Source organism: Mauremys reevesii, linkage group 23 (genome assembly GCF_016161935.1).
Source record: "Mauremys reevesii isolate NIE-2019 linkage group 23, ASM1616193v1, whole genome shotgun sequence".
NCBI lineage: Eukaryota > Metazoa > Chordata > Testudines > Geoemydidae > Mauremys > Mauremys reevesii.
Window position 1 is genome coordinate 14,882 of NC_052645.1, and position 129,585 is coordinate 144,466.

A 129,585-nucleotide genomic window follows, 5' to 3' on the forward strand; every position below is an offset into this window, starting at 1 on the left:
GTGGAGGTGGCTTTCCTGGCTCTGTAGCCCAACGGGCAGGTTGTGGTCCCTGCTCGACTTCCCCGCTACAGGCTGCCATACAGAGGATGGGGAACAGTTCTTCTCTCTCATCACAGAGGGCAGGACAAGAGGCAGTGGGTTCAAACTACAGCACAGCAGATTTAGATTAAATCTCAGGAACAACTTCCTAACTGGAAGAACCGTAGGACAATGGAACAGACGCTTAGGGAGGTGGTGGAAGGTTATTCACTGGAGGTTTTCAAAAGGCAGGGGGTTAGACTAGATGACCTTTGTGGTCCTTTTAACTCTATGGTTCTAAGGGGAACCAGGGTTCACCCTTGGAAAAAGCTAAAGCGAGCGTGTCGCCCATTAAGGGTTTGTCTGCACTGCGTCTGGAAGCTGCCTCCCAGCCAGAGTCCATGCTGACTCACTACAAATACCGTGCAGGCGCTGTCTGTTGCAGCTGTAGCTTGGGTTCTAAAGCCAGGGGTTGAGGGGGTGGGTGGGCTGGATGGTCTGAATTCCAAGCGGAGCCCTAACATCAAAGCAATGTCTCCACAGCCATTTTTAATGCGCTAGCATGAGACTCAGCCTGGAAGGCGGCCGACTCCTGATGCACCTTAGACATACCCTAAAGAGGGCGGTCCCAAGGGAGTCTGTATGAAGGTTGGGTCACCTAACTCCCTGTAAATCCATGACCCAGCTCTCCCTTGGCACCCTAGTGGGTCACAACTGAGGATGCCAAATTCAGAACGAACTGCTGAGAAATAGGGCAAACACAACCCCAAACTGGTGGATATTCTTTATAAGTTTCAGAGTAGCAGCCATGTTAGTCTGTGTCACAAAAGAACAGGAGTCCTTGTGGTTAAGAGACTAACACATTTATTTGAGCATAAGCATGCATCTGATAAAGTGGGCTGTAGCCCACAAAAGCTTATGCTCAAATAAGTGTGTTAGTCTCTTAGGTACCACAAGTACTCCTGTTCTTTTATAAGATAGACCAAACCAGCCACAAAAGTAAACTCCTGTTTCACCACACTGGCTAACAAGAAACATAAAGGCAGTTTTCTCAGGCATTCCGGTTCTTATATCACCACCAAAAATACTGGATTCAGAGATAAGTGGTTCTTTACAACCAGTGTCATTAAATAATAGTTTCTTCTGATCCCAAAGGGCCAGCCACTCCCAGGTGAATATACAACTTAAATCTTACCCAAAAATCATGCTGGTTCCAGTCCTTTAGTATCTAATATCTAAAAGTTTATTCATAAAGAGAAAGAAAGGGGGGAGTTAAAATTGGCTAAGGGAATCAATTACATCCATAATGGCAAAGTTCTTGGTTCAGGCTTGTAGCAGTGATGGAATAAACTGCAGGTTCAAATCAAGTCTCTGGAGTCCATCCACACCTTGGATGGGTCATTCAGTCCTTTACTCAGAGCTTGTCTGTAGCAAAGTTCCTCTGGAGGTAAGAAGCAGGATTGAAGACAAAATGGAGGTGTTTCCATGGCCTTTTATAGCTTTTGCCATGTGAAAGGCATCCCATGGTTCTTACTGTGGAAAATTAGAGCAACAGGATGAAGTTTGGAGTCACATGGGCAAGTCACATGTTCATGCCCATTTTCCCTCAGTCATTGCAGGAAGCCATTACCTAGATTCCAGACAGCACATTTACATGACAGTCCACTCAGTGTAGATGGGCTTCTCCCATGATCCACTGTCAACCAAGTGTGTCTTGATGAACCACTTAATTTGAACAGTCCCTCCAAGATGCGCTAGCTAGCTACCTTGGGGGTAGCTTATAAGAAGCACACAGGATCTTTTTCAGGGGAAAAGGCAATACGCCGCATTTATTGAAGATACAACAATTATCATATGCATTCAATCACACACCACACACACACACACTGTCCCGCCAGTCGATGTTATAGTTACCAGTCCAAAGTCCAGATCAACCTAGTGGCCAGCTAGTTTGATCATGGGTAGGAGGAGCCGGGTTCTGTCAGTTGCAACACGATCCTCTGGGGAAGTCTTGGCAGGATGAACCCAAAGTTTCATAGCAAGGCACCCTGGTTATATACTGATTTTCCTTCATTGGGACCAATGAGTTTTGCACCGTCATGTTGTAATCAGTTGTCGGATAGGGAGCAGGGCCAGGCTGTTTGGGAGGCACAGCCTTCCCTACCCTAAAGCTCATTCAGCAGTTTGAGGCTTGCAGAAGAGCCAAGCTGTTAGCTTTTCCATTAGGGCTCCCATCCCTTTCACTTCTCAAATGCCAAGTTATAGTCTGTATTTAATTTCAGTGCCATAGGGTGATTCGTGTCAGAGGAGGGTAGCTATATGTAAAATTAGCCACTGGGGGAGGGATCACATGAGAAGAGCAATATCCTACACCACCTACCTCCTTCCCAACCCTAGGAAGGGAGACCCCTCCCTCCGCATTCCCCGAGGCTTCAGAGGGGTTAATTCAGTGGTTCTCAAACTTTTGTCCTGGTGACCCTTTCACACAGCAAACCTCTGAGTGTGATCCCCCCCACTTACAAATGAAAAACACTTTTTTATATATTTAACACTATTATAAATGCTGGAGGCAAAGCGGGGTTTGAGGTGGAGGCTGACAGCTTGCAACCCCCAGTAATAACCTCATGACCACCTGAGGGGTCCTGACCCTCAGTTTGAGAAACTCTGGGTTAATTTTATTTAGCACCCTTTGTCCATTCACATGCATGTGCTATTTTGAGCATTTCAGTTTTCACAACATAGGCTCATCCCAGATTCTGGACAAGCTCAAATGCTCAGTTCGTGAAGTATGTACATAAGCTATAGTAAAGACAAACCCACAGTAACCGTCTCCAGTTTGTGAGGGACCCCGTGGAGCCAGTCTCTAGGAAACAGATAAATACATGGAGGTTAAGTCCATTAATGACTATTAGCTAGGATGGGTAAGGAATGGTGTCCCTAGCCTCTGTTTGTCAGAGGGTGGAGATGGATGGCAGGAGAGAGATCACTTGATCATTACCTGTTAGGTTCACTCCCTCTGGGGCACTTGGCATTGGCCATTGTCGGTAGACAGGATACTGGGCTGGATGGACCTTTGGTTTGACCCAGTATGGCTGTTCTTATGTTCTAAGGTAAGTGAACCCAAAGTTATGCAGACAGATGTTAGTCAAGGAAGCCAGCAGAGTATCAGAAACCTGGAAAAATCTCTGCCTGGATGGGCTCAGGCATTTGGTCGCAAGCTGAGGTGGTTCAAAAGTTTTGGATTTTTTTTTTTAGCAGAATTTTTTTATTGTTTCTTTAAGCAATCAAACACAGCAAGCAGCAAATATTTGGCCACACACTTCTGAAACCCCAAACCATGTTCAGGTTTTGGCGGACTAATTTCAGGTTTTCAATTTAAAAAACCACAACAAAGTTTGAAGGAAAGCAGACATTGTCCGTGATTTTTTTCTGCTTTTTAAAAACCCCTAGTTTTCGATCCAAAAGTTTTGATGGAAAATATTTGTCCAACCCTTTTAATGAGCTTTAGTGCCTTTTAGCACTAGCTGATGCTGAGAACCAGTGATACCTTGTAAAGAAGTTTTCTCAAAACTGGGTTTGTGCCGAGATGTGGAAAGTTCATTTTTCCCAGGGCCGCCCGTGAGGGGAGGAGCAAGTGGGGCAATTGCCTCTGTAGGGGCCCCACGAGAATATAGTGTTGTATAGTATTGCAATTTTTTTATGGAAGGGGCCCCTGAAATTGCTTTGCCCCAGGCCCCCTGAATCCTCTGGGTGGCCCTGCCTGTCTCATCTTTAGAATCATCAGTCTGCCCTCCTCTGACATTTCAGTAGGGGTGTGTTGCAGCCTCCTGGCGCCCTTACGTCTTTCTTCAGTTCATCCCTCGTACATCTGGTTCAGCGATGACCTTCACACTTACCTCTTAACATGTACATTCCTTATTCACACACAAACCAGAATTAATTTACACTGAACATTTTGAACAGGAACATCAAATTGCAACGCAAAAGAAAACAATCATGGCATTCTTTTGCTTATTTTAAAATGCTAAACCTGCAACAAATTGGTGACCCTCAAAGGTCTGTTACTGCCTTGAAATCAGTCCAGACACAGATTCTGGCTGATGTATCTCTACCTATTGGCCCATTAGCCATTCCTTTCTGTTATTCAAAAAGGGTGGCTGGCAGGATGTGCTCAGATCATACACCAATACACTTAATACATGCTACATAATTATTCTTTATTCTTCATTCCAAATTATATAAAATACAAACATAAAATCCCACCACTACATTTGGGGGAAGAGTTTGGGGGAGTTCAGTTCCTGATTTGTATTTGACCTCTCTCCAGCACTTGTTTTGGTTTGGCCTTCCCCTTTCCATCCCTGTCTGAGGTTTCTGTCTCTATCACAGCAGGTGACGCAATGGTATGTGAGAAAGAGGAGCAGAATTCTCAGCAGGGAAATGTTGAGCAAGTGGATAAACACAGAGAATTATCGCAGAGATCGAAAAGGAATGTGTCCTGCAATCATGAGCCGGGAAACTCCTGTGAGATTCAGCACAGACCAGAAAGAGAGCAGGGAAACCATCCAGGGGAGAAAGTGGATAAATGTATTTCCTGTCGGGGAACTCAGACGGACCTCAACGAAACCACAACACAGCAGGAAATCCTCATGGGAAAGAGAAAAAATACATGCACTGAAGGTGGGAAGAATTTATTTGACTACTCAGTCCTTATAAAGCATCAAAGAATCCACACAGGAGAAAGGCCCTTTGAATGCCGTGAGTGTGGGAAATGCTTCACTAAGAGCTCATCCCTTTCTGAGCATCAGAGAATCCACACAGGGGAGGCCCTATGAATGCAGTGAGTGTGGGAAAACTTCACTCACAGATCAGGCTTTTTCGCCATCTGAGAATCCACAGAGGAGAGGCCCTATGAATGCAGTGAGTGTGGGAAAAGCTTCAATCGCAGCTCACACCTTATTAGGCATCAGATAATCCACACAAGAGAGAGGCCTATAAATGCAATGATTGTGGGAAAAGCTTCACTAAGAGCTCAGCCCTTTCTGAACATCACAGAATCCACACAGGGAGAGGCTCTATGAATGCAGTGAGTGCGGGAAAACCTTCAATCACAGCTCACACCTTATTAGGCATCGGAGAATCCACACAGGAGAGGCCCTATGAATGCAGTGAGTGTGGGAAAAGCTTCACTAGCAGCTCAACCCTCTCCGAACATCAGAGAATCCACACAGGGAGAGGCCCTATCAATGCAGTGAGTGTGGGAAAACCTTCAATCGCAGCTCAAACCTTTTACCCATCAGAGAATCCACACAGGGGAGAGGCCCTATCAATGCAGTGAGTGTGGGAAAACCTTCTCTTGGCTCTCAACTCATGTTAGCCATCAGAGAATCTGCCAAGGAAATCAACACTATAAAAACCTCTAGGGCTATCAATACTTTCTTTTTCTTTAATAATTTTACTGATTCCCACACAGTAACTTTTGAAGCTATTTGAACTGTTTGCAGCACCATTATCCTCAGTTTGATCAGATGAGTGGCCCATTTTTGCCTTTTTACAGTTTGCCCTGTTTTGAGGTAGACCAGTTTGTCCTTTCTATCAACTCCATTGTCTCATGAGTAATTTGAGTGTGCCCTTTCCATAAGAAACAAGGGAGCATCACATTTATAGCATTCCTCCTATTGCAAAGTTATTGTTAGAGTCACCAATGATTCAGATTGTATCATTGCCAGTTGTTCTCCCATTGCTCTGGGTTGTGCTGAAGAGCAGTTGTATTGGGAACTTTTCAAATTATATCTAAATGAAGAGGAGCAGGGCAGGAAAAAGTGTCATTTCAGCCTCTGTGACACTGGAAGGATACGGGTGACTCAGAGATTCCTCCTTCCCATCACTGCAGAACTGTTACCTTTTGTCTGAGCCATGTATAGTTTACCTTCACATTCTATCCATCCACTTTTCAAAGTGTCATGTGATGAAGCATTCTCCATTGTCTGTACTTGGAGATGATGTTTTGACTTTAATCCTATATCAGAGTTGCTATGAGTGCAGATGTAAGTGTCAAAGACCTGGGAGAGGAATTCAAATGGATCCCAAACACAGTGTGATCATTGGGAGTTTAAATCCCAGGTTCCATCTACTGGTAAAGCCACTTCTTACAAAGTATCTGTTTTGTCCCCCATTATGGGGATGCTAGGATATTAAACATGTTGTAAATAAGATAACTGACTATTGAGACAGTGCTGAGTGAAGCAGGTTTGAATGGATCAGAGGAGAATGTGATGGGAGGATCTCTTGTCCTGATTCTGAATAATCAGATATAACCTGCTCTGGAATTTCACTTAACACTTCCATTGTCATGTATTCTGTCTCTCTGTGGTATGGGTTTCTATCTTTCCTGAAGGCTGTTTGGTCACCCAGTTGGATATTAGTTCAGTTTGATAGGATGTAGCTCAGATTTATTGGAGAATTTAAGACAAATGACCATTTTCTAAAGTCCTCATTTATGATTTCAGCTTTGCTTTCCCCCCATCCCTCCATGATGACAAGGAGACAATTCAAGTGCAATTGTGTCAACAGGAGAGAACTGTCCAATTTACTGGACATACTAACAAAGACACAGCAGTGATTCTCCACTCAGAAATGGTTAACAACAGCAGAACCCCAACTAACTGAAGGAACTTCATATGATCACATTGTAGTTCAGTTGTTGAAGTCAATATTGTCTCAGATGATCTGGGGATAGAACTCCACATTAGGTGATTTTGAACTAGGCAAAATGCCTATGTATTTGGTTCCCAAATGATATGTACCCCAGGCCCAACAAAAGCTCTCTCCTAGCTAATCCTGTGTTACAGGGAATGCTGCCCTTCTTGGCGCAGATGTTGAGGAAATAGAAGTGGGCTTTTTGTTGAATTTATCCTTTGTAGGTGTTGAAAATGTGTATAAAATCACTGTTGGAAATCTAATAGCTGCAGAAAAATAGCTATTTTTGAATAGAATCTCCAGCTCTGGTAACAAACAAAGATTATGATCCAGCCCTGTATCCAGTCTGTTGCCTGGAACTGTGCCACCAAATTAAAGAAAAGCTGAGCATGTTTCGGGAAGCCAGTGCTTACTAACACTGTTGAGATTTGGAGCGGTTTTGTAAAGGATTCTACTTCAGAGAAGTGTAAATTTACCCTAACCAAGGCCAAGGATTCGGAAAGAACTGGAGTGGAAAGAGCACACACTCCGTTCTTGGTTTCCACCCCAGTAAAGGAAGCTATGATGACTAATGACCCAAGGAAAATTGTTTGTACAACTCCACTTACTAGTTCAGTGTCACTGGTTACAGTTCCAGAGTTCAGCCAAGGTTAGATTGAGAAGAGTAACTAGGACTCTGGACTCAAAAATCCAGAGGGCAGCTCAAAAATCATGAGATGTTTAAAAATGCTCCCTTTGGGGGGGGTAGTGTTATTACTTTCTTGGTTTTTCTGAGACTCTTGGGCCATGTTTTCTGGCTGAACTTGAAGGCTAAAAATGGACTTTTTAAAATAAACAAATGAAAAGGGAGATTTTTGTATCCTCATTAGGCTCCTAGATTGGGGCCTCATTGGGTTGGGCACTGCAGAGACCCCATCCAAGAGTGGGTGCCCTAGTTGGGCCAAGCACTGCAGAGACCCTGACCGAGAGTGGGGGCCCTGATTCTGCCAGGTGTTATACAACTCAGAGTGAGAGAGAGAGTCCTTGCTGCCAACAGCTCACAGGTGAAATAGACAAAAGTGTGGGAGGGCGGTTCCCATTTTACAGATAGGGAAACTGAGGCCCGAAGATGTGCTGTAATTTGTCCATGTTTGCACAGAAAATAATGGGACCAAACTGGGAACTGAATCCAAATTTTCTGAATCACAGCCTGGCCTTTAACCATGATCCAAGCGTTGATTGCATGGCAGAGGCCTCAATGGAAATTTTCAGAATCTCCATCATTGGAGGATTTTAAGAAGGGGTTATACAAACACCTGTCAGGGATGGCCTAGGGATACTTGGTCCTGACTCTCGGGGTCCCTCCCTGCCCCACCTTTCTATATGATTCAATGGATCATCCTATTTATAATGACCAAACTTTTCTCTCTGGAATTATCCATTAAATGTTTATTATCCCCCCTCTGTTGCCTGGGGTAGAATGGAAGAGGAGAAAAACCTGTCTCAACAGAGGATGCAAACGTCAGTTTGTTCTCTCTTCATGTTTTACAGAAGCTTAGAGAGAGGAAGACACATTACCTGCCTAAGGTGGTAGAGAGGACAGAGAGTTTATTTCATTTTGGGCTGTGAATATAAGTGGAAGAGTGGCTGTCACTACCACCCAATGTGGGGCTTTAATGCATGACCAGCTGCCCAGTCTCTATGTAGAAGGAGCCCTGAGGGTATTTATTTGCGAGCTGAGGTTCCCTTTCCGACATTCGCCTTTTTTCCTGATTATGTCTCCAGCGAGCAAACCGGAGCTGTCACAAGGCTGGTTAGATGCTGCTTTCTAGCCCAGAGAGCTGGGGTTGATGTAGCATGCTGTCGCCATCAGCTGGTCAGAGAAACCAGGGTGGGAGGGTGGAATTTAGGATTATCCCACAATGGAGAGGTGCTGTTAGACTCATCTAGTGGGAGAGAGTCTGAAAAAGCTTCTCAGCTCCCAGAGACGGGGCAGACAAGCTGGTGCCACACACACATTTTCACAGGGAATCAGGCCCCCCTTGGGAAAAACTCAAAAGAAACCCAGGCCCAGGAATGTCAGAGAAGGGAATCAGTTTGCGCTTTAAGAGGTGGGTGAGGTCCTTAGATCCCTCCAGCGCCTGATAGAACCATTTGTGGGGAAGGGCCAGGGAAGCGGAGGCGGACAAGGAGAAGGAAAAAGGGCTGGCAGCTGTTGTGCAATCACCATGCTCCCAGCAGAAGGGTCCGGGGAGTTCAGCACTTTGGCTGCTGGTTGAGGACACAGAACTCACAAGATGGCAAAGCTCAGAGTCCCGAGTCAGAATGTGATCAGCTGACACCCAGGGGGAGCAACACCCCTCCCTTGGTCTCTGTGCCAGAGCTCCTATCAGCTCAGTGTCCTTCCTGCAAGAGTCGGCTGCTGAGAGGGTTGCGATGGGTTAAATGAAGGCAGAAGACAATCGTTCCTCATGGGTTTTCTTTGTATTGCTCTGTGATCCTGGAGGAAGCTGAAGCATCATTTGAGTTTGTTTCAGTGGCTTGGATTGGGTTCAGGTTGTGACCCTGAGTATAGGGGTTCCTGCACTCTCTGCTCTTAGCCCTCAGGAGTGGACAATGGAGCTGCTTCAGAACTTGGACAGAAAGTAGCCTAAGGAAGTGTAGCATAAGTAAGAAGAAGAACAACATCATCACTCCTTGGTGGTCTAGTGGTTTGGATTTGGCATTTTCACAGCAATGGCCTAGGTTCAATTCCCAGTCAGGGAAAAGTAACTTCACATCAGAAAACCTTCAATTATTTTTTCACTTCCAATTTAAACAAATCCATGTTTTTTCCTGGTTCCCCCATCTTCTACATGATGTTGGGAAGGGCTTTGGAGACCATATAAAAATCAAAGCTTCCCACTGACTAGTAACAGAATATGGGCATGTTTCCCGTGTGCACCTGGAAGTCCAGGCTGCATGCCCTTTTACACAAATAGACTTGCGAATTATTCCACCCCCCCTTGCTATCTAGCCTATCCAACATTATAATAACAATAATAGACATTCAGGTTGACCCAAGATGATTTTTTTTTCCCAATTTTTTTGCTGAAACAAAACCAAAAAATCATTTTGGGTTAACCAAAATATTTCAGCAAATAAAATATTCAGCCAAAAATTTTCATCCCACTCTTTGGAAGTAACTATCCTGGAGAAACTGATCATTAGCCTCTTCCATTCCTGAGGTCTAGCTGCTGAAGTGTTCTAAGCATGGACAATGGGCCTTTCACCTGTTGCCCACTGGTTACTACCTTGCTCAGGTAGCTACTGATGAAAGGGAATGTGATTTAGTGGCAGACCTACTTCTCTCTCTCTGCCCAACTAGGGATGTTTGTTTCAAATTGCTTGTAAAAATACAATAAATGCATTTTGTTGGTATCTAAACCTGAGATCAAGATAAAACATTGTGATTGTAAGTCAGTGAGAAAATCTCTGCTGAGTTCTACAGAAGGAAGGTTTTCTCATCAGGCTCTCACACAAGATAAAAGTTCTGAAGGTTCTTAGAGCTTCCAGACACAGAGCCCAGAGTTTTCAGAAGGTCTCACGCTAACCCCTAGAGCCAGAATTTCAGATGAACTCAGCTGCCATTTGGGCAACAAAAATGTTGGCCAGGTTTTCAGAAAGCCTGAACACACTGAGGGCTGAGCTATTTTGAAAACAAAAGGTGGTAGCAGTTTTTAACTCAATCATCAGAAATGCTGCAAGAGCTCCTCCAATTTGCCCATCTCACAAGGAGACAAAACACAGTCAAATCTCCCAACCAACAAAGCTCACATCTACTCCCTTTCCATGGATATTTGCCTGACAGCCCTAGGACCCATTCAACAAGACAGGAAATCCAAATTCAGTAAAGTCAAGGAAAAGTTTTTCACTGCAGGTTTCACTGACTGGGAAGGGTCATACAGAAAAGTTTGGTCATTTAATGCAAGACTACTAGGCTCTCCCTTATTCCATTCCTGTCTCTGTCATTTCCTTTTTCTCAGGCACAGGGAGTGACTTATGTCTGGATTCTCTCTGTCTCCCATCAGGTGTTGAGATAGTGAGTGAGAAAGAGGAGGAGAATCCCCAGCAGGAAGATGCTGAGCAAGTAGAACCATATGGGACGTTATCAGGAAGACCCAAAGGAAATGTTTCTGGGAGTTGTGCACTGCCAGAAAAAGCAAAAGCCTGTGAGACTCAGCAGAGGCCAGAGGAAAATTTAAGTAGGCTCTCAGACCTTATTACACATGAGAGAATCAACTTGGAAGAGACACACTACACATGCCATGAGTGTGGGAAAAGCTTCAATGGGAGTTCAGACCTTTTCACACATCAGGGAATCCACAGAGGAGAGAGACCCTACATGTGCTCTGAGTGTGGGAAAAGCTTCAGTCGGAGCTCACACCTTACCTCACATCAGATAATCCACACAGGTGAGAAACCTTATGGATGCTCTGAGTGCGGGAAACACTTCAGTTGGCGCTCACATCTTATCAGACATCAGAGAATCCACACAGGAGAGACGCCCTACACATGCTCTGAGTGCGGGAAACACTTCAGTCGGGGCTCAAGCCTTATCACACATTTGAGAATCCACACAGGAGAAATGCCCTACACATGTGCCGAGTGCGGGAAAAGCTTCAATCAGAACTCGCACCTTATCACACATCAGAGAATCCACACAGGAGAGACGCCCACACATGCTCCGAGTGCGGAAAAGCTTCAGTCAGAGCTCTAGCCTGAGCAGACATCAGAGAATCCACACAGGAGAGAGACCCTACACATGCTCTGGAGTGTGGGAAAACCTTCATTGAGCGCTCAGACCTTGTCAGACATCGCAGAATCCACAGTGGAGAGAGACCCTACACGTGCTCTGCATTTGGGAAAAGCTTCAATCAGAGGTCATTCCCTATTAGACATCAGAAAATCCAAATGGGAGAGAACTGTAAGAAATGCCTTGATTAGGGCTGGCCAAAGATTTGTTTTTAAAAAAAATCACATTTGCTAATTCCAATATAGTGATCTTTGCACCATCTTCACCGTGGTCTCTCAGCTCCCCCAGATGAGTTGCCTCTTTCTGCCTTTTGCAGCTCACCCTTCTTTGGGGTCAGTCCTGTGATCTTTTCTATCAGCTCCTTTCCTTTTGACTCATAGGAGCGTGCCCCCCTCCAGCCAGGAATGTTCATCAGCTCCAGGTGGGGGAGAGAGGTTTGATTCCCAACAAGCAACACTGAGGCAAAAGCTACCTGTGCCTTCCATCCACTAGGGCTGCACATGGCGTTGGCTGCTCAAGTTAGTGATCTTGGTGTAAAAAGACAGTTATAGTTGTAGAGTGGATGCAGCCCAGGTGCAGTGGTTGGCATTAGCTTTCCCCTGGACCTGACCTAAACTCCATCACTTTTCCTAGTCTAAACAAACCCTGAGCATCACGGTTATACTGTTCCCCCATTTCACAGCAATTGTTAGTCATCGAGTTCCCCCTTTGGAAACAAATTGTTTCATTCCCAGTTGCTCTGATGTTGCTTCAGGTTGTGCTGGGGAGCAGATATTTTTCCTACCATTTTCCTCACTTAAAATATATTGAACTATAACAAAGAGCAGCAACAGGGCAGGGATAGGGGAAAATGTCATTTCACCCTCTGTAACAACAGAAGAAGATAGGGTAAGTCAGAGGGATTCCGTTATTCCCCATCACCATCCCAATCCTCTGTTGTTCAATCTGTTAGGTCAGTATTTTTCTAACGGTCTGGGAAGAGGATTCCCTAGTAAATGACTTTTAACTAAGCATGATACCCTGCATTGGGCTTCCAAAGCAGTTGTGGCCAGGCCCTGCAGGAGGTTGCTCCTGAAGAGATCTCCTTCCTAATCAGGTGCATGTTGCCTTTATTTGGGAAATGCAATTCCTATCTAGGTAGAGATGGGAAAATGGAAGTGATGTTTCTGTTCAGCTCAAATGGAGCTGGGAGATGCTGCAAATATGTAGAAAATGAAATCCCTGTTGAATGTGACATAGCTGCAGAAAGAGACCTATTTTCCATAGATACCTGACATTTGGTGTTTTACAGGGATTCTAAACTGCACCTGAATTTAGTCCCTAATTTAAATCTGTGCCACCAGATTAAAGAAATGAAAGGGCATATTTGGGGGAGTTGTGCCTCACTATCGCTACTGATCTGTTGTGTGGTTGGTGAAGAATTCTACACCAGAGACGTGTAAAATTACTCCAAGTAAGGTCAAAGATTTGACAAGAACTCAGGTAGAAATTGCAGGTAGTGGTGGTTGATTTTCACCCCAGAGATGGAAGCTATGGTGACCTGTGGCCTAGGTAAACTATTTTTAGAACCCTGCTCCCTAGTTAAGTGACATTGGACACACTCCTAAAGGACGCCATGATTAAATTGGGCACAACTGTCTTTTACCATTTGGATCCAAAGTTTCATGAAGCACAGAAACAGCTGATTCCTTCAGAGCCATTCCATGCCTATGGGCCCCAATCTGGCTGTCTTGTTGGACAAGAAGCACTTCCGTGCTGGGCAAACGATGGTAGCCAATGAGGGAATGTATCAGATTCGAAGTTCAGATTGCAGGATACTTGAATGCTGAGTCCAGAGTCTCTGGTTTAGTCCAGGCCTGCACAACTCATAAAGCGGCGAGGGCAATATTGCTCCAAAGAAAACAGCTGAGGGTTGAAACCCCCCCGGTCCCACTAACCCCCCCCCCGGGCTGCTGAAATACCCCCCAAATGCCACGCAGCCCTCCCAAAACAACCCCGCCCCATGGAAACAAACCTCCTTCCCCAGCACTGCCCTGCCAAAACAGTGGTATTGCACCTTGGTAATATGTTATAGCAGGCCCCTAAGGTAGTGTAATTAAGGTAAAAGAAAAATGTCCTTTGCTAGAAGTAGAATAAGATCTTCCCCACGTTGTAATCAGTTGCCCTGTTGAATGAATGAGGTGGGACTGAGGAAGGTGTAGAAAGTCAGCCACTGACTCACCACTCGCCTTCTCAGCCCCACCCCACTCACCTCCTCAGCCCCCTCCACTGCCACCGCTCACCCCGCCACCACTGCCTTCCTGCTCGCCTCCTCAGCCCCCACAGCTCACCTGCCTGCCCGCCCGCCGCCTCAGCCCCCACCCCGCAGCTCACCTGACCCCACTGCCTGCCTGCTCGCCTCCTCAGCCCCCACGGCTCACCTGCCTGCCCGCCCGCCGCCTCAGCTCAACTCCCACCGCCAGCTCACCTGACCCCACTGCCTGCCTGCTCGCCTCCTCAGCCCCCACGGCTCACCTGCCTGCCCGCCCGCCGCCTCAGCCCCCACCCCGCAGCTCACCTGACCCCACTGCCTGCCTGCTCGCCTCCTCAGCCCCCACGGCTCACCTGCCTGCCCGCCCGCCGCCTCAGCCCCCACCCCGCAGCTCACCTGACCCCACTGCCTGCCTGCTCGCCTCCTCAGCCCCCACGGCTCACCTGCCTGCCCGCCCACCGCCTCAGCTCTCCTCCCACCGCCAGCTCACCTGACCCCACCAATGCCCTCCTGCTCGCCTCCTCAGATCCCCACTCCCGGCTCACCTGCTCCCCGCTCACCTCAGCTCCCTCATCCCCGGCTCGCATATTCACCCCTGCCACTGCCCTTCCGCTCTCCTCCTCAGCCTCCCGGGCAGTGATGAGCTGCCAAAATCTTAATAACCGGTTCCTCCTCACCCCACACCGGGTCATGGCCCACCCCGCCCCTGGGACTTCTGCCCCATCCAACCCCCGCATTACTTGACACCCCCAGGACCCCTACCCCATCCACCCTTCCCTGTCCCCTGACTGCCCCCCGTCACCCCATCCAACCCCTTCTCTCATTCCTGATGGCTCCCCTGGGACCCTTGCCCCATCTAACCACCCCTTCTCCCTGTCCCCTGACCGCCCCTGGAACCCCTGCCCCTGATGGTTCGTGTGGGAAGCCTGGGAGGGGCGAGAAGCAAATGGTGGCTCAGGCCCAGGGAGGCAGAGGGGAGGTGGGTGAGCTGGTGTGGGGAGCGGTTCCCCTGTGCGCCCCCCGGGTTACCTGCTGCGGTGCGGGCGGCCCGCCTACCCCAGCTCACCTTGTCTCTGTGTCCACCTTGCTGGACCTGAGCATGAAGCCACCAAACCGCTTCTCTTCCCGCCAAGGCTTCCTGCGCAAACAGCTGATTTGCGGGAAGCAGGGGGGAGGGGGGAAAGTGGGACGGGGCATTCAGGGGGGAGGCGGAGCGAGGTAAGCTGGGGCCAGCCGCCAGCTCACCTGCTCCCCAGCCACTGCCTGCCCGCTCGTCGCCTCAGGCCCTCTACCCCGCCGCCGGCTCCCCGGCCCCCCCACCACTGCCCACCCGCTCACCTCCTCCACCCCCCCCCCTCCTCACCAGCTATTGTGTCATACAGGAGACCTGTGCTATGTAGGGGGTCAGATTAGATGCTCTAATGGTCTTTTGTGGCCATAAAGTCGACTAATTTCTGAAAAACTGAGTGTAGCATTGGGAGCAGCATCTGATGTTTTCTGGTCTATCCAGCTTGCTTCCTAGAACGAATGTTCCTTGAGTGGGGTGATCCACAGGGAGTAGCTCAAACCTCCACAGATTTGGGGTTCATAGGAATGGAGCAACTCCTTTGATTGTCCAACAGGTACATTCCTAGGGGTTAAAGCAAAGAAACAGTGAAAGTATATGGCAATAAAGATTGTTTTCTGTGTGTCTTAAGGCAGGCATTGGTCCCTTGGAAGGGAGGTGGAAGGATGCCATATCTTATACTAACATGCCAACTTTTCCTAAACTTAAGGCTGGATCAGTGGGAAGAACGTCTCCCTACAGAAGAGACTAACACAATAGGAACAGGGATTCTTTGTTCAATCTGCAACTCTGAATAAGACACAATTCTTTAGTTCTTAGCTCCAACACCTGGCAATTTTCTGACCAGGCCTATCTTAGCAAGCAAGGCTTTCTGTTTACCCAGCTTTCTCTTAGCTGATCACTATTTGCTAGGCCTCTGGTCCCTTGACCATACTCTGGACTTTGGGTCTGGAAAAGAGCTGGCACAATCCATAGACGAGGTTGTTATATAAACTGCACATGGATTTTAACCATTCACATACAGTAATGGCAAAGTTCTTGATTCAGGCTTGTAGCAGTGATGGAATAAACTGCAGGTTCAATTTAAGTTTCTGGAGTCCATCCACAGCTGGGCTAGGCCATTCAGTCCTTTGTACAGAGCTTCAGTTTGTAGCAAAGTCCCTCCAGGGGTATGAAGCAGGACTGAAGACAAGATGGAGATGAGGCATCAGCCTTTTATAGTCTCTTGCCATGTGGTCTTTGCTTTCTTTGTCCCAAGGACACTCTATCCAGCATGTGGCATAGAAAAACCTTAGAGTTCTGTCCATAGGCAGGTCCCTGCATACCTTGCTGAGTGACAAGGGATATCTGCCTTCTCCCAATGGGTCGATTGTATAGCTGATGGTCCTTAATGGGCCATCAAGCAGGATAGGCAGAACTGACACCAACTTGTCTGGCTGGGGTGTTCCCCGGAAGCAGAGCACAAGTTTGAAATATGGACCGCATAAAGCCAATATTCATAATGTCAACTACAAGAATGATACACATCTAGAGATAGCATAATTATAATCAGCCAATCAGAACCTCTCCATAGACCCCTTACACGACAACCTTTCTATAATATTGGCTGCAAATATAGAACAGTGGTCACAACGGTGATCTATACAGTTACAGATTATGTCGATAACGTCACAGGAGGTGACACGGCATCAGTGAGACTGATACTGGAATAGCCTCCAGTTTTGGTGTCCTCATTTGAAAAAGATGTTGTGAAATTGGAGCTGGGGCAACAAAGAGCCACCAAATGTTCTGAGGGCTGGAGAAAAATGCCTTCTAGTGAGCTATTGAAAGAGCTCATCCTGTTTAGCTTATCAAAAGAAGATTGAAAGGTGACTTCATTGAAGTGTTGAAGGGCCTTAATGGAGAGAAAAGATTGGCTATTAAAGGGCTCTTTAATGTAGCAGAGAAAGGCATAAAAAAACCCAGTGGCTGGACGGTGAAAAGAGACAAATTCATATTACAACTAAGGCACAAATATTCAACAGCGAAGATGATTCACCACAGGAGCAAGCTACCAAGGAAAGTGGTGGATTTGCCATCTCCTGATGTCATTTCATGAAGACTAGATGTCTTTCTGGAATGTGCTTGCCCCAAAGTAGCTCTTGTGTCATACAGGAGGCCTGTGATATGCAGGGTCAGATTAGATGCTCTAATGGTCTCTTCTGGCCATAAAGTCGACTAATTTCTGAAAAACTGAGTGTAGCATTGGGAGCAGCATCTGATGTTTTACTGTCTAGCCGGCTTGCTTCCTAGAATGAATGTTCCCTGAGTGGGGTGATCCACAGGGAGTAGCTCAAACATCCAAAGTGCCTGGGCAGGGGCAGGACATTAGCACAGCAAGGGAGGGTGTGGCAGTGACATCACAAAGCCTTTGCAGGACCTCAGACTATTGATCAAAGGTGGTGGGGAGGTGGTGACCTCACAGAGAGATGCTGACATCAGCCAGGCAGGACAGGGGCGAGGGGCCTGGGAAACCTCAGAGACCCTGTGGCTTTGCTTCAGCAAGTCTCCTTCTCGAGGTCTCTCTTGAGGACTGAGAGAGTATTTGGATTCACATATATGAGCACCAGGAGGAACCTCTTTGAGTTTTCTCCTTCCCTTTTCCTGATTTTACTAGAGACCAGCCATCCCTGTTTAGAAGGTAAGAGCCTCCTCAAGGTTTGAAACCTGTTCAGTCTGATCCATCTGGTAACGAAGTCTAAGCATGGAAAACACGAGTTTAAGGAGGCAGAATTTTATTCCGCACCTGGGATTTTGTCCCCTAGAATTACTGGAGACATTAGGGTTTATCCTTTGTGTTTCACCTTTTCCTCCATCCCTTCCTCCTTTCTCTTCTCTTGCTTCTTTTGTCCTTTCACCTGTTTCCCTCCCAACACCAAGAGCGGGGTGTGTGTGTGTGTTGCAGGGGAGTGCTCGGCAGCTCCCACTGTGGGAGGTCCACTCAAAAATGTGGGGCTGAAATAGTGCTCGGGCAGTGATCCCCACTGGTGATCTGGGCCATCCTTTGGGCTCTCTGGTGAGAACCCTCAGCTTCCCGTCCTCAGTCTCTACCCTGATTGGCTGAGCAGGGGGTTATTGACAGGGAGGAGACTCAGGTCCTTGTTGTTCTCTTTTAAGACCAAGGAAATAAGTCAGAACCAGTTCTATGTTTGATGAATTTTGCTGCTTCTCTGCATTAATGGTCTCTGAGCAGTTCATGATTCTCTCTAACATTGCAGTTCTCCTCAAATACTTGCTGAATAATTACTGTGAACTGTTGTTGGTCTGGAGCTCATCTGAGAACACTTTATTCAGGTCATTCAATGTGTGAAATTCAAGATCTGATGGTTAGTTTGAAAATCAGGGCTCTTGGGTCCTATTCCCAACTCTGCCACTGCCTGCCTGTGTGACCTAAGACAAGTCAATTCTCCTTTCTCAGCCTTTGCTTCTCCCTCTTTCCAGTAGGGATAATAATGATCCGCTCCTACCTACCTTATGGTATGTGGAGGCAGGGTTGGCACTAAGTTTTTGCCTCCCCAAGCAAAAAAAATGTTGTCTGCCCTCCCATCGCCCTGCTGCCCGAGCCCTGGGTTCTCCCCTCCCCACACCTGCACCCCCTGCCTCCCCAGCTCTGGGCCTCCCACCACTCGCACCCCCCTGCTGCCCCAGCTCTGGGCTCTGCCCCCCACACCCTGTGCTGCCCCAGCTCTTGACTCTCCCCTTCCCCTACCAGTGCTCCCCACCCACACACACCCTGCTGCCCCAGCCCTCGGCTCCTCCCCACCTGCACCTCCTTCCGCCCCAGCCCTGGGTCACTGGTAACTTGCTCCCAGTTTAATAGAATAGAAAAAAGAGAGGATTGAATGTGTAACAGGGAGTTTGGTAAATCTTGGTTATTTTATTTTTGCAACAGGCTCCTGTCCACCTCCAGTAGAGTTTTCAGTCCCAATGGCAACTTACTTACCAAATGTAATACAAACTAGTCCATGCCTCCCAAGTGGATTTGGTTCTTGTTCTTCTGCACATTGTAGCCCGTGGAGGACAAGGACCTGCAAATGTGTCTTCACATGCCTTTGTTTCATTGATGAAAACATAAACTAGACCCTTAGAGGATTGGAACTGATTTCAGCTGGGGAACATGTTTGCTAGATTTTTATGCATTTGCACAGGAAAATGTTGAGTGTTTCTGTTTATCCCTAGTCAGTGGAGCTCCTGAACATAATGGAAATGGACATGCAATTATTTTTTGTTGAAGGACCAGGCTTTTAAGGGGGCATTTGGATTTGAACCAAAGCCCCTTGAAGCTGCAGTCAAACGCTCTACCACTGAGCTATACCCCCCTGACAATTACATTGGCAAGTCAGTGATCTCAAGGATCTTGAAACCTGAGAGTGGAGTTCATTTCTTCCACACCAGTGTTGCTGTCTGTGCATCCTGGAGCTTTGGGGTGAGTGGGAAACGCCCACAACTAGCTTGTCAGTATCAACAAAGGAGCAGCCGACATCAGGACCAACGAGACGTGCTGGTGGCCCATCAGGAAGAATCCACACTCCCAGAGACTTCTCGGCGAGGGCACGGTACACAATGGGGGCTACCTACCCGCCACGTCCCATCAAGGGTCTTTCTAGTCCCACTTTAGTGTTACCCAATTTCTAATCAGTCTTTGGCCCAGATTCCCTCCCTGAGCGGCACCAGCACATACCTGGGCCCCCTGCTAGTGTCAAATCTGCCTTGAGCTGGGACCCAGCTTGGCAAAGAGCCTGCAGCCCCCTCTGTGCTGGGGAGTGAGAGCAGCCCTGGCACTGGGCAGGGCAGCCCTGAGGGAATGAACCCAATGTGCCCGTGAGGCCCTGATCCAGAACCTCTGCCAGGCAGCTCGTGCTGCTCGGGCGTCTCTAGTCTCCAGCGAGGATTGAAAGCTTCTCTGCTCCAGGGGAACCCCTGGGGGAGGGAGGCAGGGCTCCTGCAGGATAAATCTTCCTGCCGGCAGAGCTCTGGTCCCCTCCTCATGGGCACAGGGCGTTGCACACGGCACCCACCACATGCACACACCCCTTTGTGGGGAGAATCAGCTCCGGGATATTGGGGTCAAACCCTTCCCACTTCCTCCCTGCAAACCTTCTCCTGGCTTCAGTGAGGGAATGGGGGCGTGAGGGGCTAGTGCGGTAACAGCAGCAGCGTGGCCGTGGGGCTCGGCCGGTGGCTGGGGCCAGTCGCCTGAGCATGAACCCAGCCGACCCCAGGAGATGGACCCGGGTCACCAGCCCAACCCACCACGCGGCTGCTGCCGCTGCCCCGTTAGTGCGCGAGCTCCCACAGACCACGCTGGGGAGAGCCCCCAGCTGCAGGGGAGACGCCCCTGAGTGCCTGGCAGGGACCAGCTCCTGGCTGACCTGCCCTGCTGGGGGTCAGGGGGCTGGGTGACAGGGGGGAGTTGGCTCTGGGGTGGGACTGTCACTTCCCCCCCCCCCCCCGCCAAGCCAACAGGATCACAGGAAACGAAACCAGCTCGGCCGGCAGGGGAAGAGTTCAGTCCAGGGCCTGGTGCATTCTGGGAGCAGGGGCGGGGCAGAGAAAGGGCAGATACGGGGCAGCTCTGAACACTCCGCGCAGAACTGCCTGGCCTGTCCCGCAGCCCCTGCTACAGGGGGCTTTTCGCCATAGTTTTAATCAGGCCAATACATTGAAACAAACCCCTGTTAAATCATTGCTCAGCCCGAGTCCTTCACCCACATTCCTTAGGGCATTGGGTGTTTCATTTCCTGCCTCAATTTCACACAGAGACACAATTTTCTTTGCACAGATCCATGAACAGCAAAACCTCCCTGTGTCTCTGGTCTGAGCCAGGGCATTCGATTCCAGTGACCCCTTCTCTCCTGCAATGTGATGGTCAGACAGAGGGGACGTGGCACCTGCATCCCTGCCAGGGAGATATTGGCTCGGCTCTTTCTTTCTGCTGCTGTTGTTAGTCCATGAAACATCAAGGGTGGAATGCAAGGCTCAGTTCATGCACCAGCCCCTTGAAAAATTTCAGTGCCCCAGAGAAATCCTGCCACCTGATATTGGAATGATGTGCTGGAGATTTGACTAGGAAAGGGACTGTCTGAATTGTCAGAGTGGGGAATGAACAACAATCTACAGCAATGTCATTAACACAAACACACTCTCATCCTGCTCCAGCCGGAAGGGAAATGGGCAGGAATTCTCGCTGTTCACCCAAGGACACACTTACACTGATGCACAGCCATGAATGTGCTGGGGAAGCTGGTCTGAGCAAACAATTTGAAGAGACAAGTCAGTGAGAACTGAATTATCGTGTAGTAAAACAATTATGCATCAAGTAGTTGTGGCCGAGTGGTTAAGGCGATGGATTAGAAATCCATTGGGGTTGCCCCGCGCAGGTTCAAATCCTGCCAACTACGCAAGCACTGCACTGTTGTTATGATTACTCTAGTTTTAGTGCCTGAGCATTCACAGTGCAAACTGGAGCTAAATCTAGTTTCACTCTGTCTACACTTAAAATGCTGCTGTGGCACCTGCTATAGCACTCTGGAGTAGACAGTCAGTAGAGAGGTTTTCCCATCCCTGTAATAGCTGCATTGACAGAACAATTCTTCCTTTTCTTTAGCACTATCTAACCAGGGCTTAGGTCACTGTAACTATATGGGTGGACAGGGGGTTTCATACCCTGAGAGACGCCGCTCTGCCAGTGAAGTGCCCAGCGTACACCAGCCCTTAGATCCCTTTTGGTATTTCAATGCAGGCACTGACCTGTGAGAGGAAAACATCAGCTCACAAACACACAGACTGAATTCCCCACATTTAATCTCGCTGCACTTTCCAGAAAGTCACAAAATTCAATTCATTCTTGCTAGGACAGAGAAAAAAGAATTGACACTAAGTTTTTGTCTTGGTTAAATAAAATTAAGTGTTTAATTAATATAGTAAAAATCTGTCCTGATTCCTCTAACTAACACCACAGCGTGAAATAGGAACAGAGACAAATCTTGTCAGTGATGACTAATTTTGCAAGTGATCTTCCCATTATTAATTTCCATGCTGCCCCCATTGGAGGTCTGGGCATCTCCAATGTCATAGCTCTGCATTCACCTTCCCCTTAGAATTGTTATCGGACATTGGCCTTTCTCTGCAGCATGGGGCTCGGGTCACTTGCTGGAGGATTCCTGCACGTTGAAGTTCTTAAACCACGATTTGAGGACTTCGATAACTCAGACATAGGTTAGGGTTTGTTACAGGAGTGGGTGGGTGAGATTCTGTGGCCTGCGTTGCAGGAGGTCAGACTAGATGATCATAATGGTCCCTTCTGACCTTAAGTCTATGAATCGATTAATCTATTCCCAAATTTGGAAAATTGTGCAGTTCAGAATATGAATAGTGACACCGTCTCCTTCCTGCACCTGCTCTACATTGCTCCACAGCAGCTTCTCCACCTGCAGTCACCCCAGCACTGCAGTGCAGCTGCCCAGGGTTCAGCAGGAGCCCCTGGCAAGGACCGTGGGTGCAGCTAACAGCCCGGTGTGCCTGGCAATGAGGCAGCTGTAAAAAAGCAACACCCCCCCCCCGGCCAGAAGTAGAGACTGAATTCCCCAATTATAACATCATGACCCGCTGTAGAAAGCCACACGTGTCAGTTGTATTTTCACAGGGAGATGCAAAACTCAAGTGACACCAATTTTTAAGTTGAGTAAATAAAGTTGAGGTGATAGTTATTAACTTCCCAAAAATATACTAAAGATCCCTCAACATAACACCTGAAGGTGAAATATGAACAGAGACAAACCTTGTCAGCAAAGGCTCATTTCCCAAACTATCCTCAAAATGTTACTAATTCCCACCCCTCCTCCGCAGGAGCTCTGTGCAGTGTCACTGTTCTGCAGGCAGCTTCCCATTCAATGCTGTTGGGGGACATTCCCAGGCCTGGAAATGTACCAACGACAGAATTTGAAGAGCAACCTGGCTCCCGCACCAGGCGGGATTTGAGTGTTTTGTCTTTGTCACTTAGTCTTTGTCAATAGTACAGACGCCAGGGGCAGGACTCCAGGCTCTGCTTGAGGGATCCTGGCACAGGGCTGAGGGAGGAGAAAGGATTGTAGATTCTCACCTGCCCTCTGGAGAGGAGGTAATAATTGAAGGGGGCATTTCCCACTCCTCCCCTCCTCAGTGTCCCTGGGCTGGAATTCTACATTCCACAGGGCCAAATGAGGGGGTGATGCTACTTGGTTAATGAAAACCAGGGCTCCAGGTGAGATTTGAACTCACAACCTCAGCATAGCTTCTCTCAGCACTGCCTTATAAGTACTGTGCACTAACCAATTGTACCACTGGAGCACCTGTTGGATAGTATTTTCTGAAACCCCCCTAGGCTGATAAAGCCAAGGCATGACCCCCAAAACATTCTCAGTGGAGCTGAGAGCAGGTAGCGACAAGTGTTGTACTTGGTGGGGTGGATTCTTCTTAAGGGTTCCAGGCCCCATTTCACCCTTTTGTTCTTCCCTGGGTAATAACAGAGCTGGTTAAGACTCAATGGAGAGTCTTGCTGCAGACCAACAGATCTGAAATCACTGATAACCAGCTCTAAGCATTAGTCCTGCTTTGGGAGAGTGTCTCTCATGCAAGAAACTGCCCAGTCTGCGCTAGCAGTGAGGCTCCCTCACTGACAGCTGAAATCAGGGAGAGCTGTGTGAAGTGCAGGGCCCCAGGGGGGCCTGAACAGGGGGGAACAACACCCCAGGACTTTAAAAATGGGAGGGCTCTGCCTTGCCACTTTGTAATGACCATAAGGGCGAGTGAGGGTGGGGAGGGGACGGAGAGCAGTGAGCGGGAGGAGGGGTCTTGGGGGATGAGGCAGCGTAGGAGCCTCTTGTGGGAAATATCTCCTGCCCCCCTGCCAAAAGGAGCCCCTTGAGTGGGAACGGTCAGAGGCCCCACTCGGGGGCTGGCCCTGCTTTCCTACCTGCTTTTCAACTGCTGCAAAAACATCCCGAGCAGAGAAGCAACAGGCCAAAATACTTTTAAGCAGCTGCCAAAGTAGCTCAGTTGGGAGAGTGTTAGACTGAAGATCTAAAGGTCCCTGGCTTAACCCCAGCCTCTGGCAGCTTGTTCTCTGGAAGCACAGCGGTGCCTGCACCCAAGGTGAGCAGGGCTGGCCTAGGGCAAAGCAATTTTGGGGGCCCTTTCCATTAAAAAAGTTGCAATACTGTATTCTCATGGGGCCCTGAGAGATGAGAGCTGTCTTTCCGAACGTGATGGCCCTCAGGAATGGTGCCAGAGAGCTGCTGGGAAGTTGCAGGCAGGCATTGGGGATGAAAACTCCTCTGCGCAGTTGTGCAAGGGCAGTGCCCTGGAAGGGGCATCTGTGAAAGTGGCCGTGTGGAAGGTGGAAGGGATTTGGGGGCCCAGGAGGAGGTGCTTGCTGTTCAGTGCCTTGGAGCAGCTGGACTTGGCCATGGTGGGTGTTCAGGAAATGCACATTAACAACTCTAGGGTAGCTCAATAGGCAGAGGGTGATTGGAGGAAAGGCCTCCTGGACAGGGAAGAATGATGGGGCTGGAGTCTTGTTCTTCACATTCACGGTGCGAGTACAGAAGGTGGTGGAGCTTAGACCAGGGAGGGCATTGCTGGTGGCTTTGTGCTCTGTGGCACTGGTTACTGCTATATTAGTGTGTATGGTCCCCAGTTAAGGCATGAGAGGGAAGATCAAAGGCTCCCTTCCTCTGGGCTGCATGATGTTTGTTGTTGGGGGGGATTTTAATTGTGTCAGCCGGCCTGAGCACCGCTGGTCCCGTTTTCCCAACCGTCAGAGGAAACATTTTTACAATGAGCACTACCTGGTGCAGGTCTGTAGTGAGGTTGGCTTAGAGGAGCTCACTCCAGCCACAGAGGGGGTTCACCTTTCTGCAGGGACAGACCAGGACTCGCACTGACCGGATTTATGCTTAGCTTTTGTGTCTTTAGCATGTTGCTTCTCAGATTCTTTCTTGGCCTGACTTGTTAGACTTTGACAATTAACAGGCCAGAGTTTGTGCACCTCCCTATTATCCTCACTAGGATCTGATTTCCAAATTTTAAGGAATGACTTTTTGCCTCTAACAGCCTCCATTACTCGACCGTTTACCTAGAGTGGCGTTCTGCTGGTCCTCCTATTGTCATTTCTGATTTAGGGCAAAAGTTTCATCTGAGCCTCTAACTGCGGTGGTTTTAAACGCTCTGCATGCTGCTTGCAGGCACCTAACACTTGTGACAGCAGCTCCTTTTAATTCCCATCTAACCATCTGTACTTATGCCGATAGGTTGACTTTAGGTCTTTAACTTTGAGCGGTAGCTGAGAAGATGGTAAATCGGGCAGAAACCCATTCGACAAACCTCTTCATTTCCTTGTTATTTCCTGACTTCTTTATTCATCACCTTTTCCTTATTTCCTGGTTGAGGCGGCGGCCTGCCAGGGAGCTCCCCAGCACCTCTGGCTGCCTGGGCTGAAGGCAAGAGGCAGGCCTGGGCGTGGCGAGGGCCTCCTGTCCCGGAAGGAGGCTGCAGTGCTTCCTGGTCCCCTTTTCCCACCACACCGGCAGGCGGCTGCTGCGGGAGAACACGAGGGAGGCTCTGGGGGCGCTGGGCAGGTCTGTGTGTGTGGCTGTCAGGGGAAAGAGCCGAGGCTCCCGACTCGACCTGCCATTGACTCGCGTGGCTCTGCGCGGCCGTCAGCCGGGGCGGGCCAGGCCGCGGACGTGACTCAGGCTTGGGCTGCATGGCCGTGCTTTCCTGACGAGGCATGAGGCAGGCCAAGAGCTTTGCACAGCGTACAGGGAAGTGGGAGGGAGGCGTCTTCCAGCCGGTGTGTCTCCTCCGCTTCTCCCTTGCCGCTTGGGCGGAGGCGGGAAGGGAGCGAAATGTTCCCGGCTGAAGGTTTTGCGCTCGGCCTTGAGGATTAAACCTGAGGCTCTGGCGTGGCTGCTGGGAGATGCGCTTTTGCAGCGCGGCCCCCACACTCTTGTAGGCAGCAGGTGAACCCACTGTGTCCAGGAGGGAGCCTTCAACGTGGCAAAAGGGGAACATCACGGCTCCCAGCAGACCTTGAGGAGCCCACAAGGAGCCTTCAGTGGCATCCCTGGGGGAGCATAACCCCCCCTCCTTTCCATTAACAGCTGCACTCACTGACCCATGATACCACAGAGACACCTACCAGCAGCTGGTTTGCCAGGGCCGCTGCCCAGCACCCTGCAGCGCTTCCTGCCAGTGCCAGAGCTCACCAGGCGCTAGCCTGGAGCCAGGGCCGCTAGGCGCTGCTGAAGAAAAGCCAGCAGAGTGACACAGTGGAAGCGTCCTGTGCCCAGCACACAGAGGTGGATCAATCAAAACCCTCTTCTGCCAGCACCAGGCCTCCTGCTTCTCACACTGGGCCTGCAAGCGAGGGGGCGGCTGGCACGGTGCCAAGAGTCTAACCTGTGAGGCAGGAGGCGGCTGATGCCTGCAGCCTGCTGGGGAGCTCCCAGAAGCTTAAGTGACAGAGACTCCTCAATGCCCTTAGTAACAAGGGTTTGGGGGTCACCGAGGCCAGTAAGGGGGTCACTGTGTCGGCCCTATAACCCTGGGTGTCAGGTCACTGTGCAGCTTTGATCTAGAGCTCGGATCCCAACAACCGACCAGCAGCCCACAGCCTCCCCCTGGGTCTGCCCCACCTGGTTCCTCCTTACAGGCCGACCGTACCCCCCTTCCAGCCCCGGATTCACCCCCTAATCATCCTACTGCCACTCAGAGCCACAGCCGTGGAGGTGCTGAAGGAGGGAGGGGTGACTCCAGGGTGGGGTTCTTCTCTAAAGGTGGCTGGCAGAAAGGTGGTGCTCAGCTCTGTCAGCCACCTGCCCAGGTGCCTCGCTGCCAGGGGATGCAGACATTTCTCTAAGGCACATAAAGGGGCTATTTAGTGTTGAAGCAAATGCGAGGAATGTGCATTTATGAGAGGAAATTTCCATCTCTTCAACAGCTGTACATCGGGGCTCCAGTGGCCTAATGGATAAGGCATTGGCTTCTGAAGCCAGAGATTGTGGGTTCAAATCCCATCTTGGGTGAAGATCTACTTCTTTCCTCTATATTGCAAGGAAAGGGCCTTATTTTCAACCAGGAAGCTGGGAGATGTTTCTTTGTTTGAGCACAAAATCCTGGATCTTGGGAACAATCACCAAGGATATTAGAAGGCTCAGTCTGGTGACCTAATGGATGCAACCACACCCCCCCATCCCAGGGCAGCCCCATCTGAGAAGCAGGATCCATGGAGCAACATTCCCCTCCTGCCCTGACAGGTGGGCTGTGCAGATGATGGTGGAGGGCAGCAGGATGGGAGGTTGCAGTAGCGCTGCCTGGGCTGTATCTGCGCCAAGGATAAATGGAGGGGGTCATGCAGCCTGTGCCTGACACTCCACAGTGCTACATTCACTCCAGGAACAAGTCAAATCCTGCACCAAGGGTGGTGAATTCCCATGTGAGCACACAGTGCCCCTGTGCACCACACATGCTGCACACACATCAACTGCAGCAAAAGACACAAACTGCACACTGAGGAGACAGCTGGTTTGTTTCAGGTTGCTTTTATTTCCAAAAGTACTGAGGTGTGATCTCTCTTCTTTTTCCATAGGCAGAAACGCAATGGAGGAGAATCTCACATCCCTGAGCTGCCAGGTGACAGTGGCAGGAAGAAAACGCACTGCAATGAAATTTAAAAAACACTCATAAATAATTTAACAATGAGAAGTAATTAAATAAAAAAAAATCCAATGGGGACACATGCTGGTGGCTTGTTCCCACCCCAGAGAGCGAGGGGCAGGGAGTGTGTGAAAGGCAGGTGGTTAAGTCTGAGGGAGCATATTCATATTTCATACAAGTTAAACAAATTATAGCAGACAGCTACAAAATACTCCATTTGGTAACATCAATACAGACTATATAAATCTACAAGCAATGCAGCCATACACAGGGTGTCCACTTAATACCAGAGTTCCCACGGCCAAATAGCTGGAAGTGCCTTCACAGTCACTGCTAAACGAAACAACATTGTGCAGAACCAAGAGCAGCCCTGCTGTGCTGTTAGGAAGCCTGCAGGAGACCCAGCAAATCAATCTATGATTCTGTGCTTCTGCTTAGTAGTTACCAAGTGTGATCAATGGAAGCGGGGGGGAGGGTTGCTCCCTTTTTTGGACACCCAGCCAGCCAGTAGCTATAAAATCCCTCGGAGGCCTGGTCTACACTATGACTTTAGGTTGAATTCAGCAGCGTTACCTCGATTTAACCCTGGACCCATCCACACGACAAAGCCCTTTTTTTCAAATTAAAGGGCTCTTTAAATCGATTTCTTTACTCCACCTCCAATGAGGGGATTAGCACTGAACTCAGCCTCGCCTGGTCGAATTTAGGGTAGTGGTGTACACAATTTGAAGGTATTAGCCTCCAGAGCTATCCCAGAGTGCTCCATTGTGACCACTCTGGACAGCACTCTCAACTCAGATGCACTGGCCAGATAGACAGGAAAAGGCCTGCAAACTTCTTAATTTCGTTTCCTGTTTGGCCAGTGTAGTGTGCTGATCAGCACAGGTGACCATGCAGAGCTCATCCCCATGATGTGCACATTGCCGGGGCACATTGCCCAGCCCATACTTTGTGAGAAGTCTATGACCATGTCTATGTCCTCATCACTCTTGTCACCGCACTGCTGTCACCTCCTTGCCTGGTTTTGCTTTTGCAGCTTCTGGTTCTGCGCTGAGAAAAGGTGTGAAACAATTGTCTGCCATTGCTCTGATGGAGGGAGGGGCGACTGACGGCATGGCTTACAGGGAATTAAAATCAACAAAAGGGGTGGCTTTGCATCAAGAAGAAACCCAAACAACTGTCACACAGAATGGCCCCCTCAAGGATTGAACTCAAAACCCTGGGTTTAGCAGGCCATTGATTTCACAAAACAAAACAGGTCAATTTCTTGTTTTGATCCATCTAGCTTTTACATTTTAGGCTGGTAGCAAACGGGGCAGTACAACTGCTAGCCATCATCCTCTCCTGGTTGCTTGGCAGAAGATGGGAATGAGCTGGCTGAGTCACTCCCTTGTCTGCCCAGGCACCCCAACTGATCTCACTGAGATCAGCTAAAAGAGCACCTAGGAGTACAATGACAATGGCTACCAATCATAATGCACCTTCTGCTGCCAAAAGACAATGAGCTGCTGCTGTGTAGCAATGCAGTCCCATGTCTGCCAGAACCCAGGAGACGTACGGTGTGACGGTGAGCTGAGCGGGCTCCATGCTTGCCGTGGTATGGCGTCTGCTCAGGTAACCCAGGAAAAAAGGTGCGAAATGATTGTCTGCTGTTGCTTTCACGGAGGGAGGGAGGGCGAGGAGGGTCTGATGACATGTACCCAGAATCACCCGCGACACTGTTTTTGCCCTATCAGGCATTGGGATCTCAACCCAGAATCCCAATGGACAGCGGAGATTGTGGGATAGCTACCCACAGCTACCCAAATTGCAACGCTCCAGAAGTCGACGCTCCCTTGGTACTGTGGATGCAGTCCAGTGACTTAATGCACTTAGAGCCCTTTGTGTTGGGACACACACAATCGACTGTATAAAAACAATTCCTAAAAAAAACACTTCTATAAATTTGACCTAATTTCATAGTGTAGATAGACCCCAAGACACTTGATCACAGCATGGATAGGCTAAGAGACTACTTACACTTTGGCCTGGTTTACACTGGGTGAAGGGTGGGGGAACAGGGTCAATGTAAAACACAAAACTTCAGCTACAAGAATAGTGTAGCTGAAGTTGATCTATCTTATTGTGACTTACCTCCTGTCCTCACAGCACAGGATTGACAGGTGGGGCTCCCCCATCCACTCCACTCCACTCCACTCCACTCCCACCCTGGTAAAGTTGCAGAATCAACAGGAGCACATTCGGTGATTGATTTACTACCTGCAGACAAAAGACAATAAATCAAAGTCCAACAGATGACTTACTACCCAACAATTCAGTGAACAAAAGTAATATACCCTTGGATCTGGGCTCTAAAGAGCCGAAAAACAAGGCTGACGCCCTTGGCTGTTACACAGCCTCTCTGCCCCCACTGCTTTCTACCTCGCCATGACGAGCTCCCAGACACGCACCAAACACCATTCACATGACTTTGAAAATTAGGTAACTAAGTGAGGATCACTTCCCTGAAATGACTCCAATTGAGGATTTCAAAGCAAGAACCATTAACACAGAATGCTGTTCAGAGAGAAGTCTTTCAGCCTCCCTCCTCTCGCTGGTTCCTCTCCTTCCTTCTGTTCAAAGACACCAGTTCCCTGTAGACACCTACTTTGCACAAACCCACCCACTGACCTGTGACTAGCAGTCTCTCACTGTTAACTCTTCCAGCAAAACGGACCAAAGAAAGTGTATGCGAGCGCTGTACCACAGCCCCGTTGCTCTTTTCGGTTCCTTCCCACAGAACTTTCGCTCCATACCAGTCCAGTTCCTTGCTGTTGCTTGTCTAACCGCTGCACACACATGGTATAACCCTACCCTGAGCTGATTCCCGGCTTTTGTGCTCAATACAGCGAAGGAGACAGGCCGGCGCAAAGACACCTCCCTCCCACTTCCCTGTACGCTGTGCAAAGCTCTTGGCCTGCCTCATGCCTCGTCAGGAAAGCACGGCCATGTGGCCCAAGCCTGAGTCACGTCCGCAGCCTGGCCCGCCCCGCCCCGGCTGACGGCCGCGCAGAGCCATGCGAGTCAATGGCAGGTCGAGTCCGGAGCCTCGGCTCTTTCCCCTGACAGCCACACACACAGCGCTGCCTAGCGCCCCCAGAGCCTCCCTCGTGTTCTCCCGCAGCAGCCGCCTGCCGGGGTGGTGGGAAAAGGGGACCAGGAAGCACTGCAGCCTCATTCCGGGACAGGAGGCCCTCGCCACACCCAGGCCTGCCTCTTGCCTTCAGCCCAGGCAGCCAGAGGTGCCAAGGAGCTCCCTGGCAGGCCGCTTCGCCTCAGCCACCTCTTGCCTCATGGCCTAGGCTCTTGGGGCTCTGCTGGTCACCGGCTGGCTTGAAGGCCCAGAGGGAAAAGAAACAAGCTCACGTGTAGCAGAGGATGGTTTCGATCCATCGACCTCTTGGTTATGGGTCCAGCACACTCCTGCTGCTCCACTCTGCTACTTCTTCACACTCTCCCCCTGCCACCTAGCTGCCACTATCCGGATTAGTGCCTTACATGCCCTCGCTCTGGCAGGCAGATGCGCAGGCTGCTAGGCAGCTGCCCTGGTCACAGGATTTTACAGCTAGCTTCTACAGGGTAAAAAGGATCTAGTTGGGGTTTGGATCCCATTGGGAGCTGGGTAGCTGAGTGCCGGAGACGGGAGCACTTCTTAAACTGTTTTCAGTTACACTTGTGGGGGACGGGGGTCAGCCTTGGATCCGTGTCTGCAGCAGGCAAGCACCTCTGGCTCAATCGCCCCCCGCCGTATTAGCAGACTAAAACGCGGAGCGAATGCACACGCCTTGCAAAGGAAGAGGAGCTGGGATCTCGAACAAAAGTCAACATTTTATTAAGATGAGGTTCAAAGGAAAAAAGTGTACGGTACAGAGTTTCGGCGTAGAAGTTTCTGGTGCTCAGGGAACAACGTACAGCTTACCCAAGGGGTGCAAAGTTCGGTTTAAAATGGGGTGGCATAAGGAATACATAATCTGCAATAACCCTGACTGGGGGGTAAAAGGTTAACGTACAGACACTGAGTTAGGAGGGTATGTTGTCCATATGAGGGCTACGTTCGGGTGTGGAGTATAACGAGCGGTTACGACGATGAGGATGGATTGACCCGCGTTAGGTGAGTTTTAACGTTCGGTGCTTTGGAATCTTTGCCACAATCTAGTTGAAGCAGGGTCAGTATGAAGTCTGCCCTGCCATCTGTTGGTGATCTGTCATCAAGGCCTTTTGGGGCTGATGTCATTTGCATGGTTACACCCACCCCAGATTGCATGATGGGAGTGCTTGTCCAAACGGTCATTTCAGCTGCTGCGGGATCCCCAGTCTCTTTGTTATTGGGGCAGGAATAATCCAGTATATTTTCCTGTTGATTTTGGATCAAGGACAGAGTAACTGTACCTGGCATTTGAGGCCTGAGAGCGTCACCCTCGCCAGAAAGGTACTCACCATTTAGGGGTATGGGTTCCTAACGGCAGCATGTGGAGGGAGGTAGAAATGGATGTTTGTTGGTCGGTCTCTTGCAGGTGCTACTGATGTCCTTTCTGCTGTCCCTGGTGTGGAAAGACAGAGACAGAGGCGGTTTTGAATCTCTTCAAATTGTTGTGAGTGCTGCAGTTGCTCATCCTAAGCTTATGCCGTTAGATCTTTTTCATGGTGTATTTTGGTCCTGAGAGGTAAAAGGCGTGTTGTTAGGGAGTGAGGTAGCAAATGTTAGTTGCAGAGGTGGTACATGTGCCACAGAAATCTTGTGCCCGCCCCTGCCCCTGCTCCCGTTCAAGAGTCCAGTATTTGCATAAACCCACCCACTGACCTGTGACTAACAATCTTGCTCTGCTAACTCTTCCAGCAAAACAGACCAAAGAAAGTGTATGCGAGCGCTGTACCACAGCCCCGGTGCTCTTTTCGGTTCCTTCCCACAGAACTTTCCCTCCATAGCAGTCCAGTTCCTTGCTGTTGCTTGGCTAACCACTGCATGCATGTGCTATACTGCATGCCCTGAGCTGATGCCCGGCTTTTGTGCTCAATACAGCCTTGCCTGTGTCTCTGTGGCACAATGGGTCAGCACATTCGGCTGTTAACCGAAAGGATGGTGGTTCGAGCCCACCCAGGGATGACGCTAAGCCTGTGCTGCTTCCTTGCTTCCCCGAGGCCTGTGGGGGAGTCTCAAAGGTCCCATTTTGCTGCCTCTTGGCCTCAGTGCTTTCAGCTGGTGGTCCAAAGAGCGGGCTGGATGCCATTCAGAAACCCATCTGTCAGCAGCCGTGCCGGAGGCTCAGGCTTAATCCTCAAGGCCGAGCACAAAAACTTTCAGCCGGGAACATTTCGCTCCCTTCCCGCCTCCGCCCAAGCGGCAAGGGAGAAGCGGAGGAGACACGCCGGCTCAAAGACGCCTCCCTCCCACTTCCCTGTACGCTGTGCAAAGCTCTTGGCCTGCCTCATGCCTCGTCAGGAAAGCACGGCCATGCGGCCCAAGCCTGAGTCACGTCCGCGGCCTGGCCCGCCCCGGCTGACGGCCGCGCAGAGCCACGCGAGTCAATGGCAGGTCGAGTCGGGAGCCTCGGCTCTTTCCCCTGACAGCCACACACACAGCGCTGCCTAGCGCCCCCAGAGCCTCCCTCGTGTTCTCCCGCAGCAGCCACCTGCCGGGGTGGTGGGAAAAGGGGACCTGGAAGCACTGCAGCCTCATTCCGGGACAGGAGGCCCTCGCCACGCCCAGGCCTGCCTCTTGCCTTCAGCCCAGGCAGCCAGAGGTGCCGGGGAGCTCCCTGGCAGGCCGCTTCGCCTCAGCCACCTCTTGCCTCATGGCCTAGGCTCTTGGGGCTCTGCTGGTCACCGGCTCGCTTGAAGGCCCAGAGGGAAAAGAAACAAGTGCACGTGTAGCAGAGGATGGTTTCGATCCATCGACCTCTGGGTTATGGGCCCAGCACGCTCCCGCTGCGCCACTCTGCTGCTTCTTCACACCCTCCCCCTGCCACCTAGCCGCCACAATCCGGATTAGTGCCTTACACGCTCTCGTGCTGGCAGGCAGATGCGCAGGCTGTGCCGGGGGGAGGGAAGGAAGAGGGGGGGCTAATGTCAGGGTGTCCCCCTACCTCCTGCTCCTGCACCCCGCTTACCCCATCTTCCATAGAGCAGGACTCAGGAGGGAGAGAGCTTGCAGCAGCTGGGGTCTCAGCAAGCTGATCTAATTAACAAGGCAGTGTACTTAAGGGAAATGCGCATATCTCCCTCCATTCCTGCTGCCTTGCAGAGTGAGAGAGTTAACCCTTGAGGGCTCAGCCAATTGCTAGTTCATCATTTAGCAGTAAGGGAAATATCCCACCCTCTGACTCCTCTACCTCAACCAAGTTTCACAATCATCATCACTGTCAAGTATCAGAGGGGTAGCCGTGTTAGTCTGGTTCTGCAGAAGCAGCAAAGAATCCTGTGGCACCTTATAGACTAACAGATGTTTTGCAGCATGAGCTTTCGTGGGTGAATACCCACTTCTTCGGATGTGTATCAGTATTAAATTGTTTGTTTAAAACTTATACTCTGTGTGTGTGTGTGTATACACACAAACAATCTTTTGTCTGGTGAAAAATATTTCCCTGGAACCTAACCCCCTCATTTACATTAATTCTTATGGGGAAAATGGATTCGCTTAACATCGTTTCGCTTAAAGTTGCATTTTTCAGGAACATGACTACAAGGTTAGGTGAGGAGTTACTGTATAGACTGCTAGTTGGAAAAGCGAGAGGGGAGAGCACAGACTGAGTGGTTAGGCTTTGTATACTGAATAAAAGAAGGAGTTTTTTCAGTGTACCAGAAATCTAGTTATGAGGAAGGTTAGATCTAATAGCTTTATTTAGAAACTTGCATAACGCTTAGGTGCAGATAGTCTGGTTTTCTTTTGGCTGGGATGGGTTTTGAGTAAATCATTAGTCTGCTTGGTTTCTTTCATAATCTGAAGTGGATTGAGCATCTAAATCCTTCTACTCCTCCCCCCTCCCCCCCAAATGTGAAGGGGAACAACCTCAACCTTTTGTCTTATTCTGCTTTGTAGGAGAAAGATGCTCTATTTAAATAGTCATGATCCATTTAGGTTAATTCTTATGCTGAATGGCGGGTAGGAGAGGGTATAAATCATTGGAGACTCTTGCCCCACTCCCTGCGTGGCCTGTGTTTTTCTTTGTTTTAAAATGAGACTGTCTAGTTTTTATGTAAATATATTTGGGGGGTTTCACTCATATTTATATTGCTATGAATTTCATGTGCTCTTGTCTCACAGCAGACAGGGGGGAAAAGCCTGTGGCAATGGACTTTGCAAAATTATAGACTAGTGATTCTCAACTTGTGGCCCAATCGGCAGCTGCGGCCGATGTGGCATCCTCAGGGCCATACAGGTAGTATATAGTGTGTGGATTCTGCTCACATAACACAGAGAAAGTTGCCTATACAGCTCACAATAGTAAATAGGGTCAGACCAGAAGATATCTTCTTTCCACGTGGGAATTGTGCAGGGAGAAACAACAGACCTAGTGCAGCTGTGTTGCCACTGCCTACTAGCACTGAAATGGTTCACAATGCTTTGGGTCAAGTGGCACCAGTTCTAAAAGTAAGGGTGATTTAGTGCTGTGGTTCTCAAACAGGGGTATCCAATGGTCTTCCAGTGGGTACATCAACTCATCTAGATATTTGCCTAGTTTTACAACAGGCTACATAGAAAGCACTAGCAAATTTGTAACAAATTAAAATTCATACATTGATTTGTTTATACTGTTCTCTATACTATACACTGAAATGTAAGTACAATACTTATATTCAAGTGATTTATTTTTATAAATATTGCATCTGATTATGTAAGCCAGTAGTTTTTAAGTGAGGTAAAACTTGGGGGTATGCAAGAGAAATCAGACTCCTGAAAGGGGTACAGGTGTCTCTAAAGGTTGAGAGCCACTGACTTAGTGCAGGTACCACCGGTAACATAGAACCCTGCAAAAACTTCTAGTGCAGATGAATTTGAGAGCAAGCCGGAGAGAAACAGCTGTGGAGCATGCTAGAAAGGGTTGACCTGTCTGCATTGTCTGTGCCTGACTGGCTGTCATGTGGCACAGAGGAGCCTGTGAAAGGTATGGCAAAGCAAGGGGTTTGATTAGTTGCTAGGAGCTCCACATGCTAATCAGGAGGTGTGTTTCTGTAAATAGCGACATAAACATCTTCTAATGGCCAGTCTTCTAAAGCTGTCTCAATTGTGCTTTAATGAAATGGGAACCTGGTTTTAGATTTTTGTTCTTTAATTCGCTGGGGGTGAAACCCCTTGTATGAAAACATTCACCATGGGAATAAAGCTTGTGCACATTAGCCTGGGTGTGTAGCCGAGCACAGCTTTGTTAAGACCATACTTTCAGGGATCATTTCTATAGTTTGTAACTAGAGAAGTGTGGTTAAAAGTGTCTGACCTTGCTAACCACGATGAGGAGTTAAAGTGTTCTTTTCTGAGCATGAAGTGCGTGGACAGTGGTGCCTTAATGCATCTGCTGTCTGCTATTGATGACTGTTCTTGCTTTCCTTGTGGGAAGCTGAGAAGAAGAGAACACAAACTGAGTGGTTAATCCTTATAAAACAAATTTAAAAATAAATGTTTTGGGTTTTTTTCCTGTTATCTGAGCTTGTTTAAAGCTGTTGTTTAGTGGCAAGTCTTAATTTCTTTTAGTAGAATTTGGAAGAAAAGTAAAGGTAGTGTGAAAACTGGTGTTTTAAAGGTTTCTAATTCAGTTCTTACTGAAAGTTTTTTAAATTTTCTTTATGCTGCTCTCTCTCTCTTTTTTTCTTGTAATCTATTTCAGAATTTAGGTAGGGTCCTGTGTCTGCACCTTCTCTTCCTTTTCCATTTGTCTCTCTGCTTTTCTCTTCTTCCCTTCCCATTTTTTGGGAAGCCCCTATTTTTACTTCTCCTGCTCTGGCAGGGGGTACGCAGTTTGCTCTTGGCCCCAAGCCCATCAGACAATCCACACAGGATCTGAGAGTTGCTGTCTCTTGGCCGTATAGTGGGTAGAGGGTTCTAAAGCTGTGTCAGGGCATGTCTACACTACGGGATTATTCCGATTTTACAGAAACCGGTTTTTGGAAACAGTCAAGTGAATGCGGCCACACTAAGCACATTAATTTGGCGGTGTGCGCCCATGTACTGAGGCTAGTATTGATTTCCAGAGCATTGCACTGTGGGTAGCTATCCCATAGTTCCTGCAGTCTCCCCCACCCATTGGAATTCTGGGTTGAGATACCAGTGCATGATGGGGCAAAAACAGTGTCGTGGGTGATTCTGAGTAAATGTCGTCAGTCAATCCTCCCTCCATGAAATCAACGGCAGATAATCATTTCGCGCCCTTTTCCCTGGATTGCCTGGGCAGACGCCATAGCATGGCAACCATGGAGCCCATTCAGCCTTTTTTTCACCGTCACTGTATGCCTACTGGATGGTGCTGACAGACGCGGTACTGCAATGCTACACAGCAGCATCCCCTTGCCTTTTGCAAGTTAGCAAAGATGGTTATTAGCTATACTGTACTGTCTGCTGCTTTGCTAATTGACAATGATAGTTGCAAGTTATACTGTACTGTTTGCTGCTGTCATGCGTGCTCTCGGCTAGCTTCAGTGAGGTTGACTGGGGGTGTATGGACAAAAATAGGAATGCCTTCCTAGATCATTCTCTTCTTTAAGTTTTGTTCTAATGGAAAGGCAGTCCTGGCTAAACTATCAGGCAAGCCTACTAAAGAACTAGAGAAGCAAATGGCTGCTCTAGGTCAGAGCCCCAGACATCGGGCAGAAATGATGAGCTGCATGCCATTCTAGGGGGTGCCCCTGCAACAACCCCACCCATTGCTTCCCTCCTCCCCCATCTCTCCTGGGCTACTGTGGCAGTTATCCCCCCATTTGTGTGATGAAGTAATAAAGAGTACATGAATTTGAAACAACACTGACTTTATTGCCTCTGCAAGTAGAATTCAAAGGCGGGAAGGGGAGGGCAGCCTCCACCTGCTATGATATTCCAGGCAGGACTGAATCTCCATTAGACAAAGCTTAAAGAAGAGAATGACCTGGGAGTTATTCCCATTTTTGCCCAGGCACCCCTGGCCGACCTCACTAAGGCCAACCAGGAGCACTCACGGGACGACGATGACAGATATCAGTCCTCCCATACCATCTGCCCTCAGGAAGGGAAAGAAAGGGGATGCTGCTGTGTAGCACTGCTGCACCGTGTCTGCCAGCAGCATCCAGTAGACATACAGTGACATTGAAGAAAGGCGAGAAACAATTTTTTTCCGTTTGCTTTGGGGGGGGGGGGAACATATACCCTGAACCACCCGTGACAATATTTTTGACCCTTCAGGCTTTGGTAACTCACCCAAGAATTTTCTTGACTAGCTTCACCTCTGCACCAACTTGCACTTTTCCTATGTGAGCCTGGCTAGCTCAGTTGGTAGAAGCAGCAAAGAGTCTTGTGGCCCCTTATAGACTAACAGACGTTTTGATATAAACGCGTAGTGTTGACTGGGCCAGAGAGAGCAGCAGGTTTCCCCTGTTGTTTCCTGCTCTTGTTTTCTTGACTAGTTTCTCCTCTGCACCAAGTTGCTCCTATGCTTCATGAGCCTGACTAGCTTAGTTGGTAAAGCATCAGACTTTTAATCTGAGGATCCACAGTTCAAATCCATGGTCAGGTGATAAACTACTCATGAAGATCTTAAACTGTCTTTCTCACATCCTCTTTGATGTTACTTTTTCTCTGCAGGATTTTCCCTTTCCTCAGAAGGGCCTTTTTCTGTGTGGGTTTGAAGGGGCAACTTCCTGACAGCCCCTCTGTCCTTGCAGCCTGGAGGAATAAAGGCCTCTGGGCATAGAGCATGTTCCTCCCCTGCACACACACACACACACACACACACACACACACACACACACAGAATATCCCTAAGGAATTAGAATCACCTGCTGCCTTCCCCTGTCCTGCTGGATCCCCAAATGAAGATGCTCTTTAGCTTAAACCCATGTCCCCTCTTTTCCCAGTGCCCCTCAGTCCCAACCCTCAGTCCCTCCTATGCTCACTGCTCCTCACTCCCAACCAGAGCCTGCTCCTCTTCACCCTTCTCCTCTGTCCCAATGCACAGCCCCCTCCTATTCCCAGTGCCCCTCAATCCCAACCCACGGCTCCCTCCTTCCCTCCAGCAGCAGGTGCTTCAGACCCCCTCAGGAAGATTTTCTTGCAAGGTTTTGTGTATGAGTCTGCATGTGGATTTTACAGTATGTTGGAAATAGGTTGGGTTGCTTGCCGAAATGATCACTTTTGGCTGGTGCTGGATTCCCAGTCTCCATGTTACAGGGGCAGGAGAAATAAAGGGTTGTTATCCTTGTTGTGTGAATCGAGGGCAGTACAACTGTGCTTGGCAGACCCCGATTGAGGGACTCACCCTCAGTTCAATAGCACTTGCTAGGCAGGCGACAGGGGTTCCAACGCCAAGTGGGCCAGGGCTTTAGTCCCAATACTGAAATGTAGATGTCAGACCAATGTTAGGGCAGGGGGGTTGTGGAGGGATGAGTGAGTCCTTAGACAACATAGTGAGTATGGGGCCTTCTTATTTCTTGCCTTTTCCACCCAGGCTGGCAGGTAAACTGTACAGAGGCACCTCTGGGCTTGCACTGACTAAGGACAACAGCTGTGAGTGGGATGCAGAGAGGGGATGGCTCATGTTAAAGGACTTTTGGTTGCTGGACTTACGAACCGTAGGGAGAAGGATACTGCCCAGCTTATCTGGGGGATGGGTCTTTCCCTCGTGGTTTATGTTTATGTGTTGGGGCTGCTGACATGACTTCTGCTAACCCTGGGCTTACATTGCAGTGTAGACATACCCTGAGAGGGCATCTAGACTGTGAGAAAATCCCACTGGCCCGGCTGGCCTGGATGAGCTGATTTGGGCTCCTGGGGTTCAGACTGGAGCCCAGGCTCAGAGACCCTCACCCCTCGTGGGGTCTCGGAGGCTGGGCTCAAGCCCAAGTTTCTACGCTGTAATTTTATAACCCTGCAGCACAAGCCCCACAAGCCTGAATCAACTGACCCAGGGTTTGAGACTAGTGACGTGGGTGTGTTAATGGCAGTGTAGACATAATGCTGGGCTATGTCCACACTGCAATGAAACACCCCCGGCTGTCCCGTGCCAGTGCAGGCTCCCAGGCTAGGGCCCTGGGATGGTAAATTTGCAGCGTAGGCATCTCAGCTCGAGCTCAATATTGGGCTCTGGGAACCCTCAAGGTTGGGAGGGAGTTTAGCAAGTGAAAAAGGTAAAATGGCAGTGGAGTATTACCCTGGACTCAATGGCAGTTCTCCATTGGTCTGTCTGCTTTGGGGCAGGGACAATAACACATCCTGCTGCTTTCGTTATTTCAAAGGGAGGTTTAGGATTTTCATTCTCACACATGGTGCACAAAGGAGGACTCAACCCTCCATGCAAACTAAATGAGCTGCCCACAGGTTCTGGCAGCCACAATGAGCCATTCTGTGTGAGAGCCCAGACCTGCCCCTGTCCCAAAGGGAGGGGGTCATCTGTGACAGGCTCGACCACTGACCTATCAGCTCTTAACTCCCAAACTTTAAGTAAGTCTGTTATCAGTGCCTGTGAGTATAATTTAAACAACCATACTGGGCTGGACCAAAGAGCTCTGTGTTTTGTCCTCTCACAGTAGCCAATACCAGGTTACCTAAGAGTTAGTCAACAAGGCATCACTGGGAATTGAACCCAGGATCTCCTGTTTACAAGGCAGGTGCTTTAGCCAGCTAAGCCATGGTACCTGCCTGTGTCAAAAACACACTGTCTGCCCACACCTGACTCCCTGCCAACCCCACTGGGGCCTGAAAAGCTTTGCTTGTTTTTGGATTCTGCAAAGCAGAGGAGCAGGTGACGTTTTCCTTGCAAGGTGTGTGTGTGTGTGTGTGTGTGTGTGTGTGTGTGTGTGTGTGTGTGTGTGAGAGAGAGAGAATCTTTGGCCAGGTCTGCACTACAAGGTTACTTCAGCATCATTATATTGCTCAGATGTGTGAAAAACACACAACGCTCCCTCGGTCAGCAGTTTTTGGCTGGTGCACACACTGCAATACCACGTCTGGTGACAAAATTGCCCTGTTTTGGTGACAAAATAAAACCACCTCGACGAGAGGCCTAGAGCTTTTTGCAGAAAACTTAAAGTGACAAATTGTCAGTGTAAATGCTGCTGGTCATTACATCACCATATCTGGTTTCCACCAGTATCCCACCACATCTGCCGTGAACTCACCTACCCTGCATTCCTGCTATAGAGGCTGGGTCCCTCCCCTTTCATAGCTCCAGAAAGTTCTGACAGCTGAGCCACTATCTATACCGGGATTAGCTTGATAGAACTGCATTGCCAGCCTAAGTAATGTAATTACACTAACCTAATTTTGTAGTGTAGACCTGTCCAAAGAATCACACACACACCTTGGGAGCAAAACTTCATCTGCTCCTCTGCTTTACAGAATCCAAACACGAACAACACTTGTCAGGGCCCAGTGGGGATTGGCAGAGAGTCAGGTGTGGGCAAACACAGCATTTTAAATAACAGTAGGTATCCTGGGTTAGCTGGTTAAAACCCCTGTTTTGTAAACAGAAGATCGTGGGTTCAACTCCTTGTAGTCCCTTGGGAATGGCTTTTGGGGCACCTGGTATTGGCTACTGTCAGAAGACAAGATTCAGAGCTAGATGGACCTATGGTTTAAATTACACTCACAGGCACTGATAATAGAGTTACTGAAAGTTTGGGTGTTAAGAGCTGATAGGTCAGTGGTCTACTCCCCTCAATGTGGTTTTACCATTTCCACTTGCTAAACTCCCTCCCAACCTCTATAAAATTACAATGCAGACATATGGGCTTTAGCCCAACCTCTGAGGCCCCATGAGGGGCGAGGGTTTCTGAACCCAGGCTTCAGCGTGAACACAAATATCTGCACCACAGTTTTTAGCCCCTCAGCTTTAGCTCCAGGAGCCCAAGTCAGATGACCCAGGCCAGCCCTGCTGCCATCTTTATCCCAGGAGAGATGGACTCTAAGGGTACGTCTCCATTGCAATGTAAGCCCAGGTGTGGCACGCTGTGCTCAGAGCAGCACCCTGCAAGCCCCATATTCACCACTCTCATATAATGATGAGATGGTTTGTACAAAGTCTGCCTGGTGAGGTGTCATTTCAAAAGTCTTGATCTGTTGAACATTAATATCGTGTTGGATTGTGTGTGCTCGCATTGGTTGGGAAGTTATGAAGTTTTGCTCTGTGTGTGTTACTGAGATATGTTATGAGGTTGGGAAATGCCCCCACCAGCCTTTCAGGTGCGACAAGGGAGGAGCCAGACTCGCTGCTGGCCCATTGAAGGGATCCACACTCCCAAGGACTATCCCAGGAACCGTGTACAATGCAGACTTCTCCGAGATAGCACAGACAATGGACACTGCTTGACTCACATGGTAGCAAAGGAGCTTCCTAGCAAGTTGGAAGAAACTATGAAAGAGGGGAAGAGACATCATGACTTGGCCTCTCTCCCCCACAACTCAGCAGCTGGAAACACACCTGGAGGACAAAGACTGGACTGAACTGAATCAGAAGAGAATAATAACAATAATACTTGCAAACCAAAGTCCCCAAACAGACTAGTATTGGTTTCAGCAGAAAATTGTCAGTTTGGAGAATTTTGTTTTCTCAGTCAGACCTTGCCAAGGGAATCAGGGAAAAAATGTTTGAGTTGCCTCCTTCAGAACAGCTCAGCCTAGACACTAGCTCTGGTTCACTGCTCTGGCCTTCCTCGGGTTGAGGTATTTTAATAATTTGGGGCCGTCCCAGGGTGTTTGGGGGAGATGATGAGGATGTTCCCTTTTGAGATAAAAACTAAGAAATACAGGACTAGAGAATTTTTTTTAAAGAAATCTGGGATTTAGACATTTTAGACATGGGGAGTTCTGAGTTTCTGAGAAGGTTTTTGTTTGCAAGAAGTAACATTGTTTGATCTGTCATTGTACCAAAGGGGGAGATGGTTGTCTACAAAGGAGGGGTGAAAACTAAAAGCATTGCAGGAAGATGGGATTCAAACCCATGTGTGCAGAGCACAATGAATTAGCAGCCCATCACCTTAACCACTTGGCCACCTCATCTGAGCTGTCAAGAAAGAGATAGAAGGAGAAAGCTAAGGCCAGCAGAGATAGGGACAATAAGGAGTTTTTAAATACTAAGCGGAAGCAGGGGCTGAATGAGCTCCCCCCCTCACATCTAGTGAGGAGCTGGGGGAAAGACTTCAGGAACAGACCGTGTTTGCACAGACACACCTACTCTGCCTAGGTGTGCAGCATGATGGGGCCGCTTTCCCAAAATGACCAGTTTCGGCTGGTGGTGGGTTACAAATCACTTTAGGATTGAGTGGCATTAAATGTTATTATCCTTCCTGCATGAGTGAAGGGCAGCAGAACATACCTAGCCCATCCAGATGGAGGAGTAGGTGAGTAAGGAATAACTTTTATTTGACTGCATAGAAGTGATTGAGAACATCACCCTCAACCAGTGATTCCCCAAACATTTCACACTGTGCCCTCGTATCCATGGCTGTGGCACCCTTGAAAACCACGGTTGAGAACCGGGGCTGGGAGTGGGGCTGTTGCTTGCTGGGGAGAGAGTGCGGACAGGGTTGAGGGTCGAGGCTGGGCTGGGAGTCAGGGGCCCAGGCTGAGGGTGGGGTTGGGGAAGAGCTGGGGCAGAGTGGGGCTGGGGGGGCTGAGTGCTGCTGCCCCATGAATTTGCCTCTGTGTCCCCTAGGAGTCATGCCCCACATTTTGGGGACCACTGAACCCTACTCGCTAAGCAGGGGCTAGTGATGACAAAGCCCAGGAAGGGAGAACAAGTGCGGGAGCCGAGCACTGGAACCATAACCCCCACTTCTGTCTGTGGCTCCGCCTCCTTCCACACCTTCCACCCACGGCCCATCCACTGTCACCTCTGTTCCACCCCTTCCCCACTGGCCCCACCCTGTCACTCCTTTACCCCTGCCCGCTGTGGCGAGACCAGAGGCGCTCTCTGCCCCTGCTGCAGCCCGGGCCGTGGCAGGGAGTGGGAGCTCCTCCAGCCCTGGGGCTGACATGGGAGACTTTTCCAGGGGCCCAATTTGGCCAGGGCACCTAGTTATTGGCCCCACTGTCTCCTTGGCGATGCAAGGTTTGGGAGGCTGAGCCCCGAGCCTCCATTATGAGCCGCCCAGGCTACCTCTGCTCAGTGGGTGGCCAGTCTCCCTGTGTCTCTGCTGTTCGTGCTGGGGAGCCTGGCCGGCCTTAGGGGTGGGGCCCCCAGCAGCCGCCCAGGGCTCCAGGGGTCAAAGGGCACCGTGTGGCAGTGCAAAGATGCTCACTGCTCTCCCCTGCCCCAATGCTCCTCCGTGGCCCCATAGAGGGCTGGGGGGAGCGAGGAGCAACACTATGTGCTCCATGCGTCCTGGTCACTTTCCCCACCTGGGCTGTGCTGTGAGGGGAGCATCAGAAGCTGTTGCTTTCTGCCCTCCCCTGATACAGCCCGGCTGAGGAAAGTGACCTGGATGCAGGGAGCTTGGATGATGTCGCTTCTCGCCCTGCCCCTGCAGCCCCTCGGGGTGCCCAGAGGAACAGCATCCCAGGGAGGAGCAGGCAGCAATTCCAGCGGCTCCATGTACACAGGTCAGTGTCCCCACGTGGGTGCAGGGGTTAGGGTGAAGGGGGTGCAGGAGCAGGGCAGTGGCTGGTGGCACAGGAGGGGAGTGTGGGAGTTAAGGGCAAAGGGGACACAGCGTTGCGGTTAGGGCACAGGAGGGGGCAGGAGTTAGGGGTGAAGGAGGCACAAGGGTTGGGAGTGCAGGAGCTAGCACTAAAGGGGGAGGGGGATTGCCCAGGGGTGATGGGGAAGTGCCAAAGTACAAGTTTTGCCCAGGGCACCAGTTCCCCTAACGCTGGTCCTTGGTCACATTTCTTGCTGGGAGAGGGAGGGGAGAGAGAAGAGGCGTTTTCTCTCTGTTTCTTTCCTCTCCATTTTCTGCTCCTTTCTTCAATTCCAGAAACCTCCCTTGTGTTTCAGACTGTGCAGTGACGCCCTCCCCGCCCCAGGACTCTGGTGCCTTTGGAGCAGAAAGATCCCAGGAGCTGAGGGTGAATCCAGGGGTGAGTAGCTGGCAGGAAGGAGCCCTAGCAGCTCTTCTGGGAGCGCAGGGGAGGAATGACTCCCCCCTCTCTAGATTCTCCCCATGGGGCTCTGGGGAGCAGGGAGGGTTGTGTGATAAATTCCAGCCAACTCCCCCTTTGTTCCAAGCCGAGGGATGTCTCAGCTCTGCACGATCCCCTTGGCAGCACCAAACAAGGGATGTTTTCCACTGGCGAGGAGACCCCAGCCAGGGACTAAAGGCAGCCCCAGACTTTCCCTTTCTCCCTTCTGGGAAATCAAGTTCAAGTTTTTACAAGGAGCTAAGGAAGCCTCAACCCCACATCTGAATTAATGTCACATTTCTCACTACCTGACAGAAACAAATGTCATTTCAATCCCACGTGAGTCCACTTCAGTCATTCCTCAGCTCTAGTCCTTCCCCCTCCTGCCTTAGCTTAGGGCATTGCGCCACCCGGTGGGCATTTCATTTCCCTCCTCAGTTTCACACAGAGAGACAATTTCCTTTGCACAGATCCATGAACAGCAAAACCTCCCTGTGTCTCTTGTCTGAGCCAGGGCATTCAATTCCAATGAACCCTTCTCTCCTGCAATGGCGATGGTCAGACAGAGAGGACGTGACCACCTTCAGCCCTGACAGTGAGATATTCACTCTTCTCTTTCTTCAAGCTGCTGCTGTTATTCCATAAAACATGAACCATAGAATAAAAAGTTGAGTTTACTCCAGGGTGAGGAAAGAAAGGAGCCACCAACTCCCTGAAAAATCTCAGTGCCCCAGAGAAAACCTGCCCATTATTGGAATTACTGATGTGCTGGAGATATGTTGGGAAAAGGGACTGTCTGAATTGCCAAGGCAGGAAACAAACAATCTACAGCAACATCATTAACCACAGACACACTCTAGCCATGCTCCAGCCACTGGGGAAATGGGCAGGAATTCTTGCTGTTCAGCCATGGCCACACGTACAGAGCTGCACAGCAGTGAGTGTGCTGGGGAAGCTGGTCTGAGCAAACCATTGGAAATGACCCTTCAGTGAGAACAGAACGAGTGTGTAGAAAAGCCCCTGGGTTAAGTGGTTGTGGCTGAGGGCTTAGGGAGCTGGACTAGGAAACCAGAGGTGTCTTTCTGTGGCAGTTTGATTCTTGCCAGCTAGGCTGTGTGGTGTCTCCATGGCTGTACTTTCAGTGTCTGATCACCCAGGGAGCCAAGTCTAGATGTGTTCAGAGGCTAAAGACACGTCAACATTTCAAACTCCCCTGCAACATTGCTGCTGCAGCTCAGTAATGGAGATGCTCTAGGCCAGGTTTTCTCAAACTTCTTTTCACTGCAACCCCCTTCTGCCAAAAAAACTTACTGCTTGGTCCTGGAAAGAGGGACCAAGCCCCTCCCACACAGGGCAGGGGGGAGCCAAAGCCTGAGCTCCGCCCAAGTGGGGGAAGGGCAAAACCAGAGCTTGAGGGATTCAGCCCTGGGTGGTGGGGCTCAGACTTTTGACTTCAGCCTCAGGCCCCAACAAGTCTAACGCCAGCAGGTTTCCCTAAGCCATTGCTCAATGGGCATCTTACTAGATTGCCAGCTGCCTTTCAACTGCAGTGTGGAGACTGTGTGTGTGTGGGGGAGAGATAACGTGTATGTTGGGCAAGAGTGCGGGTGTTGAGTTAGGTAGTCGTGTAACTTTATTATCCCAATTTTAAATAGGTAGCAGCTAGGCTGAGAAAGGAGAATTTACTTGTTTTAGGTCACACAGGCAGGCAGTGGCAGAGTTGGGAATAGGACCCAAGAGCCCTGATTTTCAAACTAACCATCGGATCTTGAATTTCCTACATTGAATGACCTGAATAAAGTGCTCTCAGATGAGCTCCAGACCAACAACAGTGCACAGTAATTATTCAGCAAGTATTTGAGGAGAACTGCAATGTTAGAGAGAATCATGAACTGCTCAGAGACAATTAATGCAGAGAAGCAGCAAAATTCATCAAACATATGACTGGTTCTGACGTATTTCCTTGGTCTTCAAAGAGAACAACAAGGACCTGAGTCTCCTCCCTGTCAATAACCCCCTGCTCAGCCAATCAGGGTAGAGACTGAGGATGAGAAGCTGAGGGTTCTCACCAGAGAGCCCAAAGGATGGCCCAGGTCACCAGTGGGGATCACTGCCCGAGCACTATTTCAGCCCCACATTTTTGGCTGGACCTCCCAGAGTGGGAGCTGCCGAGCACTCCCCCGCAACACACACACACATAGACACACACACACACACCTCTCTCCTGGTGTTGGGAGGGGAACAGGAGAAAGGACAAAGAAGCAAAGAGAAGAAGAGAAAGGAGGGAGGGATGGAGGAAAAAGTGACACAAAAAGGACAAACTCAAATGTCCCGAGTGATGCTAAGTGACAATATCCCAGGTGCAAAATAAAATTCTGCCTCCTTAAGCTCGTGTTTTCCATGCCTAGAATTCAACTGTCACCAGATGGATCAGACTGAACAGGTTTCAAACCTCAAGGAGGCTCTTACCTTCTAAACAGGGATGGTTGTTTTCTAGTAAAATCAGGAAAAGGGAAGGAGAAAACTCAAAAGAGGTTCCTCCTGGCGCTCACATATGTGACCCCGAATACTCTCAGTCCTCAAAGAGAGACCTGTAGAAGGAGACTTGCTGAAGCAAAGCAACAGGGGTCTCTGAGGTTTCCCTGGCCCCTCGCCCCAGTCCTGCCTGGCTGATGTCAGCATCTCTCTGTGAGGTCACCACCTCCCCACCACCTTTGACCAATAGTCTGAGGTCCTGCAAAAAGCCTTTGTGATGTCACTGCCACACCCCTCCCTTGCTGGGCTAATGTCCTGCCCCTGCCCAGGGACTTTGGAGGTTTGAGCTACTCCCTGTGGATCTCCCCACTCAAGGAGCGTTCGTTCTAGGAAGCAAGCTGGCTAGACAGTAAAACATCAGCCGCTGCTCCCAATACTACACTCAGTTTTTCAGAAATTTGTCGACTTTATGGCCAGAAGAGACCATTAGAGCATCTAATCTGACCCCCTGCATATCACAGGCCTCCTGTATGGCACAATAGCTACTTTTTGGGTAAACACATTCCAGAAAGACATCTAGTCTTCATTAAATGACATCAGAAGATTGTGAATCCACCACTTTCCTTGGTAGCTTGTTCCTGTGGTGAATCATCTTTGCTGTTGAATATTTGTGCCTTAGTTGTAATATGAATTTGTCTCTTTTCACCGTCCAGCCATTGGGGCTTGTTATGCTTTTCTCTGCTACATTAAAGAGCCCTTTAATAGCCAATCTTTCTCTCAGTAAGGCCCTTCAACACTTCAATGAAGTCACCTTTCAATCTTCTTTTGATAAGCTAAACAGGTTGAGCTTGTTCAATAGCTCCCTAGAAGGCATTTTTCTCCAGCCCTCACAACATTTGGTGGCTCTTTGCTGACCCAGCTCAATTTCACAACATCTTTTCAAATGAGGACACCAAAACTGGAGGCAGTATTCCAGTATCAGTCTCACTGATACTGTGTCATCTCCTGTGACGTTATTGACATAATCTGTAACTGTATAGCTCACCGTTGCGACCACTGTTCTATATTTGCAGCCAATATTATAGAAAGGTTGTCGTGTAAGGGGTCTATGGAGAGGTTATGATTGGCTGATTATAATGATGCTATCTCTAGATGTGTATCATTTTTGTAGTTGACGTTATGAATATTGGCTCTATGCTGCCTGTATTTCAAACTTGTGCTCTGCTTCGGGAATACTCCAGCCAGACAAATTGGTGTCAGCTCTGCCTAGCCTGCTTGATGGCTCATTAAGGACCATCAGCTATACAACTGGCCCACTGAGAGAAGTCAGATATGCCTTGTGACTCAGCAAGGTATGCAGGGATCTGCCCTATGGACAGAACTTTAAAGTTTTTCTATGCCACGTGCTGGATAGAGTGTCCTTGGGACAAAGAAAGCAAAAACCACATGGCAAGAGACTATAAAGGCTGATGCCTCATCTCCATCTTGTCTTCAGTCCTGCTTCATACCCCTGGAGGGACTTTGCTACAAACTGAAGCTCTGTACAAAGGACTGAATGACCCATCCCAGGTGTGGATGGACTCCAGAGACTTGATTTCAACCTGCAGTTTATTCCATCACTGCTACAAGCCGGAACCAAGGACTTTGCCATTACTGGATGTGAAGGGTTCAAATCCATGTGCAGTTTATATAACAACCTGATCTATGGATTGTGCCAGCTCTTTTCCAGAGCCAAAGTCAGAGTATGGTCAAGGGACCAGAGGCCCTAGCAAATCGTGATCAACTAAGAAAGCTGGGGTAAACAGAAAGCCTTGCCTGCTAAGATAGGCCTGGTCAGCAAATTGCCAGGTGTTGGAGCTAAGAACTAAAGAATTGTGTCTTATTCAGAGTTGCAAATTGAGCAAAGAATCCCTTTTCCTTTTCTGTTAATCTCTTCTGTAGAGATGTTCTTCCCACAGATCCAATCTTGAGTTTATGAGAAGTAGGCACATGTCAGTATAAGATATGGCATCTTTCCACTTCCCTCCCAAGAGACCAATGCCTTGCCTTTAGACACACAGAAAACAATCTTTATTGCCATATGCTTTCACTGGTTCTTTGCTTTAACCCCTAGGAATGTACCTGTTGGACAATCAAAAAGAGTTGCTCCTTTCCTATGGACCTCAAATCAGAATTTCAACATAGATATTTTATACTACTCACATTTTATCAAATTATTCATTCAATGTTAACTTGCTAACTTGAGACCATGGGTGGAGACATTATGTAACCTGTTAACCATTGGCTACTGTGCTATCTTGTCTTGGTGCAGAACCTATCCTGGGGTGTTGAACTGCCTACCCCGTCACTTTACCCTGCCCATGGAAAATCTATATATTCTATTGTAATCAATTGACTGACAGTGTCTATGAGCCTAATACGCAAGGTGACACTCCGCCAGCGCTGTGTGTAATAAACTCCTATTCTTGACCTCTACACTGTGTAGATTATGTCCCTCACAGACACCTGCTGAATAAAGAGGAGATTCAGCATACAGCACCCAGTGGTGCCTGGCTGAATCGTCTCCTCTCCCGCAGCTTAGTGATCTTTTGAGGAAATGGAGAAGACTGCCTCTACCTAGCTGTACATTGCTTGCAAAAGAAACAGGTCTTTTTGGTGACAAGTGTTGAAAGGAGCCATTAGACGAATGTGGAGACAAGAAAACATCCCCTAACTGAACTTGCATCTGTGGATGCTGAAGCCACAACACAGAGTGCTAAACGCTATATGACCATGGCTGGTGTCAGAAGAGTCTCTACCAAAGCCTTTTTCCACCAGAAGGGACCTCTCTGTGCACAGAACTCCTGGTAGTGTGATGGCTGCAGGCAGTGGAGAACTCTATTTTGGCATCTCTTTGTCGATGAACATCTGCAGTGGCTGTTAAAAGGCCTCTGGATAGTGGTCTTTGGGAAGAGCTGGCTGAAGAGCCTTCCTAGTAACCAGGAAATCCTGGCTTGGCCTGACAGTTCTTCCTTGCTGAACCTAATGTCTCTGTTGGCTCCTTTTTTGTATCTCTTTTCATAAAAAGAAAAGACCTGTCAGCAGAATCCTTCTAAGTAGTGGTTCAAGACAGAGAGCCTTCCTTGCAGCTAAGTCTTGGTGCCATGGGGCATGCCTCACTGCAGTGCCTTCTGTTGGCCATCCTGGCAGTGGCTCTGGTCCCCAGTGCGCCTTCATCTAGTGGCGTCTGGCTGCCATCTGTTCTATCATTAGGACCCATGTCGCTCTCAGGACTTCAAAGTCCTCTTATGGACACAGCCCTCTGGCTGTGCCCCCTCAGTGTCTCCCTCCTTCCAGGGGCAGCTGTCCTCTACCCAGACACTTGCCTCAGTGGCCAGCTGCCAGTCAGGAGTGTAGCCACCTGTGTCAGCAGCGACTGAGGCAAAGGGTGCACCTCAACCCCTGCCATCTGTTTCTCTGGACCACTTCCCCACAGACCTAGCACCTTCCTCCGCCTTTGTATCAGGGCCTCAGTCTGGCAGTAGTCGGCCAGGAGGTCACTCATGCTCCCCTTACCCACCCAGCACTACTCTGATCATGGTGCCCTTCCTTCAGGGCAGCCAATCCTCCCTCCTCAAACTCCAAGGAGTGACTGACTCTTGCTGTGCTGAGCACCCTTTATATATGGGCTGCTCCAGCAAGCCTTCTCCTGATTGGCTCTCCCAATAAGCCCTTTCCTGATAGGCTGGGTTCTGCACAGCCTCTGCAAGGCTGCCTTAATCTTTCTTCTGCTTGTTTGGGGCAGCCACCCCACCACACTTGGAAAGCGGCAAATGAGAAATCTAGAGCTGAAGGAAAGGTGACCATGACTCAGAACTGAGCCGAGGTTGCTGCGACTGAAACACAGATCACTAACCACTATATGATCACAGTGGCTGGTGGGAGAAGCACATGTTAGAAGCCCTCTGTCAACTCAGCTGTGGCTTGCTGTGCACGGAGAGCCAGACACCTCAAGGTCTGCAAGTCTTGAGGAAATGGGAACGTCTGTACTGGAATTTGCAGGTGTTATCCTGAACCATCAAATGGAACAGTTGTAAACCCTTTTGCAAGGCAGGCACCATGGCTTAGCTGGCTAAAGCACCTGTCTAGTAAACAGGAGATCCTGGGTTCAACTCCCAGTGGTGCCTTGTTCTATAGCTTTTGTCTCCTCTGCTCACATTTTCCTGTGTCTTTCTAGGAAACAGAAGAGACCTCTCTTGGTATCCAAGTAATTGCTTGCTAAGGAAAAGGCTTCTTTGGAGAGAAGCATTGGAAAGAATCAAATCACAAGCCTGGAGCTGATGAAAAGGCTGCTGTGACTGGCATTGGCATGGCGGTTGCTTCGACTGCAATTGCTGCAACATGAGAGCCTGTGCCACACGTCCTTGTGATTTGCTGGGGATGTCCACACACAGAGGTTCCGCCGAAGTCGCAGGACCAGCGGACCCTTCGCAGGCATGCCGCCGAAGGCAGCCTGCCTGCCGCCCTTGCGGCGACCGGCAGAGCACCCCCCGCGGCTTGCTGTCCCAAGCACGCACTTGGTGTGCTGGGCCCTGGAGCCACCCCTGTCTGTGGGGACAATTTTTTCTGGCAGGGCGGACTCAGTGGGAAGATGCCTCTCTGGCCAGCCCTGCATTTGCTCAAAAAGTCAGCACCCAGCACTTTGCTGCAGGCCCAGAGGCCTTTCTTCCTCCAGACTGTGAGGCCAGTGGACAGGTGAGAGTGCACCTTCAGTCCCAGGCAGTAAAGGGCCCTTCCTAGGAAAGGCCATGTCCTGAAAAGGAAAGACAAAAGTCAAGGAGAGTCCTCCTGAAACTCTCTAGGGAAGTCAGAGAGGAAACTGTTTCTTTGCCTGACCAGGGACTCAAACCCTGGACCCTCAGATTAAAAGTCTGATGCTCTCCCAACTAGGCTAGCCAGGCTCACATTTAAAAAAAAAGCAAATTTCGTGCAGAAGAGAAACTAGTCAAGAAAAACGAGGGCAGGAAACAATACAGAAAACCTGCTACTCTCGTTCTCTTAGCAGTCCTAGCCCCAGCCTGCTCCTCCATTTGGAGCCCTGAGGCCATATTCTTTTTTTCATTAAATATCAAATCCAGGAGAAAACACAGTTATACAAAGCAAAACGAAATCACAAACAGAAATGTCATTGGAAATACAGAAATAAAAAAGGAAAATGCAATTCCCATCACTTTATCATATCTGGGCCATTCCTGTATCGAGAGCACCTGCTAAGGTCCCTGTGTGCTTACGAGAAACCTGGAGGAACTCATACCACAGCCTGAACATGAAACTCAACTGCTCCCGGGTGCCGCAGTAAAACCCTTTCCCTGCTGTGACGTTGCACTCCATAGGATTTTATAAAAATATGCTAATGAGTGTGAATATAAAGTGACTGGACTATGCTTCATGCCAAAGGTCTCTTGTAAGGTATCATTACAAAGCTTATAATCTACTGAGTGTGTTCATCCTATTTGTATGAACCGATCATTCTTGGATCTGAAACTAGAAATATGAACTATAACTCTGAGGTCCTGTTGTAATGATGCAAAGTGTGGGCCATTAATAGTGGTTTGGACTCTTGATGGCTCCCATTAACCAGGACAATTGACTGGAGATGGCTCTGTCCTGCACCATCCCTGAGTCAGGCCAGGAAGAATGAAGGCTTGGGGGGGTCTCACAGGACATGTGCCCATGTCCCCTGGTACAGGAATCCATCTTAAACCTGGGGCTCTTCCTCAGGAGAGAGAGAAAAAATTCCTGCCTTGTACCAAAGCTGTATAAGGGGGTTGAACTGAACAAACATGGCTGCAGTCATGAGACATCCCCTAGCTACCACCTGAGCTGGAACAAGGACTATACCAGGAGAAAAGATTGGGCCCAGACAAGAAATAAGTCTAGTCTTTGCAGATGGGACCTTTCCCTCCAGTGCTGGAGGATTCACCCTTCTCATCTACCCTTGTCCCAAGCAGCACAGCGGGTGGGAATCTTAAATGTACAGAGGAGACTTAGGAGCAGAAACCCCCCCAGACCTTCCATGCAATTGGCACTTGCCCCTCACTGAGCAGGATTGAAATTCCTGCAGGGAGACTGCTGGGCCACATCCCCTCTGGGCATGAGAAAAACAGCAGGGTGAAAAGAACTTGGATAAGCTGGGGATTGAACCCAGGACCTCATACATGCAAAGCATGTGCTCTTCCACTGAGCTACATCCCCAGATGGGGGCATATGTGCTAGAGGTTACACTCAGAGCCCTCTTGTTTCCAGAGCACCTAGTGGCCTAAGAGCAGCATAGGGGACACATTCCCTGCTCTGAGTCCAAATCTGCTGTCCTGGAGGCTGCTGGTTCTTAGGGGTCACTTTGCAGCAGGGCCAGATTCTATATGTGGGGCAGAGAGAGTGGGTGCCCTGGATTCAGGGTGCAGAGATACCTCAGCCCTCTCCCCAGCATTGGGTGGGGGTGCTGCCACCCCCTGCTGGAAGGTAATGTGTTGGGGGGGGGCGCTGTGAGTCGCTCAACACCTGACCCTGGTGGCAGAAGTGCTGTGGGGAGCTCCAGGTGTTTCTAGGATCTGCTCTTTCCACCTGCCTGTGAAGTCCAGCTTTCCCCAGCACATTCACTGCGGTGCAATTGGGTCACTGTTTCCATAGCTGCACAGCAAAGAATCGCTCCCAGTTTCCCTTCTATCTGCGGCAGGATTAGCCTGTGTCAGTGGTTAATGAGGTGGCTCTTGTTGATCATTGTGATTAATTCCCCACCTTGACAATACACACCGTCCCTTTCCTATGCAGATTCCCAGCACCTCAGTGATCCTGGTAGCAGGGGTTGAGTCCTGAGACTTTCACGGTTCTTTCCCCCTCCACCTGGAGTGAACTCAGCTTTTCCCCCATCCCAGACAATCCATGAAATAACAACAGGGGCATAAAGACAAGGGTAGGGAACATCTCACGGCCAGGGCTGGATGTGTCCAGGGCCCCCTGTATCCATTGTTTCCATGGAATTTGGCCCCTGCTTTGCACAAGGGACAGAGAAGATCTTGCTGTTCCTGTGTCTGTGCAAGGAAAATTGTGCTTCCCTAGGAAGAGAGGCGGGAAATGGCCCCATGGTGGGACGATATCCTCCAGGATTAAGGCGGAGGACTCAGGCTGAGAACAGTTTAACCCCACTCATCTGGGATTTAACAAATTCTCTTCCATGGAGACACTGGGAACTTGTGACATTGATCTAGACTCTGGGGTTCGGGCTGCTTTAACTCTTGGCAAAAACATGAACTTGATTCCACAAAGAGAGAGACGAGAAGCCTGAAGCTGACTTTAGTTCCAGGCTGGGGTCTCCTGAATGGTGGGAAACATCCTTGGCTGCTACCCAGGGACAGCAGCTACAGGTGACATACCAGGGCTGGGATGTGAGGGGAATGTTACATGGACTTTATCATACAGGCCCCATCCTGCTTCTCAGAGCCCACAGGCGAGAATCTAGAGAAGGACAAGTCATTTCTCAGCTGAATTCTCAGGAGAAGCCGGTGGCCGTCCTTGACCAGAGACCAGGGGAGCAACCACGGCAGTTCTGCGGAGAGCTCTGGCTGCCAGGGGATCCAGTTAGGAGAGGAGTGCTGGGAGCTCTGGAGGCCAGACCAGTGGGGCGGTCTCAGGAGTCAGAGGTGGCTTTGCCAGTGGGAGGCGCTAGGTCACATGTTGGTGGGGTGGTGAAGCAGGGACTACAGGATGTGAGGCTGGTTAAAATGAAACAGCACAAAAACCCTCCCCTTTGCTCCAGCTAAAGGCCCTACTTTAGCCTCTCCTTTCATAAAAATCTCCATATCTACCTTGGCCTCAGAACCCCCCTTTCTCCCATGGGTATTTTCATGGTTTCTTCCTTTTTTCATGGTCTCGTACAAATATTTTTTCCATCAAAATGATCTAGTAAATTTTAAATGAGAAAAACAATCAAACAACACATCTGTCTCTCCTTCACCAGACATGGTCTGTGTCTGAATTTGTCTACAGAACAGTCTAGGCAGGCAGAGTCACCCCTACATTGACTTCCCATCAGGCCGGGACTTGCACCCAGCAGTTCTTGGGGCCGTGGGACAGAACTGAGCTTCACTGGCAGCAGTGAGGAGGACAGTTGGGACTGAGCTGTCTGGGAATATTTTAATCCTTATCTAATTTTCAGAGGATTCAGTCAATGCAGCTTCCACTTCTCCATCTCTCCCAAGGAAATGATGTTTCTGTGCAAAGTACCCAAACCTTTTAACAATAAGAAGTGAAATGAAATGGCCACATGATGGCAACAGAACCTAAGAAATTTGTTAGTCTCTACGGTGCCACTCGTACTCCTGTTCTTTTTGAGGATACAGACTAACACGGCTGCTCCTCTGAAACCGAAGAGATGAGAAGCCATGTTCTTGTTCAATGTGCATTGAAGCTGAAAAGGGAGATGTTTCCTCTTTGATTCCTAAGCCCCCAACTCTAATCCAGTAAACACCCCTTTCCTCCCACAGCCAGGACTAAAACCCAGGAGTCATAACTTGTAGCCCCCCTTAACCTTCTCTCTGTGAGGAAGAAGAAGCTCTGAGACCCCTGTGCTGTCCCCTTGCCACCCTGTCTGGGCTGCACTTGAAACCCAATGAGGTTTCCTTGGGGAGTTTTGAATCTTGCTCCCAGGAAGGGTGTAATTTTAGGAGCAGTTTCCAAATAGTGCAATTAACCAGCCAGAAGGGGCAGCAGGTATCGGTGTAGGAGCCATTGAAATAATCACAGCAAAGTAGTTCAGGGAAACTGTTATTAATGAAGTGTGAGTGAAAGGTGAGAATCTGATGGTGTCAGTGTCACACTAGAGGGCACTGAGATGGTTTTAAATTTGTCATCCAAACCCAGCCACCACCTCGCACATGTTTTAACCTCTTCTTCTCTTACCGTTGCTCCTTATCAGGGAAGGGGAGAGAGCAAACGAGCAATAGAAACACAGACCTAGTGACCGGAGCAAACATTTATTTGCTCCTTGCTTGGCTCTGTCAGTTATTCGGGTACAAACTCACCCCCCACCCACGGTCTGGGCTGGGCTCAGTGGGCAGGAAGAGCTCAGCTGTCAGTGGCACTTGGGGAGCTCGGGACATTACTGGGAGCTGCTTGAACGTTTAGGTGAAAACCACCTAAACACGGACACAAGGTCTAGGCTGCAGTAACTCATCTTGCATCTGCGGCTGTTGAAGCTACAAGGCAGAGGACTAAGTACAACATTTAAACTGATGTTTGACCTCAGAGAATAAAACAAATGTGTCTGTGAAAAGAGGGGAGTCGAGTTCAATCCCTTGTCACCATCAATGTGCAAACCAGGAACCTGTTGCTTTGCATTCCTGATGTGTCGCCATCATGTGGCTATTCTCAGAGACTTTAAGGTCAGAAGGGACCATTATGATCATCTAGTCTGACCTCCTGCACAACGCAGCCACAGAATCTCACCCACCCACTTCTATAACAAACCCCTAACCTATGTCTGAGTAACCTATTCTGTCTCAGTCCCTTTAAGTAAAAAAAATGTGTTTTTTTCATAGAAACTATATTTTCCTTGTAGAGACTCAGGGGCAGATTAATCTACAAAGGGAAGGTGATTCCAAGGCAGTTCTGGAGGAGAAGGGAATGTTTTCAGCATCACTAAATTATTTTGTTGTGCCTCACAGAGAGAGAAAGAGAGAGAGAGAGAAAATAAACCTATTAATTTGAGCTACTGACACAGTTCACAGCATGAAATACAAAATTTTGTGTTCAATGAGTTGTGTTCATTTACATAATCTGAAAAATATGTATTGGGCAATGCATGAAAACCTCACTGCATTGAACAACCCACCTGATCTAGTCAATGTACTACAGAATATTTAAAGTTAAGAAAGATGTGCTTATAAATTAACATGTGCCATTTACAGACGCACAAGACACAGAAGAAACTGAATTATTTGAGCTACTAAAATTTCCACTTTCTCACAGTATTTTAGTTCTCAAGGTTGTTTTAATTTGCTTATTTTTTGGAAAAGAAATAGAGAAAGAGCACACTGAAGTCAGTGGAATTAGCGCAGTGAGGAATTAGTCTCATTATTTGTCACTAACAAAACCTTTGTTAACAGAGTTAACTTTGACTGTGACTATCTCTTACCTTCCAGAACATCGAGTTCAGTAAAACTCAAACTCTGGAAAAACAGGGAATACAGAGTGAGGTGCATGCCCAGATAACCTTAGCTCTGCCCTCTAGAAGAGAATCCCTGATAGCATATGAGAACAAGGAAAGGTTTGGGGACAAATTACAGCTACTTCCCAAGAGATTGTTTCTTTTGTAATTAATTGACCTGGCCCCATCCATTGATCCTGGCCTGGTGTCTGGCCATGGAATTTACTGTTTTTATCCCAGCATATTTGTAAAGCAGTTTCTTATTAAAGCTCCTTTATTTTAGGTTATACAAACAGGTCACTTCCCAGCTATTTCAAGGAGATGGAATTTTCCTGACCCACAGGAACAAACTAACATGCTCAAGATCACACATTCCTTAGGAGAAAACAGGGGAAAAAACAAAAACCCACCAAACCGTTGCTGTTTCTACCCAAATGATCAATGAGACCAGAAAGTGAGACTGTGCAATTAACTGTCTGGTACTACACTGACTCTGCAGTTACTTGGATGCAGACACACCCAGCTCTACGGTTGGGAAACGTACAGAGACTCTGCTGCTGCTCATGAACTAGCAGCACATGACCCCTGAACAGCTGCCCTTCGAATGTATCTGAAGTCACAAGGAACAACCATCTGTGTTATAGGAAGGCTGCCATTTATTAGAGCCCCAGTTGATGCCGTGTTCACAAACAGAGTATTGAATGTGTAACAGGGAGTTTTGTAAATCTTGGTTATTTTAGTTTTGTAACAGGCTCCTGTCCACCCCCAGTAGACTTTTCAGTCCCAATGGCAGCTTACTTACAAATGTAATACAGACTAGTCCATGCCTCCCAAGTGGATGTAGTTCTTGTTCTTCTGCACATTGTAGCCCATGGAGGCCAAGGACCTGCAAATGTGTCTTCATGTGCCTTTGTTTCATTGATGAAAACAAACCAAGACACTCAGAGGATTGAAAGTGATTTCTGCGGGGGGACGTTTGCTAGGTGGTTATGCAGTTGCACAGGACACCAGTAAGTGTGTCCATTCATTTCAGGAATCCTATATAGTAGAGCTCCTGAGCATACTAGGCCTGGGCTACACTAGGCGTTTAAACCGGTTTAGGGCGTAAAACCGATTTAACGCCACACCCATCCACACTGAGAGGCCCTTTATATTGGTATAAAGGGCTCTTTAAACCGGGTTCTGTACTCCTCCCTAACGAGAGGAGTAGCGCTAGTATTGGAATTACCATATCGGATTAGGGTTAGTGTGGCCGCAGATCAGGTATTGGCCTCGGGCGGTATCCACAGTGCACCACTGACCACTCTGGACAGCAATCTGAATTCGGATGCAGTGGCCAGGTAGACAGGAAAAGCCCGCAAACTTTTGAATATTTCCTGTTTGCCTAGCGTGGAGCTCAGATCAGCACGTGTGGCGATGCATTTAAAAATCAAAATAAAGAAAGAGCTCCAGCATGGACCATGCGGATGTGATTGCTGTAAGGGCAGGCAAATCCGTTCTATCAGCGCTCCGTTACAGAAGATGAAATTCAAAATCATTTTTAACAAATCTCCAGATAGACGCCATAGCAGGGCTCAGCGCACTGCTGCGTGACAAGCGTAACGAAAGCCAAAGAATCAAATGGGCGCTCATGGACTGGAGGACTCAAGCTATCCCACAGTTCCTGCAGTCTCCGAAAAGTATTTGCATTCTTGGCTGAGCTCCAAATGCTTTTAGGGTCAAACACAGTGTCACGGTGGGTCAGGGCATAGCTTCGGCAATTTACGCACCCCACCAACCCCCACAAGTGAAAGGAAAACAATCCTCTCTTGACTCTTGAACATGTCACCCTCTCTTTACTGAATGCTGCAGATAGACCCGATGCTGCAGCACTCAACACCAACATCCTTGCTCCCCCCCCTGCCATGGGTGGCTGATGGTGCAATACGAGTGGTATCCGTCCTTGTCATCAGCCTATTGGCACATGGGGCAGTGCAAAAGGACTGGTAACCATGCAGACTAGCATCGGTGAGGTCTATCAAAGGGTGCCTGGCCTAATTTTCCTGGTAGATGGTACAGTATGGCTGATAACCATTGTTGTCATAGCAACAGGGGCTGAGCTCCATCAGCCCCAAGCCTTCATGTGTAAGAAAGATTCAATTGCCTCTGGACTAGCAGAGGGATGCTGGGCTCCTCTCCTCCACACTCCTTACTGTCCTGTCTGGACTATCATAGCAGCTGGAGGCTGCCTTCCACTCATTTCTCACTAATGAGTCAGTGTGTCTAATTCCTGCATTCTTTATTACTTCATCACACAAGTTGGGGGACAATGCTACAGTAGCCCAGGAAGGCTGGGGGAGAACGGAATCAACAGGTGGGGTTGTTGCAGGAGCACCCCCTGTGAATAGCATACAGCTCATAATTTCTGCAGGATCTGACACAGAGCAGCTGTGCTCTCTGGTTCTCTGATACAGCAGTTCTCTAGTACACTTGCCCATATTCTAGGCAGGACTGATTCTATTTTAGATACCAAAAGGAGGATTGACTCTGGGAGTCATTCCCAATTTAACTTTGCACCCCTGGCTAGAGCAGACAGGGGCACTTATGACAGCAGCAAATGGTACAAAACGACTGGTAGCCATGCTCATCTTTTACCAATTTATGGATTGGTAGATGGTGCAGTATGGCTGGTAATACATCTCTGCTATTATGCAAAAGCAAAAGCATGCTGCTGTGTAGTGCTGCTGAATCGCCTCTGTCAGCTGGCATCTAGTAGACATCACGGTGACAGTCACAAAAGGCGAAACAAACCATGATTGCCCATGCTATGGCATCTGCCAGGCAATCAGGAAAAGGCGCAAAATGCTTGTCTGCCGTTGCTTTCCCAGAGGAAGGAGTGACTGATGACATTTGGGAACCACCTAGACAATGATTTTTGCCCATCAGGCACTGGGATCTCAACCTGGAAATTCCAAGGGGCAGTGGGAATATCGGGATAGCTACCCACAGTGTACTCAGGGGTGATGCTAACCTCGGACCATGGACGCACACCACCGATTTAATGTGTTGAGTGTGGCGCGCTTTTTCGATTTTATACAATCTGTTTTACAAAACCAGTTTATACAAATTTGGAATAGTTCCATAGTGTAGATGTACCCCTAGAAATTAAATTATTTTTATTAAAGAAACAGGCTTGTAAGGGAGCACTTGGATTTGAACCAAGCACCACTTGAACTACAGTCAAACACTCTACCACTGAGCTATACCCCATGACATTTGCATATGGGACTCCATGATCTTAAGGATTTTGAAGGACGGGCTCTGCCTCAGAGAGCTCCTTTCCTATTCCCAGACCACAGGGGTTTAAAAAATGGGGTTTGATTAAACTTTATATACACATGTAGACACCACAGCTTGCACACCCACCAGCATATCTTCCCCCACTGACATAGCTACCACCTCTCGGGGAGATGGGTTAACTACACGGATGGGACAGCTCTCTCCCCTCCGCTTAGAGCAGCTTCATTATTTATGAATAGGTGGGAAATAACCTCCTGAATAGACAGGAACCAATGTATCAGATATTGCTGTGTCTGCATTCAATATGGGTAACTGGTCATATTGGGCTGGATTAGTAGGAGCGTTGCCAGCAGATCGAGGGAAGTGATTATTCCCCTCTAGTCAGCACTGGTGAGGCCACATCTGGAGCATTGCGTCCAGTTTTCACCCCCCGCCCCCCACTACAGAAGCAAAGTGGAGAGAGTCTAGGGGAGGGCAACAAAAATGATGAGAGGGCAGGGGACTGACGAGGTGAGGCTGAGGGCAGGGCCGCCCAGATGGGGGCAGGTGGGGCAATTTGCCCCAGGCCCTGCAGGGCCCCCAGGAGAATACAGGATTCTATAGTATTGCAACTTTTTTTTATGGAAGGGGCCCCTGAAATTGTTTTGCCCCAGGCCTCCTGACTCCTGTGGGTGGCCCCTGCCCAGACCGTGGTGCTGTCTCCCCCATCATTCTGCTCCCTCCGAGGCCCCACCTGTGCTCCGCCCTCACTCCCATTTGGCCACTTCCCACCCCTGCTCTTTGGCTGAGGCCTGCTGGTCCACCTTTCGCTCGCTCCTCTCCTCCCCCAGGCCTCCTCGCGTCTCTTCACCCCTACCCCAAGGTCTGCCTGCTGCCCCACCTCTCTGCCCCCTCCCTGAGACCCACCCTGCCCATTGCCCACACCTCTCTGTCCCCTCCTGAGACCTGCCCTGCCCATCGCCCACCCCTCTCTGCCCTCCTGAGACCCACCTGCCCATCGCCGCCCACACGCCCCCCTCCTGAGACCTGCCCTGCCCACACCTCGCTGCCCCTTCCCTGAGACCCACCCTGTCCACCTCTTTCTTTGGAATAAAAAGCTGAGTTTACTCCAGGGTGAGGAAAGAAAGGAGACACCAACCCCCTGGCAAAGCTCAGTGCCCCAGAGAAAACCTGCCCCCTGCTATCGCAATCACTGAGGTACTGGGGATATGACGGGAAAGGAACTGTCTGAATGATCAGGGCAGGAAATGGACAACAAGCTACAGCAACATCATTAACCACAAACGCACTCTCCTCATGCTCCAGCCAGAAGGGAAAGGAGCAGGAATTCTTGCAGTTCAGCCATGGACACCCTTACACAAGGGCACAGCAGTGGGTGTGTTGTGGAAGCTGGTCTGAGGAAACAACTGGAATTGATCACTCAGTGAGAACAGAACTAGAGTGCAGTGAGAACCACATATCCAGCAAGTAATTGTGGCCAAGTGGTTAAGGCAATAGACTAGAAATCCATCGGTGTTTCCCTGCACAGGTGCAAATCCTGCAACTACAAAGGATGTTGCAGTTCTTTAGTTTCAATGGAGCTGGGTCTTGTCTCACTCTTAAGCTATGTCTACATAAAAGAGTAACATGGCTTTAGTTAAGGTGTTTTAATTGAACAGCTGTTGCATGTCCACCCTATGCCCCTGTGTCACCAGAGCACATCCATGCTAGCATCTCTTGGATTGCCACAGAGCAGTGCACTGTGGTAGCTATCCCACTGTGCAGCTGGCTGCAGGGTGCTTTGGGAAGGGTTTGCAATGCCTCACGGGCTGGTACAGCATCACATGATGCAGGTTTCTATCCCATTGTTCCATGGGCATCTTACTAGATTGCCAGCTGCTTTTCAACTGCAATGTGCGTGGTGGGGTAGAGAGCATGTGTGAGTGGGGGGGAGAGACAGTGTGTGCGTTGCGGAAGAGTGAGTGTGTCGCACACTGTCTCTAAGCTCAGACAGCTGCTGGAAGCAACCAGTCCTGAGGCAGGGGGAGGGGGACAGCCCCGACATCAGCCCCCCTTCTCTCACTGGCTCAGCTCAGCACAGCACTCTCTGTCGCACACACTGCTGCCTGATTAGTTCTGTGTCAGGGGGGCTGGAACAGGGGGTTTAGAGGGCCATGGCCCCACCACTCTTTACTGGCTGTTAGGACAAATGATGTCGGGGGGAGGGTGCAGTCTTGGGGAAGAGGCATCTGTGGGTGTGGCCTCGGGGGGAGAGGTGGTGTGAGTGGGGGTCCTTAGGGAAGGGGTGTCATGGGGGTGCCACAGTTCAGACAATGGTGCCCCCCCACTGTAAGGAAGCTTCTGCCACCCCTGCTCTGTGTTCGCAGAGCGGGAGAGAGCAGCATCCACAGCAGTGATTTGCTGCCTGGGGCTCTGGCAGGGGGGTTTGGGAGGTGATTTAAAGGGCCCAGGGCTCCAGCCGCTGCAGGGAGCCCTGGACCCTTTAAATCACCAGCCTGGGGAAGCCGGGCCGGTCTGGCATAACATACCGGCTCTTGCCGGTACCCCATACCGGAACATACTGGCTTACTTTCACCTCCAGAAGGTCCTCACATGGATCAATAACTGGTTAAAAGACAAGAAACAAAGGGTAGGAATAAACGGTCAGTTTTCAGGATGGAAACAGGTAACTAGTGGTGTCTGTACTGGGGCCAGTACTAGTCAACATATTCATAAACAACCTGCTAAACAGTGAGCTGACAAAATTTGCAGATGATCCAAAACTACCGGCTTGCTGCCTAGAACGAACGCTCCTTGAATGGGGTGATCCACAGGGAATCATAGAATCATAGAACTTAAGATCAGAAGGGACCATTATGATCATCTAGTCTGACCTCCCGCAAGATGCAGGCCACAAAAGCTGACCCACCCACTCCTGAAATAATTCTCTCCCTTGACTCAGCTGTTGAAGTCCCCAAATCCTGATTTAAAGACTTCAAGTAGCAGATAATCCTCCAGCAAGCGACCCCTGCCCCATGCTGCGGAGGAAGGCGAAAAACCTCCAGGGTCTCTGCCAATCTACCCTGGAGGAAAATTCCTTCCCGACCCCAAATATGGCGATCAGCTGAACCCCGAGCATGCGGGCAAGACTCTCCAGCCAGACACTCAGGAAAAAGACTTTCAATATCCCAACATTGACCCTTGGTACTAATTACCAGTGGTTGCACGTTATTGACCTATTGACTAAATCACGTTCTCCTATCAAACCATTCCCTCCATAAACTTATCAAGCTTAATCTTAAAGCCAGAGAGGTCCTTCGCCCCACTGTTTCCCTCGGTAGGCTGTTCCAGAATTTCACTCCTGATGGTTAGAAACCTTCGTCTAATTTCAAGCCTAAACTTCCCGACTGCCAATTTATATCCATTTGTTCTTGAGGGAGTAGCTCAAACCTCCAAAGTGCCTGGCCTGGGGCAGGACATTAGCACAGCAAGGGAGGGGTGTGGCAGTGACATCACAAAGGCCTTTTGCAGGACCTCAGACTATTGGTCAAAGGTGGTGGGGAGGTGGTGACCTCACAGAGAGATGTTGACATCAGCCAGGCAGGACAGGGTGAGGGGCCAGGAAACCTCAGAGACCCCTGTGGCTTTGCTTCAGCAAGTCTCCCTCTCCAGGTCTCTCTTTGAGGACTGAGAGAGTATTCGGGTTCATGTACATGAGCGCCAGGAGGAACCTCTTTCTCCTTCCCTTTTAGTGATTTTATTAGAAAACAGACGTCCCTGTTTGGAGGGTAAGAGCCTCCTCGAGGTTTGAAACCTGTTCAGTCTGATCCATCTGGTGACAGTTGAAATCTAGGCATGGAAAACAGTTGAATTCTAGGCAAGGAAGAAGAATTTTATTCCACACCTGGATTTTGTCCCTTAGAATCACTGGGGACATTAGGGTTTGTCCATTTTGTTTCACCTTTTCCTCAATCCATCTCTCCCTCCTTTCTCTTCTTCTCTTGCTTCTTTTGTCCTTTCACCTGTTCCCCTCCCAGCACCAGGAGCGTGTGTGTGTTGAGGGGGAGTGCTCTGCAGCTCCCACTGTGGGAGGTCCACCCAAAAATGTGGGGCTGAAATAGTGCTCGGGCAGTGATCCCCACCGGTGACCTGGGCCATCCTTTGGGCTCTCTGGTGAAAACCCTCAGCCTCCCGTCCTCAGTCTCTACCCTGATTGGCTGAGCAGGGGGTTGTTGACAGGGAAGAGACTCAGGTCCTTGTTGTTCTCTTTTAAGACCAAGTAAATAAGTCAGAACCAGTTCTATGTTTGATTAATTTTGCTGCTTCTCTGCATTAATTGTCTCTGAGCAGTTCATGATTCCCTTTAAGATTGCAGTGCTCCTCAAATACTTGCTGAATAATTACTGTGCACTGTTGTTGGTCTGGAGCTCACCTGAGAGCACTTTATTCAGGTCATTCAATGTCTGAAATTCAAGATCTGATGGTTAGTTTGAAAATCAGGGCTCTTGGGTCCTATTCCCAACTCTGCCACTGACTGGCTGTGTGACCTAAGACAAGTCAATTCTCCTTTCTCAGCCTTAGCTTCTCCCTCTTTCAAGTAGGGATAATAATGATCCGCTCCTAACTACGTCACGGTGGGTCGAGGATGGGGATCCATTGGAGAGCGTCACTAGGAGTAGTGCATAATATGAGGTGTTCTATCATGTTTACTCCGATCAGATTATGACATAATAGAATAGCTGAAATAGTCTATTTGATTTGTATTTTTTTTTGTTTTGAAATTGTTAAGAGCAGCAACTACTTAGCTCAGACTGAAGTATCTTATCTCATGTTTGTGATCTAAGTGTCTCCTCTTTGTGTGCGACGAGACAATTTAACACACTCTGACAAACAGGAGATGCTTTTGTTTTGCAACAAAATATTTTTGCTAAGAACTTTCATCCCACTTGTTTTGATTTTGAGAAACAAACTGGTTTAGTCTGAAGGGGATTTTCTGACAGAAATGGTTTCAATGAAATTTCCCCACCATCTCGATTCCTGGGCTCTATCCCTGCCTCTGGGGGGTTTTGCTGTTTGTTAGAACAGGAGTCAGGACTGGTGGCTTCTCTCTCTGGCTCTGCCACCGCCTTGCTGTGTAGGCCCTTGGGTAGGTCACTTCCCTTCTCTGTACCTCAGACTCCTCCCCATCTGTCCAATGGAAACAGGGACAATTCTCGAACTCTGGGCGGTTGTGAGCCTGAGTGAGATAAGGGACGTTAAAGCCCTCTGTGAAGGAGAAAGGGGAGTTTCTCGGTGTTTAGCACCAAGGAATTCTAAAGTTTGCTAAAATGTCTAGTCTGTGGAAACAAGAAATGGTCAGAGCCAAACTTTTTAACCATTGCGTTTTTTAAAGCTCATTCAGGGATGTGAGTCCCTGTCTCTTAGGTACCTGGCGTTCTTTGCCAGCAGGAGAGAAGAGGTTCCTGCCTCTGTTTTTGTGGCCTTAACAAACCAGGCGTTGTGCCCCAGTTCTCGTCTGAGATCCCTGAAAAAGAACATCTTCCTCTCCATGAACAAGACAGGACCTATATTTAAAAGGGGAACAAAGAGACCCCTGGGACTTACAGACTAGCTAGCCTCACTTCCACAGCTGGAGAGATACTGGAATACATTCTTAAACAATCAGTTTGTCAGCAGCACCTACAGGATACTTTGGTTCTTAGGACAAGTGAGCATGGATTTGTCAAGAACAAATCATTCCAAACCAATCCTCTTTCCTTCTTCGGCAGGGTTCCGGGCCTCGTGGAGGTGGGTAAACAGGAGATGGGATCTATCTCGGTGTTACTAAGGCTTTTGACACAGTCCCGTAGGACATTCTCACAAGCAAAGGGGGGAAATGCGGTCTAGATGCAATCAGTGTCATGTGGGTGCAGAGCTGGTTGAAAGCCCAGACTCCAAGAGCCCTTTTCTATGTCTGGCTGTCCAACGGAGAGGGTGCACCTAGTGGGTCCGGCAGGGATCGGTCCGGGGTCCGGTACTATTCAATATTTTCATGAATGATTTGGAAGATGGAGTGGAGAGCAGGCTGCTAAAATGTGCAACTGACACCAAGCACTTTGGAGCACAGGACTGGAATTCAAAACGCCCTTAACAAATTGGAGACTTGGTCTTCTTGAGCCAAACTCCATGGCTGGGCCCCTCTCTCTAGACTGGGCTGAAGTGAAATCCCAGAGCCAAACCCTCCCCCTCCTGGGCCGTGCGCTCCGCCCTGGAATGGTCAGATGCTGCTTAGCGCTGTCAGAGCAGCTTTGGCTGGGGGATTCTCCCAGCACTTTCCACTAGCGGGAAGGAGGAGGAGGAGGAGGGGGGGGGGAAGGGAAAAGCCAGGCAGAGCGGAGAGGATGGCGGGAGGGTCACAGTGGAGGGGGGGGCACTGCGGGGGCAGGTTGGGGGCGGGGTTGGAGGCCTCTGCCCTGTGCACCCCCCCCCCCGCCCGGCTACCACGTGGGATTCGAATCCCCAAGGCCCCAGCGCGCCCGGGGGTAGCGAAGCCTCGGGGCGAGGGAACCGGGGCCTTCCCCCACGCGCCGAGTCTCTGTCCCGCGCTCTCTCCGCCAATCAGGGAGCGGGGAGGGGCGCGGCGAAGTGACGGCCCCTCCTCCCATAGAGGCTGCGAGAGAGAGAGAGAGAGAGAGAGAGAGAGAGAGAGAGAGAGAGAACTACGCTTCCCAGTGTGCACCGGGAGGGGGCGCGTTGCCTGAGCAACTGTCTGTCACTTCCGCTCTGAGACGAGCCAGGAACTACAGCTCCCAGCCTGCCCCGGGGCGCCTCCGTCCTCTCCAGCCCAGGTGAGGGCGGGTCCCTGGGTCAACCGCCCCCAACTCCTCATCCCCGCCCCGCCCCAGAGAGCCCCGGCCCCGCCCCCTCCGGCTCCTGACCAGAACTCCTGTGTCCCAGCTCCCCCCCTGCTTCTCCCTTGGCCTCCTCTCTCCCCACTCAGGGGCAGGGGGGGCTGTTGGATGGAACCATATGGGAATACGGGGGAGGGGCAGGGCTGGGAGCCAGGACTCCTGGGTTCTCCCCCAGCTCTGGGAGGGTGGGTGGAGAGAGAGTAGAGTGGGGAGGGCTGGGGTGCCTGCTGCCCTCGGGGTGACCAGCAGAGCCCCCCCTGCAGATTGTTACCCCAACCAGGCACTGGGTGTGCTGGTGCCTGGAGCCGCCCCTGGTTCCAGCCCCTCTGCCCAGGCAGCTCCCCCAGCCCGACACACACACACCCAGCCCCTGCACCCGCCCCACCCCAGGGCTCCTCCGCCCAGAGGAGCCCCGGCTGAGTGGGAATCAGAGCCCCCCGAAATTACCCTGGGACCAGCATGATCTGCCTCCGCCCTGCACTGCTCCCCATGTATTCGGAGTGAGTCAGTTTCCCTGTCCCAACATGTGTCCTGCCCTGTGTCTCTTCTCCTCCCCAGTTCCCTCCAAACCACCCCATTTCCCCTGCACCCGGGGCTGGGTCTCTGCCAACCCCCCTTCTCCCCTCCTGCCCCCAATAGCTCCCTGCCCCTACAGGTCTATAGGGCTGGATCCCTCCCTCCCCTTCTCCCCTCATTTCCTGCCTCTGGGGGTCTATGGAGATGGGTGTCTCCTCTGCCATCCCTTCTCCTACCCCCCCATATCCTGCTGCCTCTAGGGGTCTATGGGGCTGGGTCTCTCCCCCCTCCATCCCCTCCCCTGCCCCCAATATCCCTCTGGGGCTCTGTGGGGCTGGATCTCTCTCCCTGCCCCTGTGCTCCCCCCTGCACAACATGTCCTGCGAGTGACTCAGATTCCCGGGCCCAACATTTCACACACCCCACCCCACCCGACATGTCTCCCTCTACCCCACCCCATTTCTCCTGCACCCCAGGGTGGGTCTCTGCCAATCCCCTTCTCCTCCTGACCCCAATATCTCCCTGCCCCTGCAGGTCTATGGGGCTGGGTCTCTCCTCCCCTTCTCCCCATCCCCTCCTCCCTTCCCGCAATGTCTCCCTGCCCCAGTCTGTCTATGGGGCTGGGTCTCTCCCTGAAGCCCCGCCCCCAGCGCGGGGCTCACAGACAATCCCCGCCCGGCGGCTGTGACGTGCGCTGGGGCTGTGACGTCCGGTGACGTGCTCACTCTCTGCAGGCGACTCGTTCACTGGAGACCAGAACGACAGTAGGTGTCACGTGTCCATGGGCGGGGCTATGCAGATGAGCAGTGTCTGGCGGCAGGACGGGGAGCAGCGAGAGGAACCGAAGGAGCCCGGCGGAGAGAATTCTCTGCGTGTGGACAGAATCCGGTGTGGGGAGTTCGTGCTGTGGGTGCCTGCGCCGGAGTCACTTCGGGGCAGTGATTGCCACTGAGCTGCATAGTGACCAAAGGCGTGTGAATGGGGTGTGGTGCCTGGCCGGGAGCAGCTCCTGGTGAAAAGAAAGCAGCAGATCCTGTCCTAGCAGTGGTTTGTGGGGGTGGGGTTTCTTTGCAACCATGAGTGGGATTGTTGTGGGTGCAACTAAACCCCCCCATCTCTGGGGGGGGCGGGGCTTCTATTGTCTGCCTTGGGGAGGGAGGGGTCCATGATGTCACAGCCCATGGGGGAGGGGAGGTTGAATCATGTTTCTGAAGTGGGAGAGCAACTTCCCCGGCTCCCACTCACTCTCCACTAGGGGGCTGGGCTGGGATCTCTAGGGAGGGGAGCACAAGAAAAAACAGTTTCCCCTATGGAACCCAGGAGTCCTGGCTTCCAGTCCCCCTGCTCTAGACCCCCTCCACTCCCAGGACCAGGGGTAGAACCCAGGGGTCCTGCTGCCCAGCCCCCTCCCTGCTCTGACCACTCAACCCCACTCCCCTCCCAGGGTGGTGCAGGGGTCACTGGGTCCGTGTCTCAGCTCTGCTAAGGGCCGTGACTGATTTTCCCAAAGTGCTTCCTTTTGAATCCAGCACATCTGCCCCCCCCCCACCCGGTCGCTGCCCACCCCCGTGCGGGGGCACCAGCGCTGTGCCGGGTCGTGATGGGAAATTGTCCAAGCTGGCCCAGGAGAGACGTGTGTGTCCCTGCTGCCCCCTGCTGGTGGGGCTGAGCCCCACTCTGTGTGTGTGTGTGTTGGCGGCTTTGCAGAATTTTGTATCCTGCAGCAAGTGACACACACACATATTGACGCACAAAGACACTCACACAATCCCAAGAACACTCACACACAACACACCCAGAGGGACATGCTAGCCCAACCCCCAAAGAGAGAAACAATCACACCTCCAGCCACACACACCAGAATATTCACAATCATGCTCAGAGACACAACTGCACGCAGTTCACTCTCACTGCTCCCAACACAAGGACCTCCTGCCCCATGCAGCCTGCGCCGAGGCCTGTGGAACTCACTGTCACTGGAGTCCCCCCAAGCACACATCCTCTCCCCCTCGTGCTGGATCATCTGCTTGGCCCCCTGCCCCCTCTCGGGGTGCGCTGTGCGGCGTGGCTGGGGACTGTGCAACAGCCCAGCACCAGGCAACACAGAACGGACACCACACGCCCTGCCCCACCTCACCTGAGCTGCTCTCCAGGTGCATCGGAGCCAGCACCCGCACCTGGGCCCTCCTGCCCCACAGGGGGTGAGCTGCAGCCCCTGCCACACTCCGCAGAGGGGAGAAGGGTCAGGGCAGCCAGCCCTTGTAAGATGGGGAAATCACCACCGGGGTCGACGGTATGGGGGCTGTGACATATAGAGAAACGGTTGTTGCGCAGAAAGAGGGCAGCAGAGCACATGCGCGCACACACACGCACACTTGCAAACATGCACAAACACATGCATGAATCCAGCCACACAAACACACACACACTTGCTAATATACACAAACACCCGCACAAATCCAGCCAACATCAACACAACTGCTAACAGATGCAAACACATGCACAAATCCAGCCACATGAACATACACACTTGCACAGCCACAAACACAACCCCCACAGCTGTAATAACCCCCCCCCCCCACAAAACCCTTACAGAAAACCACACATATACAAATACATGCAGAAAGCAATCCATCCATCCACACACACACACACACACACACACACACACACTCCATCCCCATTCTGTGCACACACCTTGGGTCACTGCAACACTGAATACTTCAATTGGATGGGGGGCCCAGCACCATGGCTATTCCCTGCCCCCCAGGGCTCTCAGGGGGTGGATTGGGGGGGGCACAGGGGGCACAATCCAGTGCCAGCCAAGGGGAGCGGGGTTAGAGGTGGAGATGAGGCCATGGTTTGTGCACCACTCGGTTCCTGGCACAGTCTCCTTTTAGGATTTGCATTTCTTGGTAGTTTTCACCTCATCACCACTTCCTGCCCAGCTCCCTCCTGCTGTGCAAGATGGTTTGGGGGGGGGGAGAAGGGGGGATGGGAAGAACCCAGGAGTCCTGGCTCCAGCCCCACCTGTGCTAAGCTACGAGACTCCACTCTAACCCCAGTGCTGGGACTGGAACCTAGGAGTCCTGACACCCATCTTCCTTTCCTCTAACCACTAGACCCCACTCCCCCCCTTCTGGGGAGCCAGGACTCCTGGGTTCTGGCCCCAACTCTGGGAGCAGAGTGGGGTCTAGTGGTTAGAGCAGGAGGAGCCAGGACTCCTGGGTTTTGCTCTCAGTGCTGCTGTGTGACACTGGGTCTGTTTCTCCTCCCACTTTTTGGGTATGGAGCCTGTAAACTCTCTGGGGCATGGCATGTATCTTGCTGTGTCTGGGCAGCGCCTGGCCCAACGGGGGCCTTGATTCTGCCTTGTCAACGGCAGCGCAGAAAGCCCTAGTGCCAAAAGAAGATGTGGGGCGGCGGGGGGGGGAAGCTTTGCAAAAATCGGTCACACCAATAGGAAACCAGCCCAAGCAGTTTGTGACTTCACTTCCCAAAATTAGACACACACACACAGAACCCTGCTCAAACCGCCCCCTTTGCCAGTGCACCACCTCACCTCGTCCAGGCAGGTCTAGGTGGGAAGCTCCATGTGGGAGCGGTGATGGACGGCACCATCAAGGCAGGTTCTGGAGATGGTCCTCCAGGTATGGGCGTCTCGGCTCCAACTGGCACTGGGCTCACGCTGGGCTGCGTTCAGTTCTTCTCTCTGGTGTGCGCCCCGGCTCCACAAACAACCCCACCCCCTGCTCTTTCCTTCTGGTACAAAAAATATCCTCTTCCTTCGCCCCAGAGAGAGACACCCACGGTGCTGCTCAGCACACGGCTTCCCCCCACCTTCCCCCATTCCCAGGAGTGTGCAGGAAGGGGGTCAGGATTGGGGAGAGCCCGTGTCCCGAGGGGAGGGTATGGGGGGGCTAGTCCCCTCCTCGCAGCATGGAAGTGCCAGTAGACACCTATGGATGGTCAACCCAAGCAGGGCCAGGACGGAAATGGGAGGACTGTGCCCCCAACATGGAGAATCGGGTGCAACCTTACTTAACGGGTCAGTCTGTCCTTTCTCTGACTCTCCCATTCCAGCTTCAGCTAGCGCTTGTGGTTCATTCGTTCTTTTTCATTCCTTTCCTTCTCTAGCTTGTATGTTCTTGCTTTCTTTTTCCCCCTCTACCTTTCATGCTCTTCCTTTCTTTCCTTCTTTTTCTAATTTTTTTTCTCTCCCTTTATTTCTTTCTCTGCCTTTCACGTTCTTTTCTCTCTCTCTCTCTCTCTCTCTCTCTCTCACTCTCACTGGTTATTTTTTTCACTCGCTCTTTTTCCTCTCTCCTTCCAAGCCAAGTGTGTTCTCCTCGCACACAGATTTTGACAGGTTTTCCTCCTGATCAGCAAGTGGATTAAGCACGTCTTCAGTGGGGGCTTGGCATGGCAGGGAGCAGGCTGGCTGGGTGTCTTTGTGGCCGTCTGGTGGCCATGCATAGGCATGGTCCTGCCCTCCTCTGGCCCTGCCCTCAGTTGCTCTGTAGCTTTTAAGCCTTCACTTGGAGCTGTCAGCACCAGCCGCCTCTGCTCTAGGTGCCCAGAGGAGGAGAGGTGTTGCTGGGTCACTTTTACAGATGGCCTCTTCCCTGGTACTGCCCTTGCTCAGCTGCGCAGAGGCGCTTCCATCCCCAATCCCTGCCTGTCACTGCCCAGCAGCCCTCTGGCACCATTCCTGCCTCACTCTCTTCCTGCCATGTTGGGAAAGACAGCTCCCATCTCTTCTTGTTAAAGGTCAGGTGGGCCAACTAGGGGCAGAAGTCCATTCTATGTTTTCCTACTGCAGAGCCCAAGCTCAGGGACTCACCTTGGGTGCAGGCACTGCTGTGCTCCCAGAAAACAAGGCACCACTGCACAAAGACCAAAGAAAGGGCCTGCCAAAGCCTGGGATTGAACCAGGGGCCTTTAGATCTTCAGTCTAACGCTCTCCCAACTGAGCTACTTCAGCAGCTGTATGGAAGTATTTTGGCCTGTTACTTCTCTGTCTGGGATGTTTTTGTCAGCAGTTGCACACAAAAAGGACAGGAAAACGAACGGCTGCTCCACACCCCCACCGGAGGAACCCGACGCCCTTAGCTGTGGGGAGTAAGAAGTGGCTGTTGGCTGACAGGGCCTGTCCCCGAGGAGCTGGAACAGCAGCTGCCGCCTCCCCCTCGGCTCCAGGCTGTGGGAAATGCTCATTGCCTGGCTGCATGGGCGGCTGCTGCTCCGTGCTCTGGAGAGCGTCTGTATTGCTCTGTCAACCCCCCGTCTTCACTGAGCCAGTCTGGTAAGGTCCCAAGTGCCCCCTCCGGCCTGGCAGCTGAGAGTCTGTGCAGACATCAGCCCCCCTGCCAGCCCCACAGGCAGCAGCAGCGCCAGCCCCCCAGCACCACAGGGGCACTCAATGCACTTCCTATGGGGAAATGGCTCCTTGGCATCCAGCTGCTAGAGTGAGAGCCAGGAGAGAGCAGTGTCTGGCTCACCGTGGGGGAGAGAAGAGACCTGATGAGTGCGGATCTCCCTCAGCCTCCCCCGCAATGCTGGTCAGTTGTATTGTCACTGTGAGAGTCAGTGCTTCCCTTCAGGGCCGGACCTAGAGGGGTCTGTGACAAAGCCCCCCTTTTCTCCCCAGGCCCTTCCCCCACTCCACCCCTTCCCCCAAGCCCCCACCCCTGTCCCATCTCTTCCAGTCCTGCACCTTCCTGCCCCATTCCTCTCCCTCCCCCACCTCTTCCTCTCCCTGCTCCTCCCCCTCCCCGCCCAGCGCCTCCTGCACCCCACTGAACAGCTGGTCACTGGCAAGTGGGAGGCGCTGAAGGGGAAGAGAAAGAGCTTGTCAGCAAGGCTTCAGGCACTGAGAGTTTGCCTGACCCCTCAGGGACACAGTGTGAGGGGGTGTCCCAGGGATCTCTATGAAAGGAGCAGAACAGGATTTACTTGGGGTGGGGAGAGAATTGAGAGTGTCTCAGGGGGTTGTACAGAGGTATTGCCCGGGTGAGGGACTGGCTAAAACACAGGCCTCGCTGTGAGCAGGATTTGAACCTGCGCAGGGGAACCCTATTGGATTTCAACTCCAACGCCTTAACCACTCGGCCATCACAGCCCTGAGCACAAAACTGCCCCAATGCCAGAGAAACTGGTAAAGAATCACAATGCCCAGGTGTGAAGTCATCTGAACTACAGGATTTCCACGGCAAACCTGGCTCCCAAAGCACAGGGGGGGATTTGGGGTTTATTCTCTTTGCTTAGCCATGTGCAGTCGCTCATGCTCCAATACGTCTGTTAGTCTATAAGGTGCCACAGGACTCTTTGCTGCTTTTACAGATCCAGACTAACACGGCCCCTCTGATACTCCTAGTGACACTCTCCAATGGATCCCCGTCCTCCACCCACCATGAGGTAGGTAGGAGCGGATCATCATTATCCCTACTTGAAAGAGGGAGAAGCTAAGGCTGAGAAAGGAGAATTAACTTGTCTTAGGTCACACAGCCAGCCAGTGGCAGAGTTGGGAATAGGACCCAAGAGCCCTGATTTTCAAACTAACCATCAGACCTTGAATTTCACACATTGAATGACCTGAATAAAGTGCTCTCGGATGAGCTCCAGACCAACAACAGTGCACAGTAATTATTCAGCAAGCATTTGAGGAGAACTGCAATGTTAGAGAGAATCATAAACTGCTCAGAGACCATTAATGAAGAGAAGCAGCAAAATTTGTCAAACGTATGACTGGTTCTGACTTATTTCCTTGGTCTTAAAAGAGAACAAGGACCTGAGTCTCCTCCCTGTCAATAACCCCCTGCTCAGCCAATCAGGGTAGAGACTGAGGACGGGAGGCTGAGGGTTCTCACCAGAGAGCCCAAAGGATGGCCCAGGTCACTGGTGGGGTTCACTGCCCGAGCACTATTTCAGCCCCACATTTTTGGGTGGACCTCCCACAGTGGGAGCTGCAGAGCACTCCCCTGCAACACACACACACACACCGCTCCTGGTGTTGGGAGGGGAACAGGTGAAAGGACAAAAGAAGCAAGAGACAAAGAGAAAGGAGGAAGGGATGGATGGAGGAAAAGGTGAAACAAAAAGGATAAACCCTAATGACCACAGTGATTCTATGGGACAAAATCCCAGGTGCGAAATAAAATTCTGCCTCCTTAAGTTCGTGTTTTCCATGCCTAGAATTCAACTGTCACCAGATGGATCAGACTGAACAGGTTTCAAACCTCGAGGAGGCTCTTACCTTCTAAACTGGGACGTCTGTTTTCTAGTAAAATCACTAAAAGGGAAGGAGAAAAGTCGAAAGAGGTTCCTCCTGGCGCTCACGTCCGTGAACCCGAATACTCTCTCAGTCCTCAAAGAGAGACCTGGAGAAGGAGACTTGCTGAAGCAAAGCCACAGGGTCTCTGAGGTTTCCCTGGCCCCTCGCCCCTGTCCTGCCTGGCTGATGTCAGCATCTCTCTGTGAGGTCACCACCTCCCCACCACCTTTGACCAATAGTCTGAGGTCCTGCAAAAGGCCTTTGTGATGTCACTGCCACACCCCTCCCTTGCTGTGCTAATGTCCTGCCCCTGGCCAGGCACTTTGCAGGTTTGAGCTACTCCCTGTGGATCACCCCACTCAAGGAGCATTCGTTCTAGGCAGCAAGCCGGCTAGACAGGAAAACATCAGACGCTGCTCCCAATGCTACACTCAGTTTTTCAGAAATTAGTCGACTTGATGGCCAGAAGAGACCATTAGAGCATCTAATCTGACCCCCTGCATATCACAGGCCTCCTGTATGACACAAGAGCTACTTTGGGGCAAACACATTCCAGAAAGGCATCTAGTCTTCATGAAATGACATCAGGAGATGGCAAATCGACCTCTTTCCTTGGTAACTTGTTCCTGTGGTGAATCATCCTCGCTGTTGAATATTTGCATCTTATTTGTAATATGAATTTGTCTTTTTTCACCGTCCAGCCACTGGGTCTTGTTATGCCTTTCTCTGCTAGATTCAAGAGCCCTTTCATATCCAATCTTTTCTCTCCATTAAGGCCCCTCAACACTTCAATGAAGTCACCTTTCAATCTTCTTTTGATAAGCTAAACAGGTTGAGCTTGTTCAATAGCTCACTAGAAGGCATTTTCTCCAGCCCTCAGAACATTTATTGGCTCTGTTGGTGTCACTAGGCCTAAGTAAACCAAAGTTGTGACTACAGGCCTGAGTGAACCAGAGGTCTTCCATGCTGTGAACTTTAACCAGCCTAAGATGCTAACAGACAGCAAGCAAAATGTGTAACTGTCAGCTGTCTCAGCTTGCAAATGCAGGAGTTTAAAACAGCAGAAGCGGCGGGGAGGAGGAGAGGGGAGGAAAATCTGTATGTGTTTGTGCTGTGAAGGCCATAGATAAGCATGCGAATGAGAACTTTTCTAACACGCTGAAATGTAATGTTTAAAGTAACTGCTGTTGTGAAGGGAGGGTGAGAGGAAAACCAAACAAAGGCTTACACAAACAAGTGGGGTATAAATGCTGGGACCCGCCTGCGCTTGCAGTGTGCAGGATTTGAGATGCTTTTTCTCCCTGGCACCTTATTTGGGCTCAAACAAACCTGGTTTTGCTTCTCCACCCTGGTGTGTCAATTAGTGCTACGCACACCGGGCAATGAACCCTGCTGTTGCTCCGCCTCAGGCTCTTTGAGCTGGCAACAGCTCTTTGGTTATCAGACTCCTGAACTGCAGCTGGATGTGACTCTTGTTCTTCTGCACAGCACAGCTCCTGGAGAAGAGGGATCTGCAAATGTACATTCATATGATACCTTTGTTTAATTGATGAAAACATAAATTGACACTTTGAGGACTGAAACTGATTTCAGCTGATAGACAGCTTTGCTAGGTATTTATGCATTTGGACAGTGAAATGTTGAGTGTTTACATCCATATCAAGCAACCCTGTACAGTGGAGCTCCTGAACAGAATGGAGAATGAAAATGAAAATGTTTTCCTTTTTTTAAAAAAAAGAAAGAAGGTTATAAGAAAACACTGGGGGTTGAATCAAGGACCACTTGATCTGCAATCAAGCACTTTACCACTCAGCTATACTCCCATGCTGGCAAAAGCATGGACTCATGATCTCCAGGACTTTAAAGGACAGACCCTCCTTCATCGAGGTCCTTTGCCATTCCCAGGCTACAGATGGTTTTAAAAATGGGGTTTGATTAAACTTGTTAAATGTGGCAAACACCACAGCTTGCACACCCACTGATATAGCTTCTCCCACTGACATACCTGCCATCTCTTGGGGAAGTGGATTAACTACACCCACAGGAAAACTCTCTCCCTTTAGCACAGAGCAGTGGTTCTCAAACTGTGAGTCAGGACCCCAAAGTGGGTCATAACCCTGTTTTAATGGGGTCACCAGGGCTGGCATTAGACTTCTTAGGGCCTGGGGCTGAAGCCAAAAGTCTGAGCCCCACCACCCAGGGCTGAATCCCTCAAGCTCTGGTTTTGCCCTCCCCCAACTGGATAAGAGGGCACAGTGTGAAATGTTTGGGGACCACTGGTTTAGGGTGATGTTCTCAATCACTTCTATGAAGTCCAATAAAAGCTATTCCTCACCCACCTACCCCTCCATCAGGACCGACTAGGTATGTTCTGCTGCCCTTCACTCATGCAGGAAGGATAATAACATTTCATTCCACTCAATCCTAAAGTGATTTGTAACCTGCCACCAGCCAAAACTGGTCATTTTTGGGAAAGTGGCCCCATCATGCTGCATATCTAGGCAGAGTAGGTTTGTCTATGCAAACATCGTCTGTTCCTGAAGTCTTTCCCCCAGCTCCTCACTAGATGTGAGGAGGGAGCTCATTCAGCCCCTGCTTCCGCTTAGTATTTAAAAATGCCTTATTGCCCCTGTCTCTGCCGGCCTTAGATTTCTCCTCCTGTCCTTTTCTTTACACTTCTGATGAGGTGGCCGAGTGGTTAAGGTGATGGACTGCTAATCCATTGTGCTCTACACGCGTGGGTTCGAATCCCATCCTTATCGGATGCATTTAGTCTTCACCCATCCTTTATAGACAACCATCTCCCCATTTGGTACAATGACAGATCAAACAATGGTACTTCTTGCAAACAGAAACTCAGAACGCCCTTACTTTAAATAAAATGTCTAAATCCCAGATTTCTAAAAAAAAAAAAAATTCTCTAGTTCTGTATTTCTTAGTTTTTATCTCAAAAGGGAACATCCTCCTCATCTCCCTCAACCACCCTGGCACCTCCCCAAATTATTAAAATATCCTCAACCCGAGCAAGGCCAGAGCAGTGAACCAGAGCTAGTGTCTAGACCAAGCTGTTCTGAAGGAGGCAACTCCAACATTTTCTCCCTGCTTCCCTTGGCAAGGTCTGACTGAGAAAACAAAATTCCCCAGACTGAAAATTTTCTGCTGAAACACCCATACTAGTGTGTTTGGGGACGTTGATTTGAATCTATTATTATTATTCTCTTCTGATTCATCTCAGTTCAGTGTTTGTCCTCCAGATGTGTTTACAGGTATTGAGTTGTGGGGGAGAGAGGCCAAGTCATGATGTCTCTTCCCCTCTTTCATAGTTTCTTCCAACTTGCTAGGAAGCTCCTTTGCTACGATGTGAGTCAAGCAATGTCAATTTTCGCTGTGCTATCTCGGAGAAGCCTGCATTGTACACGGTTCCTGGGCTAGTCCTTGGGAGTGTGGATCCCTTCAATGGGCCAGCAGCGAGTCTGGCTCCTCCACTGTCACACCTGAAAGGCTGGTGGGGGGCATTTCCCAACCTCATAACATATCTCAGTAACGCACACAGAGCAAAACTTCATAACTTCCCAACCAATGCGAGCACACACAATCCAACACGATATTAATGTTCAACAGATCAAGACTTTTGAAATGACACCTCACCATGCAGACTTTGTACAAACCATCTCATCATTATATGAGAGTGGTGAATATGGGACTTGCAGGGTGCTGCTTTGAGCACAGCGTGCCACACCTGGGCTTCCATTGCAGTGGAGACGTACCCTTAGAGTCCATCTCTCCTGGGATAAAGATGGCAGCAGGGCTGCCCTGGGTCATCTGACTTGGGCTCCTGGAGCTAAAGCTGAGGGCTAAAACTGTGGTGCAGATATTTGTGTTCACACTGAAGCCTGGGTTCAGAAACCCTCGCCCCTCATGGGGCCTCAGAGATTGGGCTCAAGCCCATATGTCTGCACTGTAATTTTATAGAGGTTGGGAAGGAGTTTAGCAAGTGGAAATGGTAAAACCTCATTGAGGGGAGTGGACCACTGACCTATCAGCTCTTAACACCCAAACTTTCAGTAACTCTATTATCAGTGCCTGTGAGTGTAATTTAAACCATAGGTCCATCTAGCTCTGAATCTTGTCTTCTGACAGTAGCCAATACCAGGTGCCCCAAAAGCCACTCCTCAAGGTACCACTGGGAGTTGAACCCAGAATCTTTTGTTTACAGGACAGGTGCTTTAATCAGCTAAACTATGACACCTGTGGTTATTTAAGCCATTGTGTCTGCCCACACCTGAATCTCTGCCAATCCCCACTGGGCCCTGACAAGCTTTGCTCATGTTTGGATTCTGTAAAGCAGAGGAATAGGTGAAGTTTTGGTCCCAAGGTGTGTGTGTGATTCTTTGGACAGGTCTACACTACAAAATTAGGTTGGAGTAATTACATTACTTAGGCTGACAATGCAGTTATATTAACCTAATTCCAGTGTAAATAGCAGCTCAGCTGTCAGAACTTTCTGGAGCTATGAAAGGGGAGGGACCCAACCTCTGTAGCAGGAATGCAGGGCAGGTGATTTCACGGCAGGCATGGTGGGATACTGGTGGAGGCCAGTTATGGTGATATAATGACCAGCAGCATTTAGACTGACAATTTGTCACTTTGAGTTTGCTGCAAAAAGCTCTAGACCTCTTGTCAAGGTGGTTTTATTTTGTCACCAAAAGAGGGAAGTTTTGTCACCAGACATGGCATTGCAGTGTGTGCACCAGCCACAAGCTGCCGACCGAGGGAGCGTTGTGTGTTTTTCACACACCTGAGCAATATAATGATGCTGAAATAACTTTGTAGTGCAGACCTGGCCAAAGATTCACACACACACACACACACACTGTGAAGGAGCAGGGGCTGTCTGTGTGCTGGGTAGGCAGAGACAGGTATGCAGCTGTAACATGAGCCTGGCCTGGGGGAGGGGAGGTCTCACCTCTGGCTGGAGGTAGACAAAAGGGAACGGGGGAGTGGAGGCATTCCTCGGTTTTGGGAGCTGGGAGGTGGGTTTCAGGGGATCCTAGGCTGGGATCCAAGCACCCTGAACCCCCAGAAAGGCCAGATCGAGGGGTCCTGGCTCTGCACACAAGCTGGGCTGTATCCTGTGTTCCGGTTGTTCAATAAACCTTCTGTTTTACTGGCTGGCTGAGAGTCACTGTGAGTTCAGGAAGAGGGGTGCAGGGCCGGACTCCCCCACACTCCGTGACACACACACACACAGCTTGCAAGGAAAACCTGACCTGCTCCTCTGCTTCGCAGAATCCAAACACAACCAAAGTTTGTCAGGCCCCAGTGGGGATGGCAGGGAGTCCGGTGTGGGCAGACACGGTAGTTTAGCCACAGGTAGGCACCATGGCTTAGCTGCCTAAAGTGCCTGCCTTGTAAACAGGAAATCCTGGGTTCAACTCCCAGTAGTGACTTGTTGTATAACTCGTGGGGCACCTGGTATTGGCTACTGTCAGAGGACAAAACACAGAGCTAGATGGGCCTTTGGTCCAGCCCAGTATGGCTGTTTAGATTATACTCACAAGCACTGATAACAGAATTACTGAAAGTTTGGGAGTTAAGAGCTGATAGGTCAGTGGTCCAGCTTCTCACAGATGATCCCCCTCCCTCTGGGACAGGGGCAGGTCTGGGCTCTCACAGCAAATGCTCATTGTGGCTGCCAGAATCTGTGAGCGGCTCATTTAGTTTACACCGAGGATTGAGTCCTGCTTCGTGCACCGTGTGTGAGAAAGAAAATCCTAAACCGCCCTTTGAAATAACGAATGCAGCAGGACGTGTTATTGTCCCTGCCCCAAAGCAGACAGACCAATGGAGAACTGCCATTGAGTCCGGGGTAATACTCCACTGACATTTTACCTTTTTTGCTTGCTAAACTCCCTCCCAACCTCGTGGGGTCCCAGAGCCCAGTATTGAGCCTGATCTGAGATGTCTACAGTGCAAATTTACCACCCCAGAGCCCTAGCCTGGGAGCCTGCACTGGCACAGGGCAGCCATGGGTGTTTCATTGCAGTGTGGACATAGCCTAGCATTATGTCTACACTGCCATTAACACACCCACGTCACTATTCTCAAGCCCTGGGTCAGTTGATTCAGGCTTGTGGGGCTTGTGCTGCAGGGTTATAAAATTACAGTGTAGAGAATTGGGCTTGAGCCCAGCCTCCGAGACCCCATGAGGGGTGAGGGTCTCCAAGCCTGGGCTCCAGTATGAGCTCCAGGATCCCAAATCAGCTCATCCAGACCAGCCGGGCCAGCGGGATTTTATCACAGTCTAGATGCCCTCTCAGGGTATGTCTACACTGCAATGTAAGCCCAGGGTTAGCAGAAGTCATGTCAGCAGCCCCAACACATAAATGTAAACCACGAGGGAAAGACTCACCCCCCAGATAAGCTGGACAGTGTCCTTTTCCCTACAGGTCGTAAGTCCAGCAACCAAACGTCCTTTAACATGAGCCATCCTCTCTCTGCACCCCACTCACAGCTGTTGTCCTTAGTCAGTGCAAGCCCAGAGGTGCCTCTGTACAGTTCACCCCCCATCCTGGGTGGAAAAGGGGGGAAATAAGAAGGCTCCATACTCACTATGTTGTCTAGGGACTCACTCATCCCTCCACAGCCACCCTGTCCTAACGTTGGTCTGACACCTCAATTTTAGTATTGAGACCCAGAGCTTGGCCCACTTGGCTTTGGAACCCCTGTCCCCTGCCTAGCAAGTGCTATTGAATTGAGGGTGAGTCCCTCAATCGGGGTCTGCCAAGCACAGTTGTGCTGCCCTTGATTCACACAACAAGGATAAAAACCCTTTATTTCTCCTGCCCCTGTAACATGGAGACTGGGAATCCAACACCAGCCACAAGTGATCATTTCGGCAAGCAACCCAACAGATTTCCAACATAGTGTAAAATCCACATGCAGACTCCTACACGAAACCTTGCAAGAAAATCTTCCTGAGGGGTCTGAAGCACCTGCTGCTGGAGGGAAGGAGGGAACCGTGGGTTGGGATTGAGGAGCAGCATGAGGAGGAGGGGGCCTGTGGATGGGGATTGAGGGGCACTGGGAATAGGAGGGGGCTGTGGGTTGGGACAGAGGAGAAGGGTGAAGAGGAGCAGGCTCTGGTTGGGAGTGAGGAGCAGTGAGCAGAGGAGGGACTGAGGGCTGGGATTGAGGGGCACTGGGAACAGAGGGGACCTGGGTTTAAGCTGAAGAGCATCCTTGTTTGGGGATCCAACAGGAAAGGGAAGGCAGCAGGTGATTCTAATTCCTTAGGGATTTTCAGGTGTGTGTGTGTGTGTGTGTGTGTGTGTGTGTGTGTGTGTGTGTGCGCGTGCAGGAGGAACATGCTCTATGCCTAGAGACCTTTATTCCTCCAGGCTGCAAGGACAGAGGGCTGTCAGGAAGTTGCCCCTCAAACCCACACACAAAAAGGCCCTTCTGAGGAAAGGGAAAATCCTGAAGAGAAAAAGTAACAAAGAGGACATGAGAAAGACAGTTTAAGATCTTGGGCAGTAGTTTATCACCTGACCAGAGACTTGAACTCTGGACCCTCAGATTAAAAGTTTGATGCGCTACCAACTGAGCTAGCCAGGCTGAGAAAGAAGCCAACCAAGTTGGTGTAGAGGAGAAACTAATCAAGAAAACAAGAGCGGGAAACAATAGGGGAAACCTGCTGCTCTCTCTGGCCCGGTCAATACTACGATTTTATATCAAATTTAGCAGCGTTAAATCGCATTAACCCTGCACCCGTCCACACAGCGAAGCCCTTTAGATCGATCTAAAGGGCTCTTAATACCGGTATCTGTACTCCTCCCCGACGAGGGGAGTAGCGCTGAAATCGGTATTGCTATTTCGGATTAGGGTTAGTGTGGCCGCAATTCAATGGTATTGGCCTCCGGGGGCTATCCCACAGTGCACCATTGTGACCGCTCTGGACAGCAATCTGAACTCGGATGCACTGGCCAGGTTGACAGGAAAAGCCTCGTGAACTTTTGAATTTCATTTCCTGTTTGCCCAGCATGGAGTGCCGATCAGCACAGGTGACCATGCAGTCCCAGAATCCAAAAAGAGCTCCAGCATGGACCGTACGGGAGATACTGAAGCTGATCTCTGTATGGGGAGATGAATCTGTTCTATCAGAACTCCGTTCCAAAAGACAAAATGCCAAAGCATTTGAAAAAATCTCCAAGGCCATGATAGACAGAGGCCACAACAGGGACTCGACACAGTGCTGAAACTTAAGAGCTGAGAGCTGAGACAAGCGTACCAGAAAGCCAAAGAATGAAATGGACGCTCATGGAGGGAGGGGCAACTGACGTCTGTAGCTATCCCACAGTTCCTGCACTCTCCGAAAACCATTTGAATTATTGGCTGAGTTCCCAAAGCCTAAAGGGTCAAAAATATTGTCGCAGGTGGTTCAGGGTATATGTTGTCCCCCTCCCTCCCCATGAAAGCAAAGGGAAAAAAATCATTTCTTGCCTTTTTTTCCAATGTCGCTGTATGTCTACTGGATGGTGCTGGCAGATGTGGTGCTGCAGCGCTACACAGCAGTGTCCCCTTCCCTTCTCTAGATGGTATGGTAGGACTGATATCCCTCATCGTTGTCCCATGAGTGCTCCTGGCAGGTCTTGGTGAGGTCAGTTGGGGGTGCCTGGGCAAAAATGGGAATGATTCTCAGGTAATTCTCTTCTTTAAGCTTTGTCTAATGGAGATTCAGTCCTGCCTGGAATATCATAGCAGCTGGAGGCTTCTCTCCCCTCCCCACTTTGAACTCTACTTGCAGAGGCAATAAAGTCAGTGTTGTTTCAAATTCCTGCATTCTTTATTACTTCATCACACAAATGGGGATAACTGCCACGGTAGCCCAGGAGGGGTGGGGAGGAGGAAGCAATGGATGGGGTTGTTGCAGGGCACCCCTAGAATGGCATGCAGCCCATCATTTCTGCAGGATGTCTGGGGCTCTGAGCTGGAACGACCGTTTGTCTCTCTGGTTCTTTAGGAGGCTTGCCTGATAGTCTAGGCAGGACTGACTCTCCCTTCAGACAAAACTTAAAGAAGAGAATGACCTGGGGAGTCATTCCCATTTTTGTCCATATACCCCTGGCCAACCTCACCTAGGCCGGCCAGGAGCATCCAGGACAGCAGCAGACAGTACAGTATAACTGGTAACTATCATTGTAAACTTGCAAAGCAGCAGATGGTACAGTATGGCTGGTAACCATCTTTGTTAACTTGCAAAAAGCAAGGGAATGCTGCTGTGTAGTGTTACAGTACCGCGTCTGTCAGCACCATCCAGTAGACATAAAGTGACGGTGACAAAAGGCTGAACGGGTTCCATGATTGCCGTGCTATGGTGTCTGCTCAGGCAATCCAGGGAAAAGGGCGCAAAATGATTGTCTGCCGTTGATTTCACAGAGGGAGGATTGACTGATGACATTTACTCAGAATCACCCGCGATGCTGTTTTTGCCCCATCATGCACTGGTATCTCAACCCAGAATTCCAATGGGTGGGGGAGACTGTGGGAACTATGGGATAGCTACCCACAGTGCAATGCTCCAGAAATCGATGCTAACCTCGGTACATGGATGCACACCACCGAATTAATGTGCTTAGTGTGGCCGCGTGCACTTGACTTTATATAATATGTTTCCAAAAACCGGTTTCTGTAAAATCAGAATAATCCCATAGTGTAGACATACCCTGAGACAGCTTTAGAACCCTCTACCCACTATACGGCCAAGGGACAGCTACTCTCAGATCCTGTGTGGATTGTCTGATGTGCTTGGGGCCAAGAGCAAACTGCGTACCCCCTGCCAGAGCAGGAGAAGTAAAAATAGGGGCTTCCCAAAAAATGGGAAGGGAAGAAGAGAGAAGTGGAGAGGCAAATGGAAAAGGAAAAGAACGTGCAGACACAGAACCCTACCTAAATACTGAAATAGATTACAAGAAAAAAAAGAGAGAGCAGCATAAAGAAATCTTTAAACTCTTTCAGTAAGTACTGAACTAGAAACTTCTAAAACACCATTTTCACACTACCTTTACTTTTTTTAAAGAGAACTGAAGAAAAGCTTTAAACAAGTTCAGATAATACAAAAAAAAGCCAAAACATTTATTTTTAAACTTGTTTTATAAGGACTAACCACTCAGTCTGTGCTCTTTTCCTCTCAGCTTCCCAAAAGGAAAACAAGAACACTCATCACTAGCAGACAGCAGATACATTAAAGCAATACTATCCACTCACTTCATGCTCAGAAGAGAACACTTTAACTCATCCTCGTGGTTAGCAAGATCATACACTTTCAACCACACTTCTCTAGTTCCAAACTATAGAAATGATCCCTAAAAGTACAGTCTTAACAAAACTGTCCTCGGCTACACATCCAGGCTAATATGCACAAGCTTTAATCCCACGGTGAATGTTTTCATACAATGGGTTTTACCCCCAGCGAATTAAAGAACAAAAATCTAAAACCAGGTTCCCATTTCATTAAAGCACAATTGAGACAGCTTTAGCACACTGGCCATTAGAAGATGTTTATGTTGCTATTTACAGAAACACACCTCCTGATTAGCATGTGGAGCTGCTAGCAACTAATCAAACCCTCTTGCTTTGGGATACCTCTCACAGGCTCCTCTGTACCACATGACCGCCTGTCAGGCACAGACAATGCGGACAGGTCAGCCCTTTCTAGCATGCTCTGCAGCTGTTTCTCTCTGGCTTGCTCTCAAGTTCATCTGCACTAGAAGTTTTTGCAGGGTTCTATGTTACCGGTGGTACCTGCACTAAATCAGTGGCTCTCAACCTTTAGAGACACCTGTACCCCTTTCAGGAGTCTGATTTCTCTTGCATACCCCCATTTTTTACCTCACTTAAAAACTACTTGCTTACAAAATCAGATGCAATATTTATAAAAATAAATCCCTTGAATATAAGTATTGTACTTACATTTCAGTGTATATAGAGAACAGTATAAACAGATCAACATATGAATTTTAATTTGTTACAAATTTGCTAGTGCTTTCTATGTAGCCTGTTGTAAAACTAGGCAAATATCTAGATGAGTTGCTGTACCCCCTGGAAGACCATTGGATACCCCTGTTTGAAAACCACAGCACTAAATCACCCTTACTTTTAGAACTGGTGCCACTTGACCCAAGGCATTGTGAACCATTTCAGTGCTAGCAGACAGTGGCAACACAGCTGCACTAGGTCTGTTGTTCCTCCCTGCACAATTCCCACTTGGAAAGAAGAGAACTTCTGGTCTGACTTTATTTACTATTGTGAGCTGCATAGGCAACTTTCTCTGTGTTATGTGAGCACCATTCACACAATATATATACTACCTCTGCAGCCATGGGTGGCGGGGGAGCCCCCACAGCCCCACACCACTGTATATGGACCCTGCAGCTCCCAGCTCCTACAAGTAGACCCCAGAGCTCCCAGCCGCTGTGAGCGGACCCAGGATTTCCCAGCAGGCATTGATGGCGTGAGGACCCTGCAGCCCCACGTCATTGCTAATAGACTCTGCAGCTCCTTGGAGCTCCCAGCTGACACAGGCAAGTGAGGAAGCCCCCAGCTCTCAGACACCGCAGGCAGAGCCTGGAGTGCGCAGTCACCATGGGGGGTGAGGAGAAGCCTCAGCCAAATGCCATTGCAGATGGCCCCATAGCTCCCAGCCACTGCAGGTGGATGCCAGAGCCCCCAGCTGCCATCGGGACCCCACGGACCATGGCCACCATGGGCAGCGAGGGGACCCCATGGCCCCCAGCCACCACGGGAAGCGAGGGGACCCCATGGACCCCGGGCGCCATAGGCAGCGAGGGGACCCCATGGCCCCCAGCTGCCACGGGAAGCGAGGGGACCCCATGGACCCCGGGCGCCATAGGCAGTGAGGACCCCACAGCCCCGGCCGCCACAGGCAGCGAGGGGACCCCATGGACCCTGGGCACCACAGGCAGCGAGGACCCCACAGCTCCCAGCCGCCATGGGCGGCGAGAGACCATGGCCCCGGCCGCCACGGGCAGCCAGGGGACCCCATGGACCCAGGGTGCCACGGGCAGAGAGGGGACCCCATGGCCCCGGCCGCCACGGGCAGCGAGGGGACCCCAGCTCCTGGCCACCACGGGCAGCGAGGGGACCCCCGGGACCACGGGTGCCAGTGCCATGGGCAGCAAGGACCCCATGGACCACGGGTGCCACGGGCAGCGAGGGGACCCCCCCGCTCCCGGCCACCATGGGCAGCGAGGGGACCCCATGGACCCTGGGTGCCATGGGCAGCGAGGGGACCCCCATCCTGGCCGCCACAGGCAGCGAGGGGACCCCATGGACCCCGGGTGCCATGGGCAGCAAGGGGACCCCATGGACCACGGGTGCCACGGGCAGTGAGGGGACCCCAGCTCCCGGCCGCCATGGGCAGCGAGGACCCCATGGACCCTGGGTGCCATGGGCAGCGAGGACCCCGGCTCCTGGCCGCCACAGGCAGCGAGGGGACCCCGCAGCCCCCGGCTGCCACAGGCAGGAACTGTCACCCAGCGACCAGCAGAAAACAGCAGCGGGCGAAGGCATCAAGCAAACTCTCAGCTTCTGCTGCTGCCACTCCTTCAACTGGCTCTCGGTTTGCCCTGTTCACTCTGCGTCGCTGCTGCTCCACGGCATTGTCCATCACCCTGCTGCTGAGAGCTCCTGTGTCGCCACTTCCCCTGCTGTCACCTGCCTGTCTCCTGCGGCCACCTAGTGGGGGAACCTCGCTACAAGTGCAGACTGGGCAGCCTCTTTCATTGCAACACCATGGGCAGGGCGTGAACCGCCAGCTGGGGGAGACTAACGCCCTGCCCCGCCCCTTCCACCTGAGGCCCCGCCCCTTCTGCAAACACCCCTGTGCCCGGCGTACACCAGCCCTTAGATCCCTCTTGGTATTTCAATGCAGGCACTGACCTGTGAGAGGAAAACATCAGCTCCAAACACAGAGACTGAATTCCCCACATTTAATCTCGCTGCACTTTCCAGAAAGTCACAAAATTCATTTAGTTCTTGTTAGGACAGAGAAAAAAATAAGTGACACTAAGTTTTTGGCTCAGTTAAATAAAAGTATGTGTTTAATTAACATAGTAAAAATATGTCCTGATTCCGCTAAATAACACATAACCGGAAATAAGAAGAGACAAATCTTGTCAGTGACGACTAATTTTGCAAATGCTCTTCCCATTATTAATTTCCACACCACCCCCGTTGGAGGTCTGGGCACCTCCAGTGTCACTGCTCTGCATTCACCTTCCCCTTAGAATTGTTCTCGGACATTCCCAAATTTGGAAAATTGTGCAGTTCACAATGTGAACAGTGACCCCGGCTCCTTCCTGCACCTGCTCTACATTGCTCCACAGCAGCTTCTCCCCCTGCAGAGTCACCCCAGCACTGCAGTGCAGCCGCCCAGGGCTTTGCAAAAATTAATAATACAGAGTTTGGAGGAAAGTAAACATTTGTGAGTTGTGGAAATAGCAAAAGGCAACAGTTGTGGTGTTACAAGAAGGGCAGTTTTTGGTTTAATAATAAAACCCAGTTAAATAAAGGTAACTGTATGTGCAGCTCTGTGCACTCCTGTTGGATGGAAGCTTAGTAATTAAATTATACAAGAGGGTCAGGTAAAGTGGCTGCTACCATCACTCTGTTTTGTCCCGAGAAGCCTTTACAGCCATTCTGAGGGGAAATGGGCCCTTTGCCCACAGAAATGGTCTATAGGGGAGGGCTGCAGGCAGCAGGCGGGGAGATAATCTCATCAAAATGATTTGACTCCTGGGTAATGTAAGCAAAATCTCTAAAGGAATGTCAGGGGTTTCTATTGGCACTTAACTTGCCTGCCCCTGGCTGGCTCTGGTTGTACAAGATGGACGTGTAATCGGGGTACAGTTGTGTAAAAAAAAATTATTGCAGTGCAAGGGCTGTTAGACAAAACAAAATGTTGTGTGTAATTCTGTAAGGTTTTAAAAACCTAAACTGAGACTTATGGTTTGTAATATAATGTCATGAAGGTTAAACTATGGAAGGAATGTGCTTTTTCCCAGGACGTGTGCAGTGTATATTGGAGAAGGCGTAAAAGAAATGCAAACAAAACATGGTACTTAGCTCAAACCCTATTAGGGCTCCAAAGGGAGCCACAATAGGTTGTGGTTTCTTTTTCAGATCTGTGTGTTTTGAAGCAGAAGATGAAAGTGGAAAGTAATCAGAACTCAGGTGGAAGTTGATTGTGTCCCTTTTAAGACAGTCTCTGAGCTGCTGATGGCTTTGGATCCAAAAGCCAAGCCCGAAAGCCGGTGTGAATGCAAATGACCTAGCTGATGGGGGAAGGAGAGAACTGCCCATCAGTGGCAGCACAAAGGAGCTGCAAATAATAAATACATCTGGTCAGCAAACAAGCTACTGGAAGACTCAGATTGTGGCCCTCCAGGAAAGGGAGATGAAAAAACAAGTCAAGTCTGAAAATAAGGGGGACAGTTAACCCTAAGGTGTGTGTGTGTATGTACAGTGCTAAAGCTAAATCTAAAGCTGTCTCTCAGCTATTACCTGAGGATAAACTTAATGCTTGGTACAGCAGAGAAACTATTGCAAACTTGGTCTGTTGTACAAGAGGGGAAACTGAGGCACACCACTTCATGAATTTCATAAATGACCAGTGAGGGGAGTAATTCACTATCTGACTATAGAACAAAATAAGGACAGCCTGGAGGGAATTCTTCTGTTTTTCCTGCAATTAGCAAGGAAATTTGTAAAAGGAAGTGGTATTATTATTATTAAGCACTAATCTGTCCCCACGGTGTGTGTGTGTGTGAAATTGTTTCTTTTGTTTTCAGACACTCTACGAGCAAGCTGGTGCCAGCAAAAGACTAAACCATAATACCATGAATCTATGTTTTGTATTGTTTGTCTGTGGTGTTTGTCTTGGTGTTAGCATTGTTGTGTTTCAATGAACAGAAAAACCTCATGACATGAGTGGGGATGGCTTCAAAAGGCTGACCTGGGGGAAGATGTGTGTGGACATTCAAAATGCTCGACAAGGAGGCCAGCACCTGTGTAATAGCTACCGTAGTATCTGGAAGTGAATCGGCAGCTAAGGTGGGCCCCACAAGCCCTATGGGAATAATGAGAAGGGGATTTGCTCGCTGGGAATCAATGGAGGAGTGTGTAAAATGGTGTAAATCCAGAGAAGATGTTTGAATGTGCCCCTCCCTGATGGCCGTGGAGGAGCACACCCAATGGCCCATGGTAAGGGGTGGACAATTTGGTGTACTGTGTCTGAGGTGTTTTGCTGGAAATGTACATATTACTGGGGGCACAATTACCCCAGCCCCTAACCAAATTCCACACTACACGCTGCTCTCTGGGCTTTGGCGCACAGATAGACCTGTGAATCTTACTGCTGTGAATAATCGAACCAGCGCATACAGCCTGATTCCACACCATGTGGTTAAGTTGGTTTCGACAATAACCCATTTCTCTGTGGACATTCAATGGACTTATGATATGGACAAAAGCACGAAAACCTGCAGTGGCAGCGTATTGCAACTGGACACGTTAAGAGCTTGATCCCGTCGAAGGAGGAGAGGAGGTGTTTCGGTGGTGGCCGGGATGCTGGACCATGCTGCAGTGCTCAGGTCTCTCGGTGTTGCTGTGGATTATTACAGTGGCTGGTGTATTGCTAAGTATACTTGTGTGACGTTGCCTATGGAAATAACCGAGAAGTAATGGAGTAAGCCCCTCCCCCCTGCACTAGACAACCTGGACCCAACCTTCTCGGGCCCACTATAGTGGGAAGTCTGGAACACTAATTGGAACAGGCTCCTATGAGAGAAGGTGCAGGGCACTGCACTACGCACGGGGCAGTGGGACAAATGGAATATCAGCACCTTCCACCTTGATGCCTGGCCCGATCAGGAAATGTGTCACCATATGTCCTATGTTTTGCCAAGGAGGAGAATGGGAACAGGGACACAGGCAAGGCTCTGTGGTGTCAGGGCTGGGATGGGGACACCGAGGAAGGAAACTGGAATCATTGCTTGCTGGAAGTTCAACCCAATAAACATCTAATTGTTTGCACCTTGGGACTTTGCGTATTGCTGCTCTGTGTGTACGCAAGAAGGACCCGGTAATGGGAGGGTGAAGGGATAAACCCTCTAACACTAACTAACATCTAACACACATTTCAACCTCTTCTTTTCACACTGTTGCTCATTCTCAGGGGCTGCTTTGTCTCCAGACAGATCCATTCTCTTTCAGGATGGCCTTGCTCTTTCCGTCTGTTTCACTCACTGAGGTGTTGGAGTGAACACTCCCTTCCCTCTAGTCTCAGACAAACACTAGCATTAATTGTTTGCTACTGAGGGGTTTAGAAAGCATTTGTCAAGATGCCCATTTCTGGGGCATTTTTCCCAAGATCCAATATTTTGCGTTCAAACATCTCCCAGCTTTCTTGGTGAAAATAAGGCTAAGGTTTCCTTGCAATATAGAGGCAGTTTTTCACCCCAGATGGGACTTGAACCCACAATCTCTGACTTAGAAAGCCATTGCCTTGTCCATTAGGCCACTGGGGCCCTGTGGAAAAATGGAAATTCCATCTCCTAAATGCATATTTCTCATATTAACTTGGAAGCCAAATAACCTCTTTCTGCACCTTACAGAAATGTCTGCATCCCCTGGCAGCGAGGCTACTGGGGAGGTCGCTTACAGAGCTGAGCACCACCTTTCTGCCAGCCATCTTTAGAGAAGAAGGGTCTTTTCCCTGACAGCCACACAGCGCTGCCTAGCATCCCGAGAGCCTCCCTCGTGTTCTCCCGCAGCAGCCGCCTGCCGGTGTGGGTGGGAAAAGGGGACCAGGAAGCACTGCGGCCTCATTACGGGACAGGAGGCCCTCACCACGCCCAGGCCTGCCTCTTGCCTTCAGCCCAGGCAGCCAGAGGTGCCGGGGAGCTCCCTAGCAGGCCGCCGCCTCAGCCAGGAAATAAGGAAAAGGGGATGAATGAAGAAGTCAGGAAATAACAAGGAAATGAAGAGGTTTGTCGAATGGGTTTCTGCCCGATTTACCATCTTCTCAGCTACCGCTCAAAGTTAAAGACCTAAAGTCGACCTATCGGCATAAGTACAGATGGTTAGGTGGGAATTAAAAGGAGCTGCTGTCACAAGTGTTAGGTGCCTGCAAGCAGCATGCAGACTGTTGAAAAACACTGCAATTAGAGGCTCAGATGAAACGTTTGCCCTAAATCAGAAACGACAATAGGACGACCAGCAGAACGCCACTCTAGGTAAACGGCCGAGTACTGGAGGCTGTTAGAGGCAAAAAGTCATTCCTCAAAATTTGGAAATCAGATCCTAGTGAGGATAATAGGAAGGTGCACAAACTCTGGCCTGTTAAGTGTCAAAGTGTAACAAGTCAGGCCAAGAAAGAATCTGAGAAGCAACGTGCTAAAGATACAAAAGCTAAGCATAAATCCGGTCAATGCGAGTCCTGGCCTGTCCCCGCAGAAAGGTGAACCCCCTCTGTGGCTGGAGTGAGCTCCTCTAAGCCGACCTGCGCCAGGTAGTGCTCATTGTGAAAATGTTTCCTCTGACGGTTGGGAAAACAGGACCAGCGGTGCTCAGGCTGGCTGACACTATTAACCCCAACAACAACAACGAACATCATGCAGTCCAGAGGAAGGGAGCCTTTGATCTTTCCTCTCATGCCTTAACTGGGGACCATACACACTAATATAGCAGTAACCAGTGCCACAGAGCACAAAGCCCACCAGAAATGCCCTCCCTGGTCGGAGCTCCACCACCTTCTGTACTCGCACCACGAATGTGACTCCAGCCCCATCATTCTTCCCTGGCCAGGAGGCCCCTCCTCCAATCACCCTCTGCCTATTGAGCTACCCTAGAGTTATTAATGGGCATTTCCTGAACACTCACCATGGCTAAGTCCAGCTGCTCCAAGGCACTGAACATCAAGCACCTCCTCCTGGGCCCCAAATCCCTTCCACCTTCCACACGGCCACTTTTACAGATGCCCCTTCCCTGGTACTGCCCTTGCTCAGCTGCACAGAGGAGTTTTCATCCCCTATTCCTGCCTGTCACTGCCCAGCAGCCCTCTGGCACCATTCCTGAGGGTCACCCTGCCTTGCTCTCTTCCTGCCATGTTGGGAAAGACAGCTCCCATCTCTCCTTGTTAAAAGTCAGGTGGGCCAACTAGGGGCAGAAGCCCATTCTATGTTTTCCTACAGCAGAGCCCAAGATCAGAGACTCACCTTCAGGGCCACCCAGAGGGGAGGCAAGTGGGGCAATTTGCCTCAGGCCCTGCAGGGGCCCCGTGAGAATACAGTATTGCCACTTTTTTTTTAATGGAAGGGGCCCCCAAAATTGCTTTACCCCAGGGAAACCCTGCTCATCTTGGGTGCAGGCACCACTGGGCTTCTAGAAAACAAGCTGCCCCTGCACAAAGAGGATGAAAGCACCTGCCAAAGCCTGGGATTGAACCAGGGACCTTTAGATCTTCAGTCTAATGCTCTCCCAACTGAGCTACTTTGGCAGCTGTATGCCAGTGTTTTGGCCTGTTGCTTCTCTGTCCGGGATGTTTTTGCAGCAGTTGCACACAAAAAGGACGTCATTGGGAGGTGCCCATGAAGACAAGACTCGCTTTTGCCTGCCTTGCTCAGCTTGACTTGCTGCCTCACCCCGTTCCTGCCCTAGTGCCCGGGTTGACCTGGTGGGGGAAGGGGACTGGAGGCCAGTGGCATGGGGAGGAAGTTGAGCTGGACCCTGAACTAGACTAGACCCTGGCAGTGAGAGTCTGGCCACCACCTGCCGCCCCACCCTGTTGTCCTGGCTTCCCCCACTGGGCGCCATTGAGGGAGGGAAGTGGGGCTTCTGCCTCCCCTCCCCGATTTTCACACCGCAGAGGAGTGTGAACAGGAAAACGAACGGCTGCTCCACACCCCCACCGGAGGCACCCGACTCCCTTAACTGCTTCCCTGCTCCCCCCCAGCTGTGCTACTGAGTGGAAGCGTCCTGTGCCCATCACACAGAGCTCGATTAATCAAAACCCTCTTCTGCCAGCACCGGGCCTCCTGCTTCTTACACTGGGCCTGCAAGCGAGGGGGCGGCTGGCACAGCGCCAAGAGTCTAACCTGTGAGGCAGGAGGCGGCTGACGCCCGCAGCCTGCTGGGGAGCTCCCAGAAGTTATTAATGGACAGAGACTCCTCAATGCCCTTAGTAACAAGGGTTTGGGGGTCACCGAGGCCAGTAAGGGGGTCACTGTGTCAGCCCTGTAATCCTGGGTGTCAGGTGACTGTGCAGCTTTGATCTAGAGCTCGGATCCCAACAACCGACCAGCAGCCCACAGCCTCCCCCTGGGTCTGCCCCACCTGGTTCCTCCTTACAGGCCGACCTTACCCCCCTTCCAGCCCCGGATTCGCCCCCTAATCATCCTACTGCCACTCAGAGCCACAGCCGTGGAGGTGCTGAAGGAGGGAGGGGTGACTCTAGGGTGGGGTTCTTCTCTAAAGGTGGCTGGCAGAAAGGTGGTGCTCAGCTCTGTCAGCCACCTGCCCAGGTGCCTCGCTGCCAGGGGATGCAGACGTTTCTGTAAGGCCATTAAATGGGTATTTGGCTTCTGAGTGAATGAGGAATGTGCAATCATGAGAGGGAATTTCCATCCCTCTTTGCAGTGCTTTTCAGGGCCCCAGTGGCCTAATGGATAAGGCATTGGCTTCCTAAGCCAGAGATTGTGGGTTCAAGTCCCATCTGGGGTGGAAAAACTCCTTTCTTCTTGTAGATTGCAAAGAAGCCTTGGTGTTATTTTCCCCAAGGAAGCTGAGAGACGTTTGAACCCAAAGTACTGGATCTTGGGAGCAATCCCCCAGAAACAGCATCTTCCACTTGACAAATGCTTTCTAGACCCATCAGCAGCAAACAGTTAATACTAGTGTTTGTCTGAGAATAGAGGGAAGGGGAGTGTTTACTCCAAAACATCCATGAGCGAAACAGACAGAAAGAGCAAGGCAGTTCTGAAAGAGACTGGATCTGTCTGGAGATAAAGCAGAACCTGAGAATGAGCAACAGTGTGAAAAGAAGAACTTCAAATGTGTGTTAGGTGTTAGTTAGGTTGGTCTGACAAATTTCAAGAAAATACCAATGCTCGTAGACTGATGCGGACACTGGCTGCTTCTGATCTTTTACTGAGTTCATTGAGAAATATTTTCCTTAACTATGTTATGGAATATTGGGTGGGCTATGAAGGCATCATTCCTCCTGCTTTCGCCCTTCGAGACAACACGGCTACATGGCATGTGGCCAATGCTCACCTTCCAGTCAACTGCTAGAAGACAACACAGACAGGGATGGCAGCAGGGCAGCCTGGAGCTCCACGGAGATGGTGGGACCAGGTCTCATCAATGGGGAGGTGGCCACCCCACCATGCACAAGGCTGAGGCAGCAAGTGTGGTGTGTGCTTCACCATGCCCCTCCTTATTGCACATGGTGGTGGAGGGCAGTTACTGAGTTTGGTTGGTCTGGCAAATTTAGGGCTTGGCTACACTTGCAGATGTAGAGCACTGGGAGTGAAACCACAGCAGGGAAACCGCTGCCGTGTGTTCACACTGACAGCTGCAAGCGCACTGGAGTGGCCACATTAGCAGCTCTGGCAATGCCACAGAGAGCAGTGCACTGGGGTAACTATCCCAGTGTGCAAGTGGCTGCAACGTGCTTTTCAAATGGGGGACGGGGGTGGAGTGTGACAGGAAGTGTGTTGTGTGTACGTGCGGGGAGCGACGGTGTGTTTGGGGGGCTGACAGTGTCTCAGCATGCTGTCTTGTGTGTTTGGACAGCAGCAGACCCCCCCTCTCTCACACACACTCACAACAGCAGCATTCCACACTAATGGTTGCTTTGTCCCAGAGCAGATAAGCAGCCGGCTGTCAGAAACGGAGCTTTGAAAGGGGATATCCGCATGCCTGCAACCGATTTCAAAACAATGACCAGAGTGGGCACTTGACTTCAGGGGATTATGGGACATTTCCTGAGGCCAAACATAGTGCAGTGATGCAACACTGATGCCCGGGCGTTTCAGCAGGGCTCAGCGAGCTTTATACTTCTCATGGAGGTGGATTACCCAGAGCGCTCCAGCTGCAGAGCCCAGGTGCTCCATGTGCCTTGCGAGTGTGGACACCTCAGGAGTTAGGGCACCCGGGGCTGCTTTAATGGGCTCTAACTTGCAAGTGTAGCCAAGCCCCTAGACTATGTCACTTGTGTGACTTACTTGTGCTATTGTAATAAATATAATAGACGTGCAATGGTCAGAAATTGCACCAGCAGAGAAGTATATTGCAGGGAAACCATAAGGAAATTAAGAGTTTAAATTATCCTCCACATGTCCCACATCCCACTAAAATGAATCCAACCCACAGGTCACATGGGCAGAAGTATCAGTGTCAGGATGCTACATTGTTAGCATAGTAAATGAAGCTGCAAAATAAATGATGTTTAAATGACCTCACTCTATTTTTTACAATCCGGTGTTAAGAGGTAATAGATACAGATGGACACCAGGCAGGGTCGTTTGGAGGAGGAAGCCTTTATGCTTCCATCCCCCACCACTCTCAAGTTTTAACCAATTAGGACAAGTCAGCAAATAAGAACCACCTCAGGTATCAGTAACAGCTACAGGTAGCAAAGTCCTACAGGGAGCAGTTTCTGGCACTACACCTGTGCAGCTCTGCTCCCCGGCTCTTCTCGGGCTCCTGCTCTCTCCTTAGCTCTGCCCCACTCTGGCCCAGGCAGTTCCAGCTCCCACGGAGGATGGGACCCCCTGGCCTGGTGACTCCCTCATTACACTGCCTGGCCTGTCAGTGCAGCTAACTTGGAGCTTTGGCCTCTCCCCATTGCCCCTGGGGACTGTCAGTCTCAGGATCCTGATTTCCCATTGGCCCTTCCCCCTTCTATTGGTGCTGGGAACTAGCCAACCAAAAACCCCACTAAGCTTTAGTAAGGGGCCAACAGTCCCTTACACGAGCCGGCCCCGTGAGGGTCACTGATGCACAGAGACAGCAGCATGAGTTGGTCCCATGGTGTAACGGGCAGCACTCAAGACTCTGAATCCTGCAATCTGAGTTCAAATCTCAGTGGGACCTTGTGTTGGATTGTGCTAAAGCCCTGGAGTTCACAAGGCTCAACTTCCCTGTCTCCAGCTGTACAAGAGCAAATCTTTCCCCTTCTGCTGGGTGACTCGCCCATGAGGGCCAGGTTGTGATGGCCACAATGGGTTGAGGCTTTAAAACTTGTTACCCTGGTTGCTGATGCCTGCAGTCCTGTGGTTTGACCAGATGCTTGGGATTCTCACAGCTTCACCTGATGCCCAGAAGTTTGGCCATTTTGCTTGCAGCCACATTACCTCTTGTCCACATCGCACTTGAAGGAAGGAGTGCCAGCAGGGGCGGCTTTAGGAATCCTGCTGCCCCAAGCAGGACGTGCCTGCGGAGGTTCCGCTGGTTCCGCGGCTCCGGTGGAGCATCCGCAGTCATGCCTGCGGCAGGCCCACCTGTCCTGCGGCTCCGGTGGACCTCCCGCAGGCATGACTGCGGAAGGTCCGCCGGAGCCGCCTGCCGGCAAAAGGCCGCCCCAAGTGCGTGTTTGGTGCACTGGGGTCTGGAGCCGGCCCTGAGTGCCAGGGCCAGTCTTGATAGTCAGGGCTAGGCAGGATGGAGGAAGAGTCACAGGCTGGAGCCCAACACACCTTTCCTGCTCAGCGCACCTAGAGCAGAGGCGGCTGGTGCTGACAGCTGCAAGGGAAGGCTTAAAAGCTACAGAGCAACTGAGGGCAGGGCAAGAGGAGGAGAGGACCATGGCCAGCAGACGGCCACAAAGACACCCGGCCAGCCTGCTCCCTGCCCAGGGGCGGCAAAGGGATAGACAGGTGGGGTGCATGGATAGAAGAGGCAGCGAGCCTAAAATCTAAAAGGGGAGTGTGGGGTCTAGTGGTCAGAGCAGAGGAGGGGGGTTGGTGGTCAGAATTCCTGGGTTCTATCTCCAGCCCTGGGAGGGGAGTGGGGGCCAGTGGTTAGAGTGTGTGTCGGGGGGAGAGCAAATATTGGGACAGTCCCGATAAAATCAGGATGTCTGGTCACCCTACATCAGGCTTCAAGTTAAGAATCATTTCCCCTTCCCGCTCTGTGGGAGGGGAGACTGTTAAACGCGCTCTCTGTGCGACTGCACATGGCTAAGCAAAGAGAACAAACCCCCAATCCTCCCTGTGCTTTGGGAGCCAGGTTTGCGGTGGGAATCCTGTAGTTCAGATGACTTCACGCCTGGGCATTGGGATTCTTTACCAGTTTCTCTGGCATTGGGATAGTTTTGTGCTCACAGCTGTGATGGCCGAGTGGTTAAGGTGTTGGAGTTGAAATCTCTCCCCACCCCAAGTAAATCCTGTTCTGCTCCTTTCATAGAGATGCCTGGGACACCCCCTCACACTGTGTCCCTGAGGGGTCAGGCAAGCTCTCAGCACCTGAAGCCTCTGCCACTCACCTGGTGCCCCATAGATCAGCCATAGCCCTGGTTCTGCTCCTCTCTCTAGAGTGTGAAAGGAGCCAAGTCAGCGACTCCATGGGAGCTACGGGGCTGCAGAACCAACAGAGCAAAAATAGGTGCTCAGCGCCCACTGGCAACCAGCTCCCGCCCCCCACTACAGGCCTTGCTGACAAGCTCCTCCTCTTCCCCTTCAGCCCCTCCCACCTGCCAGTGATCAGCTGTTCAGTGGGGTGAGGGAGGCGCTGGGCGGGGAGGGGGAGGAGAAGGGACAGTAAGAGGTGGGGGAGGGAGAGGAATGGGGCAGGAAGGTGCAGGGTGGGAAGAGATGGGATAGGGGTGGGGGCTTGGGGGAAGGGTTGGAGTGGGGACAGGGCCTGGGGAGGAAATGGGGGATTTGTCACAGACCCCTCTAGGGCCGGCCCTGAAGGGAAGCACCGACTATCACAGTGACAATACAACTGACCAGCCTTGTGGGGGAGGCTGAGGGAGATCCACACTCACCAGGTCTCTTCTCTCCCCCACGGTGAGCCAGACACTGCTCTCTCCTGGCTCTCACTCTAGCAGCTGGACGCCAAGGAGCCATTTCCCCACGGGAAGTGCATTGAGTGCCCCTGTGGTGCTGGGGGGCTGGCGCTGCTGCTGCCTGTGGGGCTGGCAGGGGGGCTGATGTCTGCACAGACTGTCAGCTGCCAGGCCGGAGGGGGCACTTGGGACCTTACCAGACTGGCTCAGTGAAGACGGGGGGTTGACAGAGCAATACAGACGCTCTCCAGAGCACGGAGCAGCAGCCGCCCATGCAGCCAGGCAATGAGCATTTCCCACAGCCTGGAGCCAAGGGGGAGGCAGCAGCTGCTGTTCCAGCTCCTCGGGGACAGGCCCTGTCAGCCAACAGCCACTTCTTACTCCCCACAGCTAAGGGCGTCGGGTTCCTCCGGTGGGGCTGTGGAGCAGCCGTTCGTTTTCCTGTCCTTTTTGTGTGCAACTGCTGACAAACACATCCCAGACAGAGAAGCAACAGGCCAAAAAACTATTATGCATCTGCTGAAGTAGCTCAGTTGGGAGAGCGTTAGACTGAAGATCTAAAGGTCCCTGGTTCAATCCCAGGCTTTGGCAAGTCCTTTCCTCTCTCTTTGTGCAGTGGTGGCTTGTTTTGTGGGAGCACAGCAATGTCTGCACCCAAGGTGAGTCCCTGAGCTTGGTCTCTGCAGTAGGAAAACATAGAATGGGCTTCTGCCCCTAGTTGGCCCACCTGACCTTTAACAAGGAGAGATGGGAGCTGTCTTTCCCAACATGGCAGGAAGAGAGTGAGGCAGGAATGGTGCCAGAGGGCTGCTGGGCAGTGACAGGCAGGGATTGGGGATGGAAGCGCCTCTGCGCAGCTGAGCAAGGGCAGTACCAGGGAAGGGGCCATCTGTAAAAGAGAGCCAGCAACACCTCTCTTCCTCTGGGCACCTAGAGCAGAGGCGGCTGGTGCTGACAGCTCCAAGGGAAGGCTTAAAAGCTACAGAGCAACTGAGGGCAGGGCCAGAGGAGGGCAGGACCATGCCTATGCATGGCCACCAGACGGCCACAAAGACACCCAGCCAGCCTGCTCCCTGCCATGCCAAACCCCCACTGAAGACGTGCTTAATCCACTTGCTGATCAGGAGGAAAACCTGTCAAAATCTGTGTGCAAGGAGAACACACTTGACCATGCCTAGGTGTGGCTTTCAGACAGGCACAAAAACACCCAGCCAGGCTGCTCCCTGCCATGCCAAACACCCACTGAAGGTCACCAGCATGCGGGGCGGCTGCTGATGCTCTGTGGCAAACGTCCCAAGATGGTAGGAAAGCAGGGCCAGCCCCCATGGTGGGGCCTCTGACTGGTCCCACTCAAAGTGCTGACTTTTGCAGTGGGGCAGGAGATTTTACCCCAAGAGGCTTTTCCCCAGCTGGCGAGAAGCAGAGAAACACCCAGGCTCCGAAGACGCTATGTAGCAAGTACCCTCCAGCACAGGGACAGGCGCACACGCTAGCCCGGGAAGCCGCCCACTTTCTTTGGCAAGTCAGGAAGGGCAAAGGCTGGAAGCGCCTGGGGCTCATGCCCCAGCCTTTGTGACTCCCACCCCCCAACTCCTTCCCGGGGCTCTACCTCAAGTCAGAGCATTGGCCTGAGCGGCCAAGAAGAGTTTCTAGCCTTGAACGGAGCAGGATGTTCAGCACAACTGCAGAAACACAACCACCAAGGGACTTGACCCCTCAGTTTTCTGATCCACACTCAGACACCTTATCCATTAGGCCACCTGGTAACATGATAAAAACCCCTCCAAGCCCTTCTTTGGAAAAGGGGGACATTGTTCTTCTCAGGTCATCTGCTGAGGGGGGCCGAGACTCTCTGGGCACAAGAAGTCGAGTTCCCAGCGACAAGGGAGACCTAATTCTCTGGAGCCAGGTGCAGGGCTTTGGCAGGGAGGCTCAGGCATGGGGGATTGGGGTGCAGCGGACGGACCGGCTGTCTAGGTGTGGAGATTTAGTCGCACTGAGGCACAGGAGGGAGGAGGAGGAGGAATCCTGCTGACAGGCAGTGGCTGTGCAGAAAAAGAAGAGGGGTTCTGGGGACTTTTTTTGCCTCTCATTTGCCGGCCTGCTCACTCTTGTGCTGAACGGTGAAGATGGTCTCAACAAGCCCAGGTAGCTCAGTTGGTAGAGCATCAGGCTCTTAATCTGAGGGTCCAGGGTTCAAGCCCCTGTCTGGGTGCTCAGCTTTTAAGTTGCCTTGTGTGCCAGGAGCCAAATGATTCCTGGTGCTGTCCACCAGCCACATGCGCATTCCCAGAAGCTGTGGCCATTTCCTGGAAAGGTTCCTTTCCTCAGGAATCAGGAGAGAGGCCACATCCACAGGAGCAGGCCTAGAACACAGTGTCTCTGGCTGGCAGGAAGTGCTGTGGGGCCAGGTGCTGACAAAGCCCAGAGGGGGAGCAGCAGAGATGGGGGGAAGGGAGACAGAGAAGCAATGAGGACAGAGCACAAGTGTACAGGGGGTTCAGGTCCGGCTATTGTGGGGAACTTCCCTGGTTTATACACGACCCTGGTGCAATTGGCCAGAGAAAGGATCTGAGTCCCCACCCCCTTACCCAGAGGCTGCCTGACCCCAAGGAGGCTCTTTCTACTCTGGTGTGTGGCAGAGACCTCGTAACCCCAACAAGGCTGGGACCAGGAATCCTGGGGGGTTTGATGACTCCCAATCTTGTCATGATCACTTGAACGGGGGCTACAGTGTCTCCACTCTGGGCACTTCCCTGACCCACTCCTCATTGCATGTGCTTCAAGCAAACACCATTTACTACCCAGCAATCAGTGTAAAACACAAGGAAAGATGGGAAAGGAAAACACGTCACCCTGTTCTGTGGTGCAGGGAGATCACAACCAGCGTCTCTGGAGGGTCAGGGCAGGTCACAGTCTCTCCCTCACATGTCCCAGGCCTCCTCCCCAGGCCCTGGCTGTGCTGCAGGGACACCACGGGCTGGACACTTGCTCTGGCAGTGACCATGTGCTCTAGGTGACAGGCCCCTTGCTCCCAGTGTCAGCCCCCATGTAGGGGATATGATCCCCCCACCCCCAAAAGTCTGGCCTGCAAGGTCTCTTGACTGGTGGCATCTCCTTGCACTGGGCCTTCTGCCCAGGGTCCCCCTCGCTCTCCCACGCTGCTCACTGCACCCACCTCCAGCCCCAGTGCTGCTGCGGCTCTGCCTCCAGCTCCCTGGGCTGCTCCTCTGGCTCCACTTGCTGCAGCCCTTCTCCTAGCACAGATCTGCTCCCTGGGCAGCTTCTACAGCTCGTGCTGCTGCGGCTCGGCTCGGCTCCCAGCACAGATCTGCTCTGGTTCTCCCTGGCTGGTGCAGCTGTGCTCCCTGGCTCTTCTCGGGCTCCTGCTCTCTCCTTAGCTCTGCCCCACTCTGGCCCAGGCAGTTCCAGCTCCCAGGGAGGATGGGACCCCCTGGCCTGGTGACTCCCTCATTACAATGCCTGGCCTGTCAGTGCAGCTAACTTGGAGCTTTGGCCTCTCCCCGTTGCCCAGGCGCCTGTCAGTCTCAGGGGCCTGATTTCCCATTGGCCCTTCCCCCTTCTACTGGGACTGGGAACTAGCCAACCAAAATCCCCACTAAGCTTTAATAAGGGGCCAACAGTCCCTTACTTGAGCAGGCCCCATAAGGGTCACTGATGGCCAGAGAAGGCAGAATGAGCTGGTCCCATGGTGTAATGGGCAGCCCTCAGGACTCTGAATCCTGCACTCTGAGTTCAAATCTCAGTGGGACCTTGTGGTAAAGCCCTGGAGCTCACACTGCTCCACTTCCCTGTCTCTAGCTCTGCAAGCGCCATTTTTTCCCCTCCTGCTGGATGGGTCAGGGCTCTAGAACTGACACCTGAGGGTTGGGATTCTCACGGCTTCACCTGGTGCCCACAAGTCTGGCACTTGCCACTGTGCTTTCCCTCTTGCCCACCTGGTGCTTGAAAGAAGCAGGGCCAGGGCCAGGCTTCATAGTCAGGGCTGGGCAGGCGGAAGCCCAGCACCTCTCCTCCTCTGGGCACCTAGTGCAGAGGCGGCTGGTGCTGACAGCTCCAAGGGAAGGCTTAAAAGCCACAGAGGCCAGGGCAAGAGGAGGAGAGGACCATGCCTATGTGTGGCCAGCAGACAGCCACAGGGCCAGCCTGCTCCCTGCTGTGCTGAACCCCACTGAAGGCCACCCACAGACCAGCATGCAGGGCGGCTGCTGATGCTCTGTGGCCAACATCAGAAGAGGGTAGGAAAGCAGGGCCAGCCCCCCTGGTGGGGCCTCTTACCGTTCCCACTCCAGGTGCTCACTTTGGCAGTGGAGCCGCCCACTTTCTTTGGCAAGTCAGGAATGGCAAAGGCGAGACTGGAAGCACCTGGGGCTCATGCCCCAGCCTTTGTGACACCCAACCCCCAACTCCTTCCTGGTGCTCTAGCTGAAGCCGGAGCATTGGCCTGAGCGGCCAAGAAGAGGATCCAGCCCTGAAGGGAGCAGGACTTGCAGCACAAAGTGAGCACAACCACGAGGGGACTCAAATCCTGAATCATCCGATCCACAGGGAGATGCCTTATCCTTTAGGCCACATGATGAGGGGGTCTAAACACTTCTTTGGAAAAGCCGGACACTGTGTTTCTCAGGTCATCTGCTGAGGGGGCCGAGACTCTCTGGGCACAAGAAGTTAAGTTCCCAGCGACACGTGAGACTTAACTGTATGGGGCCAGGTGCAGGGCTTTGGCAGGGAGGCTCGGGCATTGGGGATTGAGGTGCAGCGGATGGACCGGCTGTCTAGGCACAGAGATTTAGTCTCCCTGAGGAGGAGGAGGAATCCTTCTGACAGGCAGTGGCTGTGCAGAAAAAGAGGAGGGGTTCCTGGTACTTTTTTTGCCTCTCTTTTGCCTGCGTGCTCACTCTTGCCTGCACACTGGGATAATCACTGTTGTGGTGAATGGTGAAGCTTGCTCCTTACAAGCCCAGGTAGCTCAGGTGGTAGAGCATCAGGCTCTTAATCTGAGGGTCCAGGGTTCAAGCCCCTGTCTGGGCGCTCAGCTTTTAAGTTGCCTTGTGTGCCAGGAGCCAAACTCTGTTCACAGCCACACAGGGATTCCCAGAAGCTGTGGCCATTTCCTGGAAAGGTTCCTTTCCTTAGCAAGCAGGAGAGAGGCTGCAGGTGCAGATAGCGCAGTCTCTTGCTGCCAGGAAGCGCTGTGGGGCCAGGTGCTGAGAAAGCCCAGAGGGGGAGCAGCAGAGATGAGGGGAAGAGAGACAGAGAAGCAATGAGAACAGAGCACAAGTGTAAAGGGGGCATCTGGTCTGGCTATTGTGGCAAACTTCCCTGGTTTATACATGACCCTGGTGGAATTGGCCTGTGGAAGGATCTGAGTCCCCACCCACTTACCCAGAGGCTGCCTGACCTCGAGGACTGTTAGGATACAGAGATTCAGGCCTGTCTGCAGAGGTCTGTACTTTAAGAATTTAGGTGTATTTTTATCACTTAGCTAGTTATAAAGATATAAAAGAGAGAATAAAAAATCACTGTCTGTCTGTGTAATGGCCTTCTCTTACTGTGACAGTCTGAGGCCTGGTTCTTCGGCTAAGCAGCAAAGGCAGCCATAAGGTGGGAAGTGTATGGTCACATCCTCACATTCCCAACTAGTCACATTGAAATAAGGTGCTATTGGGCTGTGAGGAATACAATCCTGCCCTGATATTCCATCACCTCCAGAGAAAGGGAAATTTAGTTTGGTAGCATCCTGTCTGGCAAGAACTCACTTATCAATAGACACAGCTGGAAAACCCTGTCTATTGTGACTCAGCAAGGTCACAAGGCATATCTGTAGTTGTGAAATCCTCCCTTCTGTATTGTTTTGTATGTTTATTTGCATGGTCTCTGTCTGGTTCTGTGATTGTTTCTTTCCTGCTGTGACAGGAAAACATCAGATGCTGCTCCCAATGCTACACTCAAGTTTTTCAGAAATTAGTCGACTTTATGGCCAGAAGAGATAGATATATGTATAGATGTATAGTTGTGAAATCCTCCCTTCTGTATTGTTTTGTATGTTTATTTGCATGGTCTCTGTCTGGGTCTGTGATTGTTTCTGTCTGCTGTATAATTAATTTTGTTGGGTGTGACCAGTGAAGGAGGTGGAATATAACCATGTTACAGTATATTAGGACTGGTTAGTCTAGAGAAGGAGTGAGGGTACCAGGCAGTGTGGCGGTCGGGGCCACGTGGTGAGTGCCCCGCTGAAGCGCTGGCCGCCCCCCTTCTCTCTCCCCCCACTCCCTCCCCTTCCCCCCCGCTAGACCGGGTGCGCACTGTGCAGCACAGGGAGTCCACTGGCTCTGGCCGCCATGGAGGGTTTTTTGTTTTGTTTTTCCCCTGCTTTGCCGGCCGCGCCGTTGTTTTTCCCCCCACCCCCCTGCTTTGTTGCTCCAGCCCCCCCATTTTTGTGTTGTCCCCCCCAACTTTGCCGCTCCAGCTGCGCCGTATCCGCTCCCCCACACCCCCGCTTTGCTGCTCCAGCCGTGCCGTTTTTTCCCCCGCTGTTTTGTTGCTTGGGGCGGCAAAAAAGCCAGAGCCGGCCCTGCCCACACCTGACTCCCTGCCATCTCTACCGGGACCTGACAAGGTTTGCTTGTGTTTGGATTCTGCAAAGCAGAGGAGCAGGTGAGGTTTTCCTTGCAAGCTGTGTGTGAGTCAATCTTTGGCCAGGTCTGCACTACAAAGTTGTTTCAGCAGAATTATATTGCTCAGGTGTGTGAAAAACACACTAAGCTCCCTCAGTCAGCAGCTTGTGGCTGGTGCACACACTGCAATGCCACGTCTGGTGACAAAACTGCCCTGTTTTGCTGACAAAATAAAAGGACTTTGATGAGAGGTCTAGAGCTTTTTGCAGCAAACTTAAAGTGACAGAGTAGACGCTGCTGTTCATTATATCACCATAACTGGCCTCCTCCAGTATCCCACAATGCCCGCCGTGAACTCGCCTGCCCTGCATTCCTGCTACAGAGCCATGGCCCCTCCGTTTCATAGCTCCGGGAAGTTCTCACAGCTGAGCCTGCAGCTCTGCGGTGGCAGCCAGGAGCAAATCACTGCCGTGGATGCTGCTCTCTCCCGCCCTGCGAACACAGAGCAGGGTGGCGGGAACTTCCATACATTGGGGGGGGGGGCACCGGCATCCGAACGGTGATGCCACCATGACACCCCTTCCCTCGAGGAGGCTCTTACCTTCTAAACAAGGTCGGCTGTTTTCTTGTAAAATCACTGAAAGGGAAGGAGAAAACTCGAAAGAGGTTCCTCCTGGCGCTCACGTCCGTGAACCCGAATACTCTCTCAGTCCTCAAAGAGAGACCTGGAGAAGGAGACTTGCTGAAGCAAAGCCACAGGGGTCTCTGAGGTTTCCCTGGCCCCTCGCCCCTCTCCTGCCTGGCTGATGTCAGCATCTCTCTGTGAGGTCACCACCTCCCCACCACCTTTGACCAATAGTCTGAGGTCCTGCAAAAGGCCTTTGTGATGTCACTGCCACACCCCTCCCTTGCTGTGCTAATGTCCTGCCCCTGGCCAGGCACTTTGGAGGTTTGAGCTACTCCCTGTGGATCACCCCACTCAAGGAGCATTCGTTCTAGGCAGCAAGCCGGCTAGACAGGAAAACATCAGATGCTGCTCCCAATGCTACACTCAAGTTTTTCAGAAATTAGTCGACTTTATGGCCAGAAGAGACCATTAGAGCATCTAATCTGACCCCCTGCATATCACAGGCCTCCTGTATGACACAAGAGCTACTTTTGGGAGCAACATATTCCAGAAAGGCATCTAGTCTTCATTGATTGACATCAGGAGATGGAGAATCCACCACTTTCCTTGGTAGCTTGTTCCTGTGGTGAATCATCCTCTCCGTTGAATATTTGTGCCTTAGTTATAATATGAATTTGTCTCTTTTCACCTTCCAGCCATTGGGTCTTGTTATGCCTTTCTCTGCTCGATTAAAGAGCCCTTTAATACCCAATATTTTCTCTCCATTAAGGCACTTCAACACTTCCATGAAGTCACCTTTCAATCTTCTTTTGATAAGCTAAACAGGTTGAGCTCATTCAATAGCTCACTAGAAGGCATTTTTCTCCAGCCCTCAGAACATTTGGTGGCTCTTTGCTGCCCCAGCTCCAATTTCACAACATATTTTTCAAATGAGGACACCAAAACTGGAGGCAGCATTACAGTATCAGTCTCACTGATGCCGTGTCACTTCCTGTGACGTTATTGACATAATCTATAACTGTATAGATCATTGTTGCGACCACTGTTCTATATTTTCAGCCAATATGGTAGAAAGGTTGTTGTGTAAGGGGTCTATGGAGAGGTTCTGATTGGCTGATTATAATTATGCTATCTCTAGATGTGTATCATTTTTGTAATTGATGTTATGAATATTGGCTCTATGCTGCCCATATTTCAAACTTGTGCTCTGCTTCCGGGGAACACCCCAGACAAGTTGGTGTCAGTTCTGTCTAGCCTGTTTGATGGCTCATTAAGGACCATCAGCTGTACAATCGACCCATTGAGAGAAGGCAGATACGCCTTGTGACTCAGCAAGGTCTGCAGGGACCTGCCTATGGACAGAACTTTAAGGTTTTTCTATGCCAGGTGCTGTATAGAGTGTCCTTGGGACAAAGACTACACGGCAAGAGACTATAAAAGGCTGATGCCTCACCTCCATCTTGTCTTCAGTCCTGCTTCATACCTCTGGATGGACTTTGCTACAAACTGAAGCTCTCTACAAAGGACTGAATGACCCCTTATTTTTTCTCTGGCCTAGCAAGAATGAATTGAATTTCGTGACTTTCTGGAAAGTGCAGCGAGATTAAATGTGGGGAATTCAGTCTCTGTGTTTGTGAGCTGATGTTTTCCTCTCACAGGTCAGTGCCTGCATTGAAATACCAAGAGGGATCTAAGGGCTGGTGTACGCTGGGCACTGAACTGGCAGAGCGACTCTCAGGGTGTGACCCCAACCCATATAGTTAAGGTGACCTAAGCCCTGGTTAAATAGTGCTAAATAAAAGGAAGAATTGTTCTGCCCATGGAGTTCTTACAGGGATGGGAAAACACCTCCAGTCACTGTCTACTCCAAAGTGCTATAGCAGTGCCACAGCAGCCTTTTAAGTGTAGACAGAGTGAAAGTAGATCTGGCTCCACTTTGCACTCTGGATGCTCAGGCACTAAGACTAGAGTAATAATAACAACAGTACAGTGCCTGCATAGTTGGCAGGATTTGAACTTGTGCAGGGTGACCCCAATAGATGCCTAACCCATTCCCTTAATGACTTGGCCACAACTACTTGATATATAGCTGTTCTATTACATGATGATTCTGTTCTCACTGAATTGTCACTTCAAATTGCTCAGACCAGCTTCCCCAGCACACTCACGGCTGTGCATTAGTGTACTTGTGTCCTTGGGTGAACAGCAAGAATTCCTGCCCATTTCCCTTCCAGCTGGAGCAGGATGAGAGTGTGTTTGTGTGAATGACATTGCTGAAGATTGTTGTTCATTCCCCACTCTGACAATTCAGACAGTCCCTTTCCTAGTCAAATCTCCAGCACATCGTTCCAATAGCTGGGAGCAGGATTTCTCTGGGGCACTGAAATTTTTTCAGGGGGCTGGTGCATGAACTCAGCCTTGCATTCCACCCTTGATGTTTCATGGACTAACAACAGCAGCAGAAAGAAAGAGCCGAGCCAATATCTCCCTGGCAGGGATGCAGGTGCCATGATCCCGCTGTCTGACTATCGCCAGTGCAGGAGTGAAGGGTTCACTGGAATCGAATGCCCTGGCTCAGACCAGAGACACAGGAAGATTTTGCTGTTCATAGATCTGTGCAAAGGAAATTGTGTCTCTGTGTGAAATTGAGGCAGGAAATGAAACATCCACATGGTGGCCCAATGCTCTAGGGAATGTGGGAGAAGGACTCGGGCTGAGAAATGATTTAACAGGGGTTTGTATTTATTGCCCTGATTAAAATCTATGGCTAAAAGGCAGCCACTGTTGTTAGTACTTGTACCTGTGTAGGGACACCCCAGTGGGTGTCAAGTCCATTGTCTTCACAGGGGCAGTCAATTATTTTATCAAGGTACAAATTTCTTGGCCAAGGTATAGTCAAGGTCTAGACTCCAGAGAAAACAATACACTGCTGATAAGAGGAAGTACATAAAAAGATTTTGCAGCCACCATGGGCATAACTATGATGTGTCGTGTTTCACTCTCCTTTCCCTTTGGTGCCACCTCCTTTCCCTTTGGCCTTGTAGTTGACCAAGGGCAAAGCTGAACATCTCCTCAGACACCAGGGAGTGTTTATGTCCATTCCTGCGAGCTACACAGGGGTTTGATGTTGCTGCTTTCAGTCCTCTGGCTCTGCCGGGATAAGGAACAATTCAGGCTGTCACTGAACTGAAGGAGGAAGATCAGTTTTTGACAGGCAGAGGGACGCCTCCTCTTAAAGGTGTTTGTCTGGCTGGCAGTCCTGGTTCCCAGGTCTCGCCCGTGCGGCTCCAGCAGTTTTGGGACTGGGTCACTCCCTTGGCCCCACCTGCTGCCCCCAGGTGCTTTCCCCCCCGCCCAGGGGCCCCGTCAGTGCAGCGGAGCTGAGCAGCGTCTGCCTGCTCACTCCAGTGGCTGCCGGCCCCTCCCCATGGCAGGGCAGGGTGGGGCTGTGCCTCCGTGCGCTGCCCCTGTCCCGAGCCCCTGCAGCCAATGGGACACTGTGGGGGTGATGCCTGGGGGCAGCAGCACATGGAGGCCCCCCAGCCTGCCCCACCTTGGAGCCCCAGGGAAGCGCCACACTCCTGACCCCCTCCCAGAGCCTGCACCCCGGTCCACACACGCCTGCCCCCAACTCCCTCCCACATCCTGTGCCCTCTCCCTCCACACACACCCTCCCGCCTGCCCCAATCTCCCTCCCAGAGCCTGCACCCCCACCCCTCCTCCTGTTCCCCCTACCCCCTGCCCCAGCCCAGAGCCTGCACCCAGCACCCAAACTCCCAGAGCCATGACAAGGAATTTTTGTGCCCAAGGCAAGGGCCGGCTCCAGGCTCTTTGGCGGCAGGTCCCTGAGTTCCTGTTGGAGGGAAGGACCTGCCACTGAATTGCCACCGCCGCTTCATTCATCCTTCGGTGGCAATTTGGCAGCGGGTCCCTGAGTCCCTCTCGGAGAGAAGGACCCACTGCCGAATTGCTGCCGAAGAAGTGGCAGCGGTAGAGCTGCCGCCGAAGCGCCGCTGATCGGGCAGAGCTGCGCCCTCCACTTTGCACGCCCGAGGCAAGTGCCTCACTCGCCTCGCCCATGTTACGGTGCTGCAAACTCCATCCCAGAGCCTGCACCCTAGACCTCCTCCCCTCACCCAAACTCCCTCCCAGAGACCAGCCTCTCACCCCTTCTGCACCCAAACTCCCCCCAGAGCCTGCACCCCTTCTGCACCTCAGCCCCCAGCCCAGAGCCTGCACCCTAGACCTCCTCCCCCCACCCAAACTCCCTCCCAGAGCCTTAGGCAGGTTGGGGAATGGAGTTTTGGGGGGCAGGTTCTGGGCAGTATGAGTGACATTGGCCCACTGGGAGGACTGGAGGACTGGCCCTGGCCCTAAGGTAAATTGAGGTTGAGACCCTGCTTTAAGGGATTGGAGCAATGCTGGAGAGACTGACGGGCAGGGAGCTGGGGAGCTGTGTGTGCTCCAAGGAGAGTTGTTGTTGTGCTCTGGTGACACAGAGCGGGGGTGGGGAGTTTGTAAGCTGTGGTGTTTGTACAGAGATAAAGTTTACTAACCCCCACATTAAAAACTGTTCCTGCTCTGGGCTATACCTGACACCCTTTGTTGAGAGTATAGCTCAGTGGGTGAATGTTTCCCTACAGCATAATGGGTTCCTAGTTCCAATCCAAGTGATTCCCTTAAAAAGCTTTTTCAAATGAAAATCGATTTCCAGACCCATCTCCAGTATGTTCAGGAGTTTGCTGAAGGCAGGGAGTGGCGGGGTTGAAATGAATTTAAACTCTCAGCATTTTCCTGTGCAACTGAATAAAGACCTAGTAGAGCTGTCCAGCAGCTGAAATCAGTTCCAGTCCTCGGCGTCTCTAAAGCCTGGTCTACACTAGGCGTTTAAACCGGTTTTAGGAGCATAAAACCGATTTAACGCCACACCCGTCCACACTAGGAGGCACCTTATATCAATTTTAATGGCTCTTTAAATCGGTTTCTGTACTCCTCCCCGACGAGAGGAGTAGCGCTAATATCGGGATTAACATATCGGAATAGGGTTAGTGTGGCCACAAATCGACGGTATTGGCCTCCGGGCGGTATCCCACAGTGCACCACTGTGACTGCTCTGGACAGCACTCTGAACTCTGATGCACTGGCCAGGTAGACAGGAAAAGCCCCACGAACTTTTGAAATTCATTTCCTGCTTCCCCAGCGTGGAGAGCTCATCAGCACAGGTGACCACGCACAGCTCATCTGCACAGGTAACAATGCAGTCTCCTGAGAATCGAAAAAGAGCCCCAGCATGGACTGCACGGGAGGTACTGGATCTGATCGCTATATGGGGAGAGGATTCAGTGCTAACAGAACTGCGTTCCAAAAGACGGAATGAAAAAGTATTTGAAAGAATTTCTAAGGCTATGTCGGATAAAGGCCACAGCAGGGACTCACTGCAGTGCAGAGTGAAAGTTAAGGAGCTCAGACAAGCCTACCAGAAAACCAAAGAAGCAAACGGTAGGTCCGGGGCAGGTCGAAAAACATGCCGCTTCTATGCTGAGCTGCATGCAATTTTAGGGGGCTGCGCCACAAGTACCCCACCCCTGACCGTGGATTCTGAGGTGGGGGTCGTAATCTCTGCCATGTCTGAGGACTTTGCGGACGGGGAAGATGAAGATGAAGAAGAGGAGGACGACCTAGTAGAGAGCACACAGCACTCCATGAGCCCCAGCAGCCAGGAGCTTTTTCTCACCCTGACGGAATTACCCTCCTCCCAGCCCTCCCAAGCAACTATCCCAGACAATGACGCCATGGAAGGGACCTCTGGTGAGTGAACCTTTGCAAATAGCAAACATTGTTTTTTAAGCAAGCGTTTTTTAATGATTGATTTGCCCTGAGGACTTGGGACGCATTCGCAGACAGTATAGTTACTTAGAAAAGTTTGTTAACATGTCCGGGGATTGAACGGAAATCCTCCGGGGCATCTCGATGAAGCGCTCCTGGAGGTACTCCAGAAGCCTTTGCAGAAGGTTTCTGGGCAAGGCAGCCTTGTTCCGCCCACCATGGTAGGAAACTTTACCACGCCATGCATGTAGCAAGTAATCAGGTATCATTGCATGGCAAAGCATAGCAGCGTATGGTCCCGGTGACTGCTGGCATTCAAGAAGCATCCGTTCTTTATCTCGCTGTGTGATCCTCAGCAAAGTGATATCGTTCAGGATAACCTGGTTAAAAATCAGGAATTTAAGTAAGGGGGATGGCCATTTTCCTACTGGGTTCGTGGACTGCAGCAGCTTAAAAAAAAAACTTTCCTGCACTTAGCCAAGCGGGGGGAGGGGAGGAGTGAAATGCCGATGATCTTTTTCGTGTTTGGTCAGCGGGGATCTTCCCCAAGCTACCAGCCACGCAGTGGGTGGGGGTGGGTGGGAAGGGTGTTGATTAGCAGGGAGCTAGCATGGTATTAGCCATGCGTTGGGGGGAGGGGTAAATCACTACAGAAGCCGAAAGACAGTGGCTTACCATGGCCGCATGCAAGCTGAATTCTGATGCCTGGACCTGTGTCTGTGAGATCTGTAACTCCAGAGCTGCAGGCACTCAGTATTAAGATGAAAAATGCGACCTTGTAGGGAAATCACATGTGCTATGTAAGGTGAATAGTGCTGTTCACTGTGAAAGAGTATAACCATTGTTCTGTAAAATGTATCTTTTAAAATATTTCTCTCCCTCATGCAGCTGCAAATTTTTCAAGTGTCCCTCCTCCATCCCAAAGGCTAGCACAGATAAGGCGGAGGAAAAAGAAGATGCGAGATGAAATGTTCTCAGATATTATGGAAGTTACACGCAAGGAAAGAGCTCATCTGAATGAGTGGAAGGACGTGGTATCAAATTACAGGAAAGATGCCAGTGAACGTGAGGACAGGAAAGACACCGGAGATGAGAGGTGGCGGCAGGAAGACCAGCAGGAAAATCAGCGGTGGCGGCAGGAAGATCAGCGGTGGCAGGATGCAACTCTGGGGCTGCTGCATGATCAAACTGACATGCTCCAGCGTCTGGTGGAGCTTCAGGAACAGCAGCAGGATCACAGAGTGCCGCTGCAGCCCCTGTATAACCACCCTCAACCCTCACCATGTTCCACATCCTCCTCACCCAGACGTGTAAGAACGCGTGGGGGGAGGCTCCATGCACCCACCCACTCCACCCCCGTGGACAGCCCAACCAGAAGGCTGTCGTTACTGTGAAATTTTTAAATGGCCTTTTCCTTCCCTCCTATTCTCCTCCCAAACCACACCCTTACTTCTCTCCTCTTTTATAATAAATTAATAAAGAATTCCTGATTTTTATACTATAGTGACTTTATTTGCATAAGTAAGCTGTACTCGACGGGGGAGGGTGAGTTGCTTACAGGGACTGAGTCAATCAAGGGGGTTGGGTGTTCATCAACAAACACAGCAGTCACAGTGTACCCTGGCCATTGATGAAGCTCGTTTTCAAAGCTTCTCTGATGCGCACCGCTTCCTGGTGTGCTCTTCTAATCTCCCTGGTGTCTGGCTGCGCGTAATCAGCAACCAGGTGATTTGCCTCAGCCTCCCATCCCGCCATAAAGGTCTCCCCCTTACTCTCACAGAGATTGTGGAGAATACAGCAAGCAGCAATAACATAGGGGACATTGGTTTGGCTGAGGTCTGAGCGAGTCAGTAATGTCTGCCAGCGCGCCTTTAAACGGCCAAATGCACATTCCACCACCATTCTGCACTTGCTCAGCCTGTAATTGAACAGATCCTGACCACTGTCCAGGCTGCCTGTGTATGGCTTCATGAGCCATGGCATCAAGGGGTAGGCTGGGTCCCCCAGGATAACGACAGGCATTTCAACATCCCCAACTGTTATTTTCTGGTCTGGGAAGTAATTCCCTTGCTGCAGCCGTTTAAACAGAGTAGTGCTTCTGAATACGCGAGCGTCATGAACTCTCCCTGGCCATCCCACGTGGATGTTGGTGAAACGTCCCTTGTGATCCACCAGTGCTTGCAGCACCATTGAAAAGTACCCCTTCCGGTTTACGTACTAGATGCCCTGGCCAAGATAGGGATATGGGTTCCATCTATCGCACCCCCACAGTTAGGGAATCCCAGTGCAGCAAAGCCATCCACTATGGCCTGCACGTTTCCCAGAGTCACAACCTTTCGTAGCAGCAGCTTAGTGATTGCTTTGGCTACTTGCATCACAGCAGCCCCCACAGTAGATTTTCCAACTCCAAATTGATTCCCGACTGACCGGTAGCTGTCTGGCGTTGCAAGCTTCCACAGGGCTATCACCACTCACTTCTCTACTGTGAGGGCTGCTCTCATCTTGGTATTATGGCATTTCAGGGCAGGGGCAAGCAAGTCACAAAGTTCCATGAAAGTGCCCTTACGCATGCGAAAGTTTCGCAGCCACTGGGAATCGTCCCACACCTGCAACACAATGCGGTCCCACCAGTCTGTGCTTGTTTCCTGGGCCCAAAATCGGCGTTCAATGGATAGAATCTGCCCCATTACCATCAGGATCTCCAAAGCGCATGGGGCCCGCGGTTTGAGAGACTTCTGTGTCTACGCCTCATCACTGTCATCGCCGCGCTGCCGTATCCGCCTCCTCCTCGCCTCGGTTTGAAGGTCCTGGTTCACCATATACTGCACGAGAGTGCGCGAGGTGTTTAAAACATCCACGATTGCGGTATGGAGCTGAGCAGGGTCCATGCTTGCTGTGCTATGGAGTCTGCACAGTTCACTACAAAAAAAGGCGAAACGGTTGTCTGCTGCTTTCAGGGAGGGAGGGGTGAGGCTGTACCCAGAACCACCCGCGACAATGATTTTTGTCCCATCAGGCACTGGGATCTCAACCCGAAAATTCCAACGAGCGGGGGAGGCTGCGGGAACTATGGGATAGCTACGGGATAGCTACCCACAGTGCAACGCTCCAGAAATCGACGCTAGCCTCGGACCGTGGACGCACACCACCGATTTAATGTGTTTAGTGTGGCCGCACGCAATCAATTTTATACAATCTGTTTTGCTAAACCGGTTTATGTAAATTCAGAATAATCCCGTAGTGTAGACGTACCCTGTGTGTCAGTGTAGATGCTGCTGTTCATTATATCACCATAACTGGCCTCCTCCAGTATCCCACAATGCCCGCCGTGAACTCGCCTGCCCTGCATTCCTGCTACAGAGCCATGGGCCCCTCCCCTTTAATCGCTCTGGGAAGTCCTGACAGCTGAGCCTGCTGCTCTGCCCCGGCAGCCAGGAGCAAATCACTGCCGTGGATGCTGCTCTCTCCCGCACTGCGAACACAAAGCCGGTGGCGGGAACTTCCTTACATGGGGGGCCACCGGCATCTGAACTGTGACACCCCCAGGACACCCCTTCCCTTGAGGAGGCTCTTACCTTCTAAACAGGGACGGATGTTTTCTAGTAAAATCACTAAAAGGGAAGGAGAAAACTCAAAAGAGGTTCCTCCTGGCGCTCACGTCCGTGAACCCGAATACTCTCTCAGTCCTCAAAGAGAGACCTGGAGAAGGAGACTTGCTGAAGCAAAGCCACAGGGTCTCTGAGGTTTCCCTGGCCCCTCCCCCCTGTCCTGCCTGGCTGATGTCAGCATCTCTCTGTGAGGTCACCACCTCCCCACCACCTTTGACCAATAGTCTGAGGTCCTGCAAAAGGCCTTTGTGATGTCACTGCCTGTCACGGACTCACAGATCGTGCCCACTCTTGGCCCCGTGTGGTCCGTGGGGGGTGCCCCTTTCAGTGCGACAGCCCTTCTCGGGGGTCCACTCTCTCTCGGGGTCAGGCCCCTCCACCTCCTGGAGCCGCACCTCTCTGAGCCTTAGCACGTCTGTCTCTCGCCGTGGGCCCCCTCAGGGAGTCCACGCGCTCTGGACCCCCTGGGCCTCCTCACCCCGAAGGTTGATGCCCCTGTTCTCTAGACCGGAGTGACTCTCAGCCAGCATAAAACAGGAGGGTTTATTGAGAGTTGAACACAGCACAGGAAACTCTCAGGGCCTCAGGCCTGGCCTCCTCAGCCCAGCACATCCCAGTCCCCTGCAGCCAGGTGGGCTCTGCCTGCTTCCTCGCCCCGAGTCCCCCTGCTCCCCAGCTTGGCCTCCGATATCCCTGGCCCCAGGCCCCGCCTCTGTCCATTGTCTTTTCTCCAGGTAAACAGGGTTGCCTGGGCCTCCTCTCCTCTCCGTCCCCCTCTGGCTGGAACAGGTTGGTCACTGGGTCCTCTCCCCGCAGCCCATTGTCCTCTCACTGGCCAGAACTGGCTGTGACTCCTGAGCTGCGTCTCCGGGTCACCAGGTCACCAGGTCACCGTTGACCCCGATGGCGATTTCCCCATCTTACAAGGGCTGGCTGGCCTGACCTTTCTCCCCTCTGCGGAGTGTGGCAGGGGCTGCAGCTCACCCCCTGTGGGGCAGGAGTGCCACGGTGTGGGGTGCTGGGCTCCAATGCACCTGGAGAGCAGCTCAGGTGAGGCTGAGCAGGGCGTGTGGTGTCTGTTCTGCATTGCCTGGTGCTGGGCCATTGCACAATCCCCAGCCACGCCACACACATCCCGAGAGGGATTGGGGGGCCAAGCAGATGATCCAGCAGGAGGGGATCATTCTCATTGGTAGCTGTCCAGTGGCAGTGAGTTCCACAGGCCTCGGCACAGGCTGTGTGGGGCAGGAGGTCCTTGTGTTGGGAGCAGTGGGCGTGAACTGTGTGCTGTTGTGTCTCTGTGCAAGATTGCGAATATTCTGGTGTGTGTGTGTGTGATTGAGAGTGCGGCTGTGGGGTGTGATTGTTTCTCTCTGTGGGGGTTGGGCTATCATGCCCCTCTGGGTGTGTTGTGTGTGAGTGTTCTTGGGATTGTGTGAGTCCCTTTGTGCGTCAATGTGTGTGTGTGTCACTTGCTGCAGGATACAAAATCCTGCAAAGCCACCACACACACAGAGCAGGGCTCAGCCCCACCAGCAGGGGGCAGCAGGGACACACACGTCTCTCCTGGGCCAGCGTGGACAATTTCCCATCACGACCCGGCACAGTGCTGGTGCCCCCACACGGGGGTGGGCAGTGACCGGGCGGGGGGGGCAGGGACAGAGCTTTGGGGGTATGGAGGAGCAGGGGCAGGGAATGAGGGGGGCAGGGCAGGGCTTTGCGGGAAGGCCAAGTCTGTCTGCGGGTGTTTACAGCTGGGCTCACCCGGGGGAGGGGTGCAGGGCCGGGGGCAGCGGGAGTCGGGGGGTGACACGCAGCCGGTGCCGAGGCCCGGCGGACCCACCCAGACCCGCTCACACCCAGATGTGCAGGGGGAGGAGTGGCACTATATGTTAAAGAAAGTGTAGATTCAAATGAAGTAAAAATCTTAGGCGAATCCACAGGTTCCGTAGAGTCTCTATGGATAGAAATTTCATGCTCTAGTAAAAATATAACAGTAGGGATCTATTATCGACCACCTGACCAGGACAGTAATAGTGATGATGAAATGCTAAGGGAAATTAGAGAGGCTATCAAAATTAAGAACCCAATAATAGTGGGGGATTTCAATTATCCCCATATTGACTGGGAACATTTCACTTCAGGACGAAATGCAGAGATAAAATTTCTCGATACTTTAAATGACTGCTTCATGGAGCAGCTGGTACGGGAACCCACAAGGGGCGAGGCGACTCTAGATTTAATCCTGAGTGGAGCGCAGGAGCTGGTCCAAGAGGTAACTATAGCAGGACCGCTTGGAAATAGTGACCATAATACAATAGCATTCAACATCCCTGTGGTGGGAAGAACATCTCAACTGCCCAACACTGTGGCCTTTAATTTCAAAAGGGGGAACTATACAAAAATGAGGGGGTTAGTTAGACAAAAGTTACAAGGTACAGTGACTAAAGTGAAATCCCTGCAAGTTGCGTGGGCCCTTTTTAAAGACACCATAATAGAGGCCCAACTTCAATGTATACCCCAAATTAAGAAAAACAGTAAAAGAACTAAAAAAGAGCCACCATGGCTTAACAACCATGTAAAAGAAGCAGTGAGAGATAAAAAGACTTCCCTTAAAAAGTGGAAGTCAAATCCTAGTGAGGCAAATAGAAAGGAGCACAAACACTGCCAACTTAAGTGCAAGAGTGCAATAAGAAAAGCCAAAGAGGAGTTTGAAGAACGGCTAGCCAAAAACTCCAAAGGTAATAACAAAATGTTTTTTAAGTACATCAGAAGCAGGAAGCCTGCTAAACAACCAGTGGGGCCCCTTGACGATCAAAATACAAAAGGAGCGCTTAAAGATGATAAAGTCATTGCGGAGAAACTAAATGGATTCTTTACTTCAGTCTTCACGGCTGAGGATGTTAGGGAGATTCCCAAACCTGAGCTGGCTTTTGTAGGTGACAAATCTGAGGAACTGTCACAGATTGAAGTGTCACTAGAGGAGGTTTTGGAATTAATTGATAAACTCAACATTAACAAGTCACCAGGACCAGATGGCATTCACCCAAGAGTTCTGAAAGAACTCAAATGTGAAGTTGCGGAACTATTAACCAAGGTTTGTAACCTGTCCTTTAAATTGGCTTCGGTACCCAATGACTGGAAGTTAGCTAATGTAACGCCAATATTTAAAAAGGGCTCTAGGGGTGATCCTGGCAATTACAGACCGGTAAGTCTAACGTCGGTACCGGGCACATTAGTTGAAACAATAGTAAAGAATAAAATTGTCAGACTCATAGAAAAACATAAACTCTTGAGCAATAGTCAACATGGTTTCTGTAAAGGGAAATCGTGTCTTACTAATCTATTAGAGTTCTTTGAAGGGGTCAACAAACATGTGGACAAGGGGGATCCGGTGGACATAGTGTACTTAGATTTCCAGAAAGGCTTTGACAAGGTCCCTCACCAAAGGCTCTTACGTAAATTAAGCTGTCATGGGATAAAAGGAAAGGTCCTTTCATGGATTGAGAACTGGTTAAAGGACAGGGAACAAAGGGTAGGAATTAATGGTAAATTCTCAGAATGGAAAGGGGTAACTAGTGGTGTTCCCCAAGGGTCAGTCCTAGGACCAATCCTATTCAATTTATTCATAAATGATCTGGAGAAAGGGGTAAACAGTGAGGTGGCAAAGTTTGCAGCTGACACTAAACTACTCAAGATAGTTAAGACCAAAGCAGATTGTGAAGAACTTCAAAAAGATCTCACAAAACTAAGTGATTGGGCAACAAAATGGCAAATGAAATTTAATGTGGATAAATGTAAAGTAATGCACATTGGAAAAAATAACCCCAACTATACATACAACATGATGGGGGCTAATTTAGCTACAACGAGTCAGGCAAAAGATCTTGGAGTTATCGTGGATAGTTCTCTGAAGATGTCACGCAGTGTGCAGAGGCGGTCAAAAAGCAAACAGGATGTTAGGAATCATTAAAAAGGGGATAGAGAATAAGACTGAGAATATATTATTGCCCTTATATAAATCCATGGTATGCCCACATCTCGAATACTGTGTACAGATGTGGTCTCTCACCTCAAAAAAGATATTCTAGCACTAGAAAAGGTTCAGAAAAGAGCAACTAAAATGATTAGGGGTTTAGAGAGGGTCCCATATGAGGAAAGATTAAAGAGGCTAGGACTCTTCAGTTTGGAAAAGAGGAGACTAAGGGGGGACATGATAGAGGTATATAAAATCATGAGTGATGTTGAGAAAGTGGATAAGGAAAAGTTATTTACTTATTCCCATAATACAAGAACTAGGGGTCACCAAATGAAATTAATAGGCAGCAGGTTTAAACAAATAAAAGGAAGTTCTTCTTCACACAGCGCACAGTCAACTTGTGGAACTCCTTACCTGAGGAGGTTGTGAAGGCTAGGACTATAACAATGTTTAAAAGGGGAATGGATAAATTCATGGTGGCTAAGTCCATAAATGGCTATTAGCCAGGATGGGTAAGAATGGTGTCCCTTGCCTCTATTTGTCAGAGGATGGAGATGGATGGCAGGAGAGAGATCACTTGATCATTGCCTGTTAGGTTCACTCCCTCAGGGGCACCTGGCATTGGCCACTGTCGGTAGACAGATACTGGGCTAGATGGACCTTTGGTCTGACCCGGTACAGCCTTTCTTATGTTCACACAAGGTCCCACTGAGATTTGAACTCAAATTGCAGGATTTAGAGTCCTGAGTGCTGCTCATTACACCATGGGACCTGCTTGTGCTGCTTTCTCTGCACATCAGTGATCCTCACAGGGCTGGCTCATGTAAGGGACTGTTGGCCCCTTACTAAAACTTAGTAGGGGTTTTGGATGGCTAGTTCCCAGTCCCAATAGAAAGGGGAAGGGCAATGGGAAATCAGGCCCCTTAGACTGACAGTCCCCAGGGGCAATGGGGAGAGGCCAAAGCTCCAAGTTAGCCGCACTGACAGGCCAGGCAGTGTAATGAGGGAGTCACCAGGCCAGGGGGTCCCATCCTCCGTGGGAGCTGGAACTGCCTGGGCCAGAGTGGGGCAGAGCTAAGGAGAGAGCAGGAGCCTGAGAAGAGCCGGGGAGCAGAGCTGCACCAGCCAGGGAGAACCAGAGCAGATCTGTGCTGGGAGCCGAGCCGCAGCAGCACGAGCCGTAGAAGCTGCCCAGGGAGAAGATCTGTGCTAGGAGAAGAGCTGCAGCAAGCGGAGCCAGAGGAGCAGCCCAGGGAGCTGGAGGCAGAGCCGCAGCAGCACTGGGGCTGGAGGTGGGTGAAGGGAGCAGCGTGGGAGAGCGAGGGGGACCCTGGACAGAAGGCCCAGTGCAAGGAGATGCCACCCGTCAAGAGACCTTGCAGGCCAGACTTTTGGGGGTGGGGGGATCATATCCCCTACATGGGGGCTGACACTGGGAACAAGGGGCCTGTGACCTAGAGCATGTGGCCACCACCAGAGCAAGTGTGCAGCCCGTGGTGTCCCTGCAGCACAGCCAGGGCCTGGGGAGGAGGCCTGGGACATGTGAGGGAGAGACTGTGACCTGCCCTGACCCTCCAGAGACGCTGGCTGTGATCTCCCTGCACCACAGAACAGGGTGACGTGTTTTCCTTTCCCATCTTTCCTTGTGTTTTACATTGATTGCTGGGTAATAAATGGTGTTTGCTTGAAGCACATGCAATGAGGAGTGGGTCAGGGAAGTGCCCAGAGTGGGGACACTGTAGCCCTGTTCAAGTGATCATGACAAGATTGGGGGTCATCAAACCCCCCAGGATTCCTGGGCCCAGCTTGTTGGGGTTACGAGGTCTCTGCCACACAGGAGAGTAGAAAGAGCCTCCTTGGGGTCAGGCAGCCTCTGGGTAAGGGGGTGGGGACTCAGATCCTTCCGCCAGCCAATTCCACCGGGGTCGTGTATAAACCAGGGAAGTTCCCCACAATAGCCAGACCTGAACCCCCTGTACACTTGTGCTCTGTCCTCATTGCTTCTCTGTCTCTCTTCCCCCCATCTCTGCTGCCCCCCCTCTGGGCTTTCTCAGCACCTGGCCCCACAGCGCTTCCTGCCAGCCAGAGACTGCATGTTTTATGCCTGCTCCTGTGGATGTGGCCTCTCTCCTGATTCCTGAGGAAAGGAACCTTTCCAGGAAATGGCCACAGCTTCTGGAAATCCGCATGTGGCTGGTGGACAGCACCAGGAATCATTTGGCTCCTGGCACACAAGGCAACTTAAAAGCTGAGCACCCAGACAGGGGCTTGAACCTTGGACCCTTAGAGTAATAACCTGATACTCTACCAACTGAGCTACCTGGGCTTGGCGAAACCATTTTCACCGTTCACCACAAGAGTGAGCAGGCAGGCAAAAGAGAGGCAAAAAAAGTCCCAGGAACCCCTCCTCTTTCTGCACAGCCACTGCCTGTCAGCAGGATTCCTCCTCCTCCTGTGCCTCAGTGTGACTAAATCTCCACACCTAGACAGCCGGTCCATCCGCTGCACCCCAATCCCCCATGCCTGAGCCTCCCTGTCAAAACCCTGCACCTAGACCCATAGAATTAAGTCTCACGTGTCGCTGGGAACTCGACTTCTTGTGCCCAGAGAGTCTCGGCCCCCTCAGCAGATGACCTGAGAAACACAGTGTCCATCTTCTCTAAAGAAGTACTTGGAGAGGTTTTTCTAGTGTCACCATGTGGCCTAATGGATAAGGCATCTGCGTGTGGATCAGAAGATTGAGGGTTTAAATCCTTTGGTGGTTGTGTTTCTGCAGTTTTACCGTTGTGCTGAACGTCCTGCTCCCTTCAGGGCTGGAACCTCTTCTTGGCCTCTCAGGCCAATGCTCTGGCTTCAGCTAGAGCCCCGGGAAGGAGTTGGGGGTTGGGTGTCACAAAGGCTGGGGCATGAGCCCCAGGTGCTTCCAGTCTCGCCTTTGCCCTTCCTGACTTGCCAAAGAAAGTGGGCGTTTGGCATGGCAGGGAGCAGCCTGGCTGGGAGTTTTTGTGCCTGTCTGAAGGCCACACATAGGCATGGTCCTGCCCTCCTCTAGCCGTGACCTCAGTTGCTCTGTGGCTTTTAAGCCTTCCCTTCCCAGACGCCTCTGCTCCAGGTGCCCAGAGGAGGAGAGGTGTTGCTGGGTCACTTTTACAGATGCCCCTTCCCTGGTACTGCCCTTGCTCAGCTGCGCAGAGGAGCTTCCATCCCCAATCCCTGCCTGTCACTGCCCAGCAGCCCTCTGGCACCATTCCTGAGGGCTGCCCTTCCTCACTCTCTTCCTGCCGTGTTGGGAAAGGCAGCTCCCATCTCTCCTTGTTAAAGGTCAGGTAGGCCAACTAGGGGCAGAAGCCCATTCTATGTTTTCCTACTGCAGAGCCCAAGCTCAGGAACTCACCTTGGGTGCAGGCACTGCTGTGCTCCCAGGAAACAAGCCACCCCTGCACAAAGAGGGATGAAAGGGCCTGTAAAAGCCTGGGATTGAGCCAAGGACTTCTAGATCTTCAGTCTAACGCTCGCCCAACTGAAATACTTTGGCAGATACATGGTAATATTTTGGCCTGTTGCTTCTCTGTCTGGGATGTTTTTGTCAGCAGTTGCACAGGAAAAGGACAGGAAAACGAACGGCTGCTCCACACCCCCACCGGAGGAACCCGACGCCCTTAGCTGTGGGGAGTAAGAAGTGGCTGTTGGCTGACAGGGCCTGTCCCCCAGGAGCTGGAACAGCAGCTGCCGCCTCCCCTTCGGCTCCAGGCTGTGGGAAATGCTCATTGCCTGGCTGCATGGGCGGCTGCTGCTCCGTGCTCTGGAGAGCGTCTGTATTGCTCTGCCAACCCCCCGTCTTCACTGCGCCAGTCTGGTAAGGTCCCAAGTGCCCCCTCCGGCCTGGCAGCTGAGAGTCTGTGCAGACATCAGCCCCCCTGCCAGCCCCACAGACAGCAGCAGCGCCAGCCCCCCAGCACCACAGGGGCACTCAATGCACTTCCTGTGGGGAAATGGCTCCTTGGCGTCCAGCTGCTAGAGTGAGAGCCAGGAGAGAGCAGTGTCTGGCTCAACGTGGGGGAGAGAAGAGACCTGGTGAGTGCGGATCTCCCTCAGCCTCCCCCGCAAGGCTGGTCAGTTGTATTGTCACTGTGATAGTTAGTGCTTCCCTTCAGGGCCGGCCCTAGAGGGGTGTAGGGCCCACGACAAATCCCCCCCCCTTTCTGTACCAGGCCCTGCACTCACTCCACCCCTTCCCCAAACCCCACCCCTGTCCCCTCCGGCCCCATTCCTCTCCCTCTCCCACCTCTTCCTGTCTCTTGCTCCTCCCTCTCCCCGCCCAGCACCTCCTGCACCCCACTGAACAGCTGATCACTGGCAGGTGGGAGGTGCTGAAGGGGAAGAGGAGGAGCTTGTCAGCAAGGCCTGTAGTGGGGGTGGGGGGGCAGCTGGCTGCCAGTGGGCGCTGAGCACCTATTTTTTCTCTGTTGGTTCTGCAGCCCCGTAGCTCCCATGGAGTCGCTGACTCAGCTCCTTTCACACCCTAGAGAGAGGAGCAGAACCAGGGCTATGGCTGATCTATGGGGCACCAGGTGAGTGGCAGAGGCTTCAGGGGCTGAGAGTTTGCCTGACACCTCAGGGACACAGTGTGAGGGGGTGTCCCAGGGATCTATGAAAGGAGCAGAACAGGATTTACTTGGGGAGAGAATTGAGAGCGTCTCAGGGGGTTGTACAGACGTGTTGCTCAGGTTAGAGACTGGCTAAAAACCAGACATTGCTGTGAGCAGGATTCAAACCTGCACAGAAGAACCTGATTGGATTTTAATCCCAACATCTTAACCACTCGGCCATCACAGCTAAGAACACAAAACTCCCCCAATGCCAGCGAAACTGGTAAAGAATCCCAATGCCCAGGCTTGAAGTCATCTGAACTACAGAATTCCCACCACAAACCTGGCTCCCAAAGCACAGGGGGGATGTGGGGTTTGTTCTGTTTGCTTAGCCAGGTGCCACAGGAGTCTTTGCTGCTTTTACAAATCCAGACTAACACGGCTACCCCTCTGATACTCTTAGTGACACTCTCCGATGGATCCCCATCCTCCACTCACCATGAGGTAGGTAGGAGCGGATCATTATTATCCCTACTTGAAAGAGGGAGAAGTTAAGGCTGAGAAAGGAGAATTGACTTGTCTTAGGTCACACAGCCAGCCAGTGGCAGAGTTGGGAATAGGACCTAAGAGCCCTGATTTTCAAACTAACCATCAGAACTTGAATTTCACACATTGAATGACCTGAATAAAAGTGCTCTCAGATGAGCTCCAGACCAACAACAGTGTGCAGTAATTATTCAGCAAGTATTTGAGGAGAACTGCAATGTTAGAGAGAATCATGAACTGCTCAGAGACCATTAATGCAGCGAAGCAGCAAAATTTGTCAAACGTATAACAGGTTATGACTTATTTCCTTGGGCTTAAAAGAGAACAGCAAGGACCTGAGTCTCCTCCCTGTCAATAACCCCCTGCTCAGCCAATCAGGGTAGAGACTGAGGACGGGAGGCTGAGGGTTCTCACCAGAGAGCCCAAAGGATGGCCCAGGTCACTGATGGAGATCACTGCCCGAGCACTATTTCAGCCCCACATTTTGGGTGGACCTCCCACAGTGGGAGCTGCAGAGCACTCCCCCACAACACACACACACACACACGCACACACACACAGCTCCTGGTGTTGGGAGGAGAACAGGTGAAAGGACAAAAGAAGCAAGAGACGAAGAGAAAGGAGGGAGGGATGGATGGAGGAAAAGGTGAAACAAAAAGGACAAACCCTAATGACCCCAGTGGTTCTAAGGGACAAAATCCCAGGTGCGGAATAAAATTCTGCCTCTTAAGCTAGTGTTTTCCGTGCCTAAAATTCAACTGTCACCAGATGGACCAGACTGAACAGGTTTCAAACCTTGAGGAGGCTCTTACCTTCTAAACAGGGATGGCTGTTTTCTAGTAAAATCACTAAAAGGAAGGAGAGAACTCAAAAGAGGTTCCTCCTGGCGCTCACGTCCGTGAACCCGAATACTCTCTCAGTTCTCAAAGAGAGACCTGGAGAAGGAGACTTGCTGAAGCAAAGCCACAGGGGTCTCTGAGGTTTCCCTGGCCCCTCGCCCCTGTCCTGCCTGGCTGATGTCAGCATCTCTCTGTGAGGTCACCACCTCCCCACCACCTTTGACCAATAGTCTGAGGTCCTGCAAAAGGCCTTTGTGATGTCACTGCCACACCCCTCCCTTGCTGTGCTAATGTCCTGCCCCTGGCCAGGCACTTTGGATGTTTGAGCTACTCCCTGTGGATCACCCCATTCAAGGAGCGTTCGTTCTAGGCAGCAAGCCGGCTAGACAGGAAAACATCAGACGCTGCTCCCAATGCTACACTCAGTTTTTCAGAAATTAGTTGACTTTATGGCTAGAAGAGACCATTAGAGCATCTAATCTGACCCCCTGCATATCACAGGCCTCCTGTATGACACAATAGCTATTTTTGGGGCAAACACATTCCAGAAAGGCATCTAGTCTTCCTTAAATGACATCAGGAGATGATGAATCCACCACTTTCCTTGGTAGCTTCTTCCTGTGGTGAATCATCCTCGCTGTTGAATATTTGCGTCTTATTTGTAATATGAATTTGTCTTTTTTCACCTTCCAGCCACTGGGTCTTGTTATACCTTTCTCTACTAGATTCAAGAGCCCTTTCATACCCAATCTTTTCTCTCCATTAAGGCCCTTCAACACTTCAATGAAATCACCTTTCAATCTTCTTTTGATAAGCTAAACAGGTTGAGCTCGTTCAATAGCTCACTAGAAGGCATTTTTCTCCAGCCCTCAGAACATTTATTGGCTCTTTGGTTATCAGACTCCTGAACTGCAGCTGGATGTGGTTCTTGTTCTTCTGCGCAGCACAGCTCCTGGAGAAGAGGGATCTGCAAATGTACATTCATATGATACCTTTGTTTAATTGATGAAAACATAAATTGACACTTAGGGTATGTCTACACTACAAGACTATTTCAAATCAACTTAATTCGAATTTGTGGAATTGACCTTATGAAGTCGAAGTTGTGTATACACACTAAATACACTAGTTCGACTGTGTGAGTCCACAGTAACGGGGCCAGTGTCGACTTTGGAAGCGGTGCACTGTGGGAAGCTATCCCACAGTTCCCGCACTCCCCGCTGCCCATTTGAATTCTGGGATTTCCCCCCAATGCATGCTGGGGGGAAAAATGTGTCGAGGGTGGTTTTGGGTAACTGTCATCATTGAACTGTCAATCACGCCCTCCCCCCCCCCCCCCTTGAAAGCACCTGCGGGCACTCTGTTCGTGCACTTTTCTGCTCAGTGACAGCGTGGGCGCCACAGCACTTTGAGCACGGATCCCACTGCAGTTATGGCCGTTGTCAACTCCTGGCACCTTATCGTCCACCTCTTCCACAGTCAGCTGCTGAGAAATCGGGCTACTTTTCAATGGTGCTGCGAGCACTGGTGGACCATGGGGGACGTTTTACCAACATCAACGTCGGGTGGCCAGGCAAAGTTCATGACGTGCATGTTTTCAGGAACTCTGGTCTGTTTAGACGCCCGCAGGAAGGTAGTTTCTTCCCGGACCACAAAATAAGTCTTGGGGATGTGCAGATGCCTATAGTGATCGTCGGGGACCCAGCCTACCCGCTAATGCCCTGGCTCGTGAAGCTCTGTGCAGGCGCCTTGCACAGCGACAAGGAACTTTTCAAGTACCAGCAAGCAGTGAGCAGTGTGACCTGTGACTGTTCAGTTTCTTTACAGAGAAGCTGAACCTGCCCCTGTTTCTTTACCAAGTGACTGTTGACTAGCATCTGCAGTTACATACCCCGCCCACCCCGCTTCCCCCACTTCCAACACACGTTTAAAAATAAAATACATGTTCCACTGTAACTTTACAAAGGTTTCTTTATTGATGACTTTGCGTTACAGGGTTGAAACTGGGACACGGACTGTGCTGGGTAGGGTGTGCAGTGATGTAAAGACCGCCTGTAAACTCGAGGAATGACAGGCTCCTGCTCCCAGAGCGGTCTGCAGTGCCGGACTGGATGTTTCAACGGAGCCTGCCATCCCTCCTTTTTGGGACTCTGTGTGCGGGGACTATGTGGCCTTTTGGCGGGGGAGGACGGATACAGATTCCTCTGCTGCGTGGCTCTGTGGTCCAGGACAGGGACCGTTGCATGAGATCTGTAACCCACCTCCCCCGCTACAAAGTCACGTACCCCCCCACCCACACAGAACCTGCAAACTACCTCCCATACCGACCAGGGTGCCTACTGACTGCAGTGTGTGTGTGACCTGCTGCTGATCCTGCCCCCATGTCTGTACCCTGGTAAAGGTGATTGTCCTGTCACATTACCAACCCCCTTCCCCCCCTTCAAACACAGTCTCCTCTAAAAGAACATGACGGAAACAGTAATTAACAGAAAAGTATTTTTTATTATCAACTAGACAGTTAGGGGATGAAACTGGGATGGGGGCTTGGGTGAGGCGGGAAGGAAAGGACTTCTCAAAATTTAGGGTATGAGAGCTTTTGGGTACTTGAGCACTCTGCTGGGGTGCAGTGACAGTTTACATGGCCTCTGGCGCCCCTCCTTCTGGTTATTTTGGGTGAGGGGGGTATGGGACTTTGTGGCGGGGGAGGGCGGTTGCAGATACACTGCAGAGGGGCTCTGTCCTCCTGCCGGAGGTCCTGCAGAACATCCACAAGGCGCCGGAGCGTGTCCATTTGCTCCCTCATTAGTCCAAGCAGCGTTTGAGTCGCCTGCTTGTCTTCCTCACGCCACCTCTCCTCCCGTTCGCTGTGTGAGCGCTGGTACAGAGAGAGGGTCTCCCTCCACTGGCTCTGCTGGTCCGCCTCATCTCGGGAGCACCCCATAAGTTCAGCGAACATCTCGTCCCCTGTCTTTTTCTTTCGCCGCCTAATCTTTGCCAGCCTCTGTGAGGGGGATGCTGTGGCAGGTCTGGAGACAGTCGAAGCTGTGTGATGGGAAAAAGGGAGTGAATTCCTTGCAAAGATAAATGTTTGCGAACAATGAACACAGTCTAGTCTGTCTCTGTGAATTCTGGGTTGAGATCCCAGTGCCTGATGGGGCAAAAACCATTTTCACGGGTGGTTCTGGGTAAATGTCGTCAGTCATCCCTTCCTCCGGGAAAGCTACAGCAGACAATCATTTCAAGCCCGTTTTCCCTGGATTGCCCTGGCAGACACCACAGCGTGGAAACCATGGAGCCTATTTTGCCTTTTGTGCCTGGCACCGTATGTGTACTAGATGCCGCTGACAGAGGTGGTCCAGCAGCGCTACACAGCAGCATGCTTTTACTTTTGCATCATAGCAGAGATGATTACCAGCCATACTGTACCATCT

The 129,585-nt window shown here is 50.8% G+C and overlaps 18 non-coding genes across 18 annotated transcripts; 8 read left to right on the forward strand and 10 right to left on the reverse strand.

The window, feature by feature from the left end:
• Window positions 1–19,094: 19,094 nt before the first annotated feature.
• Window positions 19,095–19,166, reverse strand: TRNAC-GCA. Its single transcript has one exon. It is a non-coding gene; the product is annotated as a tRNA-Cys (tRNA).
• Window positions 19,167–21,166: 2,000 nt separating this feature from the next.
• On the forward strand, window positions 21,167–21,248 carry TRNAS-AGA. The gene has a single exon. It is a non-coding gene; the product is annotated as a tRNA-Ser (tRNA).
• Window positions 21,249–23,081: 1,833 nt separating this feature from the next.
• TRNAI-UAU lies at window positions 23,082–23,175 on the reverse strand. The gene is made up of 2 exons: window positions 23,138–23,175; window positions 23,082–23,117 (listed from the first exon to the last, which is right to left on the reverse strand). It is a non-coding gene; the product is annotated as a tRNA-Ile (tRNA).
• A 10,275-nt stretch (window positions 23,176–33,450) lies between these two features.
• TRNAM-CAU lies at window positions 33,451–33,522 on the reverse strand. The gene has a single exon. It is a non-coding gene; the product is annotated as a tRNA-Met (tRNA).
• A 2,425-nt stretch (window positions 33,523–35,947) lies between these two features.
• LOC120389508 lies at window positions 35,948–36,164 on the forward strand. The gene has a single exon (XR_005590980.1). It is a non-coding gene; the product is annotated as a small nucleolar RNA U3 (small nucleolar RNA).
• Window positions 36,165–51,382: 15,218 nt separating this feature from the next.
• On the forward strand, window positions 51,383–51,456 carry TRNAT-AGU. Its single transcript has one exon. It is a non-coding gene; the product is annotated as a tRNA-Thr (tRNA).
• A 1,996-nt stretch (window positions 51,457–53,452) lies between these two features.
• TRNAA-UGC lies at window positions 53,453–53,524 on the reverse strand. Its single transcript has one exon. It is a non-coding gene; the product is annotated as a tRNA-Ala (tRNA).
• Window positions 53,525–60,650: 7,126 nt separating this feature from the next.
• Window positions 60,651–60,722, reverse strand: TRNAY-GUA. Its single transcript has one exon. It is a non-coding gene; the product is annotated as a tRNA-Tyr (tRNA).
• Window positions 60,723–73,048: 12,326 nt separating this feature from the next.
• On the reverse strand, window positions 73,049–73,121 carry TRNAF-GAA. The gene has a single exon. It is a non-coding gene; the product is annotated as a tRNA-Phe (tRNA).
• A 1,055-nt stretch (window positions 73,122–74,176) lies between these two features.
• TRNAS-UGA lies at window positions 74,177–74,258 on the reverse strand. Its single transcript has one exon. It is a non-coding gene; the product is annotated as a tRNA-Ser (tRNA).
• A 3,832-nt stretch (window positions 74,259–78,090) lies between these two features.
• Window positions 78,091–78,172, forward strand: TRNAS-GCU. Its single transcript has one exon. It is a non-coding gene; the product is annotated as a tRNA-Ser (tRNA).
• Window positions 78,173–85,573: 7,401 nt separating this feature from the next.
• LOC120389519 lies at window positions 85,574–85,790 on the reverse strand. Its single transcript, XR_005590991.1, has one exon. It is a non-coding gene; the product is annotated as a small nucleolar RNA U3 (small nucleolar RNA).
• A 6,154-nt stretch (window positions 85,791–91,944) lies between these two features.
• On the reverse strand, window positions 91,945–92,017 carry TRNAR-UCU. The gene has a single exon. It is a non-coding gene; the product is annotated as a tRNA-Arg (tRNA).
• Window positions 92,018–93,914: 1,897 nt separating this feature from the next.
• Window positions 93,915–93,987, reverse strand: TRNAF-GAA. Its single transcript has one exon. It is a non-coding gene; the product is annotated as a tRNA-Phe (tRNA).
• Window positions 93,988–95,137: 1,150 nt separating this feature from the next.
• On the forward strand, window positions 95,138–95,210 carry TRNAR-CCU. The gene has a single exon. It is a non-coding gene; the product is annotated as a tRNA-Arg (tRNA).
• A 4,809-nt stretch (window positions 95,211–100,019) lies between these two features.
• TRNAF-GAA lies at window positions 100,020–100,092 on the forward strand. The gene has a single exon. It is a non-coding gene; the product is annotated as a tRNA-Phe (tRNA).
• Window positions 100,093–101,643: 1,551 nt separating this feature from the next.
• TRNAK-CUU lies at window positions 101,644–101,716 on the forward strand. Its single transcript has one exon. It is a non-coding gene; the product is annotated as a tRNA-Lys (tRNA).
• A 2,764-nt stretch (window positions 101,717–104,480) lies between these two features.
• On the forward strand, window positions 104,481–104,553 carry TRNAK-CUU. Its single transcript has one exon. It is a non-coding gene; the product is annotated as a tRNA-Lys (tRNA).
• The last annotated feature ends 25,032 nt before the right edge of the window (window positions 104,554–129,585 follow it).